General features: G+C 43.0%; 4 protein-coding genes across 4 annotated transcripts; 3 read left to right on the forward strand and 1 right to left on the reverse strand.

Moving 5' to 3' along the window:
* Positions 1–320: 320 nt before the first annotated feature.
* LOC120021674 (neural proliferation differentiation and control protein 1-like) lies at positions 321–38,971 on the forward strand. The gene is made up of 9 exons (XM_038965497.1): positions 321–599; positions 25,402–25,551; positions 32,310–32,402; positions 32,605–32,808; positions 33,028–33,094; positions 33,861–33,945; positions 37,850–37,929; positions 38,064–38,163; positions 38,320–38,971. The coding sequence occupies exons 1-9, from the start codon at positions 500–502 to the stop codon at positions 38,389–38,391; spliced, it is 951 nt and encodes a 316-aa protein (XP_038821425.1). The 5' UTR covers positions 321–499; the 3' UTR covers positions 38,392–38,971.
* A 12,079-nt stretch (positions 38,972–51,050) lies between these two features.
* Positions 51,051–53,327, forward strand: LOC120021873 (POU domain, class 5, transcription factor 1-like). Its single transcript, XM_038965717.1, has 5 exons — positions 51,051–51,806; positions 51,942–52,053; positions 52,288–52,418; positions 52,682–52,846; positions 53,073–53,327. The coding sequence occupies exons 1-5, from the start codon at positions 51,051–51,053 to the stop codon at positions 53,325–53,327; spliced, it is 1,419 nt and encodes a 472-aa protein (XP_038821645.1).
* On the reverse strand, positions 52,570–65,920 carry LOC120021874 (alpha-(1,3)-fucosyltransferase 7-like). The gene is made up of 2 exons (XM_038965719.1): positions 65,727–65,920; positions 52,570–56,036 (listed from the first exon to the last, which is right to left on the reverse strand). Exon 2 carries the CDS (start codon positions 55,992–55,994, stop codon positions 54,930–54,932), a length of 1,065 nt encoding a protein of 354 aa, XP_038821647.1. The 5' UTR covers positions 55,995–56,036; positions 65,727–65,920; the 3' UTR covers positions 52,570–54,929.
* A 15,550-nt stretch (positions 65,921–81,470) lies between these two features.
* LOC120021770 (chloride intracellular channel protein 4-like) lies at positions 81,471–85,551 on the forward strand. The gene is made up of 6 exons (XM_038965619.1): positions 81,471–81,518; positions 83,875–83,984; positions 84,238–84,363; positions 84,627–84,733; positions 84,839–85,014; positions 85,387–85,551. The coding sequence occupies exons 1-6, from the start codon at positions 81,483–81,485 to the stop codon at positions 85,549–85,551; spliced, it is 720 nt and encodes a 239-aa protein (XP_038821547.1). The 5' UTR covers positions 81,471–81,482.
* Positions 85,552–107,320: the final 21,769 nt, after the last annotated feature.

The raw sequence follows: 107,320 nt of genomic DNA on the forward strand, positions 1-107,320 counted from the left end.
AGTGATAACATCGGTGATGGTAGAACATGAGTTAAAGCCTACGTCCATTTGTGTGCGACTGGTAGTGGTTAAACCAGAGACAATGTAATAAACCGTTTTTCGTCAAACATTGAAGGCAACAGCAGAATACACCTGGATTTCATCTACCTGCCTGCGCTCTGTCAATTTGGCAAAATCATCAAGCCTGTTTTCTAACCGCGTCATGACGCCGACACCAAGATTTTACGTAGCCTACCGCCGCAGTTCACCCGTGCTTCTCCATCTGATCTCTCCTCTCGGTTGCAGAATTCCCCGCCTCCCGTTGCTTCAATTTGCGCACCGCGACCTTTAGCAGTGCTACGGATTAATCAGCGGCTCATAGACCGTGAACCGGACTGTCCACAAGTGTAGGATTTATTAGTCACGGAAAACACTTCGCACTGAAAACGAGTAGGGTGAATGATGACCAACCCTATGTCCCGGTGTCTGGCTCACGGTTCCTAAAGAAGTCCTCTCAAGGATGCTGCCTTCGAAGCGAATCAAACGACAACCCCGGGCCTCGCTTCTGCCCGGGGTTCTCCTGTGTGTCATTCTCGCCACTGTCAGTGCAAGTATGCCAGGTAAGCATATCGATTTATTACAGCACAAGTGAAACTGTTTAAAAATATATATTTTTTTTAAATACAAATATATAGTTTTTTTCTGTCTCATAAGTTATAAAATGATGCCTTATTATAATGTCTTCAGATTCTCAAAACAGCCTGCATTCAATGTAAAAACAACAGCAAACATAATATATACTATAACATTATTTGGCCGATCATTTTGGGTTGAAAATTGTCTAAAGGGCACTGAAATGGATATGTTTATTGGATATGTTAAGTCAATTGTGTTTATGTAACGCTCACTGTGCTTAGTGCGTGACTAGGAGTTGTGATCAACAAACTAAGAAAAGGGAATCATGAAAGGGCATTCTCAATATAGTGTATACCCTAGCAAATGGACGTTGTCTAGCCTATATTGCTTGACATGTGTTGTCATTCATATAACAATCTATAATTTAAGTAAATCATTATGTGCAGTCTTAGCCTATACTGCAGATTGTTATTGGGAAAAAACACTTCACATTGGGTAAATCTAATCAAACACTCGCCACTGGGTTATTTCCATGAACATTTCGAACATGTAGACTTCATTTAAATCACCCTTTTATAAGAGAGAGATGAGATTGAAAAGGATGAATTAGAGAATTAAAGATGCATTCTCGTATAATTTCAACCAGTAGTTTTGAAAGTGGTGCTCACGAGTCAAGTGGTCCCGTTTTTTGTGCGCTACCTCATCCGATTGTGTACCATGTCACCCATTTCATGTGATATGTTACAAATGTAGCAATTTGTATATTATACAATTTTAGCAATTTGTGTGACATGTAAGATCCCAGAGTGCATCTAGAATAGTAGTGTATGCGAGGCTATCCCCCTGCTACGTGACGATATCTGGTGCCAAAGATGAGAGGTACTGACTGACTATGAGAGATAATCTCTCCTGAGCTCTCAACACTAAGGCCCTATGAGAAACACAACTGCTAGATACTCTTATACACATAATCTCTTCATTTTACTGGACGGACACACACACACACACACATTATCATTATCTCACTGACCACTCACACCACTCAATCAATCAAATGTATTTTATAAAGCCCATTTTACAACAGCAGTTGTCACAAAGTGCTATACAGATACCCAGTCTAAAAACCCAAAGAGCAAGCAATGCAGATGTAGAACCATAGTGGCTAGGAAAAACTCCCTAGAAAGACAAGAACCTATAAAGAAACCTAGAGAGGAACCAGGCTCCGAGGTTTGGCCAGTCCTCTTCTGGCTGTTCCATTTAGGCCAGATCGTTCTTCAAGACGTTTAAACATTCATAGATGACCATCAGGGTCAGATAATAACCACAGTGGTTATAGAGGGTGGAACACTATAACACCTCCGGAGTTAATGTCAGTTGGCTTTTCATAGCCGAGCATTCAGAGGTTAAGAGAGAGAGAGAGCGATTCGGGAGCATTAAGGCGTCCGTAGGCTTCCCAGACGGAAGAGTTTGTGCATATATTATGACGACATTTTGTGACGTTTTTGTTCATTTTGGACTTCGGCAGTTCGGACACACAACATGTTTTGGGGGGCAAGCCGAAGTTCGGAGCCGACGCATATGAGCCTTCGTCTGTGATTGGTCAACAGTAGGGATTCTTCAATAAAGTCTTTGTCGTCATTCCACGAGACACAACTAATTTTCATGCACATTTTTTCATGCACCAAACATCTTAGTTAGATGTAAAATCGCGTGACTAAGATCTCTGCAAAAAAGGCCAAATTAATGACATATTTCTTGATTTATCTTAGATTAATTCTGATTTTTGAGAAAGTGGGAGTGGCTAGGTTATTGCTACGGTGACTCGAGGAACAAACTAAATTAACTGCCAGGGTACAATATAATGAACATAACACACCCACAACGTACAACACCGCAAAGACCAAAATCTCTTCTTTTTTTTATGAGCAGTAGAAAAACACATGCGGAATCGGTGCGTTCAGGCCAGGGGAGAAGGACTTCCCCCTCTCATTGAGGATTTCAAATTCAAGGCCGACCAGGGTTCTGCAGGCAATGTTTTCAGAAAGCAGGAACCCCCATAAGCGGAGTATGGCGGCTCTTCATGGTCAATATTCAGGCATGGTCAATTAACACAGTCATGGTAGCAATACTTGCTTCTATTTCACCAGTATGTCTTGAACCGATTATTTCCAAAACACACACAGAATTTTTTATTTTTTTATTTAACTAGGCAAGTCGGTTAAGAATAAATTCTTATTTGCAATGAAGGCCTACACCGGCAAAACCTGGACGACGCTGGGCCAATTGTGCGCCGCCCTATGGGACTCCCAATCACGGCCGGTTGTGATACAGCCTGGATTCGAACCAGGGTGTCTGTAGTGACGCCTCTAACACTGAGATGCAGTGCCTTAGATACTCAATGAGAGGGGGCAGCACTGAGCTAGCCTGCAACGTCACTTCCTAGAGTAGCTCACACTGCGCATAAAATGTTTCCAAAAACTCCTCCAAGAAGCAAGATGGTGATACACTTAAACAGCAGTTCTTGATCTTCAAATGTGCAACTGAGACTTCACATAGGAAACAATGGAGTTACTTAACCTATGACTTCCATTCTTTTTACAAGCCAGTAACTCCGACCCTGTTATAGGGTCAGAGGCAGTGAAATCAAATGTTATTTGTCACATGCACCGAATACAACAGGTTGTGGACTTTACAGTGTAGCCCAGTGGAGAGTCAGGCAGAGACAGCAAGGGTGGTCACTCCAGTGCCTTGTCGTTCAACTTCGCACCCCTGGACTTGACTACACTCAATCATAGGACCTACTGAAGAGATGAGCCTTCAGTAAGGATTAAAGGTTGAGACCGAGTCTGCGTCTCTCACATGGATCGGCAGACTCTTCCATATAAAAAGGATCTCTATAGGAGAAAGCCCTGCCTTCAGCTGTTTGCTTATAAATTCTAGGAACAATGAGGAGGCCTGCGTCTTGTGACCGTAGCGTACGTGTAGGTATGTACGTCAGGACCATCCTCTCTCTGCCCCTTCTTTAACTTCCTCCTTCTATGCTGATTCTCCCTGTTGTCATCCGTGTTTTGTTTTTTAAGGTCAGGTATGTCATTGCAGAGGCAGTGCCTTTGTGTGGCTCTCTGGCACTCTTGTCACTAATAGTATTCAGTGATCATTCTCCTGGGGGCTGGCTTGTGTTAGATGGAGAGATTACAGTTTAACTGTTATTGCAAGTCACATAACATGTGCACGCAAGTGTACATACACACAGTGGTGGGAAAAGTACCCAATTGTCATACTTGAGTAAAAGTAAAGATGCCGTCATAGAAAATGACTCAAGTGAAAGTCACTCAGTAAAATACTTCTTGAGTAGAAGTCTAAAAGTATTTGGTTTTAAATATAAGTATCAAAGTAAATTAAGTATCAAAAGTAAAAGTATAAATCATTTCAAGTTGCTCATATTAGGCAAACTAGATTTTCTTGTATTTTGTTTATTAAGGATAGACAGGGGCGCAGTCCAACACTGACATAATTTACAAATTAATAATTTGTGTTTAGTGAGTCCGCCAGATCAGAGGCAGTAGGGATGACCAGGATGTTCTCTTGATAAGTGTGTGAATTTAACAATTTTCCTGTCCTGTTAAGCATTCAAATGTAATGAGTACTTTTGGGTGTCAAATGTATGGAGTAAAAAGTACATTATTTATTTAGTAACTATTTTCTTAACTCTATTGAACTGCATTGTTGGTTAAGGACTTGTGAGTAAGCATTTCAATGTAAGGTCTACACCTGTTGTATTTGGCGCATGTGACAAATAACATTTGATTTGATTTACATTCGGTAACGGAATTACATCATGTGTTCCTGATATATACAATGCATTCGGAATGTATTCAGACCCCTTGACTTTTTTGTTACGTTAGATTTATTTGAAAATTAATTATATAACAATTTTCCTCATTAATCTACACACAATACCCAATATTGACAAAGCGAAAACATGTTTTTATATTTGTTTTCAAATTTATAAAACATTAAAAACAGAAATACCTAATTTACATTAGTATTCAGACCCTTTGCTATGAGACTCGAAATTGAGCTCAGGTGCATCCTGTTTCCATTGATCATCCTTGATGTTTCTACAACTTGATTGGAGTCCACCTGTGGTAAATTCAATTGATTGGACATGATTTGTAAAGGCACAGACCTGTCTATATAAGGTCCCACAGTTGACAGTGCATATCAGAGCAAAAACCATGCCATGAGGTCGAAATAATTGGCCGTAGAGCTCCGAGACAGGATTGTGTCAAGGAAGGGTACCAAAAAAATGTTTGCAGCACTGAAGGTCCCCAAGAACACAGTGGCCTCCATCATTCTTAAATGGAAGAAGTTTGGAACCACCAAGACTCCTCCTAGAGCTGGCCACCTGGCCAAACTGAAAAATCGGGGGAAAGGCCTTGGTCAGGGAGGTGACCAAGAACCCGATGGTCACTCTGTCAGAGCTCCAGAGTTCCTCTGGTGGAGTGCTGCAGAGATGGTTGTCCTTCTGGAAGGTTCTCCAAACTCCACAATCAGGCCTTTATGGTAAAGTTGCCAGACGGAAGCTACTCCTCAGTAAAAGGCACATGACAGCCCGCTTGGAGTTTTCCAAAAGGCACCTAAAGGACTCTGACCATGAGAAACAAGATTCTCTGGTCTGATGAAACCAAGATTGAACTCTTTGGCCTGAATGCCAAGCGTCACTTCTGGAGGAAACCTGCCACCATCCCTACAATGAAACATGGTGGTGGGAGCATCATGTTGAAAATAGCTGCGCAGCAACGCTCCCCATCCAACCTGACAGAGCTTGAGAGGATCTGCAGAGAAAAATGGGAGAAACACCCCAAATACATGTGTGCCAAGCTTGTAGCGTCACACCCTAGAAAACCCGAGGCTGTAATCGCTGCCAAAGGTGCTTCAACAAAGTACTGAGTAAAGGGTCTGAATACTTATGTAAATGTCTTTTTTGTATACATTTGCAATAAATTCTAAAAACCTGTATTTGCTTTGTCATTATGGGATATTGTGTGTAGATTGAGGTTTTTTTATTTTTTTTATCCATTTAAATAAAAAAAAAGGCTGTAACGTAACAAAATGTGGAAAAAGTCAAGGAGTCTGAATACTTTCCAAATGCACTGTACTATACATAAATGCACAATAATGGATATGAATATCATTCTCTTCATGGTGATGTATCCTGAATAGGTACACAAATATAGAAATTTGCAATATCCTTCTTTCGCATATTTGTCTGGTATTCTACACACTGGCTATTATTCTAATGAGATCCACCTCCAAACAAGACCACATTTGGTTGGTCCGGAGCAGACCAAATCTGAACCAAATCATAGACGTCTATGTTTCACAAGTTTGGACATTACAGCACAGTAAAGCACAGTAGAGTACAGCACAGTAGAGTAGAATGGAGTTCCATCGAGTACAGTACTGTACTCTACTCTAGTGTGCTCTACTGTACTGAACTCTACTGTACAGTTCTGCACTGTACTGTACTTTTCTTTACTCTACTGTATTGTTCTGCTCTTTAGTGTGCTGTCCAAACTTGTGAAACATCGACGTCTATGATTGGTTCAGATTTGGTTTGGCCAGAGTGGACTGAACAAATTTCAACTACTTTTCAACCTCAATGGACGTTCGGTGTTGGTCGGTACTCAGTTGGTGCTTGTTACAGTAAATGGAAAAAGAGTAGGTGGTAGGTGTCATGGTAGGTATCAGTAAGACCCGGGAAGGTTACAATAACTGGAGAGAGAGAGGCTCTAACCACTTCTGGGAAAATTGGAAAACACTAAACAAACAACAACACAAAGAATTATCTATCCAAAATGGAGATGTATGGGTTAACCACTTCTCCAGTCTTTTTGGCTCTATAACAAAGAACAAACAGCAAAAATATATACATGATCAAATACAAATCAACTATTAAAGACTACCAGAACCCATTTGATTCTCCAATTACCTTGAATGAACTACAGGATAAAATAAAAACCCTCCAACCCAAAAAGGCCTGTGGTGTTGATGGTATCCTCAATGAAATGATAAAATACACAGAAAACAAATTCCAATTGGCAATACTAAAACTCTTTAACATCATCCTTAGCTCTGGCATCTTCCCCAATATTTGGAACCAAGGACTGATCATCCCAATCCACAAAGTGGAGACATATTTGACCCCAATAACTACCGTGGGATATGCGTCAACAGTAACCTTAGGAAAATCCTCTGCATTATCATTAACAGCAGACTTGTACATTTCCTCAGTGAAAACAATGTACTGAGCAAATGTCCAATTGGCTTTTTACCAATTTATCGTACGACAGACCACATATTCACCCTGCACATCCTAATTGACAAACAAACAAACAAACCGAAACAAAGGCAAAGTCTTCTCATGCTTTGTTGATTTCAAAAAAGCCTTTGACTGAATTTGCCATGAGGGTCTGCTATACAAATTAATGGAAAGTGGTGTTGGGGGAAAAACATACAACATTATAAAATCCATGTACACAAACAAGTGTGCGGTTAAAATAGGCAAAAAACACACATTTCTTCCCACAGGGCTGTGGGGTGAGACAGGGATGCAGCTTAAGCCCCACCCTCTTCAACATATATATCAACGAATTGGCACGGGCACTAGAACAGTCTTCAGCACCTGGCCTCATCCTACTAGAATCTGATGTCAAATATCTACTGTTTGCTGATGATCTGATGCTTCTGCCACCAACCAAGGAGGGCCTACAGCAGCACCTAGATCTTCTGCACAGATTCTGCCAGACCTGGGCCCTGACAGTAAATCTCAGTAAGACCAAAATAATGGTGTTCCAAAAAAGGTCCAGTCACCAGGACCACAAATACAAATTCCATCTAGACACTGTTGCCCTTGAGCACACAAAAAAACTATACATTCCTTGGCCTAAAAATCAGCGCCACAGGGAACTTCCACAAAGCTGTGAACGATCTGAGAGACAAGGCAAGAAAAAGGGCCTTCTACACTATCAAAAGGAACATAAAATTCGACATACCAATTAGGATCTGGCTAAAAATAATTGAATCAGTTATAGAACCAATTGCCCTTTTATGGTTGTGAGGTCTGGGGTCCACTCACCAACCAAGAATTCACAAAATGGGACAAACACCAAATTGAGACTCTGCATGCAGAATTCTGAAAAAATATCCTCCGTGTGCATCGTAAAACACCAAATAATGCATGCAGAGCAGAATTAGGCCGATACCCGCAAATTATCAAAATACAGAAAAGAACCGTTAAATTATACAACCACCTAAAAGGAAGCGATTCCCAAACCTTCCTTAACATACAGAGAGATGAACCTGGAGATGAGTCCCCTAAGCAAGCTGGTCCTGGGGCTCTGTTCACAAACACAAACAGACCTCACAGAGCCCCGCTTTTTCAGATCTGCCCACAAATTTTCTATAGGTTTGAGGTCAGGGCTTTGTGATGGCCAATACCTTGACTTTGTTGTCCATAAGCCATTTTGCCACAACTTTGGAAGTATGCTTGTGGTCATTGTCCATTTGGAAGACCCATTTTGCGACCAAGCTTTAACTTCCTGACTGATGTCTTGAGATGTTGCTTCAATATATCCAAATAATTATCCCGCCTCATGATGCTATCTATTTTGTGAAGTGCACCAGTCTCTCCTGCAGCAAAGCATCCCCACAACGTGATGCTGCCACTCCTGTGCTTCACGGTTGGGATGGTGTTCTTCGGCTTGCAAGCCTCCCCCTTTTTCCTCCAAACATAACGATGGTCATTATGGCCAAACAGTTCTATTTTTGTTTCATCAGACCAGAGGACATTTCTCCAAAAAGTACAATATTTGTCCCCATGTGCAGTTACAAACCATAGTCTGGCTTTTTTAATCGCGGTTTTTGAGCAGTGACTTCTTCCTTGCTGAGCGGCCTTTCAGGTTATGTCGAGATAGGGCTCGTTTTACTGTGGATATAGATACTTTTGTACCTGTTTCCTCCATCTTCACAAGGTCCTTTGCTGTTGTTCTGGGATTGATTTTCACTTTTCGCACCAAAGTACGTTCATCTCTAGGAGAAAGAACACGTCTCCTTCCTGAGCGGTATGACGGTTGCGTGGTCCCATGGTGTTTATACTTGCGTACTATTGTTTGTACAGATGAACGTGGTACCTTCAGGCGTTTGATGAACCAGACTTGTGGAGGTCTCCAATTTTTTTTCTGCAGTGCTAGCTGATTTCTTTTGATTTTCCCATGATGTCAAGCAAAGAGGGACTGAGTTTGAAGGTAGGCCTTGAAATACATCCACAGGTACACCTCCAATTGACTCAAATGATGTCAATTAGCCTATCAAAAGCTTCTAAAGCCATGACATCATTTTCTGGAATTTTCCAAGCTGTTTAAAGGCACAGTCAACGTAGTGTATGTAAGCTTCTGACCCACTGGAATTGTGGTACAGTGAATTACAAGTGAAATAATTTGTCTGTAAACAATTGGTGGAAAAATTACTTGTGTCAAGCGCAAATTAGATGTCCTAACCGACTTGCCAAAACTATAGTTTGTTAACAAGACGTGTGGAGTGGTTGAAAAACGAGTTTTAATGACTCCACCTAAGTGTATGTAAACTTCCGATTTCATTTGTAATGTCTTTAATATTTTGGAACTTCTGTGAGTGTAATGTTTACTGTTTGTTTTTATTGTTTATTTCACTTTTGTATATTATCTACTTCACTTGCTTTGGCAATGTTAACATATGTTTCCCATACCTATAAAGCCCATAGAGAGAGAGAGGTTCTCCAGACTGTTTTCATAGTCTTATTTTGGCCACCAGATGACAGAAGGAGAAATAAAACAGTTATGAGCTGAACATAACAGTATGCCAATGGAAGGGAGGACAGTAGGGGCACCCACTGGGGAGCCAGACCCAGCCAATCAGAATGAGTTTTTCCCCACAAAAGGGCTTTATTACAGACATAAATACTCCTCAGTTTCATCAGCTGTCCGGGTGACTGGTCTCAGATTATCCTGCAGGTGAAGTAGCCGGATGTGGAGGTCCTGGGCTGGCGTGGTAACACGTGGTCTGCGGTTGTGAGGCCGGTTGGACCTTCCGCCAAATTCTCTAAAATGATGGCTTATGGTAGAAAAATTAGCATTCAATTCTCTGGTAAAAGCTCTGGTGGACATTCCTGCAGTCAGCATGTCAATTGCACGCTCCCTCAAAACATGAGACATCTGTGGCATTGTATTGTGTGGCAAAACTGCACATTTTAGAGTGGCCTTTTATTGTCCCCAGCACAAGGTGCATCCATCTAATGATAATGCTGTTTAATCACCTTCTTGATATGCCACACCTGTCAAGTGGATGGACTATCTTGGAAAAGGAGAAATGCTCACTAACAGGGATGTAAACAAATTTGTGCACACAATTTGAGAGAAATAAGCTTTTCTTTTGCATATGGAAAATTTCTGAGATTTTCTTTCAGATCATAAAACATGAGACCAAGAATTTACATGTGTCTCACTGGGCCATGAGTCCAGCAGACCTGCTCTCACTTGGGGCAGAAGACAGGCCACTGGTACTTTTCAGCCTCTTTTTACATAACAATGGCTAACTGTGAACTTTAACACCTTTTCAAAAAGCAACTGTTTTGATTATGCAGAGGTTGTTGATTATGCTCTTCACAAGTCCTCACTGTCAGCCCTAGCTATGGAAAAACAAGGGTGTTTACACTAGTCTAACACTGGTGTTATAGTCGAAAAGCGGCATAAGTGCCGAATGCTGTTACTAACTGCTCTGAGATCAGTTGGGCTCAGGAGGGGTCAGAAGAGTGTGATTCAGTAATAAAGCTGGATTGAGGAACCTGGCAGTTAAATGACATAAATCCTGGTCTTGAACCCACATGGCAGCAGGCACTAAGCCTATAAAGACCTCCGAGAGCGGGTTAGAACTATTCTGCAGCTACGGGTGCGTTAATATGATGTAATGTTTCATTTATAAGCTAGAACTCATTCTTCATTATTACCCTGGCCAAATGTGAGCTAAAAACGTCCTACTTTTTCCGAGATTGGGTATAATATAAGGAAATGTACTACACGTCCATAGATGCAGAGAAAGAGAAAATGAGGAAGACGGGTTGCTCTCAGAAAGATTCCTTTGAAATAAATGTTGCACTTTTGAAATCTCTTACGTAACAACCAGAAAGGAGGTATTATCGATCTGATTTCCTTGGTTCCTTTTCCTTATTGCATTCCTCCTGAACACATGTTGTTTGGTCTGTCTATGGGGCAAGGAGGAAGAAAGGAAGATTTTTTTACACAACACAGGGACTTGTTGCCGTGGCAACTCTGAAGCCTCACAGCAGACCAGGCAAGCAAGTTTCTCCCGGCCAGCCCAGGGGAAATCATTACACAGACTCTCAGTGAAATTGTAGCTGTCAATGTGATTCCTACGATTGATCCAGAGATATTTAACCAGACTTAACCCATTGCATCTTGAATCAATGCTGTCTATATTGTGCGAAAGGGTTTCCCACTGTCCTCTGAGAGAGAGAGAGAGAGATGTAAATAAACAGAGAGAATGAAAAGACAGTGAAGGCTAGCTGTATTTGTGGTAGTCACTGCTGTCATGGTGCAGATGAACAGGCTGTGTCTGTGTGTCCCATTTTCTGTCATTTGTTCTGGTTCTCACCCTAGCTAATAACCAGGTCATTAGCCTAATGGACATTGGGAATAACTGGCCGTGTCAGACATTATGGAAATGGATTTCTGTTTGTGTGTGTGAAAAGAGAGAGAGAGAGAGAGAGGGGAGCAAGAGATAGGGAGGAAAGACATGTACAGTATGAAAGTTATCAGTGATGCACAGCAGAGAAAGAGTCTGACCCGGCTTCACCCGTTACTGTGGAACTGTGAAGTCATGTCAGTCAAATCCACTATTCAGGAACAAATTCTTTCACTTGTCTGAATTCACTTCCTTGTCATTTTTTGCCTTGCCACCCCCACACAGTGAGTGACTGTAATTATGTCTGTCTTATACTGAACAAAAATATAAATGCAACATTTTAAAGTGTTGGTCCCATGTTTCATGAGCTTCAATAAAAGATCCCAGATGTGTTTTTACATCCCTGTTAGTGAGCATTTCTACATTACCAAGACAATCTATCCACCTGACAGGTGTGGTATATCAAGAAAATGATCAAACACCAGTATCATTACACAGATGCACCTTGTGCCGGGGACAATATAAGGCCACTCTAAAATGTGCAGTTTTGTCACACAACACAAAGCCACAGATGTTTTGAGGGAGTGTGCAATTGGCATGTTGGCTGCAGGAATGTCCAACAGAGCTATTGCCAGAGAATTTAATGTTTATTTCTCTACCATAAGCCACCTTCAACGTTGTTTTAGAGAATTTGGCAGTACGTCCAACCAGCTTCTCAACCGCAGGCCTCGTGTAATCACGCCAGCCCAGGACCTCCACATCCAGCTTCATTACCTGCGGGATCGTCTGAGACCAGTCACCAAGACAGCTGAAACTGTGGGTTTGTACAACTGAAGGATTTCTGCTCAAACAGTCAGAAACTCATCTGCGTACTCATCGTCACTAGCACGCTGGAGAAGTGTCCCCTTCATGGATGAATCCGGGTTTCAACTGTACCAGGCAGACAGCAAGTAAGGCTTCGTATGGGCAATCGGTTTTCTGATTTCAATGTTGTGAACAGAGTGTCCCATTGTGGCGGTGGGGTTATGGTATGGGCAGGCATAAGCTACGGACAACAAAGACAATTTAATTTTATCGATGGCAATTTGAATGCACAGAGATACCATGACAAGTCCTGAGGCCCATTGTCGTGCCATTCGTCTCCCGCCATCACCTTATGTTTCAGCATGATAATGCACGGCCCCATGACGCAAGGATCTGTACACAATTCCTCAAAGCTGAAAATGTCCCAGTTCTTTGGCCTGCATACTCACCAGACATGTCACTCATTGAGCATGTTTGGGGTGCTCTGGATCGACGTGTATGACAGCATGTTCTAGTTCCTGACAATATCCAGCAACTTCGCACAGCCGGGCCTCCCGAGTGGCACAGTGGTCTAAGGCACTGCATTGCTAGCTGTGCGACTAGATATTCTGGGTTCGAGTCCAGTATTTGTAGCAGCCGGCCACAACTGGGAGACACATGGGGTGGCGCACAATTTGGCCCAGCGTCGTCCGGGTTAGGGGAGGGTTTGGCCGGCAGGGATGTCCTTGTCCCATCGCGCACTAGAGACTACTGTGGCGTGCCGGGCACAGTGCACACTGACACGGTCGCCAGATGCACAGTGTTTCCTCCGACACATTGGTGCAGCTGGCTTCTGGTGTAAGTGGGCATTGTGTCAAGAAGTAGTGCGGCTTGGTTGGGTTGTGTTTCGGAGGACCCACGACTCTCTACCTTTTTGTCTCTCCTAAGTCCATACGGGAGTTGCAGCGATGAGACAAGACTGTAACTACCAATTGGATACCACGAAATTGGGGAAAAACAGGGTAAAAAAAACAACAACTTTGTACAGGCTTTGAAGAGGAGAACAACAACATACACAGGCCACAATCAACAGCCTAATCAACTCTATGCGAAGGAGATGTGTCATGCTGCATGAGGCAAATGGTGGTCACACGAGATACAGACTGGTTTTCTCATCCACGCCCCTACTTTAAAAAAAGGTATACATCTGTATTCCCAGTCATGTGAAATTCATAGATTAGGGCCTAATTAATTTATTTCCTTATATGAACTGTAACTCAGTAAAATCTTTGAAATTGTTGCATGTTGCGTTTATATTTTTGTTCGGTGTAGTTGTGAGGTTTTGTGTGTGACTGTGAGTGCATCTGCTTCCACTCTAAAGGTGCAGTGTGAGCCTCAAGGGCCTCTTCAACACTTTTGAAGGACTTAACAAGAAAGCGCTATTGCGACGGAGTCTCTTGTCAGGCTTTTTTCACTGAAGATAAATCAAATCAAATTTTCTGTCACATGCTTCGTAAACAACAGGTGCAGACTTGCTCCACAACAGCCCTTCCATTTCCTGAAGTCCACTATCAGCTCCTTTGTCTTGCTGACATTGAGGGAGAGGTTGTTGTCCCCTATATAGCCTCCCTATAGGCTTTCTCATCGTCATCGGTGATCAGGCCTACCACCGCCGTGTCGTCTGCAAAACTTAATGATGGTGTTGGAGTCGTGTGCGGCCACACAGTCGTGGGTGAACAGGGAGTACAGGAAGGGACTAAGCACGCACCTCTGAGGGGCCCCCGTGTTGAGGGTCAGCGTGGCAGATGTGTTATTGACTACCCTCACCACCTGGAGGCGGCCTGTCAGGAAGTCCAGGATCTAGTAGCAGAGGGAGGTGTTCAGTCCCCGGGTCTTTAGCTTAGTGATGAGCTTGGAGGGTGCAATGGTGTTGAACGCTGATAAGGTATTTGTTCACCTATATCAGGGTCATGGTTAAATCACCAGACTGAACCTGTATCCTGAGAATAGGAACAGCTTGGTTTGATAGGGACTTTTTCACACTCGTTTCAAATTGCAAGCCACTCCCTTTATGGTTGCACTATACTTTTAACCCTGTGGGCCCTGATGCCGTTTGATACCCATCCCACGATACATGCTTCCATTAATATGATGAGTGTAGACGGCCAGCTCTAACTAATACAGTTAGGCCTATTTTGTTCTATTTGCAGTCACAAGGTATGAATGGGATAAGGGTGCTTCGAGCCTTTAATGCTGATTGGCTGACAGCCGTGGTATATCAGAACGTATACCATGGGTATGGCAAAACATTTATTTGTATTGCTCTAATTACGTTGGTAACCAGTTTATAATAGCAATAAGACACCTCGTGGGTTTTTGGTATATGGCTAATATACCACGGCTAAGGGCTGTGTCCAAGCATTTCGCGTTGCGTCGTACATAAGAGAACAGCCCTTAGCCATGGTATATTGGCCATATACCACACCTCCTCCGGCCTTATTGCTTAAATGAATAATACTCTTTGTGAGTGCTGTCTGTTTGGTGTAGTTGGATAACTCATGGGCTTCACACCTATTACGTATGTTCCTGTTTTGAGATGGGAATTTTTAATTGGGCTGCAAAAATGCGCCGTCCTTGCTGGGTAAAATATTAACAGTGACACTTCCTATACAGACGTGTGCATGTGCGTCCATTAGATTATCTGAGACAGACATAGTCGTATCCACTGCGAAGGTCTCTTCAGTCTATGCTGATGCTGCTATCTGCAGCCACTTGACTTGGGAGCATTTCCATACAGGATATACCCCAGTGCTCAGAATTTTCTGTTTCCATCGACACGGGCGGACAAGTACAGTTACAGTTGGGGTCTATCCGAAATGGGACCCGGTTTCCTTTATAGTGCACTACTTTCTTTTGATCAGGGCCCGTAGAGTCCTGGACTATATACAGTGCCTTGCAAAAGTATTTCTTCACATTTTATTGTGTTACAAAGTGGTGTGTTACAAAGTCTACACAAAATACTCTGTCAATGTGGAAGAAAAATCATATATATTTTTAAGGATGAATAAAAAAAATCATAACGGACCTTTCGTTTAGGCAAGCCTAAATTATTCAGCAGTAACATTTTGCTTAACAGATCACAAAATAAGATACATGGCCTCACTCTGTGTGAAATAATAAGGCTTGACATGATTTTTGAATGACTAACCCTTTCTCTGTCCCCCATACATAAAACATCTGTAAGGTCCCTCAGTCAAAAGCCTCATAAAGGAGGGCAGTGATTGGTAGATGGGTAACAATAACAAATCAGACATTGAGTATCTCTTTAAGCCTGGTCAAGTTAATAATTATGCTGTGGATTATGTATTAAACCACCCAGACACATCAAAGATAGTAATCCTCCTGAACTGAGCTGCAGGACAGGAAGGAAACTGCTCAGGGATGTGACCATGAGGCTATTGGTGATTTTATAACAGCTACAGAGTTGAATGGCTGAGATAGAACTGAGGATGGATCAACAACATTGTAGTGACTCACAATAATGACCTAAATGAAAGAATAACATTTTTCCAAAACATCCATCTTGTATTCAACAAGGTACTAAAGTAATACTGCAAAAAAACACAACGAAGGAATACACTTTTTGGTCTAAATGTAAAGCCTTATGTTTGGTGCAAATCCAACGACACAACACTGAGTAACTGCCTCCTTATTTTCAAGCATGGTGGTGGCTGCATCATGGTGTGGGTATGCTTGACATTGGCAAAGACTGGGGAGTTTTTCATTGAGCTAAGCACAGGCAAAATCCTAGAGGAAAACCTGCTTCAGTCTGCTTTACACCAGACATTGGAAGAAGCGTTCACCTTTCAGCAGGACAATAACCTAAAACACAAGGCCAAATCTACACTGGAGTTGCTTACCAAGAAGACAGTGACGGTTTCTGAGTGGCCAAGTTACAGTTTTGACAACAATCTGCTTAAATCTATGGCAGGTTTCGAAAATTGCTGTTCAGCCATGATCCCCAACATCTTGGGGATCATGGACAGAGCTTGAAGATTTTTTTAAAGAATAATGGGCAAATGTTGCACAATCCAGGGGTGCAAAGCTCTTAGAGACTTACCCAGAAAGACTCACAGCTGTAATCACTGCCAAAGGTGATTCTAACATGTATTGACTCAGGAAGCTGAAAACTCATGCAAGACTATACTTTAGTTATACAATTAAATACATTTTAAACCACTTTGTAACACAATAAAATTAGAAGAAATCCAATGGGTCTGAATACTTTTTCAAGGCACTGCAAGGCCACCTAATTTAGAAACAGGCTATAATCCCACAGGCCAAAAAATGTAAACTAACGCCCTTGCTTTTCTTGCACCAACACTCACACTTGTCTTTTGTTACTAGCTCTGACTTTGCTGATAGCTGCTTTTATGGAACATTTGCTTACAATGACCATGATATGTTGTCTCACCTATCTACCTTAAGATGAACGCATTACTTGTAAATCGCTCTGGATAGGTGCCATTTTCCAGCTTTTCTCATGACTTCTGATCGTGCCTCATTAAGTCAATAAAAAGTCAACAGTGCCACGTCAGGGCCTTTCCCCATCTGTGGTACAATAGATTGCCACGGCACTGTTTGCTTCTCTGCCCTTCTTGGAACTGTTTACGATTGCACAGCCTGGCAGGCACCAGATGGCTTGAATAGTAATTTTTCATGTTGTACATTGTTTTTTTTGTTGCTGTTGTATTTATTGAACCTTTATTTAACTAGGCAAGTCAGTTAAGAACAAATTCTTATTCACAATGACGGCCTAGGAACAGTGGGTTAACTGCCTTGTTCAGGGGCAGAACGACAGATTTTTATCTTGTCAGCTCGGGGATTCGATCTAGCAATCTTTCGGGTTTCTGGCGTTACATAACTGTATTTACACCTCGCTGGTCCCACCTGATCGAATGACCTAATTGTTCTCGCTCTCTCTCTCGCGCTCTCTCGCTCTCTCCGTGCTCTTTCCAACCAGCTCTTCTGTCGCAGGTTTAATATAGTGCCTTAGGTGATTCATACTATCCTCCTTTATTTGCTTTATGCTGCAGTACCTTGGGCTGATGATGCACTTATCTCTTAATTCACTATCTCCATTACAGTGAATAATTCACAGCTTGGAAAGATGCACTTGGAGGTGTGTGTGTGGGTGTGTATACGTGTTAAGTGTAAAGATCACAGTCCCTGGGGCTGCAATTGTCTGTGCAACATTAACTTCCCACATTATGGGAAAACAGCCTGCACTGCTGCATGTGAACTATGCTTATACCACATAACGTACAGAGACAGAACAGATAATATGATTCCAACAATTCATTTAGATACAGTGAGCTGATAGGAATTGGGACTAGAGGTCGACCGATTATGATTTTTCAACGCCGATACCGATTTATTGGAGGACCAAAAAAAGCCGATACCGATTAATCGGCCGATTTTAAATAAATAAACGAATGTATTTGTAATAATGACAATTACAACAATACTGAATGAACTCTTATTTTAATTAACTTAATATAATACATCAATAAAATCAATTTAGCCTCAAATAAATAATGAAACATGTTCAATTTGGTTTAAATAATGCAAAAATAAAGTGTTGGAAAAGAAGGTAAAAGTGCAATATTTGCTATGTAAGATAGCTAACGTTAAAGTTCCTTGCTCAGAACATGAGAACATATGAAAGCTGGTGGTTCCTTTTAACATGAGTTTTCAATATTCCCAGGTAAGAAGTTTTAGGTTGTAGTTATTATAGGAATTATAGGACTATTTCTCTCTCTACCATTTGTATTTCATATACCTTTGACTATTGGATGTTCTTATAGGCACTTTAATATTGCCAGTGTAACAGTATGGCTTCCATCCCTCTCCTCGCCGCTACCTGGGCTCGAACCAGCCACCCTCGAAGCAGCGTTACCCATGCAGAGCAAGGGAAACAACTACTCCAAGTCTCAGAGCGAGTGACGTTTGAAACGCTATTAGCGCGCACCCCGCTAACTAGCTAGCCATTTCACATCGGTTACACCAGCCTAATCTCGGGAGTTGATAGGCTTGAAGTCATAAACAGCGCAATGCTTGAAGCATTGCGAAGAGCTGCTGGCAAAACGCACGAAAGTGCTGTTTTGAATGAATGCTTACGAGCCTGCTGGTGCCTACCATCGCTTAGTCAGACTGCTCTATTAAATCATAGACTTAATTATAACATAATAACACACAGAAATACGAGCCTTAGGTCATTAATATGGTCGAATCCGGAAACTATCATCTCGAAAACAAAAGGTTTATTCTTTCAGTGAAATACGGAACCTTTCTGTTTTTTATCTAACGGGTGGCATCCATAAGTATAAATAAGTCCTGTTACATTGCACAACCTTCAATGTTATGTCATAATTACGTAAAATTCTGGCAAATTAGTTCGCAATGAGCCAGGCGGCCTAAACTGTTACCCTGCATATACCCTGACTCTGCGTGCAATGAACGCAAGAGAAGTGACACAATTTCACCTGGTTAATATTGCCTGCTAACCTGGATTTCTTTTAGCTAAATATGCAGGTTTAAAAATATATACTTCTGTGTATTGATTTTAAGAAAGGCATTGATGTTTATGGTTAGGTACACGTTGGAGCAACGACAGTCCTTTTTCGCGAATGCGCACCACATCGATTATATGCAACGCAGGACACGCTAGATAAACTAGTAATATCATCAACCATGTGTAGTTATAACTAGTGATTATGATTGATTGATTGTTTTTTATAAGATAAGTTTAATGCTAGCTAGCAACTTACCTTGGCTTCTTACTGCATTCGCGTAACAGGCGGGCTCCTCGTGAGGCAGGTGGTTAGAGCGTTGGACTAGTTAACCGTAAGGTTGCAAGATTGAATCCCTGAGCTGAAAAGGTAAACATCTGTCGTTCTGCCCCTGAACAAGGCAGTTAACCCACCGTTCGTTCCTAGGCCATCATTGAAAATAAGAATGTGTTCTTAACTGACTTGCCTAGTTAAATAAAGGTGTAAAAAAATATATATATATTCTTTTTTTTACCGATTTTCCGATTGTTATGAAAGCTTGAAATCGGCCCTAATTAATCGGCCATTCCGATTAATCGGTCGACCTCTAATTGGGACATTGAATAACTACTGTGTTGTTGTTTTGGCTCTGTACTCCAGCACGATTATACAATGACAACGAGGTTAAAGTGCAGACTGTCAGCTTTAATTTGAGGGTATTTTCATCCATATCGGCTGAACCGTTTAGTAATTACAGCACTTTTTGTACATAGTCCCCCATTTTAGGGGACCAAATGCCTTAATACAAATTCATTTACATGTGTATTAAAGTAGTGAAAAGTAAAGTATTTGGTCCCATATTCGTAGCACGCAATGACTACATCAAGCTTGTGACTCTACAAACTTGTTGGATGCATTTGCTGTTTGTTTTGGTTGTGTTTTAGGTTATTTTGGGCCCAATAGAAGTGAATGGTATATAATGTATTGTCATTCTGGAGGCACCTTTGTTGTAAATAATAATATAATATGTTTCTAAACACTTCTACATTAATATGGATGCTACCATGATTATGGATGAATTCCTGAATGAATCGTGAATAACGATGAGTGAGAAAGTTACAGATGCACAAATACCCTCAAATTGAAGCTGTTAGTCTGCACTTTAATGCCATAGTCATTGTATCATTTCCAATCCAAAGTTCTGGAGTACAGAGACAGAACAAACAAAAGAATGTCAGTGTCCCAATACTTTTGGAGCTCACTGTATATTTACAGTTGAAGTCGGAAGTTTACATACACCTTAGCCAAATACATTTCAACTCAGTTTTTCACAATTCCTGGCATTTAATCCTAGTAAAAATTCCCTGTCTTAGGTCAGTTAGGATCACCACTTTATTTTAAGAATGTGAAATGTCAAAATAATAGTAGAGAGAAAGATTTATTTCAGCTTTTATTTCTTTCATCACATTCCCTGTGGGTCAGAAGTTTACATACACTCAATTAATATTTGGTAGCATTGCCTTTAAATTGTTTAACTTGGGTCAAATGTTTTGGGTAGCCTTCCACAAGCTTTCCACAATAAGATGGGGGAATTTTGGCCCATTCCTCCTGACAAAGTTGGTGTAACTGAGTCAGGTTTGTAGGCCTCCTTGCTCGCACACGCTTTTTCAGTTCTGCCCACAAATTCTCTATGGGATTGAGGTCAGGGCTTTGTGATGGCCACTCCAATACCTTGACTTTGTTGTCCTTAAGCCATTTTGCCACAACTTTGGAAGTATGCTTGATGTCATTGTTCATTTGGAAGACCCATTTGTGACCAAGCTTTTAACTTCCTGACTGATGTCTTGATGTTGCTTCAATATATCCACATACTTTTCTTTCCTCATGATGCCATCTATTTTGTGAAGTGCACCAGTCTCTCCTGCAGCAAAGCACCCCCACAACATGATGCTGCCACCCCCGTGCTTTATGGTTGGGATGGTGTTCTTTGGCTTGCAAGCTTCCCCCTTTTTCCTCCAAACATAACGATGGTCATTATGGCCAAACAGTTCTATTTTTGTTTCATCAGACCAGAGGACATTTCTCCAAAAAGTACAATCTTTGTCTTCATGTGCAGTAGCAAAACATAGTCTGGCTTTTTTTATGGCAGTTTTATGGCAGTTTTGCTGAGCGGCCTTTCAGGTCATGTCGATATAGGACTCATTTTACTGTGGATATAGATACTTTTGGACCTGTTTCCTCCAGCATCTTCACAAGGTCCTTTGCTGTTGTTCTGGGATTGATTTGCACTTTTCGCAACAAAGTACGTTCATCTCTAGGAGACAGAACGCATCTCCTTCCTGAGCGGTATGACGGATGCGTGATCTCATAGTGTTTATATTTGCGTACTATTGTTTGTATAGATGAACATGGTACCTTCAGGTGTTTGGAAATTGCTCCCAAGGATGAAATTGTTTTTTTCTGCAGTCTTGGCTGATTTCTTTTGATTTCCCCATGATGTCAAGCAAAGAGGCACTGAGTTTGAAGGTAGGCCTTGAAATACACCCACAGGTACACCTCCAATTGACTCAAATGATGTCAATTAGCCTATCAGAAGCTTCTAAAGCCATGACATCATTTTGGGGAATTTTCCAAGCTTTTTAAAGGCAGAGTCACTGGAATCTGACCCACTGGAATTGTGATACAGTGAATTAATCTGTCTGTAAACAATTGTTGGAAAAATGTTTTGTGACATGCACAAAGTAGATGTCCTAACCGACTTGCCAAAACTATAGTTTGTTAACAAGAAATTTGTGGAGTGGTTGAAAAACGAGTTTTAATGACTCCAACCTAACCTAAACTTAAACTTAAACCTAACCTAAACTTCCGACTTCAACTGTATTTGGTACCATATCTATTCTAAGTAAAACTACGATTTGCTAACCATAATGACCCAAATCAAGCCAGACAGAAAGATGTGATAAGGAGCGGTAGAGGGAAATGGGTGTGTCATTTGATTAAGGAAATAGTTTCTTGTCTGAAGACTCATTGCATTGTTGTTCCGTGATCTGGGTCCTATTGTGTGACACCTTATCTGGGTCGTCTTGGCTCTTTGCTTTTCCTTGATCTATAGATTTGTTTGAGAAGTCTGAGAAGTCAAATAGTCTGAGAAGACAAATTATCTGTCACAATTTGATGAAATCAACCATGGATGGAGAGAGGTGGACAAACAGAGAATTAAATGGAGGGAAGGTGGGATTAAGAGACTTCAAAGGGCAGGATACGTGGCCTCCTGCAGTGTATTGAGTTATGAGGATCAACATGTAGGTGGCTTCAATGTGACAGACTGGCTGACTCCATTGGGCAGGACATCTGGGGGAGCTGTAGCCAGAAGCCACTTCACATGTGGGAGCAGTGCTTGAGGCCATCTTGTCCTGGGTAACATAAGCACGGTCACCTTCAGGACAGGACACTGAGAAGGGCTGGCAGGCAGGCTGGAGGTGGGCGGCGCGTTGGGGCACACCAATTATTTCACACACACACACTTAATAATCAGATTGACATAAACACATACTCAGACTCTCTCACATGCACACACTAACACACACCATCACATACCAACTCAGACTAATACGATCACATGAGCAGATATACAGATTATATTTATCTTTCTCTTTGTCCCTCGAGGGCAATTACATACACTCAAATTCTATCACATACAGACATCTCACATACACACCACCTAGACATGATCGTCTACAATAGGGAGTTTGGTAGATGAGACGTGGAAGGATCAGAGGAGAGGAGCATTAGGGAGAGTGGCACGTGACAGGCCAAAATACGACAGATTACAAAGAGAGGGAGGGAGGAGGAGAATATGAATTTAAGACAGGATGGAGGCATGGAGGAGGCTTGCACGTGTGCATCCAAAGGCTATTGTGATACTGAGTAATTTGGCAGGATTGGTGAGAGCAGGGTACACAACATTGCTAGGCTACCTTTCATTATGGAAACAATAAAGAATACATTTCAGAGACTTTATGATTTTGAGACAATGCCAGAAACCTATAAGAGGGTGAGGAAATGTGTGTGATTGACAATAGACAATCTGTGTGTGGTCCTTTTTTGTATGATACCATAAGTTATCACCTGTTTGTCATGAGTACCTGGCCCTATGTTTTGAATTGGTCTTGTGACACAGGCACATGCACACACACCAACATGCACACACACCAACATGCACACACAAGCATGATCACACTCAACCACACACATCCAACCTTTCAGACGACACTCAGACACACATCCCCTACAGAGAGAGAGAGAGAGGAAATGCATGTACAGTAGGAAAGTTATTAGTGATGCGCAGCAGAGCGACAGAGAGAGAAACAGTCTCTGGTCACACCTGTTTGCAGTCTTACCCGGCTCCACCACTATGCAGGAACAAATTCTTTCACTTGTCTGAATTCACTTCCTTGTCATTTTTAGCCTTGTTTCCCCCACACGAGTGCCTGTAATTATGTCTGTCCTATACTGAACAAGTTTCATGAGCTGAAATAAAAGATCCCAGAAATGTTCCATACTCACAAAAAGCTTATTTCTCCCAAATGTTGTGCACATTGCTATTTACATCCCTGTTAGTGAGCATTTCTCCATTACCAAGATAATCCATCCACCATGTAGTTTTGCAACAGCTTCTGGTTGCCATGGAGGTCGTTATGGCAACAAATGCTATAGCTCTGCAGCAGCCTAGGGGGGCATGAGTTTCTATGAATACCCTCCTTCTGTACTATGCCCTCCTACCTGCCCATGCTTACTGTACCACTCTGTACAACTCTGCCTCTTTAACCTTGAGAGGCGTGTGGTTAATCATTATTATCGTCATTATCCCTCCGGAAAAGAACCTAGTGTGCCTCTGCAACAAACAAACACCTGTTGACCCACTTTCTGTGTGTGTGTGTGTGTGTGTGTGTGTGTGTGTGTGTGTCACAGATTGGAGAATCACTCAGGCTGTCATTCAACCTGTCATACTGTATAATTCTGACTTCAGCAGAACTTCACAATCTAGGCCTTGAAGGTGAAGTTGTATATTCCTCCGTTGATTTTCATAGATGACACTTCTGGTTTGAAAGACTGTTTTTTCAATGTGCAGAGGCAATGGAAACAACAGCACGCTCAGTAAGTAGTGTTTTGCTATTAGAAATCCCTGTAAATTGTATACTGAACAAAAATATAAACGCAACATGCAACAAGTTACAGTTTATATAAGGAAATCAGTTAATTGAAATAAATGAATCAGGCCCTAATCTATGGATTTCACATGACTGGGAATATAGATATGCATCTGTTGGTCACAGATACCTTTTTTTTTTTAAAGTAGGGGCGTGGATCAGAAAACCAGTCACTATCTGGTTGATCAGGCTGTTGATTGTGGAATGTTGTCCCACTCCCCTTCAATGGCTGTGCGAACCTGCTGGATATTGGCGGGAACTGAAACACACTGTCTTACATGTCGATCCAGAGCATCCAAAACACGCTCAATGGGTGACATGTCTGGTGACTATGCAGGACATGGAAGAACTGGGACATTCAGCTTCCAGGAATTGTGTACAGATCCTTGCAACATGCGGCTGTGCATTATATATCATGCTGAAACATGAGGTGATGGTGGCAGATGAATGGCATGACAATGGGCCTCAGGATCTGGTCGCAGTATCTCTGTGCATTCAAATTGCCATCGATAAAATTCAAGTGTGTTCAATGTCCGTAGCTTATGCCTGCCCATACCATAACCCCACCATCACCATGCGGCTTTCTTTTCACAACGTTGACCACAGGAGGTTGGTGGAACCTTAATTGGGGAGGACTGGCTCGTGGTAATGGCTGGAGCGGAATGGTATAAAATATATAAAACACATGGTTTCCATGTGTTTGATGCCATTCCATTTGCTCCGCTCCGGCCATTATTATAAGCCGTCCTCCCCTCAGCAGCCTCCTGTGACGTTGACATCAGCAAACCGCTCGCCCACACGACGCCATACACGTGGTCTGGGTTCTCAGGCTGGTTGGACGTACTGCCAATTCTCTAAAAGGACGTTGGAGGTGGCTTATGGTAAAGAAATTAACATTAAATTATCTGGCAACAGCTCTGGTGGACATTCCTGCAGTCAGCATGCCAATTGCACGCTCCCTCAAAACTTGAGACAGCTGTGGCATTGTGTTGTGTGTGAGAACTTTTAGAGTGGCCTTTTAATGTTCCCAGCACAAGGTGCACCTGTGTAACAATCATGCTTTTTAATCAGCTTCTTGATATGCCACACCTGTCAGGTGGATGGATTATCCAGACAAAGGAGAAATGCTCACTAACAGGTATGTAAACAAATTTGTGCAACTTGAGAGAGAGAAGGTTTTTTGGATCTTTTATTTCAGCTCATGAAACATGGGAGGAACACCTGACATGTTGGTCTGTATTTTTTTTGTTCCGTGTACATAGTCAAATTTAAGTCTGCCACTGACTGGTGTGTCTTTAATTCAGTAGGTTGTCATGACTACATGTCGTCTTGTCGTCTCCAAGCAGCTTCTTTTGTCATGACACCTGGGGGATGATGTCTCTCACACGTTCCGTACGAGTCATGAGAACCAGGATTCAGTATATGCTGTCAGAGGAGGTGAGCAATAGAGTGTGGCGTCTAACCTATGTCTCTTTTTATGCCCCCTCTCTCTTTCTATTTAGCTAGGGAGAAGTGCCCGGACCACATAGACTGTGCCCGCGAGGGGCGGCACTTCTGCAAACCTGGCACATCCTACTGCGGCCCGTGTCTCAATCCATTGGACGAGAACGAGGAAGGATTGTGCGTGGCAAGGAAGAGCCGCCGTCACCATGGTATGTAGGTCTGGCCATTACACAGTACACACAGATTATGCACAGACAGACGGCCCTGCAATCTCCATTATAATCAAGGGGATGTGGTTCATTTATGACAGAAGTTATTGAATGTATTTGATGAAGCTGCTTCAATAGATAGTGATTCAAGTTTCTAAAGGAGAGCTCTGCACAGCGTATTTATCTATGTGCAGTGAACATCAATACTCGTCCCTGCCCTGGTTGTGTCTGCATCCCAAATTGCACTCTTTTCCCTACGTAGTGCACTACTTTTGACCACAGCCCTCTGTAGTGCACTATGTTATACCAATTTTTTACTTTAAAAATTGCACTGTTGGTTAAGTAATCGCCTGTAAGTAAGCATTTCACTGTAAGGTCTACACCGGGGCACGTGTCATATAAACTTTGATTTGATGTAGGGAATAGGGTGCCATTTGGGGCACAAGCCTGTGTCAAGCGACAGATCTCTGAGCGTCCAGACATGGGTTATGGGCTTTGGTCAAACACAGTCAAACTAAGTGGTTAATGAGCTGATGCAGAGATGCTGCTGTTTAATCGGATGCCCTGTAGTGTGTGTGTGTGTGTGTGTGTGTGTGTGTGTGTGTGTGTGTGTGTGTGTGTGTGTGTGTGTGTGTGTGTGTGTGTGTGTGTGTGTGTGTGTGTGTGTGTGTGTGACTTCGTGTTGCAGCCATGAGTAACTAACCCTGTGCTTTAAGAGTGGGCATAGTGATCCACACAGTGACACAGACTGTACACCATTGGCTGCAGAGAAAAAGACAGGAAACCCTCACTCCTCCTCTTTTTCCTCCTCCTTCTTCTCTCTCGCTCTCTGTCCCCCTCCTTGCTTACCGCGTTCACTCTCAATCTGCCTCCTTCTTCTCTCTCACTCTCTGTCCCCCTCCTTCCTTACGGCGTTCACTCTCAATCTGCCTCCTCCTCCTCTCACACTCTCTGTCCCCCTCCTTGCTTACCGCGTTCACTCTCAATCTTCGTCTCATTCGATGTCCCTCTTTCCTTTACTCTTTTGCCCTTCCCATCATCCCTCTCCCTCCTTCTCCCTATCGAGCTCTCTATTCCTCTCTCCCTCGATCTCTCTCCCTCTCTCTTTCACTCTCTGCATCGATCTGTCCTTATTTCTCCCTCTGTGTGCTATAGTCTAATCCTGTGTTACTCTAATCCCCCCTGCTGTCCACACCCAGCTAACAATAAACACTCCCACAACTTTAGAGAATGTTCCCTTAAGTCTCATTAGGTCATTAACGTTTTCGCAGGAATGTTCCTGTGATGCGCAAGGAATGTTTCCAAGAGACCATTCCCTTAATGTCAAATAGAACTTACACAGAACATGGCTGGCATGTTCTCAGAACATAAGACATTCATGTTCTAGACACATTTTATGTGAATGTAGCAGGAACATTTCTGTGTGTCAGTTGTCCGGACGTTGTCTGATGTTCCCCCCCCCAAAAAAATAGTTTTGTTACACATCACTGTTTCCGAGCCAATAAAGGCCCTGATTGGTGAACCACTTATCCATTCATAGCTCTTTGTCTGTTGGCAAGGTTAAGGACACTCACTCACACAGTGCTTTTAACTTACGTATTTGACACACTTTGATATAGGTGACTACATTGTGCATGTTGATTTATACAGCAGTTATTTTTCATGTTCCTCACCTGGGATTTGAACTCACAACCTCTTGGTTCACGGTACTCTGATCTTCCTGCCACACCACCATGTCTGTGTCAGGTATAGATTAATCGGACTGTTCTCCTCCCTCCTATTTCAGCAATTTAAGGTCTTTCTGTCTAGTTGTCTAATGTTGGTGGGGCATGTTAACCTGTGTAAATGATACTCTTGAATCACTGTGATCAATACAAAAACATGTAGTGAGTGTACTTTTAACAGAGCTGAGATTGACTTCAAAGTGCGTTCACCCTATTACAGCTATCAAGTTGTTTCAGATCTATACAAGTGCCTATGGATGAGGGGTTTGGGTTTATTCTGGACAGGGCCTAACTATAATGGTCCAATAAGCTCATCTAGAGATGTTCCTTATTGGGAAAGTGGTTAGGGCATACATCATTGGTGCTGGTGGCCTGGGTTCTAGACTCGATAGGGGAGTCCGCCTACTCTGACATTCTTAACAATATACAGTACCAGTCAAACGTTTGGACACACCTACACTCATTCCAGGTTTTTTTTTAATAGTGAAGACATCAAAACTATGAAATAACACATATGGAATCATGTAGTAACCAAAAAAGTGTTAAACAAATGAAAATACATTTTATATTTGAGATTCTTCAAGGTAACCACCCTTTGCCTTGTACACTCTTGGTATTAGAGGAACATTGGGTAACATTACAAAAACGTTCTTTCTCCCTCAAATGTTTAGCTGGGCAGACACATGACCACCGCCTTTAATCACCCAGAGTACTGCATGTCTCTCTCTGTCTCTCTCTCTTTCTCTCTGTCTGTCGTGTGAGGTCCAGTTTGGCCGTCGGGTTGTGCTGTGGTATGGTGTGTGGTGAGTGCTACAGACCACTGAGCTAGGTTAAGCCTCTTACATGAGCCTGAGAGGGTGAGTGCCGGCTAGGACAGACTGGCCCAGTAAGTGTAGGCAACCTACCTCAGTCACAGCGCCCACGTACAGGATCAGGTGTACTTCAATGGAGATTTACTCCAAATCCGAGAGATCAGAAATCAGTTGAATCGCCATTTAAAGCCTTAGCTTTTATGCTCCTTCTACGTGCTAAACATATTTGTGCTTATTTTTTGGCATCTTCTTATGTCTGTCATAGGCCATATCTATTGAGGCAGGCTTTTGTGGGTTCTTCCAGTACAGATGTAGCCATGCGTGTTGTGTTGTACACCGAGAGAGAAACCCATTCAGACACAGTGGGACCAGAGAGGGGCTTATGCGGGACCTAGAGGACTAGAAACGGATACATTCTTCAATGTGGCAGCCCGGATGTCTTAGACTATGCATGAGAGAGCAGCAGGGTGAGAACAGGAAGCAGAGGCACTCCACAGCAGCATGTAATACAGACACATTTACACATTTACACACTCGCATACGTAAGCATACTTCATCTTGTTTTCTTTTTCACAAGCACACAGACACCCACACACACACACACACACACACACAGATATGTGAGTGTAGGTGCCATGCATTGTATGTTGGTAGGTAAAGTTGTCATGGGTAGGCACAATATGCATACTATCAGAAAGGTAAGAGTAGGACTGTTATTCAGTGTTTTTTCAGTGGGCGCCATGATGGCCTGAGGAGCAGAGGTGAGAGGGCAGGTAAATTCCAGGAGCTAGGTGAGTACAGTTAGTGAACAGTGCTCTGTGTGTAGGACAAGCCTGTGTTTGACATCAAGGCGTACACTCCCATAGGTAAACACTCCTTGCCTTGGAGCCTGGGCTTTGTCTGGTAACAAGGCTGACAAACAGTCAGGGGAACTAGATATATATACACACAGTATGTACTGATAGCAGAGCTGTACCCAGGGACTGTGTGTGTGTGTGTGACTATGTTTATTGACTGTGTCACTTCTTGTCCATGTAGGTGATTCTACCTTGGTCATCAACAGAAAGCTGTGGTCAGACTGACCCCTCCATAGTCAGACCTAAGTCTGTGTTCTTAAAAATAGATACAAAATATTCACAGTTTGGTGTTCGGGTTAGAGGGATGAATAATTCACTTGAATGGTAGTTTTATGCTGTGTTTTACACATATGTCAAGGGTGCTGCGTAGCTTCTGCAAGTGTAAACATGGAGAGAGAGATGTGTTGTTGAGGATGGAAGAGTATGGATGATGACTAAGTACCTCTGACCGGAATACACACCTGGGCCAGCAAGCTTTGCCGTATGTGGTCAAGAGGAAGCCATGTAGTCTAGAGCATGTTCTTTACCGTCTTACCTAGTGCAGGATATTGGGGGGCCTGTTGAAAATACTCACCGGTGCATTATTCACTTTGCCACAAGAGGGCAGCAGTAGACCCTAAGAATGACCCCTCCCCCCGAGAAATATAAGTCAGTGAGATCAACTGTAATATTGGAAGTCATGTAGTAATGTAGTAATGCAGTAATGCAGTCATGCAGTCATGCAGTCATGCAGTAATGCAGTAATGCAGTCATGCAGTCATGCAGTCATGTAGTAATGTAGTAATGTAGTCATGCAGTCATGTAGTCATGTAGTCATGCAGTCATGTAGTCATGTAGTCATGCAGTCATGTAGTCATGCAGTCATGTAGTCATGTAGTCATGCAGTAATGTAGTCATGCAGTAATGTAGTCATGCAGTAATGTAGTCATGTAGTCATGCAGTATTGCATACTGTCTGATCCTGTGTGTCTGAATACATCTATTAGGCCAGGTATTATTCTGATTCAACCTGGTAAACAATTAGAAAAAAGTGTCAGTCATTTTAATTGACCTATTCGGTAGATAAGCTACCGGTTAAGAGTATTGGGTCAGTAACAAGAAAGTCGTTGGTTCAAATCCCTGAGGGGACAAGGTGAAAATTCTGTTGATGAGCCCTTGAGCAAGGCACTTGAACCCTAATTGCTCCTGTAAGTCGCTCTGGATAAGAACGTCTGCTAAATGACTACAATGTAGATACTTTCATTCAGTGTTCCTTTAAAGACCTTTCCTTTCACAAACAAGAGCAGGGCAGCCCCTTTGACTGGAAATACAAATGGCAGTATGTGTCTTCATGTTGTAATGGGACATTATCGGTAACTGATTGTGTTGTCCTGGTGTAGCCAGCGTGGGGAATGGGAGATTACAAATGTGCTGTAAATGTCTTGTAAGTGGAATAAGAGAACCTCACAGATGGGTGTGAGTCTGAGTCACTGTTTACTTGTTTAATGTTTGTTTGCAGTAACTTACTGCCCCACTGGACACCTATTGGGGGGTTATGGGTAATTATCAAGCTGTTGCCAAAACCTGCTCTCCTACACAAGGAGAGGTGTATGCTTAGTCAGTGTGTGAGGATCTACTGACACACACGTCCATTTCCTTGTTCCTGCTGTCTCTATGTACTAGACACTCTCACTCAGACAAAAAACGTGCAAATATCCGCTCCATTTTCTGTGGTTCGTGCTCACTGATTCTTATTATGTACCCTCTCACTCCTGTACTCATACCAACACAATATCTCAGGAAAGTTCTCATTTTCTTTCTTATTTTGTCCTTTTCGTCAAACTTTGCAGTTGGCTAATGAAGTAAGGGTAGAAATAGCGCTCTTGCTGGCAAGTACACTGGCACACTTGGAGCACTCCACCACCTGCAGAGTACAGATGGCATGACCCGCCCCCACTGACACCTGCTGTGGAGCACACTAAATGTCCAGGGATAGAGGGGGGTCAAAAAGTAACAAAGCACGGAGTGAAAGTGCTGCCACGTCATATCACGCACATTACCACCTCCAGATGGCCTCCCTTCTGGAGAGGACAACACCACCTTCATCATTAATAAGACAGAGCTCACGCTAATACAAACACAGTCAGACATTAAGCATATTCACCACGGTGGCTCAGGCGGTGATATGGCTCATGCTGTTTCACTACAGTATTCCAATATTGAATCTCAATCATATTTAGCTCACCATGTAAACAGTGTGGAATTCCCTGGTCTTTTGGAGTAACCTACTGCGTTTTGACTGTAACACCAGTGTTACACCCTTAAGTTATACGAGGGAAATTGTTTTTCCATAGCTAGGGCTGACAGTGAGGACTTGTGAAGAGCAGAATCAACAACCTCTGCATAATCAAAACAGTTGCTTTCTGAGAAGGTGTTAAAGTTCACAGTTAGCCATTGTTATGTAAAAAGAAGCTGAAAAGTACCAGTGGCCTGGCTTTGGCCCCAAGTGAGAGCAGGTCTGCCGGAGCCATGGCCCAGTCAGCCACGGGTGCCGGCCTGCGTAGATGGAAACAGAAAAGTCTAAGCACTGGGGTAAATCCTGAATGGAAATGCTCCACAATGGAGTGGGTGAGATTAGCCATTTCTCATCACCATTAGCACTCAGCTGAGTGAGATTTAGGGCCTTGTGTGTGAGAGGGAGCAGGGCCGAGTCGGGGGGCGGGGTGATCGCACAAGCCCCCTGCCGTGCTCCATCCCCTGGCCACACACACACTACGTACCCTGGTAACCAGGGAGAACTGTGGCCCAGTTCTGGAATGTGGCCTACTGTCTGGCCAACAGAGCTGTTGGAACAACACCCTGGCTTTGTCTCCTTTTCACTGCATCCCAAACAAACACACACTGGCACACTCTCTGTCCATCATACACACACACACAAACAAATGAACACTCTCACTCTCCCGTGGTCTGCTTCATACACCTGCAGTCACACAACACCACACAGGCTTATTTCTTCAGACACACAGGGTGCCCTGTTTCTTCTAAATAATGCTCTTTCACACACCACTCTGTTCTCATTTATATGGTTACCAACTCCCAAATGTAGAAGTACAATGCATACGTATTCTAGTGGTTAGTGTTGGGCTAGTAACCGAAAGGTCGCTGCTTGGAATACCCGAGCCAGCAAGGTGAAAAATCTGCCCTTGAGCAAGGCACTTAACCCTAATTTGCTCCAGGGGTGCCATACTACTATGGCTGACCGTGTAAAACAACACATTTCATTGCACCTATCCAGTGTATGTGACAATATAACCTCTTTATATCCTGAACGAAGGTATTATGTTCACACGGACTCACAGTTATATCTTCCCCTGTCTTTCTCCTCAGGTAAAGTCACATCCTTCTCTGATCTAGATGAAGAGATTGACTTCCTTCACTCTGTCATTGCCAAACAGGAAGTGTCTGAGATCAAACAATCAGGTGAGCCTTACATTCTGTATGCATTTCTATGCATTGCTTTCTATCAGAGGTTTCAGTCACTTTTCTATAGATGCGTGTCGCTACGTCTAAAACATTATCTACACCACAATAATATTAATGTATCTTTCACTCTCTCTCTCTCGCTCTTAATCCTTTAATCTCTCTTTCTCTTAATCTTTCAATCTCTCTCTTTCTCTCCCAGACACCCGCTCCAAGGCAGCTAGGACTCAGACAGAGGCTCCCAGAATGAGAGGCCAGGTCCAACCCTCGGCGGGGCAGCCCAACACCACCCAGCCCTCCATTCATACCCCCCAGCCTGCCACCGGGGCTCTGGGGAGGGTTGGAGCGGGAGGACCTGATGGCCTCATAGCCGTCCCATACACCTCCAAGGACAGTCTCCTCGTCAGTAAGTGGCTTCATGAGTTGAAAGTAGAGACACGTTTATGATGTAAGAGCAGCATGGAGCACCCAGGCCAGCCCTACTAAACCGCCTTAGTATGATGCAAATATACAGAACTATATATAAAGGATTGAAAGTGATTCAATTTCACACATAATTTCTCATCCTTTATTGTGTACCTTGCGTTCACTCTATCATTTTCTCTCTTTGTGTCCACCTCTGCAGTTATGATCTCTGTGTGTGTCATTGTTGGCGCCGGGGGCCTGATCTTGGCTACACTTTTCTGGGTCAGGTAAGACATCAGACAATATCATTCTAGTTACAGATGCACTACAATATATATGATAACGGTATTACTCAATTTGACAACTAAGATGTGCTAGACGCCATTGTTTTACTGTGTTGTTGTTGGAGCATGTTAGATTTACTTTTCAGAACATTTGATGAAGGGCTCCCGTGTGGCGCTGCAGTCTAAGGCACTGCATCTCAGGCGTCACTACAGATCCTGGTTCGATCCTGGGCTGTATCACAACCGGCTGTGATTGGGGGTCCTATAGGACGGCGCACAATTGGCCCAGCGTCGTCCGGGTTAGGGGAGGGTTTAGCCGGGGTAGGCCTTCATTGTAAAATAAGAATTTGTTCTTAACTGACTTTCCTAGTTAAATAAAGGTTCAAGTAAATTGAAGCACTGCACTGTTAGGTTGCATGCCGAGTGGATCCCAAAGCCCTATGGTGTACTCAATTTGACCAGGACCCATAAAGCTTTGCTATCCCCCATTGTTCTATATGGGGGATATGGTGCCATTGGGACGTATGAAGGATGAATTGAAGCACAGCACTGTTCGGTTGCATCCCAAAGGGCAACCTATTCCCTATAGTGCACTACATTTGACCAGGGCCCAGAAGGCTCTGGTCAAAAGAAGTGCATTATATAGGGAATAGGTTGCCATTGGGACAAATCCTTAGTCCATAATGCAGTTGCTTTGGGATATTTTGCATACTGTTCTTTCTCCAGTCTCTCCATTTCTAATGTCCCAGAATAATGTTGCCCCCTACAGGCTGCAGAAGGAATCCCGTCTGGCCCAGAAGATAGATTACCCTGCATTTGGAAGCCATGGGAATGGAACAGCCAACAGGACTTCAGTAAGTACATTGTCCTTTATGGGGAACCATACATCCAAAATACTAATATAGTTACCATGGCTTGCATGAGATTTGTGCCACAAATGCTAAAAAGTTAGCATTTGGAAACAGTGCCAGGGAAACTAAACCAAAGCATGGATTTTTCTCATACTTTGTCCATAGACTACTTACAGGGTAAGGGTCCAGATCGACTTAGATAGTAGTGAGTGCATACAGTGTCATACTTTTTTGTTTGTACTGGTCCCCCTCGACAATTAAACCCAGAAACTTGGCATTGCATGCTCTGCTAACTGAACCACATGGGCCACATCCTGTGTTAGTCACATGATGACAGAAGTAGAAGGAAATCTTACTAAAATAGCCTAGTCTCTTACACACATATACAGTATATATATACACTGTGCATTCAGAAAGTTTTCAGACCCCTTCCCCTTTTCCACATTTTCCACAACTGGTTTTTAGACATTTTTGCAAATGTATTAAACATTTAAAACAGAAACACTTTATTGACCCTTTGATATGAGACTCAAAATTGAGCTCAGGTGCATCCTGTTTCCATGGATCATCCTTGATGTTTTTACAACTTGATTGGAGTCCACCAGTGGTACATTCAATTGATTGGACCTGATTTGGAAAGTCACACAACTGCCTATATAAGGTCCCACAGTTGACAGTGCATGTCAGAGCAAAAACCAAGCCATGAGGTCGAAGGAATTGTCCGTAGAGCTCCGAGACAGGATTGTGTCGAGGCACAGATCTGGGGAAGAGTACCAAAAACATTCTGCAGCATTGAAGGTCCCCAGGAACACAGTGGCCTCCATCATCATCATGGAACCACCAAGCCTCTTCCTAGAGTTGGCTGCCTGGCCAAACTGAGCAATCGGGGGAGAAGGGCCTTGGTCAGGGAGGTGACCAAGAACCTGATGGTCACTCTGACAGAGTTCCTTTGTGAAGATGGGAGAACCTTCCAGAAGGACAACCATCTCTGCAGCACTCCACCAATCAGGATTTTATGGTACAGTGGTGAAGTAAAAGGCACATGATAGCCCGCTTGGCGTTTGCCAAAAGGCACCTAAAGGACTCTCAGACCATGAGAAACAAGATTCTCTGGTCTGATGAAACCAAGATTGAACTTTTTGGCCTGAATTCCAAGCGTCACATCTGGAGGAAACCTGACACCATCCCTACGATGAAGCATAGTGGTGGCAGCATCATGCTGTGGGGATGTTTTTTAGCGGCAGGGACTGGGAGACTTGTCAGGATAGAGGGAAAGATGAACGGAGCAAAGTACAGAAAGATCTGTGATGAAAACCTGTTCCAGAGCGCTCAGGGGCGAAAGTTCACCTTCCAACAGGACAACGACCCTAAGCACACAGCCAAGACAACGCAGGAGTGGCTTCGGGACAAGTCTCTGAATGTCATTGAGTGGCCAAGCCAGAGCCCGGACTTAAACCCAATCGAACATCTCTGGAGAGACCTGAAAATAGCTGTGCAGTAACACTCCCCATCCAACCTGACAGAGCTTCAGAGGATCTGCAGAGAAAAATGGGAGAAACTCCCCAAATACAGGTGTGCCAAGCTTGTAGCGTCATACCCAAGAAGACTCAAGGCTGTAATCGCTGACAAGGGTGCTTCAACAAAGTACTGATTAAAGGGTCTGAGTACTTATGTAAATGTGATATTTACGTTTATTTTATTTTATACATTTGCTAACATTTCTAAAAACTTGTTTTTACTTTGCATTATGGGGTATTGTGTTTAGATTGATGAGGGGGGAAAACGATTTAATACATTTTAGAATAATGCTGTAATGTAACAAAATGTGGAAAAGGTGAAGGGGTCTGAATACTTTTCGAAAGCACTGTATACATTACCAGTCAAAAGTTTGGACACCTACTCATTCAAGGGTTTTTCTTTATTTTGACTATTTTCTACATCGTAGAATAATAGTGAAGACATCAAAACTATTAAATAACACTTATAGAATCATGTAGTAACCAAAAAATGGTTAAACAAATCAAAATACATTTTATATTCTTCAAAGTTGCCACCCATTGCATTGATAGCAGCTTTGCACACACTTGGCATTCTCTCAACCAGCTTCATGAGGTAGTCACCTGGAATGCATTTCAATTAATAGGTGTGCCTTGTTAAAAGTTATTTTGTGGACTTTATTTCCTTCTTAATGTGTTTGAGACAATTAGTTGTGTTGTGACAAGGTAGGGGTGGGTATGCAGAAGATAGCCCTATTTGGTAAAATACCAAGTCCATATTATGGCAAGAACAGCTCAAATAAGCAAAGAGAAACAACAGTTTTTCGATTGAAGACCAATCGAAAAAAACATCAAGTGCTATGATAAAACTGTCTCTCATGAGGACCGCCACAGGAAAGGAAGACCCAGAGTTACCTCTGCTGCAGAGGACAAGTTCAGACACATCTCAACATCAACCGTTCAGAGGAGACTGCGTGAATCAGGTCTTCATGGTCGAATTGCTGCAAAGAACCACTACTAAAGGACACCAATAAGAAGAGACTTGCTTGGGCCAAGAAACATGAGCAATGGACATTAGACTGGTGGAAATGATGAGGCCAAATGTGAGGTTTATGTTTCCAACCACCGTATCTTTGTGAGATGCAGAGTAAGTAAACGGATGATCTACGCATGTGTGGTTCCCACTGTGAAGCATGGAGGAGGAGGTGTGATGGTGTGGGAGTGCGTTGCTGGTGATTTATTTAGAATTCAAGAGACACTTAACCAGCATGGCTACCACAGCATTCTGCAGCGATACGTCATTCCATCTGGTTTGTGCTTAGTGGGTCTATCATTTATTTTTCAACAGGACAATGACCCAAAACACACCTCCAGGCTGTGTAAGGGCTATTTGACCAAGAAGGAGAGTGATGGAGTTCTGCATCAGATGACCTGGCCTCCACAATCACCTGACCTCAACCAAATTGAGATGGTTTGGGAGGAGTTGGACCGCAAAGTGAAGGAAAAGCAGCCAACAAGTGTTCAGCATATGTGGGAAGACTGTTGGAAAATCATTCCAGGTGAAGCTGGTTGAGAGAATGCCAAGAGTGGGCAAAGCTTTCATCAAGTCAAAGGGTGGCTTGATTCTTTGAAGAATCTCTAATATAAGACATATTTTGATTTGTTTAATACTTTTTTGGTTACTTCATGATTCCATATGTGTTATTTCATAGTTTTGATGTCTTCACTATTATTCTACAATGTAGAAAATAGTAAAAAATAAAGAAAAACTCTTGAATGAGTAGATGTGTCCAAACTTTTGACTACTGTATATGCGTCAGCCTACTAATTATAAAATTGTAAAATAGACCCTATATTATTTAAAAATGTAAATCTCATTCGCTAGCCTATAATTGTAACTTTGTAGGACGCATATCCTGCACCTGCATTCCATGGTTTGAAGGAGGTCCAAAATTCCAGTCCATATAATACAATACAATTACAGTAATAGGCTACAGTCCACACTGAAAAAGATTAGGCTACTGGAGCTTGTTTAATGTATTCATCCAAGAGAGCATAGCTACTACTTTGGGCTTTTATGTTTTTCTGTCGTGCGTAATGTGCGGTAGCCTATATATCGTATTGGATAATGGCACAATCATTTGGGCTTTTTTGGGCTTGGGATCATAAAATGTCTTTAAATTAGGGCTCATCAGGCTGCGTCAGGCTTTAACTTTCATGCGATCAAAGCTCTAATCAAATCCAGACATATGTACAGTATATTTCTTACAGTATATGCTTGAGAATGACACTTCCAGTTTTGCCGGTTTACCCGTGCAAAAAAGTGATTCATTCTTGGAATGGAACATTTGTAAAATACTGGGGAAATATTCAACCCTTTTTTTCTTGTGCCTCTCCTCTTCCCTTTTCAGTCGGGGGATAAGAAGTTGGCCCAGAGTGCTCAGATGTACCACTACCAGCATCAGAAACAGCAGATGCTATCCATGGAAAAGTGAGCTCTAGTCCTCCTCCTGTCCCTTTCGGTCTCTCTCTCCCTTTCTCTCTCTCTCGACATCTCCCCCAATTCAGTTCCATTCAAATATGAATAAACACACATTCATCCTGGTGCATTCTGTTGTTTCTCAGTCATAAATCGGAACCGAAGGTCGCTGACTCAGAAGTCACATCAGATGAGGAGGAAGTGGACGGAGACTTCACTGTGTACGAGTGCCCTGGACTGGCACCGGTGGGTCTGCTACGACACACACACACACACACACACACACACACACACACACACATAACATATGCACACAAATTATTGTTTAATACACACTATTCACAATGATGATGACTTTGTTTGTGTTAGGCTTTTAACAGCAATGTTTTTGCTTCATTGCAGACTGGAGAGATGGAAGTGAAAAATCCTTTGTTTAACGACTCTACCCTACACTACCAAGGGAATCCCAAGTGAACCCCATAGATTTTCATGCCTGCACACACACACACACACACACACCATTTCTTGTACTCTGGAAAAAGAGCACGTGAACTCTCCGATCTCAGAACTGGATGGGCTTTTATAAGAGGAAATGAAGAGGCAGGAGGTTGACAGATGTATGAAACTCAACATATATGTCTCTAATGGCACCCTATATAGTGCACTACTTTTGACCACAACCCTATGGGTCCAGGTGCTATTTGGGATGTAGACAACCTTCCTGTATCCTAGGACTTGGTCACTAGTAGGGTGTTTCTATCATACAAAAGTCCTAGTCCCCTGTACTTTCCAGTAAAAGACAGTGTTCCTTTTGAATATAATTTGTTGTTTAATGTCTTTGCACCTTTCCTTGGTCTTTTAAGCTTGTTTGTAATTTAATCTCACAACGAGAACATTACTATGGGAAACAAGTGTTTACATTGCCAAAGCAAATGAAATGGACAACAAACAAAAGCGAAATAAACAAGGAAAAGACAATCAGAAATGAACAGTAAACATTACTCACAAAAGTTTTTAAAGAATATAGACATTTCAAATGTTATATTATTGGCACAGTGTTGTAACAATGTCCAAGTAATTGAAGTATGAAAGGGAAAATAAATAAACAGATAAATATAGGTTGTATTTACAATGGTGTTTGTCCTCCACTTGTTGCCCTTTTCTTGTGGCAAAGGTCTCAAATCTTACTGATGTGGTGGCACACTGGTATTTCACCTAATAGATGTGGGTGTTTTATCGAGATTGGATTTCTTTTCAAATTCTTTCTGGGTCTGTGTAATCGGAAGGAACTATGTCTCTCTAATATGGTCATACATTTGGTAGGAGGTTAGAAAATGCAGCTCGGTTTCTCTCTCTTAGAATTAGTGTTTCAATTGCTCGCCTTTGTAATGTCCGTTATTATCTCCCAAAGCCACTGTTTGTTTGTGGTACAATGACCTAACATATATATATAGATATATAGCACATAGAACACAAATATGTGCAGACACACACACACATCAATTCATAATATAACAGTCCCTTACTCTATTAGCCATGCATAGCTAGTAGCTAACCCCAGAGCATTATACTGTAGATACTGGTACACATGAAGGGTTTTTCAAGAAATGTGCTTGGCATTTGGCTAAGGAGCAAGAGGAACACAAGGGGAGACTGTCATGATATACTGTGATATAATCTTTTAAGTACTATTTTATGGATGCAAAAAAATGTATGTCACACATTTGTGATGTCTGTCTATTCGTATCTTCCAAAAACAGGGTTTAGGATGAAGTTCTTGTCATTTGGTGGAGCAAATTTTAACTTGTTAAATCAATATTGTAGATTTAAGAAAGTATATTGGAAAATGTAGTACCAGATTTCTCATGTGTGGTTTGATTCCGACATGTTTGAATATGATAATAACTTTGATTCGACCTCCTATGTGTAACTGGAGGAGACATGTAAATTGATATGTACACACTTGTATGAATGTCTATAGGATTGACGGTCGGTGGTGGATGTCACTATCTAGTATTGTTTCTCTCTTTTATCCCTGTCAGTTCCAACCCTGGTGTTGCAAAATGTGCATAGAAAGAGTGAAACTGTTCACTTTTATATATTTGTACATGCAGGCCTAGCATCTGAATTAAATGTTTTTACCTCAAGTGAAGCTTGCAAAAGGACAATGCATAGCATGCATCTCTGTCTCGTTATCTTTCTCACTCCTCTCCTGTCTCCTCTATCTTGCTCACTCTCTCTGTCTCTCTCTATTCAATTCAAAGGGCTTTATTGGCATGGGAACATATGTTTACGTTGCCAAAGCAAGTGAAATAGATCATAAACAAAAGTGAAACAAACAAAAAGTTTACACTCACAAACGTTCTAAAGGAATAGAGACATTTCAAATGTCATTATGGCTATATACAGTGTTGTAATGATGTGCACCTCTCTCTCTCCTCTCTACTCTCTCTCTTTCCCTCTTCTGTATCTCCCTCTCTCTGTCATCCCCCTTCCTCCCTCCTCTCTCTCTCAATTCGATTCAAAGGGCTTTATTGGCATGGGAAACGTATGTTTACGTGAAATACTGTAGATACTAAATCAAAAATGTATTAAAATTACAATCACAAAAGTTTCAAAGGAATAGAGGCATTCCAAAGGTCATATTATGGCTATGTACCGTGTTATAACGGTGTGCAAATAGGTAAATTACAAAAGGGAAAATAAATAAACATAAATATGAGTTGTATGTACAATGGTGTTTGTTCTTCACTGGTTCACCCTTTTCTTGTGACAACAGGTCACAAATCTTGCTGCTGTTATGACAAACTGTGGTATTTCACCCAGTAGAGATAGTGGGGTTTTTAGTGTTTTTTTTAGATTGACATGACATCATTCTTTTACACCTGTGGTTCATATCCATCATGAACTACACAGACACGTATAGTCATCTAGCTCTATTCATTTACATTTTTTCTCTCCAGTTTCTTGTAAGCTGATCAACTTCCTTTCTGATGAAAGTAATGCAGTTATGAGTACACACACCAGATTCCACAGTGTGAAGTCGTAAAGTATATCAGTGTTAAACCCATCACACCCATTCACTCATATCTCTCTCTCTCTCTCTCTCTCTCTCTCAATTTCAATTCAAGGGGCTTTATTGGCATGGAAAACATATGTTTATATTTCCAAAGCAAGTGATATAGATAATAAACAAAAGTGAAATAAACAACAGTAAACATTACACTCACAGAAGTTCCAAAAGAATAAAGACATTTCAAATGTCATATGTCTATATACAGTGTTGTAACGATGTGCAAATAGTTCAAGTACAAAAGGGAAAATACAGAAACATAAATATTGGTTGTATTGCTAATGGTGTTTGTTCTTCACTGGTTGCCCTTTTCTTGTGACAACAGGTCATACATCTTGCTGCTGTTATGGCACACTGTGGTATTTCACCCAATAGATTTGGATTTGTTTTGGAAATCTTTCTGGGTCTGTGGGAAAAATGTGCCTCTAATAACATTTGGCAGAAGGTTAAGAAGTGCAGCTCCACCTCATTTTGTGGGCAATGTGCACATAGCCTGCCTTCTCTTGAGAGGCAGGTCTGCCTACGGCGGCCTCTCTCAATAGCAAGGCCATGCTCACTGAGTCTGTACATAGTCAAAGCTTTCCTTCATTTTGAATCAGTAATAGAGGTCAAGTATTCTGCCGCTGTGTACTCTGTTTAAGGGCAAATAGCATTCCAGTTTGCTCTATTTTTTGGTAAAATCTGGTTGGGTCTAATTGTGTTGCTGTCTTGGGGCTCTGTGGGGTCTGTTTGTGTTCGGCCAGGACCAGCTAGCTTAGGGGACTCTCCTCGAGGTTAATCTCTCTGTATGTAATGGCTTTGTTATGGAATGTCTGGGAATCGCTTCCTTTTAGGTGGTTGTAGAATTATCACGCCCTCTCCCTTTCCCTCCCCAGCGCTTGATGGCACCGGTCCTGGCAACCATCATTACGCACACCTGCTCCCCATCGTTACACACACCTGGACTTCATCATCACCTTGATTACCTTCCCTTTATTTAGCCCTCAGTAGCCTCAGTCATCAGACAATATTGGTTTGTTTTCACATTCAGTACGCTACTCATGGTTTGTTCATCTGCTGTGGCTTATTATTTAACTCTCTGATTCCTGACTCACTGCGTATGAATTTAACAGCTCTTTTCTGGATTTTGATAATTAACGGGTATTGTCCTAATTCTGCTCTGCATGCATTTTATGTTGTACACTGAGGATGTTTTTGCAGAATTCTGCATGCAGAGTCTCAATTTGGTGTTCGTCCCATTTTGTGAATTCTTGGTTGGCATGGGACCCCAGACCTCACAACCGTAAAGGGCAATGGGTTCTATAACTGATTAAAGTAGTTTTAGCCAGATCCTAATTGGTATGTCGAATTTGATGTTCCTTTTGATGGCGTAGAAGGCCCTTCTTGCCTTGTCTCTCAGATCGTTCACAGCTTTGTGGAAGTTGTGGTGCTGATGTTTAGGTCAAGGTACAGTGCCTTGTAAAAGTATTCATCGCCCTTGGTGTTTTTCCTATTTTGTTGCATTACAACCTGTAATTGAAATGGATTTTTATTTGGATTTCATGTACTGGACATGCACAAAATAGTCCAAATTGGTGAAGGGAAATTAAAAAAAATGACTTGTTTAAAAAAATATATATAAAAAAATGGAAAAGTGGTGCGTCTGAGTGTGAAATCTGAGTGTCCCATGATTTGTCACATGATCTCAGTACATATACACCTGTTCTGAAAGGCCCCCGAGTCTGCAACACCACTAAGCAAGGGGCACCGCCAAGCAAGCGGCACCATGAAGACCAAGGAGCTCTTCAAACAGGTCAGGGACAAAGTTGTAGAGAAGTACAGATCAGGGTTAGGTTATAAAAAAATATCTGAAATGTTTAACGTCCCAAGGAGCACCATTATTACATTTTTTTTTTTAATATGGCACCACAACAAACAAACCTGCCAAGAAGGCTGCCCACCAAAACTCACGGATCAGGCAAGGAGGGCATTAATCTGAGAGGCAACAAAGAGACCAAAGATTACCCTGAAGGAGCTGCAAAGCTCCACAGAGGAGATTGGAGTATCTGGCCAAAGGACCACTTTAAAATAAAAAAATAAGCAAACACGTTTGGTGTTCGCCAAAAGGCATGTGGGAGACTTCCCAAACATATGGAAGAAGGTACTCTGGTCAGATGAGACTAAAATTGTGCTTTTTGGCCATCAAGGAAAATGCTATGTCTGGCGCAAACCCAACACCTCTCATCACCCCGGGAACACCATCCCCATAGTGAAGCATGGTGGTGGCACCATCATGCTGTGGGGATGTTTTTCATTGGCATGGACTGGGAAACTGGTCACAATTGAAAGAATGATGGATGACACTAAATACAGCGAAAGTCTTGAGGGAAACCTGTTTCAGTCTTCCAGAGATTTGAGACGGAGACGGAGGTTTACCTTCCTGCAGGACAATGATCCTAAGCATGCTTTTAAAGCAACAGTCACGTGGTTTAAGGGGAAACATTTAAATGTTTTGGAATGGCCTAGTCAAAGCCCAGACCTCAATCCAATTGAGAATCTGTGGTATGACTTAAAGATTGCTGTACAACCAGCAGAACCCATTCAAACTTGAAGGAGCCTGAGCAGTTTTGCCTTGAAGAATGGGCAAAAATCCCAGTGGCTAGATGTGCCAAGCTTATAGAGACATACCCCAAGAGACTTGCAGCTGTAATTGCTGCAAAAGGTGGCTCTACAAAGTATTGACTTTGGGGGGGTGAAAAGTGCACGCTCAAGTTTTCTGTATTTTTGTCTTATTTGTTTGTTTCACAAAAATATTTTGCATCTTCAAAGTGGTAGGCATGTTGTGTAAATCAAATGATACAAACCCCACAAAAATACATTTTAATTCCAGGTTGTAAGGCAACAAAATAGGAAAAATGCCAAGGGGGGTGAATACTTTCGCAGGCCACTGTAGGTATGTTTTTTTGTGTGCTCTAGGGCAACAGTATCTACATGGAATTTGTATTTGTGGTCCTGGAATACCTATGTGAGAATGCTGTTCATCGACTACAGCTCAGCATTTAACACCATAGTACCCTCCAAACTCGTCATTAAGCTCGAGACCCTGGGTCTCGACCCAGCCCTGTGCAACTGGGTCCTGGACTTCCTGACGGGCCACCCCCAGGTGGTGAGGGTAGGTAACAACATCTCCACCCCGCTGATCCTCAACACTGGGGCACCCACAAGGGTGCGTTCTCAGCCCTCTCCTGTACTCCCTGTTCACCCATGACTGCGTGGCCATGCACGCCTCCAACTCAATCATCAAGTTTGCAGATGACACTACAGTGGTAGGCTTGATTACCAACAACGACGAGACGGCCTACAGGGAGGTGGTGAGGGCCCTCGGAGTGTGGTGTCAGGAAAATAACCTCACACTCGATGTCAACAAAACAAAGGAGATGATCGTGGACTTCAGGAAACAGCAGAGGGAGCAGCCCCCTATCGACATCGACGGGACAGTAGTGGAGAAGGTGGAAAGTTTTAAGTTCCTCGGTGTACACATCACAGATAAACTGAAATGGTCCTGAAATGGTGTATGTGACAAATAGAATTTGATTTGATTTGGCAACTGGACCTTTTTAGTAACACCGTTATTTTTGTTTACTGAGATATACTGATCTAGGTTCTGCTGAAGGCCCTCCTTGGTTGGAGACAGAACCACCAGTTCATCAGCAAACAGTAGACATTTGACTTCTAGTAGGGTGAGGCCGGGAGCTGCAGACTGTTCTAGTGCCCTCACCAATTCGTTGATATATGTTGAACAGGGTGTGGCTTAAGCTGCATCAGTGTCTCACCCCACTGCCCTGTGGAAAGAAATGTTTGTTTTTTGTCAATTTTAACTACACACTTGTACATGGATTTTGTACATGGATTTTATACTGTTATAATGTTATACTGTCGCCTACGGGCACAAACCCACTGTCACTGGACCAGACAGGACTGGGAAAAAAGTGCTCTTCACTGACGAATCACGGTTTTATCTCACCAAGGGTGATGGTCAAATTCGCGTTTGTCGTCGAAGGAATGAGCGTTACATCGAGGCCTGTACTCTGGAGCGGGATCGATTTGGAGGTGAAGGGTCTGTCATGGTCTGGGGAGGAGTGTCACAGCATCATCAGACTGAGCTTGTCGTCATTGCAGGCAATCTCAACACTGTGTGTTACAGGGAAGACGTCCTCCTCCCTCATGTGGTACCCTTCCTGCAGGCTCATCCTGACATGACCCTCCAGCATGACAATGCCACCAGCCATACTGCTCATTGTGTGCGTGATTTCCAGCAAGACAGGAATGTCAGTGTTCTGCCATGGCCAGCGAAGAGCCCGGATCTCAATCCCATTGAGCACGTCTGGGACCTGTTGGATCGGAGGGTGAGGGCTAGGGCCATTCCACCCAGAAATGTCCGGGAACTTGCAGGTGCCTCGATGGAAGAGTCGGGTAACATCTCACAGCAAAAACTGGAAAATCTGGTGCAGTCCATGAGGAGGAGATGCACTGAAGTACTTAATGCAGCTGGTGGCTATACCAGATACTGACTGTAACTTTTGATTTTGACCCCCCCTTTGGTCAGGGACACATTATTACATTTCTGTTAATCACATGTCTGTGGAACTTGTTCAGTTTATGTCTCTAGGTTTGCTGAAAATAAACAAAGTTGACAGTGAGAGGACGTTTCTTTTTTTGCTGAGTTTATATAGGGAAGGTAATCAGGGAAGTGATAAAGTCCAGGTGAGCGTAATGATGGTGACAGGTGTGCGCCATAATGAGCAGCCTGGTGACCTAGAGGCCAGAGAGGGAGCACACGTGACAGTACCCCCTCCGTGACGTGCGGCCCCTGCTGCAGGACGCCAACTGAAATGACGATCCCGGGGATCAGGAGCGGACCGGTCACCTCTGCTGAGGCATCGGGAAACCTGTCAGTCCGGCTAAGGCGCGGGAGCATGGCGACCTAGAGTGCCGGAAAGCGCATACGTGACGGTATCCTCGGTGCGTTCGACTCCAGCCTCAGGACGCCAATCAAAGGGACGATCGCTGGGATCAGGAGCAGACCGGTCACCCCTGCTGATGTGCGGGAACCTGTCGCCGACTGGTGCGCAGGAACCTGACAGACAGGCTGAGGCAGGGGAGCCTGGCGATCCGGCTGAGGCGTGAGAGCCTGACGAGCCGGAGGAAGCAGGGGAGCCTGGCGATCCGGTGAAGGCATGAAAGCCTGACGAGCCGACTGTAGCAGGGGAGCCTGGCGATCCGGTGAAGGCATGAAAGCCCGACGAGCCGACTGTAGCAGGGGAGCCTGGCGATCCGGTGAAGGCATGAAAGCCTGACGAGCCGGCTGTAGCAGGGGAGCCTGGCGATGACTCTTTGTGGTGTTTGTTTAGTGTGTTACAAATTTCCCAGAAGTGGTTAGATTCTATGGAATCTGTAATTACATTGAGCTGATTTCTGACGTGCTGTTCCTTCTTTTTCCGTAGTGTATTTCTGTATTGTTTTAGTGATTCACCATAGTGAAGGCGTAGGTCTCTATGTTTTTGGTTGGATAGGTTTCTCAATTTCTTTCTTAGGTTTTTACATTCTTCATCAAGCCATTTGTCATTGTTTTTCATTTTCTTAGGTTGTCTGCTTGAAATCTTTTGATTTGATAGGGAAGCTGAAAGGTAAAATATACTGTTTAGGCTTTCTACTGCCAAGTTTACACCTTCACTATTACAGTGAACTGTTTTGTCCAGGATGTTGTCTAAAAGGGACTGAATTTGTTGTTGCCTAATTGTTTTTTGGTAGGTTTCCACATACTTTCCTTCCATTTATAGCGTGTCTTAATATTGTGCAGTTCCTTTGGCTTTGACGCCTCATGATTGCGTATTGCTCTGTTCAAGTAGATTGATTTTGCTGTGATCCGATAGGGGTGTCAGTGAGTGTAAACGCTCTGAGAGACTCTGGGTTGAGGTCAGTGATAAAGTAATCTACAATACTACTATATCTCTCAAGTATGTTACTCTTTAAAGGACTGAAATGGACTCCGCACAAAAAGGCCAAATTAAGCTGTGTGTGATTGTATATAGGATTGTAAATAGGATGAAGAGGAGGATGGCTGGAGAGGGAGGGGCTGGGAGCTGGGGATAAGACAACTGAGCGTCCCCATGGCGGGATGAATCGGTCATCCAACTTTGTCTTACTATTTATGTATTGTATAACATCACACACCACACCCAATAAAAAACTGTTTCACTAGTTCTCATCTTTCATCACCATTTTTTATCATACTTTCTATGACACTTCTCAATTCTCTTTGGTGGACAAGGATGACTGTGGTCATCTTTGGTCTTCAACCGTCTGCCCCTCAACTTTTCTGTGTGTGTGTGTGTGTGTGTGTGTGTGTGTGTGTGTGTGTGTGTGTGTGTGCGTGTGTGTGTGTGTGTGTGTGTGTGTGTGTGTGTGTGTGTGTGTGTGTGTGTGTGTGTGTGTGTGTGTGTGTGTGTGTGTGTGTGTGTGTGTGTGTGTGTGTGTGTGTGTGTGTGGGGAGGGGTGGGGAGGGGATGAGGGCTCTTGTAACTGTTCCCATTGAGCTGCCTTCCGAGGGCTGTTAAAGCCCATTGTCCTCGTGGACGGTGGTAGGGAGGCAGCTATTGGTCAACTGCTGAAAGTTTGCGATGGGTGGAGGGATGGTGGTGGGTGTCAAAGGCAGGGCCGTTAGGGAGAAAATCAAAAAGCCATCAGTCTTGTTTGTGGGGGAAGGTAGGCGGCAGGGGGGAGGTGGGCAGACTGTGGAGTAAAACTGGGGGTTTACTATGGGTGCTATAGGGAGAAGGCTCAGGAAAACTCCAAGGCCTAGTTGTTGTATATAGGCTTAAACTAAGGTTCATTCCTGATCAAGAAAAACTCCTGGCCTGAATAAGAAGTTATGTGTATATACAGTACCTATACACCATCCCCCTGTGATGGCCTGGTGCATAGTGACTTCTTAGACACCCAGGACAAATAAACAAGTGTTTCTGGGCAAGCCAATCTGTATGGGGTGGCAGGGAGCCTAGCGGTTAACATTGGGCCAGTAACTGAAAGGTCGTTGGTTTGAATCACCAAGGTGAAAAATCTATCAATGTGTCCTTGAGCAAGGCACTTAACCTTTGTCTGCTAACTGACAAAAATGTATGAAATCTCTCCACTGATGGAGTCAGAAGGGGATGATGGCAATATAAACAAATATTCAAGACAAACTAAAGTATTATGGCAATGAACTTAAAGCATATTGGTTTAAATGGTTGAAGCCAGGCTGTACCGGTATACTCCATTGTCTCTCTCAGTCACCCTGGATGGGTCATTGGTGAGTGGTGACTGTGTGTCTGAACTACATTGTTTACACACACAGATATGTGTGACTCTCCCTTACACCTCCTTATGGCTGATAATGCATTACTTTCATTTAGAATACACTGTAGTACAGGGGGCTTATTTGAACATGGTGCAGACTCGATATGTCTGATTTGTCTCTGTGAGTGTTGAAGTGTACAGTACCATTAACCATCTTTACAGCTTTGACTTTTGGCTAATCCCTGATCACCCTCCCTCCCCCTCACTGTACCTCTTACCCCGTCCCACTTTCACCCTAAGTGTCAACGTTTAGCATGACAATTCCCTCCCAAGTCCATGGCACAGGACAATGCCAGTATCTGGAGTTTGATGTCTTTTAAGCATTTCACTGGCTCCTGTTGCCTCCAAGGTCCCCTCTCCCTGGCTTTGTAATAGGGCGAGATGGGGAGAACGAGAGAGCACCGCTCTCCTGGTTCAATCTGCCGGGTCAGTGTGTTTGAAGGTGGATAGGTTGGATAGAGAAGGGACACAATCATCCGGTAGTATTGAGTGGGATGGTGGTTTAGAATTCGAAACAAAAACGATGATAAAACATGCTATTCCATAACTGCCATAACTCTCGTGTCACATCAACCACCCACCCCATCAAATACGTCACTCTCTGGACTGTGGCTTGGTCGAAACCTTGGAGAGTGTTTGTTTCAGGGTAGGGGGTGGGTGTGTGTGGGGCGGAATCAAAGGGCTGCGACTTATTGTTCGTGTCTGTAAAGAAGTTAATGGTCGCGCCATCGCTACTCCGGGTCTGAAAGCCGCGGGGTGCCTCCGGGCCAAGTCGCACAATGACACCCCCACTCCGTCCCGTGGTGCGTCTTCCTGCCACAATCTGTACCAACGACTCGCTCTGGGGGTGCGCATCTGTATCGGTGCGATGGCGCTCCACTATTTTCAATACACCAATCAAGGCTATAGTAGAAGTTCACCTGGATGCTTTTAGTTGTTTTATGAAAATCCTCTGCGTTGTCTTGATTTTCTATGGGCAAAAATCGGCTTGTGTGTGTAAATTGTGCGTAAAGTTGTCACTCTTGGGCGAAGTTCAACCATTATGTGAATCATTCGTTTAGAGTTAATTGTCTACTTTGAAATGTCGTAAGACTGCTTCTAATTTATAGACTCACTGACTTCCCCCCCCCCGAAACAAGTCATTCTCAGTTTATCTCAGATATCCATGTAATTGCGCCATCACATTATAGGCCTTGTCTCTCAGCCAAAAGGATGGTCCAGATATTGTACAATTAGACAAAACATGAATCGAATGATTTAGCAGTTAACTTCACTAGGTCTATATCAAAGATAGACATATAACGCATGAGGGTCACATAAGGCCAGTGTGTTGTGTGTAGAGCTCAAAGAAAATGCGTTTAGAGTCAGTTATAATTTCCAATTAAAATATATATATAGATTCTCCTTCAACGATTTTATTGACATTTTATTTCAGAACCATGTAAAACACAATTGAAAATAGATAGGCCTATGCTATTTTGAGATTTTGATCGAATGGGATTCCTCTTTTAGACTAGTAAAATAGTTAACCAATAGCTAATAAGCTACCCGGACTATCTGCAGTGACCCTTTTTGCAATAACTCCTGTGACTCATCACATACGCTGCTGTTACTGTTTATCATCCTGTCATCGTTATTCATTGTGTATTTATTCCTCCTGTTATAATTTTTATATTTTGTTTTTCTCTCTGCGTTGTTGGGAACGCCCGTAAATAAGCATTTCACTGTTAGTCTACATCTGTTGTTTGCGAAGCATGTGACAAATAACATTTTATTTTTAGGTTATAGGCTAAGAAAAATGCATATAGGCCTACTAATCTTTCTATATTGCTTGATATTCTAATATAAAATAGATATAATGTGAGTGAAGCATGAAAATCGAGCATGATCAGCAAATTTCCCAAGACGTTGTTGAATTAAATGTGATTGTTGATTTGATCACAATTTGACCTATACATTCTTTCTAATGAGTAATAGTCAAAATATTTCATTCTGCTGTTTAAATGCATCTGGTTGCATGTATACCAAGGAAAGCTCGTTAAGGTAAAGTTTTTAAACAAAGTCCACACAATGCCCCATGCATATCAGATATTTTAGCTTCAGTCCCTGAATATCCGACTGATTAGTAATGTAAACATACTAAATGGATCAACATTGAATCCGTGAACTACATATAGCCTAACTTTTTCCAAGATAATTTCCTTTAATTGCTTACAGGAGTTTTGCATACCTGCGCTTGCATTATTCACATTTTATCTCAGGAAGAGGAACAGTCTATATTTAGTCGTTTTAAAAAAAAGTTTCTCCAAAGTTTCGAATGGGAAAGCACGCCCACTATTTTAACACGGGGAATGAAAAAAAAAATCAAGTTCATTCACAAATTTACCATCAGCTGTGCGTGATTGTCTCTCGCGGCCAATGGGAGGCGAGGCAATTAACATCGCAACCTCTAGCGCCAGATGATTCAAAAAAACCTGTGGAGCTGGAGTGTTTGTTGTGAGACGGGCGTTTGAGTTTGAAGGTGAAGTAGGTGGTGGTCAACTCGAAATTCAATGGACTACAGTTGATGGGTATCTCGCACATAGGCAACAAACTGCTTGCATTTCTGAAAAGGTTTATTTCGAAACGGCAAGCGTCATTGAATATCACCTGAACTTTTACGAAGAAGATCAAACCAAGGAGAATGTCGGAGCGACCCCAGAGCCCTACTTCGGAGTGCAACAGCCGGCCTGATGACTTCAGCCGGGCCATGTACGCCCAGGCCTTGAGTCAAGAGGGGTTTGGAGGCGCGTCGCTCCAGATCCCACACGGCGTTCTACAACATCATAGTCTTCTCTTCAACAAGGCCGCATATAATGGGATGCCTCCAACAACCAATCAAACCTTTTTGCCATTCCCACCGGGCACTGGTGACTATAGGGCCTCCGACTTGCACGCCGGTGACTTTTGCCAACCCAAACACTGGTGTCCTATCGCCGCTCCGGAGTACACCGGCCAAGTAGCAGGGGTCGCAGCGGCTACCCACCCCACAAACCTGAGCCAACCTAACACCGAAACCAGGGAACAAGTCAAGATGTCCGAAATAAAGCTCGAGAAGGATGTCAATGACGAGTATGGGCAAAAGATTCAACATTATCCAACTCCACCTTCGTCTGCTGTAGCTCACGGGGTTTACTACTCGACCCCATGGAACTCGTCGTTTTGGCCCGGATTTCCCCACACCACGGCTGCGAATACCAATACTCAAAACCTCAACTCCATACCCTCAACATCGTCTTCATCGTCCCCATCTCTCTCGCCCTCACCCCCCAGTAATGGGTTACCCGGGGTCACGTTCTTCAACGGGAACGCAAGCCAAACTGCCCAAGCGCCTCAGGCGCAAATCTCTACCCGGAGCAGTGGTTCCTCCAGCGGCGGGTGCAGTGACTCGGAAGAGGAGGTGAGTCAAACGGGCCTATGTACTGTTATCCTATAGTCATTGTACTATTATGCGTTTACACTGCAACTTGTCGTTTCATTCAAAGAGAGCGTTGTGAAATGTTTCCTACTGGGTTAGTAATTTTGCCTCTAACAGGAGAACCTTTCAACTGAGGAGCTGGAACAGTTTGCCAAGGAGCTGAAGCACAAGCGTATTACTCTGGGTTTCACACAAGCAGATGTGGGCCTGGCCCTAGGCAACCTTTATGGTGAGTTTTCCTGCTGTGTTGAATACTATCCATACATAACCTTTCCCTTCTGTGCCATTGAGTTGGTGTATGTGGTGAATGCAATTCTTTGCCCTCTGAACTTACTGAGTGTCTCATTAAATTGACTTAGACTACAGTTTCCTCATATGAGTTGAAGCAATATTCATTTCCTTCACTGAAGGTACTGTAGTTGCAGTGACTTCAACTACTGATGACAACTTGTTCTCTGTTTAGGCAAGATGTTCAGCCAGACTACAATTTGCCGCTTTGAAGCGCTCCAGCTTAGTTTCAAGAACATGTGCAAGCTGAAGCCCCTGCTCCGGAGATGGCTGAATGAGGCTGAGACCTCGGACAACCCCCAGGATGTGAGTATATGTTGGTTGTAGTTTAGAAACCCATCTGCTCGAAAGCGGTCAGGTTTGTGGAGTGTAGGATGCCATCTTGAGGATAGAAAATGCATACATTTCCATGAGCAACCAAGGTAATATTTATTAGACAATGTTCACCATTAAATAACGCAAAAGCTGAATAGGGGAGGTTGAGGGGCACCATAGTATTACCACCCCTGGAATGGACCAAAGCACACTGCCATGTCCCAGTCTAAATGTAATTTCATGTTTGTCCCCAGATGTACAAGATCGAGCGGGTATTTGTGGACACCAGGAAGAGGAAGCGGAGGACCAGTCTGGAGGGGTCGGTGCGCACTGCTCTGGAGTCCTACTTTGTCAAGTGTCCCAAACCGAACACCCAGGAGATCACACACATTGCTGATGACCTGTGTCTGGAGAGAGATGTGAGTCCCATACAGCTGGCCATCACTTACTTCCTTTTACTTCCTCAACCCTGCATGGCTTTTAAGTTCCTCTTACATGCATTTATGGAAAATGCTTTCTTGCTTGTGTTGACATGGTTTGAATCTTAGTGCTGTTAACTTCTGACCCTATTAAGTTCTGTATTTCTAATATAAGAGGTGTGGAAATACTTTTTGGTCAGCATGTGACTTATGTTGTTTTTGGCAGGTGGTGCGTGTGTGGTTCTGTAACCGCAGACAGAAGGGCAAGCGCCTGGCCCTTCCATTCGATGAGGAGTGTGAAGGACAGTACTATGAGCAGAGCCCCCCTCCCCCGCACATGGCTCACTCCCCCCTGCCTGGGCAGGGGTACTCTCTCTCCAGCCACCCTGGGGGCCCCACCTTCTACATGCCCCCCCTCCAGAGGCCAGATGTCTTTAAGCAGGCCCTGCACCCTGGACTGGTGGGTCACCTGACAAGCTAAACAGGTTCCAGTTCTCCAAACTGGCCCGGGCCATGTGGCCACCTCTTCCCTTCCCCACCCAACATGGCTACCTCTCTTTATTCCTTCAGTCCCCACCAACCCAGGCTGTTGTCCTCCATATGCAGTTCTACCACACCCTAGTCCCTCTGGACCACGGAGAGCAAGTCAAGTGAGCGGGGGCTTGTAGGCCAGTAAATAAATGGCTCAAAGCTGGAACTTCCTGGTGTCTTTAAGGCCAGGGAATCTTGACACTGCCTTGTCTCTGCTTCATGTTGACTTTTCATCTGTTGTGCCTTGCCTCCCACCCAGTTCAGCTGCGAGTCATCTGCACAACGCTTGATGCCCCAGCCAGCATCATGACTATTTAAGGGATGGGGAGGGTTTGCCCATCGGCTCTGAATCCAGTATGAGATGGCTTTGCACAAAGTTGTGGTTTTGTTGAGTCTGACCTTTTGATATTTTTTATTTCTTTATCTTGAATATCGTTGTCCCGTCTTATCCTCCAGTGGCTAGCTATTTTCAGGTGACAGTTGTCTTATCTAGAGTTTCTATAAGTATTCTTTGTCTTGTTCAGAAGGAATACTTTAATAGTGGAAGTATGACACATACAGTTTACTTGTCTTGCTGAGAATTCTGGTATGTTTTGTTACCCATGAATGTCTTTTTCATCTGTTGTACACTGACTAACTTAAGTGATTTTATTATTTTAAAACTGGAACCGTAGTTCATGTTGCACCAAGGGGACAAACGGCAGGATGTCTGTCGAGTGGGGCATTGAGTACTGCCCCTCAACCAGTGTCCGCAATCCTATAATAGTTGCATTGATCTTTCTAAAAATGACCATGTCACAATCTCGTGCCTTAATGTGTATTTAAAGTCATTTCCTCTTCTGACTCCGATCTCTTGTGACATGTTTTTACGCAATCCTATCTGATAATTTATTGAAACTGGCTATTTCTCTGGGGAAACCTAAAGATGTTATCTGTATATTTTCCACCACGCATTTAAATACTTTACTTTATTTTCCATTCCAACCTCCTGTGTAGTTACAATTACTCCAAGTTGACAATTTACGTTTTGTGCTTTGGTTCTCAGTTAAGGTTTTTACGTCGCCGGTGTTATGCTTTACAGTGAACGCCTTGCAATAAGTATTGTCAATCTCATATCCACGCATTATACAAGTGTCGTTAATGTTTGGATTGGTATATTCCCTTTTCCTGTAACTTCTGCACTGAGTATGCTTTGGTACTGTAACACATTGCTTTGGTTCAGTTCTGCTGTTTAAGTACCTTACTGTGATTTATCAATTAAAATGGTCAAAGAGCCATTTCTCAAGTCATTTTGCTGGGAGTGGGGAAGGAAAATAGGAACACTGGTTATTGGCAGAGTGTGGGAATATAACACACAGGAAAGTTCTGTCACTCAATGTGTGATTTACTGACTCATTGAAACATGTCCATGCATGTGAAAAGCACTGATCATAGATGACTGATGCTTCTGAAGCTGTACATTTTTACAGGGTGGTGTACTTATGGGACCTGTTCAAAAGCAATGCACTGGAATAGGAGCTCATTTGGGATGCAGAAAGACTTTGAGGATCTGTCAGCGGACTTGGTGTCCCCACCTGGCCCAGGCCTCCAGGTCACGGTACACCTTCTGAGCAGGCAGGATGTGATACTGGGGGCAGATGCTACAAAGCCTCTCCCTCCAGTCTGTGTACACTTTCACTTGATGGCTACGCCGCCACGCAAAGTACCCAGCATAACTCTCCTTGTTTAGTATTAGCTGGCTGAGATAGTTCCCCAGCTCCTTAGTGGATGTAAAGTTCTCAATGTGGATGAAGGAGTTGGGCGGGGCCACAGCCATGTAGTCATTTGGAGGCGGACCCAGAACCACAGGCACCGCCCCTGCCTGGTAAGCGTTCCGCCAGAGCTTCTCAGTGATGTAATCCTTGGAGATGGAGTTCTCGAAGGCCAGGTAGAAGTAGCAGCGTGAGATGGTGGGCAGCAAGTTGCTGGGGGCCAGTACTCTCCCATCCCATTGCCCATACACCTCCACTTTGATGCTTTCCCTCAGGCTATTGTAAACCAAGCTCCTCTTTTGCTGGGGGTTGTAGTTACTAACCACCCAGCAGGCCAGAGGGGACTTATTTTTAGGAATGACGTTCTCTGTCCTACTGTAATTACCAGTATCTCTGTCCTTCGGCACCAGCTTTCCATATGGTATGGTGAAATCGGCATCACGGCGGTAGGACATGGTACAGTTGAACACGTTATTGAAGGGCTTCAGGTCTCCATTGTTGTCAGGGGACTCCAGGGAGAGCCAGACCCACTTCTGGTGCCTCGTCCGGGGGAGGTGGAACGGCAGCCGCTCCTGGCCCGTCATCAGCTCTCTGTGGTGGAAGACCACCAGGTCAGCGCTGGGGTAGAGGGAGCGCTGGTCCACCAGACGGCAGCCAGTGATACGGTACCTGTCCCAGCACACGTCTCCCTTCAGGCTGTAGGACGGGCCGAAGGGCCAATGCCACAGGAGGATGGTGAGGTTCCCTGTGACAATGTGGCTTCTGTCAGAGTATAGACCCCACCCATACACACTTAGAAAGTACAGGAGATGGACCAGGCAGGTGATGAAGAGGAAGAGCCTGAAGAAGAATGAGGGGGATCCCATAGTAGAACTGAACCCTTGTTGGTCATCAGGGTTCTTTCACTGCTGGGAAATGAACAGAGAACACAGGATTTAGTTAATCTGTACACAGTAGTCCACTTACTGGCCTTATCACTCTAGTCATACTGTCAGTAGAACATCATTGCTTGGTCCTCTATCTGCTTGCAAAAGAAACATTTTGTTCTCATTTTATTGTGTCACCTCCTGCCATCCATCCCATGGTATTATTAGACATACAGGGAGTGGTTGATTTGGAGGTTCTAAAAGGCTGAATGACTCTAGCTATGTATCTCCATGTAGCAGCTTGATGCACTTTTTTCTAATTTGTCACCATCTCTACCGTCTCAATTTCCATATTGGGAGTAGTCTTCGTCAAAGATGGGAGTGATCAGTTGAAGATTGAGTTTCTTTTGGTTGTGTTGCGTGTTACATTTTGCTTCCTGCATTGTGGTTGTCTATCCCTCCCAAGTCTGTGGTTGTCCCAATGTCACTTTGTCACACTGCCTTCCTGTGATAAAGACACTGGGTGTGTTCAGGGCCAGAGGGAGACAGGAAGTGATCACACTGCTATCATAATACATTGAGCTCAATGTTTGGTTTGATGAGAGCAATGGAGTTGGCGAGACCACAGATCAAGGACTGGGATGTTATTCAACAGATGCGTTTGAGAAACATTAGAATCCACTTAGCTCATGTAGGTTAAACCCCTTCTGAACTGTCTTGTTTGTGCCTTCTTGTGTCAATGACTCAATGGATGATGAGTATGACCAGACCTGCTATTTACAATGGATTATATCATCATTACTCATGTTTTGTACATGATGACACAGTTGTCAATATACTGCATCTGTTAATATACAGTATTGACTCTGACAATGACCAATAATGACCCTGCATTTAGTGTTATGGTTATGATTAGGTTAGGGTTTAGCAGGGCCATGCACAGATCTTTCAGGGGCAGTTGCTCAAAATGAAAAACAAATGGGGAAAGAGGGCAGGCTATTGGCTCGTCATTGATGTAAATCTGCTAGTTAGCTAGCTTGATTTCTTTTACTGATTGTGATTTACCTCTCTGTGTCTTTCTGCCTTTCTCTGCTGAGCGTCAGGCAACCAGACCAAATATTGATGATGATTATGTAGGCTAAATCAAGTGTTATACTGTTGATGTTTAAACTAAGTAGCTAGCTACACACACTCGTCCAGCGACCAACTCTCTCAAGCCATGCATGCAGGGCCAGCAATATTTCAAATTTTATATTTAACTAGGCAAGTCAGTTAAGAACAAATTCTTATTCACAATGATGGCCTAGGAATAGTGGGTTAACTGCCTTGTTCAAGAGCAGAATGACAGATTTTGACCTTGTCAGCTCAGGGATTTGATCTAGCAACCTTTCGGTTACTGGCCCAACGCTCTAACCACTAGGCTACCTGCGGGCCCTAACCATGAGCCCTTGCCCGTCCAAATTAAATATTGATAATTTATTTGACCGAGATGCGCACTGACAGAGACGCATCAATCTCAGATAAAGAATCCGAGCGAGTGAAACAGCGCCCCTCTGTCTCCGTATGTGTTGATCATGTATCTGATACTGTCTGGACAAAAGAAGTATGTCATGTCATACTGTTTCTGGGCAGACAGCTTCAGATACATGTTCTACATATAGAAGACAGAGCGATGCTGTTTAGCTCGCGAGAGGGTTCACTCTTGCCAAAATGTGTCCTGAATAAGTCCAATAGGTTTCTGTGGGTGTAATATGCAGACCTAGGCTTGTCGTCTTCATTCCTGTCTTTGTGACAATGACTGGCATTGTTAGGGAGGAGACATGTGCATCAGGTCATTGTATACAGATCTCTGGTTTCAGCCACTTGCGAATTAGAAAGGAAAGTTGGGCGAGTGCACTGTTCAGATGTTGGCTTACCCTAAAGTAAATTGATGTTTTGCCAAATGAAACTAATTACTCCTGTCTAAATAAAAACATTCAAAATACTTTACCAGAGAGCTTGACTTAGTGGATCATTAGCTTCTTATACCATTTGGGAAGCCAGCAATTTGGGCAGCGTAATAGGCTGATTATTGAGTTGAGGCTGTCAGTGAAAAGCATCTAAAATCTGTGAAGATAATGTGTCTTGAGTATAATTTAAAATGTTGAGACAAAAAGAAGGGGAGGGGTGTGTGGCGAAGATATGGGCATCTCTCTCAAATACATGCACTCAGCTCTCTGTGCTTCGCTGTCTCCCAGCAATTCTTGTACATTCATTGTGTGAATTGTTTGCCCTTTGATTGTTGAAAAAAATTGTCTAAAACTATTACATACACGACCTGTCAAGCATTTTAGAACACCTACTCATGTCAGGGTTTTTCTTTATTTGTACTATTTTCTACATTGTAGAATAATAGTGAAGACAGCACAACTATGAAATAACACATATGTATTCATGTAGTAACCAAAAAAGTGTTAAAGAAATAGATTCTTCAAATAGCCACCCTTTGCCTTGATGACAGCTTTGCACACTCTTGGCATTCTCTCAACCAGCTTCATGAGGTAGTCACCTGGAATGCATTTCAATTAACAGGTGTTCCTTGTTAACAGTTCATTTGTGGTAAAAGACCAAGTCTATATTATGGCAAGAACAGCTCAAATAAGCAAAGAGAAATTACAATCCTTCATTACTTTAAGTCATGAAGGTCAGTCAATATGGAACATTTCAAGAACTTTAAAAAGTTTATTCAAATGTCGTCTCAAAAAACATAAAGCACTATGATGAAACTGGCTCTCATGAGGACCGCCACAGGAATGGAAGACCAAGAGTTACCTCTGCTGCAGAGGATAAGTTCATTAGAGATACCAGCCTCAAAAATTGCAGCCCAAATAAATGCTTCACAGAGTTCAAGTAACAGACATCTCAACATCAAGACTGTGTGAATCAGGCCTTCATGGTCGAATTACTGGGCCAAGAAACATGAGCAATGGACATTAGACCGGTGGAAATGTGTCCTTTGGTCTAGAGTCCAAATTTGACATTTTTGGTCCCAACCGCCATATCTTTGTGAACGGATGATCTCTGTATGTCCCACCGTAAAGCGTGGAGGTGTTATGGTTTGGGGGTACTTTGCTGGCGACACTGTGATTTATTTAGAATTCAAGGCACCCATAACCAGCATGGCTACCACAGCATTCTGCAGCGATACGTCATCCCATCTGGTTTGGGCTTAGTGGTACTATCATTTGTTTTCAACAGGACAGTGACCCAACACACCTCCAGGCTGTGTAAGGACTATTTGACCAAGAAGGAGAGTGATGCAGTGCTGCATCAGATGACCTGGTCTACACAATCCCCCAACCTCAACCAAATTAAGATGGTTTGGGATGAGTCGGACTGCAGAGTGAAGGAAAAGCAACCAAAGTTCTCAGCATATGTGGACTGTTGGAAAAGTATTCCTATGTGTTATTTCGTAATATTTTGTTGTCTTAACTATTATTCTGTAATGAAGAAAATAGTAAAAATAAAGAAAAACCCTTCAATGAGTAGGTGTTCTAAAACTTTTGACTGGTAGTGTGTGTAACCAGTAGGCATAGTAAATGTACCATTAATCACCCTCATTTGGTTACATTCATTTCTGTTTATGCATGTATTACAGTCATTTACCATTCTCATTCTCTGAGTGCAACCCATGTTTGCAGAGTTCACAACCTGCTTTTTTTCATAACCATAATTTAGGAGTTTTATAATTTTTCCCCCATGTCTTTTGTTTGGAGTGCTGCATGTGAGTAATGAGAATGTGCGCATTCTCTGTACTAATAACATTGAGTGAGCACGTGCCTGAGCACACCAACCTGCCGAGTTCATGCAATGTTGCACTTCACTAGCAATAGTGAAATAACCTGAATTTTCATCAGGATATTTTCAAATGTTTTTATTTTGTAGGTTTGAGGCCTATGTATTTTACTTAGTTGACAATGGAAGTTATAGATCTACTGCTGCATTGGTCTATAGGCTATCTCTGAGTTCCATGCGCTAATTTGGTTACCTGGCATTGGATCATGGTGTAGGCTATCAATGTGTCCATATGGCAAGGCAGGTTTTTATTTTTATTTTTATTTCACCTTTATTTAACCAGGTAGGCTAGTAGAGAACAAGTTCTCATTTGCAACTGCGACCTGGCCAAGATAAAGCATAGCAATTCGACACATACAACAACACAGAGTTACACATGGAATAAACAAAACATACAGTCAATAATACAGTAGAAAAATAAGTCTATATACAATGTGAGCAAATGAGGTGAGATAAGGGAGGTGAAGGCACAAAAGGCCATAGTGGCGAGGTAAATACAATATAGCAAGTAAAACACTGGAATGGTAGATTTGCAGTGGAAGAATGTGCAAAGTAGAAATAGAAATAACGGGGTGCAAAGGAGCAAAATAAATACAGTAGGGGAAGAGGTAGTTGTTTGGGCTAAATTATAGATGGGCTATGTACAGGTGCAGTAACCTGTGAGCTGCTCTGACAGCTGGTGCTTAAAGCTAGTGAGGGAGATAAGTGTTTCCACTTTCAGAGATTTTTGTAGTTCGTTCCAGTCATTGGCAGCAGAGAACTGGAAGGAGAGGCAGCCAAAGGAGGAATTGGCTTTGGGGGTGACCAGTGAGACATACCTGCTGGAGCGCGTGCTATGAGTGGGTGCTGCTATGGTGACCAGTGAGCTGAGATAAGGTGGGGCTTTACCTAGCAGAGACTTGTAGATAACCTGCAGCCAGCGGGTTTGGCGACGAGTATGAAGCGAGGGCCAGCCAACGAGAGCGTACAGGTCGCAATGGTGGGTAGTGTATGGGGCGTTGGTGACAAAACGGATGGCACTGTGATAGACTGCATCCAGTTTGTTGAGTAGAGTGTTGGAGGCTATTTTATAGATGACATCACCGAAGTCGAGGATCGGTAGGATGGTCAGTTTTACGAGGGTATGTTTGGAAGCATGAGTGAAGGATGCTTTGTTGCGATATAGGAAGCCGATTCTAGATTTAATTTTGGATTGGAGATGCTTAATGTGAGTCTGGATGGAGGTCTAACCAGACACCTAGGTATTTGTAGTTGTCCACATATTCTAAGTCAGAGTCGTCCAGAGTAGTGATGCTGGACGGGCGAGCAGGTGCGAGCAGTGATCAGTTGAAGAGCATGCATTTAGTTTTACTTGCGTTTAAGAGCAGTTGGAGGCCACGGAAGGAGAGTTGTATGGCATTTAAGCTCGTCTGGAGGTTAGTTAACACAGTGTCCAAAGAGGGGCCAGAAGTATACAGAATGGTGTCGTCTGCGTAGAGGTGTATCAGAGAATCACCAGCAGCAAGAGCAACATCATTGATGTATACAGAGAAGAGAGTCGGCCCGAGGCTTGAACCCTGTGGCACCCCCATAGAGACTGCCATAGGTCCGGACAACAGGATCTCCGAGTTGACACACGGAACTCTATCAGAGAAGTAGTTGGTGAACCAGGCAAGGCAATCATTTGAGAAAGCAAGGCTGTCGAGTCTGCCAATAAGAATGTGGTGATTGACAGAGTCGAAAGCCTTGGCCAGGTCGATGAATACAGCTGCGCAGTAATGTCTCTTATCGATGGCGGTTATGATGTTGTTTAGGACCTTCAGCGTGGCTGAGGTGCACCCATGACCAGCTCTGAAACCAGATTGCATAGCGGAGAAGGTACGATGGGATTCGAAATGGTCGGTAATCTGTTTGTTAACTTGGCTTTCGAAGACCTTAGAAAGACAGGATAGGATAGATATAGGTTTGTAGCAGTTTGGGTATAGAGTGTCACCCCCTTTGAAGAGGAGGATGACCACGGCAGCTTTCCAATCTTTGGGAATCTCAGACGATACGAAAGAGAGGTTGAACAGGCTAGTAATAGGGGTTGCAACAATTTCGGCAGATAATTTTAGAAAGAGAGGGTCCAGATTGTCTAGCCCGGCTGATTTGTAGGGGTCCAGATTTTGCAGCTCTTTCAGAACATCAGCTATCTGGATTTGGGTGAAAGAGAAATGGTGGGGGCTTGGGCAAGTTGCTGTGGGGGGTGCATTATTGAGGAGAAATGGTGGGGGCTGCAAAATTGGCGGGTTGTTGTGGAGGGTTTATCAGTGGTGACAGTGTTACCTAGTCTCAGTGCAGTGGGCAGCTGGGAGGAGGTGCTCTTATCCTCCATGGACTTTACAGTGTCCCAGAACTTTTTTGAGTTAGTACTACAGGATGCAAATTTCTGTTTGAAAAAGCTAGCCTTTGCTTTCCTAACTGCCTGTGTATATTTGTTCCTAACTTCCCTGAAAAGTTGCATATCACAGGGGCTATTTGATGCTAATGCAGAACGCCACAGGATGTTATTGTGCTGGTCAAGGGCAGACAGGTCTGGAGTGAAACAAGGACTATATCTGTTCCTAGTTCTACATTTTTTAAATGGGGCATGCTTGTTTAAGATGGTGAGGAAGGCACTTTTAAAGAATAACCAGGCATCCTCTACTGACGGGATGAGGTCAATGTCATTCCAGGTCAATGTCATGCCAGGTCGATTAGAAAGGCCTGCTCGCAGAAGTGTTTTAGGGAGCGTTTGACAGTGATGAGGGGTGGTCGTTTGGTCGCAGACCCATTACGGAGGCAGGCAATGAGGCAGTGATCGCTGAGATCTTGATTGAAAACAGCAGAGGTGTATTTGGAGGGCGAGTTAGTTAGGATGACATCTATGAGGGTGCCCGTGCTTACAGATTTGGAGTTGTACCTGGTAGGTTCATTGATAATTTGTGTGAGATTGAGGGCATCAAGCTTAGATTGTAGGATGGCCGGGGTGTTAAGCATGTCCCAGTTTAGGTCACCTAGTAGCACGAGCTCAGAAGATAGATGGGGGGCAATCAATTCACATATGGTATCGAGGGCACAGTTGGGGGCAGAGGGAGGTCTAAAGCAAGCGGCAACAGTGAGAGACTTGTTTCTGGAAAGGTGAATTTTTAGAAGTAGAAGCTTGAATTGTTTGGGTATAGACTAGGATAGTAATACAGAACTCTGCAGGCTATCTTTGCAGTATATTGTAACACCGCCCCCTTTGGCAGTTCTATCTTGGCGGAAAATGTTATAGTTGACGATGGAGATTTTAGGGTTTTGGTGGTTTTCCTAAGCCAGAATTCAGACACGGCTAAGACATCCGGGTTGGCAGAGTGTGCTAAAGCAGTGAGTAAAACAAACTTAGGGAGTAGGCTTCTAATGTTAACATGCATGAAATCAAGGCTTTTACGGTTACAGAAGTCAACAAATGAGAGCACCTGGGGAGTGGGGCTAGGCACTGCAGGACCTGGATTAACCTCTACATCACCAGAGGAGCAGAGGAGAAGTAGGATAAGGGTACGGCTAAATGCTATACGAACTGGCCGTCTAGCACGTTCGGAACAGAGAGTAAAAGAAGCAGGTTACTAAGGTAGGATGTGAGTACATTGGAGGTAAACCTAGGCATTGAGTAATGATGAGAGAGATAGTCTCTAGAGACGTTTAAACCAGGTGATGTCATAGCATATGTAGGAGGCGGAACAACATGGTTGGTTAAGGCATATTGAGCAGGGCTAGAGGCTCTACAGTGAAATAAGACAGTAATCACTAACCAGGACAGTAATGGATGAGGCATATTGATATTAGAGAGAGGCATGCGTAGCCAAGTCAACATATGGGTCCAGTGAGTGGTTGGGCTGACTGGGGACACGGCGATTCAGACAGTTAGCAGGCCGATGCTAACAAGCTAACAGTTAGTAGGCCGGGACTAAACAAGCTAGCAGTTAGCAGACCGGGGCTGGCAAGCTAGCAGTTAGCAGACCGGGTTAGCAAGCAAGCAGTTAGCAGGGGCTAGCAGTTAGCAGACCGGGGCAGGCAAGCTAGCAGTTAGCAGACCGGGGCAGGCAAGTTAGCCTTTGGGGAACGTCGCGATGGGGGTAAGTCTGTTTTTGCCTCTTCGTGCGGTGACTTCGATAGACCAGTCGTGGAGTTAGTAGGGTTCCAAGTAGCTCTAGGTAGTTAGCAGGCCTAGCAGGTTAGCAGAATGGGCCTTCAGCGGGCGTCGCGCCTGAGGGGCCTGTTGGAGTCCTCGGGCAGATTATGTCGGTATTCCAGTCGTAGAGGATCGGCGGGGTTCCGTGCCCCGTACCAGCAGTAGAAGGGGTCCGGATATTGTAGCCCAGGAGTGGGCTTCAGTGGTAGCACAGGAGCCCTGGCATAGCTAGTTTCAGGCTAATTGGTGCTTGCTCTGTGATGGAAACGCTAGCCAGAAGTGGTCACCCGGGATTGCGGTTAGGTAGTTGCGAAGATCCAGATGAACATTTTCTGAGTTTGCGGTAGGAATCCGGGGATATGGAGAGAAATAGGTCCGTTATGCTCTGGTTTGAGTCACGTTGTTCGAACTGCCGAGAGCTTTCTGAGCTAAAGGTCAGCTGATGACCGCTAGCAATGGTTTGCTAACTGATAGCTGGTAGGTAGTTAGCTGACTAGCTTCAGTTGAGGGATTCCAGATCCGAAGTAAATAGAAATAATTTAGAAGAAAAGCAGATCCACGCCACATTGGCTGAGGCGGGTTGCAGGAGAGTATTTAGAAGTTGAGGTTTAGGAAAATATTTTGAAAAGATATGCGAAGAAAAATATGTAAAAAGATATATACAAGGGACACGACAGGACGAAGACAAAGACGTCTGACTGCTACGCCATCTTGGAACTCCTAACTCGCGGTATTTGTGCTCTAGCATTAGTTGAATTGTAACTTTTAGATGTTTTGTTTTTATTCATATTTGTATGATGACAATACTTTTTAGAAATTAAAACGTTATTATTGAAATGAAACTGCTCCACGAAAAAATTATCACAACTAGCACGCAGATAGGTAGAAGTGGTAGGATAAATTGTAAACTTCCCCAAACTTTATTATAACAGGTCCCGTGAAAAAAAACGTCCCGCCTATAAGAAGAAATCAAATGCCCATCTAACTGATTCGTTCTGGCACTGGACCTGCATGCAGATTTGGGTACCGGGCGCTCGCTGAGAGGCGCAACCGGGCGCGGGTGATCTCCATACAGGGCAGATTAACTGGCGCAACCAATGGACGGGGTGAGGTGGCGAATTTGACGACGACTTGCGGACAGTGGGTTCTGAACAACAATGACAAAATCATTTTGATGGAAATTATTCCACCACCCTAAAGGACATTTTGGAGACTGGAAAGGCAAACTGGAAAGGCAAAGGGGCATATGCTCCGCACAGGTAGAGCCCTATCTGTACAAGTGCCTGACGGTTAGTGTGTAAATACCGCCATACGGAACCATACACAATTTGCCCGCCCTATCCACTGACTTTGGGGGAAAAAACATCTATATTTGAAAGATCTGTTTGAAATTAAGTATACAAAAACTAAACAAAGCTGTAACTCAAACGTTATCTTTTCATTACGTGAGTTTCCAGATCGTTGCACAGTAGATGAAACATTCGATGTACAACACATGCAACCTCTGACAAGCAGTGTAGTTTCAACCACAAGCCTCACATATAAGAGAAACTGAAATAGTGGCAGTAAAAGAGAGACAACTTCACAACTAAGATTCATATTTTACTACTGGAATCAAATCATTGTACAATATGCAATACAGAGTGAAAGAGAGAATAAAACATCAAAACTCCTTTTGAAACATGCTGTTGACAGCACTGTCATTCTGTCCATCTCTATCCACCAACCTGGGAGGTGGGCTGTGGGTCAGTGGATGTGGAGTCCCAGTCGTCTGTTCTTGCTGAGGTCTTGATGAGGACCCTGCTCAGAGAGTGTCCACCAAAAGCAGAGGTGAAAAAGCTGTGCTGCTCTGGGTTATGATTGAAAGACAACTCTATCAGGATGTGGGGTCTGTGGGCACTGCAGCACTATGTGCTCTTTCTCGCTCTCTGTCTCTTGCTCTCTCTCTCTCTCGCTTCGCTCTTTCTCTCTCACACTCTCTTTCTCTCTCGCTCTCTCTCTCTCTCTTCTCATTTTCTGTCCTCTCAGTCGAATGGTATGTTTACCAGACTCTGCTTTGGCCATAGTGATAATGAAGACAAAGAGGTTGGCAGAGTCTGTATTTCGTCGTCCATAATGATTAACCTCAGCGAAGTACCTGTATTTGCCCGTTTAAAACACAACTTATAAGTAGGGGAGAACGTATTCAGATACAGTAGCCTTTTTGGATATCTCAGAGGGCTTTTAACAAGTTTCACATGTAATCGTTTATAGCCAGCCTTTTTAGAGTCAAGTTGTATGATAAAATAGGTTCAGCAGATTATCAGAAGAAAAGAGATCAAGCTACCCACTGGGCACGCACTGGTAAAATCAAAGTTTCAATGACATTATATTGAACAATTGTGAACTAGACGTTGAATTGTTATGTATTGTTCAGTAAGCGCAAATGTCAGAGAGAGGAAACTAACCATCTATCTCATCCTGATTCCCCAATACAATAGCGTATTGCGACAAAACTAAAACCACTTTATATGTTCCACTTCTCTAAACTCTTCTGAGAAATCAGGAAACCAAGAGGGGCCCAGGCATGCACTTGTGAAGACAGTTGCAACTGAAAAGACTGTCGATTACATGTACTTTCAAAATAATGTGCACACAATCATTGTTGCAGTGGCACCCAGTGGTCCTGTGTAGTGGTCCAGTGTAGTGGTCCAGTGGTCCCCACCCTCTGGTTGTTGTCTGGCTCTCTGGTTACTGGTCAGTCACTGCCTGTCACTGATGGCTGTTGTGGGGGAAGTATGGTCCTTCACACAGTCCGTCCACCTTAAGCCATGACTGTCCAGCTACATATGAGCAGGTGCCTAGCCATCTCTCCCCAGATACCCCCTCTCTAGCCAGATATATTTATATTTAACTTGATAACAGCTGCACTGTCCACAGCCCTAGATACCCTATGTTTCCATTGGCACTTTAAATGTGCTTTTTTCTTATCGCTGAATAACCAAAACTCCTTGATAAACATTAACAGTTAGATAGTGCCAACAATAAAAATGAACAGTAAACATTACACTCACAGAAGTTCCAAAATAATAATAATTAAAAGGGGAAAGGGGGGGTGGAAATTAACATAAATATGGGTTGTATTAACAATGGTGTTTGTTCTTCACTGGTTGCCCTTTTCTCGTGGCAAGAGGTCACACATATTACTGCTGTGATGGCAGACTGTGGTATTTCACCCAATCGATATGGGAGTTTATCAAAATTGGGTTTGTTTTCAAATTCTTTGTGGATCTGTATAATCTGAGGGAATTATGTGTCGCTTATCAGGTTTAAGGTATGACAGTGTCAAAGAAACAAACGTTTATTTCTAGTACAGGGGCAGGCAAACGACAGGTCAAAGCCCGCCAGAGATCAGTAATCCAGAGAGGGTGCAAAAGGGTCCAGAACAGCAGGCAGTCTCAGGGTCAGGGCAGGCAGAACGGTCAAAACCGGGAAGGACTAGAAAACAGGAGCAAGAACAGACAGGATCAGGGGAACAAATGCTGGAAGGTTTAACGAAACAAAATGAACTGGAAACAGACAAACAGAGAACACAGGTATAAATACACTGGGGATAATGTGGAAGATGGGCGACACCTAGAGGGGGGTGGAGACAATCACAAAGACAGGTGGAACAGATCAGGGTGTGACATGTAATATGGTCATACATTTATTTGGCAGGAGGTTAGGAAGTGCAGCTCAGTTTCCATCTCATTTTGTGGGCAGTGTGCACATAGGCAGACCTGGCTCTCAAGAGAAGACATGCTCTGGCGTCCTCTCTCAATAGCAAGGCTATGCTCATTGAGTCTGTACATAGCCAAAGTTTGCCTTAAGTTTGGGTCAGTCACAGTGGTCAGGTATTCTGCCACTGTGTACTCTCTGTTTAGGGCCAAATAGCATTCCAGTTTGCTCTGTTTTTTTGTTAATTCTTTCCAATGTGTCAAATAATTATCTTTGTGTTTTCTCATGATGTGGTTGGGTCTAATTGTGTTGCTGTCCTGGGGCTCTGTGAGGTCTGTTTGCGTTTGTGACAGAGCCCCAGGACCAACTTGCTTAGGGGACTGTTCTCCAGGTTCATCTCTCTGTAGATGACGGCTTTGTTATGGAAGGTTTGGGAATCGCTTCCTTTTAGGTAGTTGTAGGCTCTTTTCTGTATTTTGATAATTTGCGGGTATCGGCCTAATTCTGCTCTGCATGCATTATTTGGTGTTTTATGTTGTACACTGAGGATGTTTTTGCAGAATTCTGCATGCAGTCTCAATTTGGTGTTCGTCCCATTTTGTGAATTCTTGATTGGCATGGGACCCCAGACCTCACAACCATAACGGGCAATGTGTTCTATCTCTCTCTCTCTCTCTCTCTCGGTCTCTCTCTCTCTCTCTCGGGTCTCTCTCTCACCTCCCCCCCTCTCCCTGTCTCGGTCTCTCTCTCTCAGTCTCTCTCTCACCTCCCCCGTCTCTCTCTCTCTCTCGCGCGCGTTGTCTCTCCCTCACCTCATCTCCTCTCTCTCTTTCAATTCAATTTCAATTCAAGGGGCTTAAAACCTCTACCGCTTCTCTCTCCCGGATCCGGGATCCTCCTCATCAAAAAAGCTGACTAGCATAGCCTAGCCTAACGCGGCAGGGATATCATATAATATAATTTTCATGAAATCACAAGTCCAATACAGCAAATGAAAGATAAACATCTTGTGAATCCAGCCATCATTTCCAATTTTTAAAATGTTTTACAGCGAAAACACAATATGTATTTCTATTAGCTTACCACAATAGCAAAAGACTCAACCGCATATTTTCACCATTTTTCTACCGCATAGGTAGCTATCACAAAACCGACCAAATAGAGATATAATTAGTCACTAACCAAGAAACAACTTCCTCAGATGACAGTCTTATAACATGTTATACAATAAATTTATGTTTTGTTCGAAAATGTGCATATTTGAGGTATAAATCATAGTTTTACATTGCAGCTACCATCAAAAATATCACCAAAGCAGCCAGAATAATTACAGAGAGCAACGTGAAATACCTAAATACTCATCATAAAACATTTATGAAAAATACATGGTGTACAGTAAATGAAAGATAAACATCTTCTGAATCCAGCCAATATTTCCGATTTTAAGTGTTTTACAGCGAAAACACAATATAGCATTATATTAGCTTACCACAATAGCCAAACACACAAATGCATTTATTAGCAGCAAAAGGTAGCGATCGCAAAAACCAGCAAAAGATATAAAATTAATCACTAACCTTGACCAACTTCATCAGATGACAGTCTTATAACATCAGGTTATACAATACACTTATGTTTTGTTCGAAAATGTGCATATTTAGAGCTGCAAACCGTGGTTATACATTGTGAATATGTAGCATCGATTCACCAAATTGTCCGGAGCTATTTTGGACACTCACCTAATCTGACCAAAAAACTCATCATAAACTTTACTAAAAAATACATGTTGGACAGCAAATGAAAGATACACTAGTTCTTAATGCAACCGCCGTGTTAGATTTTTAAAAATAACTTTACCATAACAGACAGCTTACGTTATAGCGAGACAGCGCCCGCAAAAAGGGCGGATAATAGGACTCAACATTTTCCACAGAAATACGAAATAACATCATAAATTGTTCTTACTTTTGCTGAGCTTCCATCAGAATCTTGTACAAGGAGTCCTAGGTTCAGAATAAATCGTTGTTTGGTTTTAGAATGTCCTTCTCTCCTGTCGAATTCGTTCCACAAGGCTAGCCAATGTTGATGACGTTCCCAATTTCTCTCGACGCAGAGAACGGAAAACTCCAAAGTCCCATTAAACGCTGAATAAACTGATGAAACTCGGTTGAAAAAACCTACTTTATGATGTTTTTCTAATATGTATCAAATAAAAACAAAGCCGGAGATATTAGCCGTGTATACCGAACGCTTATCATAAGACAATATGGAGGTGCTTCCCGCGCCTAGGTAGAGAAAGGAAATTCTGGACACGTCATTCCAAGAGCTCTTGTTCGACCTCAGATCAAGCTAGACACCCCATTCCACCTTCCACTGCCTGTTGACATCTAGTGGAAGGCGTATGCAGTGCATGCATATCCATAAATATAAGGCAATTCAATAGGCAGGCCCTGGAACAGAGCATCGCTTTCAGATTTTTCACTTCCTGTCTGGAAGTTTGCTGCAAAATGAGTTCTGTTTTACTCACAGATATAATTCAAACAGTTTTAGAAACTTGAGAGTGTTTTCTATCCAATAGTAATAATAACATGCATATTGTACGATCTAGAATAGAGTACGAGGCAGTTTAATTTGGGCACGATTTTCTCCAAAGTGGAAACAGCGCCCCCATATTGACAATAATTAATTGGCATGGGAAACATATGTTTACATTGCCAAATCAAATGAAATAGAAAATAAACAATAGTGAAATAAACAATAAAAAATGAACAGTAAACAATTCAAAAGACAATTCAAATGTCATACTATGTCTATATAGAGTGTTGTAATGATGTGCAAATAGTTAAAGTATAAAAGGGAAAATAAATAAACATAAATATAGGTTGTATTTACAATGGTGTTTGTTATTCACTGGTTGCCCTTTTCTTGTGGCAACAGGTCACAAATGTTGTGATGTGATTGCGCACTGTGGTATTTCAAATCAAATCAAATCAAAATGTATTTATCACATGCGCCGAATACAACAGCTGTAGACCTTACAGTGAAATGCTTACTTACATGCCGTTAACCAACAATGCAGTTTTAAGATTTTAAGAAAGAAAAATATATATATATAACAAATAATTAAGGAGGAACAATAAAATAACAGTAGCGAGGCTATATACAGGGGGTTCCGGTACAGAGTCAATGTGTGGGGGCACCGGTTATTCAAGGTAACTGACGTAATTTGTACATGTAGGTAGAGGTAAAGTGACTATGCATAGATAATAAACAGAGAGTAGCAGCAGCATAAAAATGGGTGGTGGTGTGGGAACAATGCAAATATTCCGGGGTAGCCATTTGATTAACTGTTCAAGAGTCTTATGGCTTGGGGGTAGAAGCTGTTAAGAATATTTTTTGACCTAGACTTGGCGCTCCGGTACCGCTTACCATGCGGCACTGGTGGAAAAAATACCCAATTGTCATACTTGAGTAAAAGTAGATACCTTAATATACAATGACTCAAGTAAAAGTGGAAGTCACCCAGTAAAATACTACTTGAGTAAAAGTAAAAATGTATTTGGTTTTAAATATACTTAAGTATCAAAAGTCAAATTAAAATAATGAATCATTTAAAATTCCTTGTACTAAGCAAACCAGACGGCATCATTTTATAATTTATTTACGGATAGCCAGGGGCACCCTTCAGTACTCAGACATAATTTACAAACGGAGCATTTGTGTTTAGAGAGTCCACCAGACCAGAGAAAATAGGGATGACCAGGGATGTTCTCTTGATAAGTGTGTGAATTTGACCAAAAAAATATATTCTTCTAAACATTCAAAATGTAACGAGTATTTTTGGGTGTCAGGGAAAATGTTTGGAGTAAAAAATAACATTATTTACTTTAAGAATGTAGCCAAATAAAAGTAATAGTTGTCAAATATATAAATAAAGTACATATACCCCAAAATACAACTTAAGTAGTACTGTAAAGTATTTTTACTTAAGCTGCTTTATTTTAGGGGTTTAGTGAAGGCGGGTCATTTTTTACCCTTAGGACAAGGGGAGTATACAGAATGTTAATACTACACAAGGGTTTACTTAAGTCCTTTCACCACTGCCGTGCGGTAGCAGAGAGAACAGTCTATGACTAGGATGGCTGGAGTCCTTGGCAAATTTTTGGGTCTTCCTCTGACACCGCCTGGTATAGAGGTCCTGGATGACAGGAAGCTTGGTCCCAGTGATGTACTGGGTCGTACGCACTACCCTCTGTAGTGACTTGCGGTCAGAGGCCGTGCAGTTGCCATACCAGGCGGTGATGCAACCAGTCAGGATGATCTCGATGGTGCAGCTGTAGAACTTTTTGAGGATCTGATGACCCATGCCAAATCTTTTCAGTTTCCTGAGGGGGAATAGGCATTGTCATGCCCTCTTCATGATTGTCATGGTGTGTTTAGACCATGATAGTTTGTTGGTGATGTAGACGCCAAGGAACTTGAAGCTCTCAGCCTGCTCCACTACAGCCCCGTCGATGAGAATGGGGGCATGCTTGGTCCTCCTTTTTCTGAAGTCCACAATCATCTCTTTTGCCTTGATCACATTGAGGGACAGGTTGTTATCCTGCCACCACACTGCCAGGGCTCTGACCTCCTCCTTATAGGCTGTCTCATTGTTGTCAGTGATCAGGCCTACCACTGTTGTGTCGTCTGAAAACTTAATGATGGTGTTGGAGTCGTGCTTGGCCATGCAGTCATGGGTGAACAGGGAGTACAGAAGGGGACTGAGCACACACCCCTGAGGGGCTCCTGTGTTGAGGATCAGCTGTCACGAATATCACCGAAGGTGGCTCCCCTTCCTGTTCGGGTGGCGCTCAGCGGTCGTCGTCGCAGGTCTACTAGCTGCCACCAATCGGGTGTCGGGACACTACGCTCAGAGCTAATAGACATTTCGATCCGGCTAGACCATCTGCTAGATGCTCGCGGACGTTCTGAAAGGGTCCTGTCAGTTCCACCTCCTGGCCCTCCCGCTCTCATCCCGATGGAGCTAGGGGGGGCTGCATCTAGGGAGACCGGAGGAGGAGGCTCCTCCTGTACCAGTTGTGGCCGGAGAGGGCACACTTCCGGTCGGTGCTGGAGGAGTCCATCTGGGAGTCGAGAGGGCAGGCAGAACACTCCTCGGTCACCCCAGGTGAGTCAGCACCACACTCTCCCAGAGCTTCCTGTTGGTCACATGTTTTTATTCATTTGTTTCTTTAAATTTTTTCCCTCTCTTTCCCTAGCATAAGGAGCTAGTCGATTCAGGCCCAGCGGGGAACTTTATAGATCGCGGACTCGCCCAGAGGTTGAGGATTCCGTTAGTTAAGGTAGACCCCCCCTTCCCCGTGCACACCTTAGATAGTCGACCGTTAGGGTCAGGGCTGGTCAGGGAGGCCACGATTCCTCTGGAGATGATTACGCAGGGGAATCATAAGGAGCGGATTAGTCTGTACCTTATCGATTCACCTGCGTTTCCGGTGGTGCTGGGGATTCCCTGGCTGGCTATTCACAATCCTAAGATTTCGTGGAGACAGGGAGCTCTCCAGGGGTGGACTGATGAGTGTTCAGGTAGGTGTGTAGGAGTTTCCATCGGTGCGACAACGGTGGAGAGTCCAGACCAGGTTTCCACCGTGCGCATTCCCGCTGAGTATGCCGATTTGGCTATCGCCTTCAGTAAGAAGAAGGCGACCCAATTACCACCCCATCGACAGGGGGATTGCGTGATAAACCTCCAGGTAAACGCTGCACTACCCAGGAGTCACGTGTATCCTTTGTCCCAGGAGGAGACGTTGGCTATGGAGACATATGTTACGGAAGCCCTGGGACAGGGGTACATTCGGCCCTCCACGTCACCCGTCTCCTCGAGTTTCTTTTTCGTGAAGAAAAAGGAGGGTGGTTTGCGTCCGTGTATTGATTATCGAGGTCTCAATTCCATCACTGTGGGTTTTAGTTACCCACTACCCCTCATCGCTACAGCGGTGGAATCATTTCACGGAGCGCGGTTCTTCACGAAACTGGACCTCAGGAGCGCGTATAATCTGGTGCGTATTCGGGAGGGAGATGAGTGGAAAACCGCGTTTAGTACCACATCTGGCCATTATGAGTACCTCGCCATGCCGTACGGGTTAAAGAATGCTCCAGCCATCTTTCAATCCTTCGTCGACGAGATTCTCAGAAACCTGCACGGACAGGGTGTGGTGGTGTATATTGACGATATCTTGATCTACTCCGCTACACGCGCCGCGCATGTGTCTCTGGTGCGCAAGGTTCTTGGGTGACTGCTGGAGCATGACCTGTACGTGAAGGCGGAGAAATGTGAGTTTTCCAAACGAGCCATTTCCTTCCTGGGTTATCGCATTTCCACCTCGGGGGTGGTAATGGAGGGTGACCGCATCAAGGCCGTGCGTAATTGGCCGACTCCGACCACGGTAAAAGAGGTGCAGCGGTTCTTAGGGTTTGCCAATTACTACCGGAGGTTTATCCAGGGTTTTGGTCAGGTAGCGGCTCCTATTACCTCACTGCTGAAGGGGGGCCGGTGCGTTTGCAGTGGTCAGCAGAGGCGGACGAAGCTTTCCGTCGTTTGAAGGCGCTGTTCACCGACGCGCCAGTGTTGGCGCATCCGGACCCTTCTTTGGCGTTCATAGTAGAGGTGGACGCATCCGAGGCTGGGGTTGGAGCCGTGCTCTCACAGCGCTCGGGTACGCCACCGAAGCTTCGCCCCTGTGCTTTTTTCCCCGAAGAAGCTCGGGCCAGCGGAGCGGAATTATGATGTGGGGGACAGGGAGTTGTTGGCTATGGTTAAGGCCCTGAAGGTGTGGAGACACTGGCTTGAGGGGGCTAAGCACCCTTTCCTCATCTCGACTGACCACCGTAACCTGGAGTATATCCGATCAGAATCCTCGTCAGGCAAGGTGGGCTATGTATTTCACCCTATTTCGTTTCACGATCTCGTATCGACCAGGTACCCTCAACACTAAGGCCGACGCGCTGTCCCGCCTCTACGACACTGAGGACCGGTCCATCGATCCTACTCCCATCATTCCGGCGGCTAAGCTGGTAGCACCGGTAGAATGGGAGGTGGACGCGGACATCGAGCGGGCGCTAAGGGAGGAACCTGCGCCTCCACAGTGCCCGGAGGGTCGTAGGTACGTGCCGCTCGCTGTTCGTGATCAATTGATTCGGTGGGCTCATAGTCTACTCGCGTCAGGTCACCCGGGTATTTCGAGGACGGTGCGAGGTCTTAGAGGGAAGTACTGGTGGCCTACCTTGGTGAGGGACGTGCGATTCTATGTCTCCTCCTGTTCGGTGTGCGCCCAGAGTAAGGCTCCTAGGCACTTGCCAAGAGGGAAGTTACAACCCCTCCCCGTTCCACAACGGCCGTGGACCCATCTATAGTAGGATTTTCTCACTAATCTTCCCCTGTCTCAGGGGAACACGACGATCCTGGTCGTTGTGGATCGGTTCTTGAAGTCCTGCCGTCTTATCCCGTTGCCCGGTCTCCCTACGACCCTACAGACTGCGGAGGCGCTGTTCACCCATGTCTTCTCCGGCACTACGGGGTGCCCGAGGACATCATTTCTGATCGGGGTCCCCAGTTTACGTCCCGAGTGTGGAGGGCGTTTATGGAGCGTCTGGGGGTCTCGGTCAGCCTGACCTCGGGGTATCACCCGGAGAGTAATGGGTAGGTGGAGAGAGTGAACCAGGAAGTGGGTAGGTTTCTGCGGTCGTATTGCCAGGACCGGCCAGGGGAGTGGGCGAGATACATCCCCTGGGCTGAAATGGCCCAGAATTCACTAAGCCACTCCTCTACCAGCATGTCAACGTTTAACTTCTTATGGCTGCAAGCCCGATGTCGGTACACTTATGACAACAGCCAGCTCAAGTGCAGGGCGCGAAATTCAAAAGATATTTTTTAGAAATATTTAACTTTCACACATTAACAAGTCCAATACAGCAAATGAAAGATAAACATCTTGTGAATCCAACATGTCTGATTTTTAAAATGTTTTACAGCGAAAACACCACGTATATTTATGTTAGCTCACCACCAAATACAAAAAAGCACAGACATTTTTCACAGCACAGGTAGCTTGCACAAAACCAACCAAACTAACCAAGAACCAACCAAACTAACCAAGAAACAACTTCATCAGATGACAGTCTTATAACATGTTATACAATAAATCTATGTTTTGTTCGAAAAATGTGCATATTTGAGGTATAAATCAGTTTTACATTGCAGCTACCGTCACAGCTACCGTCACAAATAGCACCGAAGCAGCCAGAGTAATTACAGACACCAACGTGAAATACCTAAATACTCATCATAAAACATTTCTGAAAAATACATGGTGTACAGCAAATGAAAGACAGACATCTTGTGAATCCAGCCAATATTTCCGATTTTTTAAGTGTTTTACAGTGAAAACACAATATAGCGTTATATTAGCTTACTACAATAGCCAACTACACAACAGCATTGATTCAAGGCAAACGGTAGCGATAGCGACAAAACCAGCAAAAGATATTAATTATTTCACTAACCTTCATAAACTTCATCAGATGACAGTCCTATAACATCATATTATACAATACATATATGGTTTGTTCGAAAATGTGCATATTTAGAGCTGAAATCCGTGGTTATACATTGTGCTAACGTAGCATCTTTTTCCCAGAATGTCCGGGTATATTTATGACACTCACCTATTCTGACCAAATAACTATTCATAAACTTTATTAAAAAATACATGTTGTATAGGAAATGATAGATACACTAGTTCTTAATGCAATCGCCGTGTTAGAATTCTAAAAATAACTTCAGTACGACATCCAGCTTATGTTATAGCGAGAGAGCGCACAAAATCTGGGTGCAAACTAATAGTAAACATGTTCGACAGATATATGAAATAACATCATAAATGGGTCCTACTTTTGATGATCTTCCATCAGAATGTTGTACAAGGGGTCCTTTGTCGGGAACAATCGTTGTTTGGTTTTAGAATGGCCTTTTTCCCTCTTGAATTAGCAAGCAGACTAGCCAAGTGGCGCAAAGCTCTCCTTCGTGAACAAACGCAGAGAACGCAACACGCCTAACCTCCCGAAAAAAAATTCAATAATATGATAAAACTATATTGAAAAAACATACTTTACGATGATATTGTCACATTTATCAAATAAAATCAAAGCCGGAGATAGTAGCCGTCTATAACGACAGCTTTTCAGAAGGCAATCCCCGGTTCCTTCTCGCGCCTTCCTGAAAACAGGAAATTGGTGTCACGTCATGCCAAGAGCTCTTATTTGACCTCAGATCAAGCTATACACTCCATTTCTTCTCTCACTGCCTATTGACATCTAGTGGAAGGCGTATGAAGTGCATGTATACTAATACATATCAAGCAAATTAATAGGGATGCCCTGGAACAGAGCATCGATTTCAGATTTTCCACTTCTTGTCAGGAAGTTTGCTGCAAAATGAGTTCTGTTTTACTCACAGATATAATTCAAACGGTTTTAGAAACTAGAGAGGGTTTTCTATCCAATAGTAATAATAATATGCATATTGTACGAGCAAGAATTGAGTACGAGGCCGTTTGAAATGGGCACCTTTCATCCAAGCTACTCAATACTGCCCCTGCAGCCCTAAAAAGTTAAGTGTGTGTTGGGGTACCAGCCGGTTCTGGCACCATGGCATCAGAGCCGGACCGAGGCTCCTGCGGAGGAGGAGTGGGTGCAGCGCTCTAAGGAGACCTGGAGAGCCGTCCAGGAGTCATTGCGTCAGGTGAGTGGACGGCAGAAGAAGAGCGCTGACCGTCACCGCAGTGAGGCCCCCGTGTTTGCACCGGGGGACAGGGTCTGGCTCTCGACCCGAAACCTGCCCCTCCGCCTGCCCTGCCGGAAGCTGGGTCCGCAGTGTGTTGGGCCATTTAAAGTCCTGAGGAGAATAAACGAGGTGTGTTATCGATTGTTACTTCCTTCGTATTATCGTATTAACCCCTCGTTTCATGTGTCTCTCCTCAGGCCGGTGGTAGCTGGTCCCATGCAGGAAGGTGAGGTGCCGGAGGTCCCTTCGCCCCCTCTGAACATCGAGGGGTCCCCGGCGTACACCATATGGGCCATTCTGGACTCGAGACGCCGGGTGAGGGGCCTGCAGTACCTCGTAGACTGGGAGGGGTACGGGCTGGAGGAGCGGTGCTGGGTCCCGGTGGGGGATATATTGGATCCAGCTATGCTAAAGGAGTTCCATCGCCTCCATCTGGATCGCCCTGCGCCTCGCCCCCCGGGTCGTCCCCGAGGCCGGTGTTGGCGCGTGGCTCTGTCACGAATATCACCGAAGGTGGCTCCCCTTCTTGTTCGGGTGGCGCTCGCCAGTCTACTAGCTGCCACCGATCCCTTTTTCCTTTTCGTTTGTTTTTGTTTAATTGGTTTCACCTGTTCCTTGTTGGGTTTTTGGGGTGGGTAGTATTTAAGTTCGTTTAGCCCGCTTGCGTTTGTGCGGGCTTGTTGTTATTGTACGTAGGAGGTGTATTGTTGATTTTGGGTTTTCGCTGTCCGGTTTATGTAACAGTGGTCTTTGGGTTGTGTTTGCGCCTGTGTTTTGGCTTCACCCATTTTTGTACCTGTTTCTGTTTACTGTGGACATTAAAGCGTTTTTTCCCCGTGAAACTTCTGCTTTCTGCGCCTGACTCCACACCCATCATTCTCCTGACGTTACATCAGCGTGGCAGATGTGTTGCTACCTACCTTTACCACCTGGGGGCGGCCCGTCAGGAAGTCCAGGATCCAGCTGCAGAGGGAGGTTTTTAATCCCAGAGTCCTTAGCTTAGTGATGCACTTTGAGGGCACTATGGTGTTGAACGCTGAGCTGTAGTCAATGAATAGCATTCTCACGTAGGTGTTCCTTTTGTCCAGGTGGGAAATGGCAGTGTGGAGTGCAATAGAGATTGCAACATCTGTGGATCTGTTGGGGCGGTATGCAAATTGTTGTGGGTCTAGGGTTTCTGGGATAATGGTGTTGATGTGAGCCATGACCAGCCTTTCAAAGCACTTCATGGCTACAGACGTGAGTGCTACGGGGCGATAGTCATTTAGGCATGTTGCCTTAGTTTTCTTGGGCACTGGGACTATGGTGGTCTGCTTGAAACATGTTGGTATTACAGACTCGGTCAGGGACAGGTTGAAAATGTCAGTGAAGCCACTTGCCAGTTGGTCAGCGCATGCTCGGAGTACACTTCCTGGTAATCCGTCTGGCCTTGTGAATGTTGATCTGTTTAAAGGTCTTACTCACATCGGCTACGGAGAGCTTGATCACACAGTCATCCGGAACAGCTGATGCTCTCATGCATGCTTCAGTGTTGCTTGCCTCGAAGCGAGCATAGAAGTTATTTAGCTCGTCTGGTAGGCTCGTGTCACTAGGCAGCTCGCGGCTGTGTTTCCCTTTGTAGTCTGTAATAGTTTTCAAGCCCTGCCACATCCGACAAGCGTCGGAGCCTCTGTAGTACGATTCAATCTTAGTCCTGTATTGACGCTTTGCCTGTTTGATGGTGCGTCGGAGGGCATAGCGGGATTTTCTACCCTTAAGCTCAGTGTGGAATTTGCCTGTAATCCATGGCTTCTGGTTGGGGTATGTACGTACGGTCACTGTGGGGACGACATCATCGATGCACTTATTGATGAAGCCAGTGACTGATTTGGTGTACTCTGCAATGCCATCGGAAGAATCCCGGGAACATATTCCTGTGTGTGCTAGCAAAACAGTCCTGTAGCTTAGCATCTGCGTCCTCTGACCACTTCCTATTGAGCGAGTCACTGAAATTTCCTGCTTTAGTTTTTGATTGTAAGCAGGAATCAGCTGGATAGAGTTTTGGTCAGATTTGCCAAATGGAGTGTGAGGGAGTGCTTTGTACCTGTCTCTGTGTGTGGAGTAAAGGTGGTCTAGAGTTTTTTTCCCTCTGGTTGCACATTAAACATGCTGGTAGAAATGAGGTAAAAAGGATTTAAGTTTCTATGCATTAAAGTCCCGGCCACTAGGAGCGTCGCCTCTGAATAAGCATTTTCCTGTTTGCTTATAGCTATATACAGCTCATTGAGTGCCGTCTTAGTGCCAGCATCGGGTTTGTGGTAGTAAATAGACAGCTACGAAAAATATAGATGAAAACTCTCTTGGTAAATAGTGTGGTCTACAGCTTATCATGAGATACTCTACCTCAGGCGAGCAAAACCTCGAGACTTCCTTAATATTAGATTTTGTGCACCAGCTGTTATTTACAAATAGACACAGTCTTGCCGGAGGACCGCCGTTGTTCAGCCACGACTCGTGAAACATAAGATATTACAGTTTTTAATGTCCCGTTGGTAGGTTAGTCTTGATCGGAGCTCATCCATTTTGTTATCCAATGATTGCACATTGGCTAATAGGACTGAGGGGTTTACTCACTCGCCTACGAATTCTCAGAAGGCATCCCGACCTCTGCCCCCTTTTTCTCCATCTTTTCTTCACGCAAAGGACGGAGACTTGGGCCTGTTCCAGAGAAAGCAGTATATCCTTCACGTCCAACTCATTAAAGTAAAAATCTTTGTCTAGTTCGAGGTGAGTAATCGCTGTTCTGATGTCCAGGAGTTATTTTCAGTCATAAGAGACGGTAGCAGCAACATTATGTACAAAATAAGTAAAAAGATAAGTTACAAGCAACATGAAAAAACTAACAAAATAGCACAGTTGGTTAAGAGCACGTTAAACGGCAGTCATCCCCTCTGGCACCATTCTTCTAATAGATGTGGGAGTTTATCAAAATTGGATTTGCTTTTGAATTCTTTGTGGGTCTGTGTAATCTGAGGGAAATATGTGTCTCTAATATGGTCATACATTTGGCAGGAAGTTAGGAAGTGCAGCTTAGTTTCCACCTCATTTTGTTGGCAGTGTGCACATAGCCTGTCTTCTCTTGAGAGCCAGGCTATGCTCACTGACTCTGTACATAGTCAAAGACTTCCTTAATTTTGGGTCAGTCACAGTGGTCAGGTATTCTGCCACTTTGTTTTCAAATTCTTTGTGGGTCTGTGTAATCTCTCTCTCTTTCTCTCTCTCTCTGTCTCTCTGTCTCTCTGTCTCTCTCTCTCTGTCTCTCTGTCTCTCTGTCTCTCTGTCTCTCTGTCTCTCTGCCCTTAACTCAACTCTCTTTGTCATCTTTTAGAGTGTTCAAATGAATGACGAGGTCTTCAGCCGGTCATAAATGCCGCTCAAAGAGAGAAAGTGGGCTTAATGTGTCCACCAAAAACACTGCAAAATGTATAACTGGGTAAGGTACGCAGGAAGGTGGGGGAGGAAGAGAGCCACACTGACATTACATTGTTTGGAGGCCTGTGGGAGAGTGAGAATAGGTGGGGTGATCTCACTTTACTGGTCTGACTGGTAGGTCTGGTGGGGGCGTTTTCTTCAGAGACAGATGACGGGTGCGGTGAGAGACACCGAAACAGATAGAGGCGACAGAAAGGTACTAAAGAGAGGGAGAGAGGGAGGGAGGAATAGAGGATTGGTTCTAACAAACTAGTGTTGTTGCTTCCTGTGGAGGAGCTGACCATCTTTTATCATAACAGCAAATCTGACCTTCATCACTAAGAGAACCATTTGGATCCTCTGACCTTCGGTGACCTACGGTGATTTAGCCGTGTGTGTATGCATGTATGTGTGGATTGGGATGACACTGACAGCTCTCGCTTCTCTGAGAACCAACATTAACTAGTTGCTAAGCTCGAAGGAACTGAGAGAGATGGCGGAGGTCCCCAAGATTGAACTTTTCATCAAGGTAAAAGTTAGAATCCTAACCTGCCTCCAATGGAGACTGTATTACTGTGTTTTGAACTTTAGTCCTGGTTTATAACAACAGGGGTACATTATAGTTCCACCATCTTGGAATGGGAGACAGCATACAGCAAGGACTTAGACTTTCAGGATATAGATGAACGTTGACCCATTTTGCATGCCCCACCCTATCATGAGAATAAGATAAACGGTTTAGTTTGATATCATTGGAAAGCTTAAAAACAGGGTTGTCAAACTATTTTATCATATATCTGTAAAATAAATTATACTTTTTAAAACTTTAACATCAATGATCTAAAAAGTGTAAACTTAGATTTTTTTCATGTTCATTTACAGTACCAGTCAAAAGTTTGGACACACCTACTCATTCAAGGGTTTTTCTTTATTTTGACTATTTTCTACATTGTAGAACAATAGTGAAGACATCACAACTATGAAATAACACATATGGAATCACATAGTAACCAAAAAAGTGTTAATCAAATCAAAATGTATTTTATATTTGAGATTCTTCAAAGTTGCCACCCTTTTCCTCGATGACAGCTTTGCACACTCTTGGCATTCTCTCAACCAGCTGCACGAGGTAGTCACCTGGAATGCATTTCAATTAACAGGTAAGCCTTGTTAAAAGTTATTTTGTGGAATTTTTTCTTTCCTTCTTAATGTGTTTGAGCCAATCAGTTGTGTTGTGACAAGGTAGGGGTGGGTATGCAGAAGATAGCCCTATTTGGTAAAAGACCAAGTCCATATTATGGCAAGAACAGTTCAAATAAGCAAAGAGAAACGACAGTTCATCATTACTTTAAGACATGAAGGTCAGTCAATGCGGAACATTTCAAGAACTTTGAAAGTTTCTTCAATTGCAATCGCATCATCAAGCGCTATGATGAAACTGGCTCTCAATGAGGGCTGCCACAGGAAAGGAAGACCCAGAGTTACCTCTGCTGCAGTGGATAAGTTCATTAGAGTTAACTGCACCTCAGATTGCAGCCCACAAAAATGCTTCACTGTGTTCAAATAACAGACACATCTCAACATTAACTGTTCAGAGGAGACTGCGTGAATCAGGCCTTCATGGTTGAATTGCTGCAAAGAACCATTACTAAAGGACACCAATAAGAAGAAGAGACTTGCTTGGGCCAAGAAACACGAGCAATGGATATTAGACCGGTGGAAATCTGTCCTTTGGTCTGATGAGTCCAAATTGGAGAATTTTAGTTCCAACCGCCGTGTCTTTGTGAGATGGAGAGTAGGTGAACGGATGATCTCTGCATGTGTGGATGATCTCTGCACTGTGAAGCATGGAGGAGGAGGTGTGATGGTGTGGGTGTGCTTTGCTGGTGACACGGTCAGTGATTTATTTAGAATTCAAGTCACACTTAACCAGCATGGCTACCATAGCACTCTGCAGCGATACGCCATCATATCTGGTTTGTGCTTAGTGGGATTAGCATTTGTTTTTCAACAGGACAATGACCCAAAACACACCTCCAGGCTGTGTAAGGGCTATTTGACCATGGAGAGTGATGGAGTGCTGCATCAGATGACCTAGCCTCCACAATCCCCCGACCTCAACCCAATTGAGATGGAATATGTGGGAACTCCTCCAAGACTGTTGGAAAAGCATTCCTCATGAAGCTGGTTGAGAGAATGCCAAGAGTGTGCAAAGCTGTCATCAAGGCAAAGGGTGGCTACTTTGAAGAATTTAAAATATGAAATACATTTAGATTTATTTAACACTTTTTTGGTTACTACATGATTCCATGTGTGTTATTTCAAAGTTTCGATGTCTTCACTATTATTCTACAATGTAGAAAATAGTCAAATAAAGAAAAACCCTTGAATGACTAGGTGTGTCCAAACTTTTGACTGGTACTGTATGTATGGAAGGTTTTGTTCAAATCAAAAGGGTGCAGTCAGAAAGTGATTAAAATGATATGGAATGACCCTGAAGCAATGTAACCTCTTCATAAAAGCTTGTTGTTTACATAAATCCTGTACAGTTACAGCGTATAGGTGTGTTTTCTGTTTGAAGACAGGTCAGGTGAACAGAAACTGAAAAAGAGGATTGTCCAGTTTGGAGGCTTTCTGCTTGTCTTTATCCCCTGCTGCTGAAAATGCCTTCACTTCCTCACAGTCCAATGACTCAATTATCTTGATTCGCAAAGTGTTGTAAAAAGTGCTATATAAATAAAACGGTGACACTTTACATTAGTGTCCTTACTACAGCGGAATAGCGTAAGGAAGTATAGTGTAACAAGTACAGCATTAAATCTGTCTTTGTTACACTGTACTTACAATATGAAAAAGTCCTTCTCGAATACCCCTCCACCCGTCAGGCCAGTGATGATGGGGAGAGCGTGGGGAACTGTCCCTTCTGTCAGCGACTCTTTATGATCCTCTGGCTGAAGGGGGCCAACTTCACTCTCACCACAGTGGACATGAAGAGGTACGTATGTGGCTATTCACCCTCACACATATACACTCTCCACAATACACCTAAAGCAACCGTTCCCTACATCCAAGCCACGCCTGAATCGAAGTGCTTGTCCAAACATGCCCATGCATCCTCCAAAGTCATTTGCCACTACTTATGAACTGCTAATGATGACAGAACGACTAGAGGATTGTGTGTAATAGATGAAGTGTGCAGTTGAGTGACTTTCTCCCTCATGTGTTTCATCTGGTCCTCTGGTTGTCAGGGCTCCAGAGGTGCTGAAGGACCTGGCCCCAGGTTCTCAGCCCCCGTTCCTCATCTTCGGGGAGGAGGTGCGCACTGACACCAACAAGATCGAGGAGTTTCTAGAGGAGGCCCTGGCTCCTCCACCGTGAGTGTGTGATGAACATAAACAGGCATAAATGCACGGAAACACGCACACACACATACACACACACACACACAGACACACACACACAGACACACACACACACAGACACAGACACACACACACAGACACACACACGGCAAATGAGACAAGTAATGAATAAATACATGTTTATTCCAGGTGAATTAACCTCTTTGCAGTCAAATGTATCCTCCACTGGTTTCACTGATCCAGAAATCTGAGAGCTAATGGCAATGCCTTTCCAGGTACCCCAAGCTCTGTTGTCGCTACAAGGAGTCCAACGGTGCTGGAGATGACATCTTCCACAAGTTCTCTGCATACATCAAGAACCCTAACCCTGGCCTCAATGATAGTAAGAGTCCCTCCGTGTTTAGAAATCGCTGAGTCATTGAAACAGTATGTCCTGTATTAAAATGAGCCTCGTTCCAAATTCTGATGAGGCTTTGCTCTTTTTCAGTGCTGGAGAAGAAGTTTCTGAAGAGCCTGATGAAGTTGGATCAGTACCTGCTGACGCCACTCCCACATGAGCTGGACCAGAACCCAGACGCCCGCCAGTACTCACGGCACTATCTGGATGGGAACTCCCTCAGTCTAGCTGACTGCAACCTGCTTCCCAAGCTCAACATAGTCAAGGTTATCAGATCAAGCATTCCAGGAACTCATAGACCACATCGCCTTTGCCTATGTCATCTATTGTCCTTTCATTTATTCTGTTCCTTTCTGTTGGAACCATCTCAATCTCTATCAGGAAATGCAAAGGTTTATTCACGGTATTCATAGGTGTACTCAGGGGTGTCGCTATGGTAACATGGAACTGTAATGATCAAATACGGACAATATGGGTAGTCTGGAAGATCAAACAATGGTTCAAACAATGGGAATAGTGCATGGTCTTTTATTGGTCTGTATGACTACAAGTACCACTGGCACCACTGTGCTAATAGTAAACAGATGAAACATTGCTCAGTGTGGTTCAGTGTGTGTCCTCCCTCTTGCTCCCCACAGGTGGTGTGTAAGAAGTACCGTGACTTTGAGATCCCTGTGGCTCTGACTGGTCTGACCCGCTACCTGACCAAGGCCAACCAGCAGGACGAGTTCCGATATACCTGTCCCAAGGACTCCGAGATCCTACTGGCCTACCACTCAGTGGCCAAATACCTCAACAAGTAGATTGGCAGAGAAGGAGGGGGAAAGAGGGGTGCAAGGAGAGAGAATATAGAGAGGGGTGGGGGTGGGAGGGCAGACAGGGTAAAAGAGGAGCTGAAAAAGATATGTTTAGAAAAGAGAAGAAATGTCAAAAAAAGGGAAAAGAGGGCTATGAAGAGAACAATGCGCCTGCTGCCCGTGCTGCAGAACGAGGCCTGTCTGTCTTCTTTCAATAACATATTGATGTATAACGCAGTGCGTGCAGGGTGAAAGTCTACTTATACTGTACATGTACTATTACAATGTGTAATATATCAATAATATATGCCTTTTCGCCGAAGCGTTTATCCAAAGCGACTTACAGTCTTGCGTGCATCATTTCTTTTTATATGGGTGGTCCCAGGACTCCCTATGGTGTTGCAAGCACCATGCTCTACCAACTGAGCTAGGGAGGACCATGTGCGTACAATACAATTGTGTGCTGCCTGTTTAGTTTATGTAGATATTTGCATTCTCTGAGTTATGGTCAACAGTTCAAATGTTATGTTTAATAACCTTTCAATGTATTTTATGCTCGCTTTAAAAACCTAGCAATGTGCATACTTTGTCTGGCAATTGTAATGATCTGTATTTTCTACCCGTGAGAGACAAAGAGACGGCACTATGTCACATGCCACGTCAACAAAGATAAATGTGGTGCAGTTGTGTGTGGGTTGATAGGTTTTGCATTTATTGAAATGTTCTACGTTGAAATTACTGTCACCTCTCGTAGGCCCAGAGCAATATTAGTCGGAGTAGACATCATTTTAATTGGTTTATTTAAAAGTGTTTGGATTGCCAGAGGGAAACAGTACAAATCTAATAAAGTTCACGAAACTGCCTCATTTCATGAAAATTATTGATCAAATGGATGCCTTTTAATTGCTGTGGGGGTAATCATAACATGTGAATGATCATTCTAATTCTATGGGTGGAATGCACCATTACATCACAAATACATTGTTTTGTTTTTGTTGTTGATATTGGTTTTGGTTCAAACAGAATATAAGTCCATAGATATATTATATATGATACAGTCAGTCAGTTCACTGGCAGAAACACTGAATGTATCTCTTGTCTTTGATAAGAGAATCAATTCTATCAAGGAAGGAGATTCCAGAGAGAGGAGAAACAGATGGAGAGGGTTAAGAAGGAAAAACATAGATTGCCAATACCAAACCAGTCAGCGATAAAGACGGAGATGAGGAAAAACTGAGAGAGAAACAAAAGAAGGAAAGACAAATGGACATTGATCGGCTGAGAAGACAGAGGGAGCATGAAAAAGCAATGGAAAGGACGAGAGAGAGTAGGCCTACAAGGCGAAAGGAAAAGGTTCAACAGAGGAACGTAGCTAAACAGCGAATTGATGAAGACAAAGGAGCGATCGAGAAAGCGAGGCAAAACGAGAAACAGATTGAAAGACAGAGAGCACTGCCGGTGCAAAAATGGCAAGAGCAGCACATTAAGGCAAGACAAGCAAAGGTAGAAAAAGGTACAGCATATGAGCAAGAGAAGAAAGAAAGGAGGAAACAAATAGAGCCAGAAACAGGTGGATAGAGAGGAAGAAGAAAGACCGGCAGAGAATGAAAGACAGGAGAGTAAAGAAATGGAGAGAGAGACAAAAGAGAAGATGAGGACCAAAGCGACTGTGGAGGAAGATGACGGTGGAAGCATCATTGAAGAAAAGAACAAGGAAGATAAAAGTATCAGTAGGAGAATCTTCAACTGGGGAAATACTAAGGTCAAAGAGAGACACCGACGACAAATCGAGAGGACCATTCAGAGGGAGAAGGAGGAAGGCGGTCATTTACACAGCATGGGTAGGAAGCTATGCTAGACAACCAATATTTTATTTCAAGCCTAACTGACCATTAGGCTACCGTCAGTATTTTCTCACTAGTTATCTCTTATCTCTTCTACTTTACAGATTCTATAAGTTTATTTTTCAAATTCTGTTTGGGAAAGCAGCCTGAAAATATTCTTGCTAATAAGAGCCACGTTACAATTCCCACTAAGTGGGTTAACCCTATTGGCGCAATGCGTTGGGTGTTAGCCTTCACGCCAGTGACTCGGGTTTGCTTCCCTACCCCGCCATTCGCTACACTGGTGCCAGAAGTGAGATGGCGGCCGTGAGGCCATTGGAATGCACATCTGGATGTGTCAGGCGGCTGATGTGTTCGAAGGGGGGGTAAGTGCCTTCCTTTTCGGAGGGGGCAGTGTAGCGATCCTCGCTAATATGAGTCATGTTCCTATTCCCACCAGGGACACTGTAACGAAAGTCGTTGGGAGAAGGAGAGGAGGACCAAAGTGCAGCGTGGTACGTATCCATAACTTTTAATCAAGATGAATACACAAACAAAAACAACAAAACGACCAACGAACAGTTCTGACAGGTGCAACAAACACTAACCAGAAAATAACCACCCACAAACAAAAGTGGGAAAACAGGGTACCTAAGTATGGCTCTCAATCAGAGACAACGATAGACAGCTGCCTCTGATTGAGAACCATACCAGGCCAAATACATAGAAATAGAAAACCTAGACCTACAACATAGAATACCCACCCACATCATACCCTGACCAAACTAAAAATAGAAACATACAACGCAATCTACGGTCAGGGCGTGACAGACACACTCTTTTCACGCCACTTCGATACATTTTCATAGAAGGTTAGAAGAGCTAACTCTTTTCCTAACCTTAATTATCCTAACCTGCTGCGTAAGTTCTCCTAACCTGTTATGATAAAGTCACTTCGGTATTGAAGTGGTGTGAAAAGAGTGTTTCCCATTCCTACCAAGTGGGGTAGCCCTATTGGCACGATGCGTAGGCTGTTTGCCTAGCACGCCAGCGACCTGGGTTCGCTTCTCTGTCCACTATTGACAGTCTACCAACTCTCCCTTCTTCCCACCAGGCACCTTAGGAGGTGGTCTTGGATCCGTGGCCCATTGTCTTGTCAGCACACGGGCCGAGCGCGAGAGAGAGCAGAGGCATAATCTGTTCAAGGCTGAACTAAGAAGACAGAAATGGGAAGGGTGCTGGTATGAATACCAAGACAAGAAAGAGGAGAAAAGGGAGAAGGAAAAGCTTAAAGAGGAGAAGATAAGGATGGCCTCTGAATCACTCCACAGTCTACACATTTATTTCTCCTGAAGTATATTAATAAAATGATTCAACTTTTGTTAAGTTCATCCTGTCAAACATTCCATTCAAGGTAGTGACAAATAATCGTCCAGTCAGTCTAGGAGTCTAGTGAAGCAGAGATAGCTAGCTAGCTGAAGATACTGCAGTTATACCAAAGATAGGTTACACATTTATGGCAGCCAACAGCAGTGAAAAAAAGCAGGTACCATCTACCTTAAGCCTAAAATAGTCTTGGTTGGTGTGTAAAACCAATAAATAATGAAATCCCCAAAATTTTGAGCAGAAATGTCTCAATGATTGTAAGATGTCCTTGTTTCTCTATTGGAAACCACAAAGAAAGGTTTGGTAGCCTAGCCTTAGCCCATCAACCACCGATTCATCAGCTGGGTTACGTTAAGGAGTGTTAGTGCTGGGTTAGAACAAATACAGTAGCTGACAAATATATTGGCACCCTTGCAAATTTCTTAAATAAATCCCTATTTCTTCTCAAATAAATTGTTATTGAAAAAAAAGTTTGGGCTCCACATCTTGTTATTGGATTTTCAACATTGCAGAAACAATTTTATTCTTGTAAGCTTAAGTTTACAATTTTTAATTTAGAAAATAAAGACAAATGGCATGGACAAAATTGTTGGCACACCAGAGCTAGTACTTGGTTGCACAGCCTTTGGCCAAGATAACTGCAGACAAACACTTCTTGTAGCAATCAATGAGCTTGCTGAAGCTTTCTACTGGCAATTTGGCCCACTCTTCAGCAGCAAACGGTTCTAATTCTTCAAAGTTTGAGGGGTGTTCTCGACCAACTGCTGTTTTCAGATCTTGCCTATAGGTTTTGGATGTGATTCAGATCTGGACTCTTCGCTGGCCGCTCCAAAACATTCTAGTGTTTCTTCTTGAACCCTTCCTGGGTGCTTTTTGATGTGTGTTTGGGGTCGTTGTCCTACTGGATGACCCACAACCTTCAATGGAGACCCAGTTTTTGGACACTGGGTTAATATTGGATTCCAAAACACCTGTTAATTTGCTGATTTCATGATGCCTTGTACACGTTTAAGGCTCCCAGTACCAGAGGCAGCAAAGCGAACCCACAGCATTATAAAACCTCCCCATGTGTGATAGTAGGGAGGGTGTTATTTTCATTGAATGCTTAGTTTGATCGTTGGTAAACAGAGCGCTGATCTGTACATTCCGAAATAGCATTTTCCCAGGATTAAGCGTGTTTAGGTGGCTTTTTGCTACGTTCAATCAGGCCTTCTTGTGTCTCCGTCAGCAGCTGGGTCTTCTTATGTTTACCAATGACCAAATGAAGCATTCAAAGACAAGAACACCCTCCCTATAATGACACACGGGGAAGTTTGATAATGCTGTGGGGTTGCTTTCAAATGAAGGGGATGATGACGCAATCTCTGCGAGAGGTAGGGAACCAGATTTCATTGGTCCTCAACGCGTGTCATTTAATTCATGGTAAGTGGACTAATGCTGTGTTCAAAACAACTGGAAACGGGGAACTCTGAAATCTCAGACTTCTGACTTCATTGCGTTCAAGACAACTGGGAACTCTGAAAAAAACGAGCCCCGACTGGGAAATATTGTTTTGAACGGTCATCCAGCTCGGAATTCTAAGTCGGGAACTCAGGCTTTTTCTAGAACTCCGACTTGCCGACCTTGTCCCCCCCCCCCCCCCCCCCCCCCCCCAGAGTTCCCTAAAGCACCATAAATCCATCTACTTCGGGACACACCCGTGACTTGAATGACACAATTTTTAACCTTAAGTATATTTTTGCAATTACACTTACTTTTGATACTTAAGTACATTTAAAACCAAAAAGTTTTAGACTTTTAATCAAGTAGTATTTTACTGGGTGACTTTCACTTCTACTTGAGTCATTTTCTATTAAGGTATCTTTAGTTTCACCCAAAGTACGACAATTGTGTATTTTCTCCACCACTGCGCTTGTGCATACGGCAGATGCATGCGTGAACACGCAAATGGAGGGGCGAGGGGTAGGGAATCATTTGGAATTCAGCCTGAGAAGGCCATGACATATGGCTTACATCGTTTTCATGCTCATCAAACCATTCAGTGACCCCTCGTGCCCTGTTGATGGATGCATTATCATCCAATGGAGGAATTGCCATGGTAGTCAAAATAATGGCCTGCGTTTTTATACATTATGGGATGTTAATTGCTTAATTAATTCGGGAACCACACCTGTATAGAAGCACCTGCTTCCAATATACACTGCATGACCAAAAGTATATGGACACCTGCTCGTCGAACATCTCATTCCAAAATCATGGGCATAAATATGGAGTTGGTCCCCCCCTTTGCTGCTATAACAGCCCCCCCTCTTCTGGGAAGCCTTTCCACTTGATGTTGGAACACTGCTGCAGGGACTTTCTTCCATTCAGCCACAAGAGCATTAGTGAGGTCGGGCACTTATGTTGTGCGATTAGGCCTGGCTCGCAGTCAGCGTTCCAATTCATCCCAAAGGAGTTGAGGTCAGGGCTCTGTGCTGGCCAGTCAAGGTATTCCACACCGATCTCGACAAACCATTTCTGTATGGACCTCACTTTGTACACGTGGGCATTGTCATGCTGAAACAGGAAACACAAAGTTGGAAGCACAGATTTGTCTAGAATGTCATTGAATGCTGTAGTGTTAAGATTTCGCTTCACTGGAACTAAGTGGCCTAAGAGAAGAACTTCAGTAGACGGCACGTGTCCGAAAGTGATTGATGACCACCTATTTTATGTGTCACACATTTATGCCCATTTATGTAGATCCTGGATGTGGATGTTCTCAGGCTATGTACATCCTGTCAGGATGTTCTCACGCAATCGAGTGAGTGCTTATGTAACGTGATACTGCAGCTGTTTTGGGTAAAGCATGTGTTTGCAATAAAGCTGTCCTGGTGATTGATGTGTAGTGTGTTGAACTGAAAGAAGATGGGACATTTGGGAATTTATGTAGTGAATGGTGGAGGCCTGAGTTTGACAATTTTAAACAGATGGGAATTTTTGTAGTGAACTTACGGAGCTGATGCTAAGGGAGCTTGTGAAATGAAAAAGTATTTTCCGGGTAGGTCTGCCTAAGTATAAGTAACTGTTAGACTTGTCCTATTTGTATTTATTATGGATCCCCATTAGCTGCTGCAAAAGCAGCAGCTACTCTTCCTGGGGTCCAGCAAAATTAAGGCAGTTTATACAATTTTAAAACATTACAATACATTCACAGATTTGACAACACACTGTGTGCCAGCAGGCCCCTACCACATATCTACAGTACTAAATCCATGTGTATGTATTGGGTGTGTGTGTGTGTGTGTGTGTGTGTGTGTGTGTGTGTGTGTGTGTGTGTGTGTGTGTGTGTGTGTGTGTGTGTGTGTGTGTCTGTGTGTGTGTGTGTGTGTGTGTGTGTGTGTGTGTGTGTGTGTGTGTGTGTGTGTGTGTGTGTGTGTGTGTGTGTGTGTGTGTGTGTGCGTGTGTCTGTGCCAATGTTTGTGTTGCTTCACAGTCCCCGCTGTTCCATAAGGTGTTTTTTTATCTGTTTTTTAAATCTAATTTTACTCCTTGCGTCAGTTACTTGATGTGGAATAGAGTTCCATGTAGTCATGGCTCTATGTGGTACTGTGTGCGTCCCATAGTCTGTTCTGGACTTGTGGACTGTGAAGAGACCTCTTGTGGCATGTCTTGTAAGGGCATGCATGGGTGTCTGAGCTGTGTGCCAGTAGTTTAGACAGCTCGGTGCATTCAACATGTCAATACCTCTCATAAATAAAAGTAGTGATGAAATCAATGTCTCCACTTTGAGCCAGGAGAGATTGACATGCATATTATTAATATTAGCTCTCTGTGTATATCCAAGGGCCAGCCGTGCTGCTCTGTTCTGAGCCAATTTTCCTAAGTCCTTTTTTGTGGCACCTTACCACACGACTGAACAGTAGTCAAGGTGCGACAAAACTAGGGCCTGTAGGTCCTGCCTTGTTGATAGTGTTGTTAAGAAGGCAGAGCATCGCTTTATTATAGACAGACTTCTCCCCATCTTAGCTACTACTGCATCAATATGTTTTGACCATGACAGTTTACAATCTAGTGTTTCTCCAAGCAGTTTAGTCATCTCAACTTGTGTCACGCCCTGACCATAGAGAGCCCTTGGTTCTTTATGGTGTTTAGGTCAGAGCGTGACTAGGGGGGTAATCTAGTCATTTTGTTTCTATGTTTTGGGATTGAGTATGGTTCCCAATTAGAGGCAGCTGATTATCGTTGTCTCTAATTGGGGATCATACTTAAGTGTTCCCTGTTCTCACCTGTTATGTGGGATATTACTTTGTGTTTTGTGCATGTGCACCATGTAGTCACGTTTCGTTGATAGTTTATTGATTTATTGTTTTGTTCTGGCTATGTTTCACTTTATAATAAATATGTGGAACTCAACATCCGCTGCGCCTTGGTCCGACTCTCCTCACGTACGTAACAACTTGCTCAATTTCCACATAATTTATTACAAGATTTAGTTGAGGTTTAGGGTTTAGTGAGTGTCCTAGACAAGTCTGACACAGATAAACCACAGAAAACTACATAAAACATGTCTCCTAGACCAATTCTAGGTGTATTGTGATTTACCTTCAATGAATGAAATCGCTCTCTCTCTCTCTGTCTCTCTCCCCCCCTTGGGGTATGTGTGAGGCCTGGTTGCATGGGTGGTGCCAGGTTACAAGCTGTGAGGTTACAAGCAGAGAGAGAGAGAGAGAGAGAGAGAGAACCCTTCCTGAGGCCTTCTTTTCTAAGACATTAAAATATCTGTCTTCCAACAATTAAAAATAATTATACATTTGAAATATACATTTTGTGGTAATGTGTGATAATAGTATGTATGATATATATAAAGGTTTAGTAAAACAACAGAGGTATAGTTTAATATTGCATAGTAACTTTTAATAATAGTATTATGTTTAAATGTTGGTAGTAACATTTTGAAGAAATAAAGGGTTTTAAAATGTAATTGACCTTTAATGAAATATAATGCACTTCAACCATTGATGGATGGTGACGAAAATAATGACATTGCCAGTAGTCATGTTAAGGTTTTCAATGTTTTATTGGTGGAGTTTATGGATTTGCATGTGGCTGTGTATTATATGATGCCTGAATAGGAAAGAGGATCTGATCGTCCCTATTAGTATTATTGATCAATTCTTGATCCAAAAAGACATACATCTGCTTGGTAGTGTATTAGCATGGTATGAGACAACATGAATAATACAATTTCATTAAAATTAAAATAAACAGTATTATCCTAAATTGAGACATGAATAAAAATGTGTTATCACATCAACAACAATGACATGACATGTATGCAGATTATATTACAACTTTTTGTGTTTTGTCTTAATGACTGTTCTTTAGTAGATAGGATACTCAGTGTGTTAGTCCAAGAAACTAGATAGTTGTTTTATGTTTGTGAAACCTTGAAATTAACACAATTAGAAGTGATTTTGTAACAACAGTTTTGAATAGGTAATTGTATCAAATATATATCATTTTATGTTTGAATTAGCTCTCATATAAACGGTTTTCATCACTGCCTCGTAAACACATTCTTGTAAATTGGAGCTACCATACGTGATTATGTGGGGCTGCTGTACAGATTTGAGCACTTGACATGACGTTGACATTTCTGGGTATGTCTCACCTGTAACATAATCATAATACTGATTAATGATAATAATCATATTGTTATATTATTTTTTATAATAACACAAATCTGTCAATCAACCAAATGTATTTCTTAAAATCCCTTTTTTGCATCAGCAGTTGTCACAAAGTGTTTTACAGATACCCAGTGTCATGTCTTTTCATTAGCCTGAGAGAGAGAGAGAGAGAGAGAGACAGGATCTATTACATAAAGTTATCACAGAAGCACACTATGTAACACAATATATTAATAATTCCCTAAAAATTGGGTGTCATTGTCTTTCAGAACTGTTGCAATACAAAACGTTGAAACGTTGTTAAATATTTGTTCCTTTGGTATACATTGAGAGATGTAGTAGAGAGAGTAATATTACACAATTAAACAATAGATCATTACTCACACACAGAGACATGGCTTCATAGTTGTTCATAGTTTCTCATCGTTGTTTGATCATAGTTTATCATAGTTTCTAATTATCGTTTCTAATCATAGTTTCTAGTCAGAGGTTTGATATAATAAGAGGGTCAAATAGATTGTTTACAAACCGTATGAAAATAAACAATGGCTACTGTTCAATGGATAAATAGCCTTCCTTTTAAAAAAACATACATGTCAATGAAAACAATTAAGACACATCATTCTTAACATTTACATTTAAGTAATATATATCCATATACAAACATCACATTGAATATTCAACTCACCTTCAAAAAGCTCCACAAGGAAGAAAGTTATCCAAATGATCTTTTAGCTGTTCTGTCTTCATGCTGTTCTGGGCTGATGGCTGTTGGAGAGGAGAGGGGCAGTTGAGTGAGCTGGGGCCTTTTATGGCCCTGCCTCTGGGAGCCTGTCAGCTTGTGACATGATGAGAGAGTGAAAGAGGGCCGACCTGTAAGATATTTTATGCAACAAACATACTTCTATTTGAAGAGGTTTTTGACCATTCTGGGATCTACTATCAAACAGTCATGAAATCATAAAAAAATGAATGCATACACTAAAGAATTTGAATTTGGTCATAAAAATACTTTTTGACAAAAGTTACATGTTTGAAAATAAAAATTCTTAAAACATTTGACATTTTGGAGACATTTCTGGACACTATAGGGGCCTCCTAGATCCTTATTAATGACAAGTGTCTATAAAGATAGATTGGTGTAAGATATCTGCTCCATTTTTGGGGCACATGTTGACAAGATGTTGGGGAATCACTCGAGGGGAATATTGACCAACTGAGCATCTCAGTGTACAGCTCAATAGGCATTTTGTTACATTTCAGTCTTCTGTGATGTATTTAAAGTGTCATATTGGGTTGCAAACTCAAAAATGAATACATTTACACTATCTGACATGTTACTGGTGTCTTTGTTTTTTAAGCCCATAACAATGTGTGTGAGGTGTACACTTTTGTTTCACAGTAGATTTTTGTAAGACTACCAAGAATCACTCTGTGTGACCTTGATTTAGCCCACTGCAGTAATAGGTTATTCAGGGGGGGTATAATGGATCTGTTTAAGTCATAAGTAAAGGGCCCATCTTAAAGAGTACAATTACCCTTTCAAAAAGAGGATGGTTTGATTGACTGAGACAGTCCCCCCCAGGACAACTCATAACTGTTTTAAAACATTTGTTATGTGGTCTCCTGAGTTGTAAGGGTTGTAAACATTTGTTGACCCTTCATATGGATATATGGACATTTGTTTGACCCTTCATATGGATATGCCGAGAAGTCTTTTGGAAGGTCAGTGGTTCGACAGGTTTAAAAAACGCTGGTACAAGCACACACACACACACACATAGAGAGAGCCTTATATTTCATTAGAGGTAAATTACATTATAAAACCCTTTATTTCTTCAAAATGTTACTATCAACATTTAAACATATTACTATTATTATAGTTTACTATGCAATATTAAACTATACCTCTGTTGTTTTAATAAACCTTTATATATATCATATATATAAAGGCTCAGAACAGGGCAGCACGGCTGGCCCTTGGATGTACACAGAGAGCTAATATTAATAATATGCATGTCAATCTCTCCTGGCTGAAAGTGGAGGAGACATTGACTTCATCACTACTTTTATTTATGAGAGGTATACACATCAAGTAACTGATGCAAGCAGTAAAATTTTATTTTAAAAACAAAAAACTGATTAAAAAACACCTTATGGAACAGCAAAGACTGAAGCAACACAAACATTGGTACATACACACACACACACACACACACATGGATTTAATACTGTAGATATGTGGTAGGGGCCTGAGGGCACACAGTGTGTTGTGAAATCTGTGAATGTATTGTAATGTTTTAAAATTGTATAAACTGCCTTAATTTTGCTGGACCCCAGGAAGAGTAGCTGCTGCTTTGGCAGCTAATGGGGATCCATAATAAATACAAATACAAATAGGACAAGTCTAACAGTTACTTATACTCAGGCAGACCTACCTGGAAAATATTATTTCATTTCACAAGCTCCCTAAACAAGCTCCATAACATAAGTTCACTACAAAAATTCCCATCTGTTTAAAACTGTCGAACTCAGACCTCCCCCATTCCTTATATAAATTCCCAAATTTCCCAAATGTTTCACATCTTCTTTCAGTTCAACAAGGTTACTTCACATCAATCACCACATACTTTTGTATATATAATGTACTTCGTATCGCTCATTTATTCAAGTATTTCCATTATTTTGGCAGTTACCTGTAGCTTGTATTACAAGCCTTGTAATAATAATGCATGCCTTTGTAAAAATCCTCTTGTTGACATTGTCTCACCAACACAATTTGACAGCTTTGAAGTGACTGGGCCAAAGATTGTCTATAATGTTGACAAGATATTTGAGTGGAAATACATGTCCTCAAAGATTGAAGACACGTGGGAGGTGAGATCAGGTGGGACCTTTCTAGCCAATGAGAGGGCAGATAAGCGGGTGCACAACAGTCCATAGAGATAGATAGAGGACTCATCTTTGTATCTGTGCCATTGTAGCGTCTGTGACAGCATGGGCCACGCCACTGAGGCTATCTCCATTTTAAAGTAGTTGATTTTGTTCTTCTTCATTGCCTGATTGCTCCCAACTCATAGGAATCCCCATCCACTTTAAAATGTGTTATATCCATTTTAAACATATTGCTGGTTTCGGAGGATTCAAGCACTGTTAAGGACGACAAACCCAATCAACAAACCAAAGCCAAGTTAGCGAAGCGGTATCAACGATGGCATCAAACCATCACCAAGCAAGAGGGCGCGCTGGAGAGTGGGGAGAGGTTTACGGATATGGATGTTGACTTGTTGAAATCCATAAATGAAAGGCTTGCCAAACTTGATATCTTGGATATACTACGAGAGGACATCAATGCATTATGTGCCAGTCTAGAATTCAGCCAATGTCAGATTGATGATCTAAGGAAAGAGAACACAGAGCTGAAAGGTACTGTAGACACTTCATGGCAAGGTGGATGTGGTGCAGAGGGAGAACAAACAACTTAAAGAAACCTTTCTTGATGTACAGTGTTGATCAATGCGGGACAATCAAATCTTTTCAGGGATACTGGAGAATGACAACAGCAGAAGCTGTGAGGACACTGTCCGAGACCCTAGGTCAACTCAACTGAAACTGCCCACTGACGTTGTGTGTAATGTCATTTCTCTAGAGTCCATAGAATGGGTAAGGCCTCTGGAAATAGGCCACATGCTATTATTGCATGTTTTGAACATTTTAAGCAAAAGAGAACTCAGAAAAACTGATTTTGGAATGAATGATCACTTCCCCACGCAGATCAATGAAAGGAGAAAAAAAAAGTATCCCATCATGAAGGAAAAGCGTTGCCTAAATCAACGAGTCTCCTTTACATCAACGGGCAACTGTATCCGGACTCTAGAGTAACTCCCTGGCTATTTTAATCCAACTATATCGGGACTCTAGAGTAACTCCCTGACTATTTTAATCCAGCTATATCAGGACTCTAGAGTAACTCCCTGACTATTTTAATCCAGCTATATCAGGACTCTAGAGTAACTACCTGACTATTTTAATCCAACTATATCAGGACTCTAGTGTAACTCCCTGGCTATTTTAATCCAGCTATATCAGGACTCTAGAGTAACTACCTGACTATTTTAATCCAACTATATCAGGACTCTAGAGTAACTCCCTGGCTATTTTAATCCAACTATATCAGGACTCTAGATGAACTCCCTGGCTATTTTAATCCAGCTATATCAGGACTCTAGAGTAACTCCCTGGCTATTTTAATCCAACTATATCAGGACTCTAGAGTATCTTCCTGGCTATTTTAATCCAACTATATCGGGACTCTAGAGTGACTCCCTGGCTATTTTAATTTAATGTTCAAATCTGAGTTTGTGTGTTGTAGTATATCATGACAACTTCAACTATAATTTTTTTTATTTCACCTTTATTTAACCAGGTAGGCAAGTTGAGAACAAGTTCTCATTTACAATTGCGACCTGGCCAAGATAAAGCAAAGCAGTTCAACACGTACAACAACACAGAGTTACACATGGAGTAAAACAAACATACAGTCAATAATACAGTAGAAAAATAAGTCTATATACAATGTGAGCAAATGAGGTGAGATAAGGGAGGTAAAGGCAAAAAAAGGCCATGGTGGCGAAGTAAATACAATATAGCAAGTAAAAACACTGGAATGGTAGATTTGCAGTGGAAGAATGTGCAAAGTAGAGATAGAAATAATGGGGTGCAAAGGAGCTAAATAAATAAATAAGTAAATACAGTAGGGGGAGAGGTAGTTGTTTGGGCTAAATTATAGATGGGCTATGTACAGGTGCAGTAATCTGTGAGCTGCTCTGACAGCTGGTGCTTAAAGCTAGTGAGGGAGATAAGTGTTTCCAGTTTCAGAGATTTTTGTAGTTCGTTCCAGTCATTGGCAGCAGAGAACTGGAAGGAGAGGCAGCCAAAGGAGGAAATGGCTTTGGGGGTGACCAGTGAGACATACCTGCTGCAGCGCGTGCTACAGGTGGGTGCTGCTATGGTGACCAGCGAGGTGAGATAAGGGGGGACTTTACCTAGCAGGATCTTGTAGATGACCTGGAGCCAGTGGGTTTGGCGACGAGTATGAAGCGAGGGCCAGCCAACGAGAGCGTACAGGTTGTAGTGGTGGGTAGTATATGGGGCTTTGGTGACAAAACGGACAAAACGGATGGCACTGCATCCAATTTATTGAGTAGGGTATTGGAGGCTATTTTGTAAATGACATCGCCGAAGTCGAGGATCTGTAGGATGGTCAGTTTTACAAGGGTATGTTTGGCAGCATGAGTGAAGGATGCTTTGTTGCGAAATAGGAAGCCAATTCTAGATTTAACTTTGGATAGGAGATGTTTGATGTGAGTCTGGAAGGAGAGTTTACAGTCTAACCAGACACCTAGAATATGTGGACAACTACAAATACCTAAGTCAGAACCATCCAGAGTAGTGATGCTGGACGGCGGGCAGGTGCAGGCAGCTATCGGTTGAAGAGCATGCATTTAGTTTTACTTGTATTTAAGAGCAATTGGAGGCCACGGAAGGAGAGTTGTATGGCATTGAAGCTCGTCTGGAGGGTTGTTAACACAGTGTCCAAAGAAGGGCCAGAAGTATACAGAATGGTGTCGTCTGCGTAGAGGTGTATCAGAGACTCACCAACAGCAAGAGTGACATCATTGATGTATACAGAGAAGAGAGTCGGTCCAAGAATTGAACCCTGTGGCACCCCCATAGAGACTGCCAGAGGCCCGGACAACAGGCCCTCCGATTTGACACACTGAACTCTATCAGAGAAGTAGTTGGTGAACCAGGCGAGGCAATCATTTGAGAAACCAAGGCTATCGAGTCTGCCGATGAGGATGTGGTGATTGACAGAGTCGAAAGCCTTGGCCAGGTCAATGAATACGGCTGCACAGTATTGTTTCTTATCGATGGCGGTTAAGGTATCGTTTAGGACCTTGAGCGTGGCTGAGGTGCACCCATGACCAGCTCTGAAACCAGATTGCATACCGGAGAAGGTATGATGGGATTCGAAATGGTCGGTAATCTGTTTGTTGACTTGGCTTTCAAAGACCTTAGAAAGGCAGGGTAGGATAGATATAGGTCTGTAGCAGTTTGGGTCAAGAGTGTCCCCCACTTTGAAGAGGGGGATGACCACAGCTGCTTTCCATTCTTTGGGAATCTCAGATGACACGAAAGAGAGGTTGAACAGGCTAGTAATAGGGGGTGCAACAATTTCGGCAGATCATTTTAGAAAGAAAGGGTCCAGATTGTCTAGTCCGGCTGATTTGTAGGAGTTCAGATTTTGCAGCTCTTTCAGAACATCAGCTGACTGGATTTGGGAGAAGGAGAAATGGGGAAGGCTTGGGCAAGTTGCTGTGGGGGGTGCAGTGCTGTTGACCGGGGTAGGGGTAGCCAGGTGGAAAGCATGGCCAGCCGTAGAAAAATGCTTATTGAAATGATCAATTATAGTGGATTTATCGGTGGTGACAGTGTTTCCTAGACTCAGTGCAGTGGGCAGCTGGGAGGAGGTGTTCTTATTCTCCATGGACTTTACAGTGTCCCAGAACTTTTTTGAGTTTGTGTTGCAGGAAGCAAATTTCTGCTTGAAAAAGCTAGCCTTGGCTTTTCTAACTGCCTGTGTATATTGGTTTCTAGCTTCCCTGGAAAGTTACATATCACGGGGGCTGTTCGATGCTAATGCAGAACGCCATAGGATGTTTTTGTGTTGGTTAAGGGCAGTCAGGTCTGGAGAGAACCAAGGGCTATATCTGTTCCTGGTTCTAAATGTCTTGAATGGGGCATGCTTATTTAAGATGGTGAGGAAGGCATTTAAAAAAAAAAAAACAGGCATCCTCTACTGACGGGAGGTCAATATCCTATATATAAGGTCAATATCCTTCCAGGATACCCCGGCCAGGTCGATTAGAAAGGCTTGCTCGCTGAAGTGTTTGAGTGTTTGACAGTGATGAGTGGAGGTCGTTTGACCGCTGACCCATTACAGATGCAGGCAATGAGACAGTGATCGCTGAGATCTTGGTTGAAAACAGCAGAGGTGTATTTAGAGGGCAAGTTGGTTAGGATGATATCTATGAGGGTGCCCGTGTTAGTGAAATAATGAATGAATACATACTCTATTGATCTCCACTATAATGAATACATACTCTATTGATCTCCACTATAATGAATGCATACTCTATTGATCTCCACTATAATGAATGCATGCTCTATTGATCTCCACTATAATGAATACATGCTCTATTGATCTCCACTATAATGAATACATGCTCTATTGATCTCCACTATAATGAATGCATGCTCTATTGATCTCCACTATAATGAATACATGCTCTATTGATCTCCACTATAATGAATACATGCTCTATTGATCTCCACTATAATGAATACATACTCTATTGATCTCCACTATAATGAATACATGCTCTATTGATCTCCACTATAATGAATGCATGCTCTATTGATCTCCACTATAATGAATACATGCTCTATTGATCTCCACTATAATGAATACATGCTCTATTGATCTCCACTATAATTAATACATGCTCTATTGATCTCCACTTGACAAGGAAAGGCCTGCATATAGCTCAGGTTAATGTATGTAGCCTTCCTAACAAAATACATGAGGTTTTAACTTGGTCAACATAAATCATTTTCATATTTTAGCTTTGACCGAAACGCATTTGGATGCAACAGTAAACGATGGGCAAATTAACATTCAAGGATATAATCTACTTAGAAGGGACAGGAATAGGAATGGTGGGGGTGTAGCACTGTACATTCAGAATCACATACCTTTTAAGACGAGGGATGACCTTAATGTATGTATAATAGAGGCACTATGGGCTGAAGTACATCTGCCTCACCAGGCAGCCATATAGGTAGGATGTGTGTATAGACCTCCTAGCTCTAATGTGTCCTATCTGGATGACTTATGCACTGGGTTTGACCAGGCCACAGATAGTAACATAGATTTCTTTTTCTTGGGTGATTTTAATGTAAATTGGAAGGATCATAATAATTATAATTCATGATTCCAATATAATTAAATTAATGAGATATGCTGAGATCTGTGGTTTGAAATGAAGGGTTAATGATACTACTAGATCATCAACTAAGTTAGGTCACAGTTCGAACACGTGCATTGATCTGATCTTCTGTAATAAACCATTGCAATGCTTAAAAGCCAGATCAATGCCAGTGGGCTGGACAGACCATAATATTGTGACCATAACCATGAACACCAAGGTTCCAAAAAAAAAACAAGGATTGTGGTCAAGAGAAATTTTAAAACATTTAATCATGAGCTATTTCAAAATTATTTGGCTGCTGTACCCTGGGAGCTGATTTATCTAGAGGATGATTTAAATCACACTACAGAATGTTTTATTGATTTTCTCACTGAGATAATGGACCATCATACACCAGTAAGAAAGAGTACAGTTGGGGCTTGTCCATCTCCATGGATTGATGATCAACTGGGTGAGGCATTTTCTCTATTTTACAACAATGCTTTTATTGATTGTAAAACTTATTCTAAAAGGTATGGAATACAGTTAAGGGCTTACTTGGTACATCTATCTCATCATGCCTATCTAGTGTGGAGGTTGACGGGAGAACAACAACAAAACCAGCTGATATTGGCAATCATTTTTCAGATTTTTTTTAACAAAGAAAATGTATTTACTGAGCGATAATGTGAACAGCAATTCTTCCAAACAAGCTATTGTTCAATGGATTGATGATCATATTATGAGAAAAAAACCCTGCTCTTTTAGACTACAAATGCTGTCAGTAGAGGAGGATTTAAACCTACTGATGTCATTACCCGATGGTAAATCTACAGGTTATGATCTTATGGACAATGTTTCACTTCACTATGCTGCTCCCCAGATTGCAGCACCACTGAAATACATATTTAACTGGTCACTGGAAAAGGGGACATTTACAAATGTATGGAAGCATGCTAAACTGTGTCCAATCCCAACAGCAAAGAACCCATTACTCCTGCCCATAGTCGACCAATCAGTCTACTCCCTTCACTCAGTAAGATATTGGAGGGTATTGTGAGTAGACATATATGGGAGTACATGGAAAAGAATGATCTGATTACAGCCAATCAGCATGCTTATCGCAAAAACCATTCCACTACCACTGCATTGGTTGACATGACTGGCCAGAGGCTCAATGCTATGGATAATGGCAGGTTTGTGGGTGTACTATTTTTAGATTTTAGTGCAGCATTTGATTTAGTGGATCATAAAATAATTTTGACAAAATGATTGCATTATGGTTTTAAGGAGGTAGCATTGACTTGGGTACAGTCATATCTAACTGACAGGAAACAGTCCACCTATATCAATGGTTCATTTTCTTCCCCTCATGCTTTAAACTGTGGAATACGACAGGGCAGCTGCCTTGGTCCACTTCTTTACTTAATATATACCAACAACCTTCCTTATGCCTTATCTGAAACTCAAGCTACTATATTTGCAGATGATACTACAATTTATACAACAAGACAATCGGTTCAACAGGTACAGAAAGCTTTACAAGTAGATCTAGGAAATATCAGGGAGTGGGTTTGCTAGAACAAACTTGTTGTGAACACTAAGAAAACCAAGGTTAAGTTGGTCTGTTCCACCAGGAAAAGACCAACAAAGAATGGGATACAATTAAGTATGGGGAAAGGAAAGGGAAAGGGGGATACCTAGTCAGTTCAACTGAAATGTGTCTTGCGCATTTAACCCAACCCCTCTGAATCAGAGAAGTGCAGGGGGCTGCCTTAATCGGGGATTACAAATTGAGGAAGTGGCAGAAACCAAACTACTACGGGTGCAGCTACACAGCTGCTTATCATGGTTGTTTCAAATAACTAATCTATTTAAAGAAAAATATTAAAACTGCATGCATGATCAGAAGGATAGCTCAATATTTACTGGGAAAGATTCTTAAGCAAACAACCCAAGCATTAATTGGGAGTCAGGTGAACTACTGTTCTGTGTTCTGTGGACATGCATCAGCAAGTCAAATTAGGAGGCTGCAGATCGCACAGAACAAAGCAGCAAGGATTGTTTTAAGGTGGTTCTTCTGTTGTAGTCATGCTCACTGCTCAGTGAATAATGGCACCGGAGGGGATGGCTTCCGTTTTACCGGGCTCCTAACCAACTGTGCTATTTTTATTTTATTTTTTGCATGTTTTGTAACTAATTTTGTACACAATGTTGCAACTAACGTCTCTTATGACCGAAAAGAGCTTCTGGACATCAGAACAGCGATTACTCACCCAGAACTGGATGAAGATTTTTTCTTTAATGAGTCTAACTGACTGCTTCCCGGAGACCAGGCCCAAATCCCCATCATTCGCGTGAAAAAAAGACCGAAAAACTGGGGGTGGAGGTCTGGGTGCTGTAAGGGAATTCTGCCCTATGTGAACACAAGTGACCACAGGAAACGTCTTTGATCAGAGGTTTATTTGTTTAATAAGGATTGCAACGCGAAACCGGATTGCAACGCGAAGTATACACATACAGTAATTGCAAGTAACACAGCACAAAATATGGTGTTTTCCCTTTTTATCCCCTACTGAGGATTACCCCACCCAGGGTGATGTCCCTTAACTTTAATACCATATAAGCTCATAATTAATAGTCGCTAATACAAAGATGTCTCTGCAAGGCGGAGTTCAGCTCATTGTTATTTGCAGTTAGTTTCCCAATCCTTCTTCCTCCTATTGCTACCATGTGCTAGCAGAGATAAGACTAGAACATAGTATCAACAGGAACTGAAAGTATAGTTTCAACACATAGACATCTGACTTTTTGTACAGTTGACCTCTTCATGCACTTACAAAGTCTCTCGCAGTGATTCTTAATCTCAAGCTAAAGCAAAACATTAATCATTGTACTTTTGTAATTACAGATGTTCCTATAATGTACCGATATTATAAAATTCCTTTCAGTGCTTTGTGAGAATTTGTTGGCAAGTGAGCAAACCACCACTACCCTCTGTATTATTGGCCAACGCGCAATCATAGGAAAACAAACTGGACTATCTACGATTAAACTATCCTACCAACGGGACATTAAAAACTGTAATATCTTATGTTCCACCGAGACTTGGCTGAACAACGACATGGATAATATAGAGCTGGCTGGCTTCTCCATTTTTCGGCAGGACAGAGCAGCTACGTCTGGTAAGACGAGGGGTAGGGGTGTGTGTCTATTTGTCAATAACTGCTGGTGTGCGATGTGTAATATTAAAGAAGTCTCGAGGTATTGCTCGCCTGAGGTAAAATACCTCATGATAACCTGAAGACCACACTATCTACAAAGAGAGTTCACATCTATATTATTCGTAGCCATCTATTTACCACCACAAACCGATGCTGGCACTAAGACGGAACTCAACGAGCTGTATACGGCCATAAGCAAACAAGAAAATGCTCATCCAGAAGCAGCGCTCCTGGTGCCCGGGGACTTTAATGCAGGCAAACTTAATGCAGGCAAACTCCGTTTTACCTCATTTCTACCAGCATGTCACATGTGCAACCAGATTTAAAACAACTCTAGACCACCTTTACTCCACACACAGAGATGCATACACAGCTTTCCATCGCCCTCCATTTGGCAGATCTGACCATAATTCTATCCTCCTGATTCCTGCTTACAAGCAAAAACTAAAGCAGGAAGTACAAGTGACTCACTCAATACAGAAGTGGTCAGATGATACGGATGCAACGCTACAGGACTGTTTTGCTAGCACAGACTGGAATATGTTCCGGGATTCATCCAATGGCATTGAGGAGCATACCACCTCAGTCACCAGCTTCATCAATAAGTGCATCGACCCCGTCGTCCCCACAGCGACCGTTCGTACATTTCCCAACCAGAAGCCACGGATTACAGGCAACATCTGCACCAAGCTAAAGGCTAGAGCTTCCGCTTTCAAGGAACGGGACACTAATCCGGAAGCTTATAAGACATCACACTATGCCCTCAGATGAACCATCAAACAGGCAAAGTGTCAATACAGGACTAAGAATGAATCCTACTACACAAGCTCTGATGCTCGTCAGATGTGGCAGGGCTTGAAAACTATTATGGACTACAAAGGGAAACACAGCAGCGAGCTGCCCAGTGACACGAGCCCACCAGACGAGCTAAATGCCTTTTATGCTCGCTTTGAGGCAAGCAACACTGAAGCATACATGAGAGCACCAGCTGTTCTGGATGACTGTGTGATCACGCTCTACATAGCCGATGTGAGAAAGACCTTTAAACAGGTCAACATTCACAAAGTCACTGGGGCCAATCTTCCTAACATCCAGGACCTATATACAAGGTGGTGTCAGAGGAAGGCCACAAGAAATTGTCAAAGACTCCAGTCACCCAAGTCATAGACTGTTGTCTCTGCCACCACACAGCAAGCGGAACCGGAGCGCCAAGTCTAGGACCAAAAGGCTCCTTAACAGCTTCTACCCCCAAGCCATAAGACTGCGGAACAACTCAACTAATCAAATGGCCAGTCCTTAAACATTAGAATACAATTTATAATACAATGCATTTTCACATGTAACACACTGTTACATGTGAAAATGCATTGTATTATAAATTGTATTCTAATGTTTAAGGACTATTGGAAGTCTAGTCCAAATGAGGACTAAAAGAGATCATAATAAAATAATATCAATAAAATCAATCCTCTATGACAACAGGCACAATCCAGATATAAAGAATTTTTTTGGTAGGTTGCCGAAATGCCAGGTGCATACACTTACAGGATATCCGTGCATTCATAACAACCTAAACATTACAAAACATATATTACATAAAATAAGCCTCATGTAGCAAATTAGCTATTAAATGTTTT

This window comes from Salvelinus namaycush, chromosome 26 (genome assembly GCF_016432855.1).
Source record: "Salvelinus namaycush isolate Seneca chromosome 26, SaNama_1.0, whole genome shotgun sequence".
In the NCBI taxonomy this organism is placed as follows: Eukaryota; Metazoa; Chordata; class Actinopteri; order Salmoniformes; family Salmonidae; genus Salvelinus; species Salvelinus namaycush.

Coding starts and splice junctions, on each gene's coding strand:
- LOC120021674 (XM_038965497.1), top strand. CDS start 500: ATGCTGCCTTCGAAGCGAATCAAACGACAACCCCGGGCCTCGCTTCTG. Junction 33,946..37,849: donor GAACAGCCAACAGGACTTCA/GTAAGTACATTG, acceptor TTCCCTTTTCAG/TCGGGGGATAAGAAGTTGGC. Junction 37,930..38,063: donor CAGATGCTATCCATGGAAAA/GTGAGCTCTAGT, acceptor GTTGTTTCTCAG/TCATAAATCGGAACCGAAGG.
- LOC120021873 (XM_038965717.1), top strand. CDS start 51,051: ATGTCGGAGCGACCCCAGAGCCCTACTTCGGAGTGCAACAGCCGGCCT. Junction 51,807..51,941: donor GCAGTGACTCGGAAGAGGAG/GTGAGTCAAACG, acceptor TGCCTCTAACAG/GAGAACCTTTCAACTGAGGA. Junction 52,054..52,287: donor GGCCCTAGGCAACCTTTATG/GTGAGTTTTCCT, acceptor TTCTCTGTTTAG/GCAAGATGTTCAGCCAGACT.
- LOC120021874 (XM_038965719.1), bottom strand. CDS start 55,994: ATGGGATCCCCCTCATTCTTCTTCAGGCTCTTCCTCTTCATCACCTGC.
- LOC120021770 (XM_038965619.1), top strand. CDS start 81,483: ATGGCGGAGGTCCCCAAGATTGAACTTTTCATCAAG. Junction 84,364..84,626: donor GAGGCCCTGGCTCCTCCACC/GTGAGTGTGTGA, acceptor ATGCCTTTCCAG/GTACCCCAAGCTCTGTTGTC. Junction 85,015..85,386: donor CCAAGCTCAACATAGTCAAG/GTTATCAGATCA, acceptor TGCTCCCCACAG/GTGGTGTGTAAGAAGTACCG.